The sequence below is a fragment of the Rutidosis leptorrhynchoides genome, chromosome 8, assembly GCF_046630445.1.
Source record: "Rutidosis leptorrhynchoides isolate AG116_Rl617_1_P2 chromosome 8, CSIRO_AGI_Rlap_v1, whole genome shotgun sequence".
Lineage (NCBI taxonomy): Eukaryota > Viridiplantae > Streptophyta > Magnoliopsida > Asterales > Asteraceae > Rutidosis > Rutidosis leptorrhynchoides.
The window spans coordinates 70,685,209-70,829,387 of record NC_092340.1 but is presented as its reverse complement, the minus strand read 5'-3'; the positions used below and the strand labels follow the sequence as shown (position 1 = coordinate 70,829,387).

Sequence of the window (144,179 nt, the reverse complement as noted above, 5' to 3'; positions counted from 1 at the left end):
AATCATCGGAAGGTGGATGTGCTCGGCCAGTAGTCATCAGTCGGTATCTGCTGGGTGGAATCGGAACGACACGTCCATCAGGAAGGCGTCTAGCCCAATGACCATGCTCATTCCGGAAAGGAACTTCCCCATATTCCCCAGGAATCACGGCATCACCGGAATGGTGCTGTGGCTCAGGAGTCCTGGGATGAGTGGAGCTGGAATCTCCGATGGATCCTCGTGTCCGTATGAGATGATCACTGGGTCGGGTGTGTGACTACTGGCTCCAGAGGACGAAGCGCCAGAGTCGCTGGAGGGTAAAGAGGACGGGATCTGTGTGTCGGCAGCAGTAGCAGGCGAGGTAGCGGATGAGTCTGAGTCGCTCTCCAAAATGATAATGGGCGGGACATCCGACATCTGAACAAGGAAAAATAACTTTTTCCATGTCAGTAAGTTATATAGCAAGCACGTATTAGGCAAAGTAACTACGATAGTCTAGATCATCTATAACAGTAAATAGCATGGCAATAATAACGAATCCTACAGAAGTATCATGCAATCAAAAGCAGAAGGTAGCATGCAGTAGTGAAATCATGTAGTAGCATACGGCATATAGCAGTAAAAGTAAGCAGCAGCATGAAGCAAGTTCCGCAGAAACAAGTAAACTAGCAAGTTGTAGATTAGTCCTATTAGTGAATCCTACTCGGTCCGGTCTAGACTCACTAATGCAACCTAATTCCCTATAACCAATGCCCCGTACAAAATTAACGTGTACGGATCACCAACAACAGGATCATTACAAGGTCAAACACTATATGCTGTTTTAAAAGAAGTTTGCATTCATAAAACGGAGTGACGTCTTAACTAACATTAAAAGTTTTACAACCGATAGTGTGCTTCTACGAATAGAAGGCAATAATAATAGTACGTGACCTATAGGTCGTTACAAATTCATCGTTCAAAAGTAATAAAGTTTGAATGCAAAATAAACGTTTCATGCGAAGACATCTCTAATAAGCAGCGGGTGTCTACAGCAAGACTACAACAGCGGAAGCAAACAAACCTCTTAAGCACCTGAGAAAAACATGCTTAAAAACGTCAACACAAAGGTTGGTGAGCTATAGTTTAAGTATAACAATAATGTAAGGTAGGCCACGAGATTTCAGTATTTCAAAACAGTATGAAAAGTATATGTATAACCGTGGGCACTTGGTAACTAACTTAACGTAAATAACACCCCCTTAATGTACACTTAGCGAGTGCGTAAGTTTACGAAGTATTAAACACCCGTTAAATGCTAGCACTACTAGCCCGAGTGGGGATGTCAAACCCTATGGATCTATATCTAAGATTCGCGTTCACCGGTTCAAAGACCAATGACTAAACGTTACCGAGCTAAGGGGAAAGTATATGCCGTTGTATAACCCACACATATATAAAGTTTAAGTACTCGTGCCTAGTATGTAAAACGTAAAATGCACATGTATTCTCAGTTCCCAGAATAGTTAAAGTAAAAAAGGATGCTATAATTCACAGTGGAAAGTAGTAAAAGTCGATACGCGGGAATAGTAAGCAAGTGGTTGGTCCGGAAGGTCCTCAACCTAAGTCAAAAGTTACTAAGTCAGTAACTTGTTCCCAAAGGTTTAAAAGTATGTAAATTAGGTCTTAAGTATCATCATCATTCATCATTAATCAAAAAGTGTAAAGTAAGTTTCAATCAAGAATAGAGTTTGAAATAAAGGCTGATTTCGTTCAGTCGCCACGACCTCTATACAAACTGAAATGAGGTGAGACCAGTGGCCATGACTCCATATATGAGTCCCCTAGAGTCTGACCAATTTCCAGAACCAAAATCGTCTTCGTTTGACCATGGCGACGGTTTAAGTGCGAGTAGGTCAGAAATTTCAGCACAACGTTAAAAGGGTGTAGTGACTTTCGGAAGGCCATAAATCCTAAACCGTAACTCGGATTGAGACGAGGTCTAAACGGAAAATCATCTAATTGAACCGTAATAGCTGGAAATAAACTTTTACAGTAGCCCAGGTTACTGATCAGACCCGGAAAACAGTAGGTAAGGTGCTCCGGTGGGTTCTTGGTGCTTGATGCTCATCACGGTTCTCATTCTTGATGCTTATAGCTTCAAGTGTACAACTCGTTGATGTGTTTGCATCATCTTAACCAAGTTTTGACCATAATAACACTAGTGTAAGTCTAAGATATGTAGCACAACTCAATTAAGGGTTGTAAGTAGTTTGATGAACCAAAGTTACATCAAGATCTTAGATCCGACACATACATGAGTTCTAATAGTAATATTAAGCTACAAACTTGAAAGTAAACTAAATAAACAAGATCTTAAGTTGTAGAACTTAGATATTAGCTAGATCTTAAAGATCATAGACTAGAAAGTCTAGATCTAGTGTTCTTAAGTTAGATCCTAAGTTATAGAACTTGGATCTTCACTTTAATGAAACCATAAGTTATGAAACTTAGATTTTAATCTTGTAGAATGTACGTCAGCTTATAAGCTCTTATTTACAACACAATTAGAAGACCATAAGCTATAAAAACTTAGATCCAACATAAGTGTGTGAAGTTATAACTAGAAAGGTATACTTCCATGTTCTTAAACTTATAAAGTTAACTTTAGTTTCAAGAAATATGAGATCAAGTTTAACTAGTAATACTTGACCAAATTAACAATATCACAACTTTAAAGTACTTACAAAAGAAAGAAATAAACTAAAGTTTCAAGTATTATGTTCATGTTTGTTTCATACTTGAGAAGATTCAAATCAAAGTTTGGATCTTAAGGAAATAAACTTCAAGTCTACAAAACATGAACACAAGTATGATTACAAAGTTTATGAACTTTAAATCTTATAACATTTTAAGTGTAGAACCATAAGTTATAGAACTTAGATCCTTGTTCTTGGTTCTTCATCAAACAAAGATGAAAGTAACCAAGATTACATGAAGATACAAGTTAGAAAACTTGATCTTTAACACAAACAAGTAACAAGTAACAAAACAAGTAAAATGATGATGATATGTTGGCGGTTTTCAAAGAAAGAAAAGAAGAGAAAATAAAGTTTGTTACTTACAATTTTTGAGAGAAAAAGATGAGAGAAAGAAATGGTGTAAGTATGTGTGTGAAATAAGGCTTGAAGTATACATGTAAGTAGCAAAACAAGAAGCAAAAATTTGAATCTCACCTCCCCATGGGAGCTCATGGCCAAGGACCAAAATGGCAAGGTCAAAAGTTAACTTTCATGCATGGGGAGATGGTGTAAGCTTAGAATGGTTTAAAGTTAAATGTATGGGAAAGAGTTACTAGCATGCTTGTAACAACTTTGCCTCATCATTAGTTTAATTAATCTAAGTTTAAGCCTTAATAATTCACTAGCTTAATGTTGGGCTAACTAGTAGTCCATTAAGAAAAGTAGGGTGGGCTTCCAAGTCCATTAACATGAGTCCATGTAAGTATGCAACAATTAAATAAATAAAGCCCAAGTAATTAACTAGTAACATTAGTTAATTAAAAATGATTAATAATAATTAATCATGAACGTGAATAATATCCGAAATATTATTCGTGAAAAGCACGTGTGTCACAAAGACGAGTCGGGACATGTAAAGTCAATTACGGTAACAAGTAAATGTATAAAAACACATTTATTAAAACACAAACATTAATAATAAATATTATTAATAAAAGTTGGAAAATCCAGGGTCGTTACACTATCAATAGTTTTCTAATATCACCTATGTGGAATCATTGAAGATCTTATCTTTTTAAAAAATTATCAGTAATTTTTATTACTTGTATTATTATTATTATTATTATTATTATTATTATTATTATTATTAATGAGTTTTAGTAGGGGCAACACAGAAGTTTATTACAAATACTTTTATAAGTTACCCAACCTGTTTATAGTACTAACTAGTCCGGATCTGGCCCGCGCGATGCGACGGGGGCTTTCGGCTTGTGTATTCATATTTAACGTAGCGTTGTGTATTTACAAAGGGGAAAACGGCTCATGTCTTAAGCGACGTTTTAGATGTCGTTGTCTTAAGCATTTTTTAAAAAGTGTCCGTTTAGAACGTAGTTAGTTTCGTTTTGTTCATAAAAATTTTTCGAGTGTAACGGTGTTGTCGGAAAAATTCAACTTGCGGCGAACAGAAAGATACGGGCTGTCGTTGTGTTAAGCGTTTTTTAAAAAGTGTCTGTTTCGCGTATAGTTAGTCCCGTTGGGTTCGTGAGACTTTTTCGAGTTGAACAGTGGTCTCGGAAAAATTTAACTTGCACCGAGCGAGAAGATAGGACTCGTTAAAAATTCGGATGGAAATAGTTTCTTTTGTTTTAATAAAATTATATAATTACGCTTTCTACCCCCGAAAAAGTGTAAAATCGAGGGGTCGTTGTGTAAAGTAAGTGGAAGTTGAGGGACTGGTTGCAGTGTGAACGCTAACTCAAAACCACATTCTGAAATAACTGAAACTGCACATCCGACCATGAGTTTTAGTATATAAAGGTTAATTAAAAAATAAAGTTTAAATAAATTTAAAAATGAAAAATGACAAATCAGAATAATCAGAATAGTAACACTATGGCTAATAGTATATTTATATAATATAATTACTTTACCACCTAAAATTACTATATGCCATTCAATTTGTATCTGCTTGTTGAAATTACATATTCCCCCTTTATGTGCAGCTTTTTTACTGCATCCAGCAAGATTCGTACAGAAGATTTATACGAGTTTGGAAATGGCAAGAAATCATCTAACCTCACTAATGAAGAATCAGAGGAGGAAGGTTTAGGTGTAGATGATGAGAACAGTTCCGGTAACTCTGCAAGAAGCTACGGTGACATACAATTAAAGATATTCCACCACCGCTATGGTTTGCTAATCCTTCATCTTCTTTCTCCAACAAAACAAGAAACGGGAAGCTGGATAGAAGATATTTTATTTAGTTCATGTTGTGTTTATACGTATCCACTTTTTACAAACACCTATGAATAATGAAACAATTTTTTTCAATCTATTAACAGTAAGACAGGCTAAGCACAATTCTCCAACAATAAATTCTAAAATGACCTAGCAACAAAAGCACAGAATCAAACCCTAACTCCAAATTACAAGCCAATAGCACTAAAAGAAAAAGCCTATTGCGATCAAATAATTAAAAGGAAAAATAGCATTATCATTGTACAAGCATATCATTGTACATGCATACCCGTACAGTGATGGTACAAGTAGAAAATGGTGAGGGATGAAATTGGTACAAGTTAAAGATTACGTGGGTAGTCTTTGTGAATAATTTTAAAAAACTCAGTTAACTTTCATTAGAGTGAGGGATGAAATTGGGACTTTAAAATGCTTTTAAGGATGAAAAATGCAGAAAATAAAACACAAAGATGAAACGGGCAAAAAGTAAAAAACACAAGGATGAAATGGGCAATTTTGTCTTAAAAATAAAAGATAATACATAAAAAAAAAACGTTACACAATAAATAAAAAAAATACGAACTTATTATTAAAAAAACGAAGCTACTTGAGCGGTGTCGGGTTGTCGTCTTCGTCTTCATTTTGTTGATCTTCGGTGTTTCGTTCTCTTCGTCTTCGTTGGTTAACAAGATTGTCTTCATTTTTTGTCGATACTTTTGAAGAATTTGTTGGTCTTTCTTTGGCAAGTTCGGGTTGACGGTTATGTTAAAAATTCGACAGGCGCGATTCATTACTTTCATTAAAGCCGATTGCAGTTTTTGTTTTTGAGTTAAAGCAATTTCTTGTTGGGCGACCAAGATTTGAGAACGAACTTTTTCGGATGAACAAGACGAGGCGGCGTCGGACGAAGTCGAACTCTTTCGGCTTTTTCTACCGGCTAGTCGACCCGGTGGACGCCAGATTGCGTCTTCCCCGAATAAAGTAGTGTGATCGGGGTTTGGATCAACCCTTAAAGGTTGATCGTCCCCCAAAGTGATCGGTGACTCCGGTATTGGACGCCTACGGGATGTCATTACGCCATACGGGACACAAAACTTCAGACATCTTTTAAGTACTTGCCATGCTTTGTAATGCGTAAACGGAACACTTTGACGCCTCCGATATTCTTCACGCACCGCTTCAATGACATCCGAGTCATTAGTTCCACTTTGGCAATTTTTTTTAATTGGTTGTAAATACCAATAAAAACTTTGATATCTCTAGACATTTTCGCTCATTTCCCTGTTATTTGATCGTTGTTTCTTTTTCGATCGGCGACTTGATTATAGTTGGATACAACCGTATTCCAAAACGAATCGGCCGATTGTGAAGTTCCAATTTTCGAATTTTCCGTGGCATCGAGCCAACGTTCGGCCAATATTTCTTCTTCTTCCGGAGTCCAATGCATAATTTGACGTTTCGGATTTTCGCTTCCTTCGACTAATTTACTTTTTCCCTTTCTTTTAGCTTTTTTTTTTTCGGTCTCGGGTTGTGTTTCGGGTACGCTTTCAAGCATCGGTTGTGTTAAATGTTGTTGTATGTATGGAAGTTGTTGTTGTTGTGATTGTGAAAAAATTGTTGTTGGTTAATAGAAAATTGTTGAGGTGAATAACATGTATTCATGTTTTTTGATATTGTAATTGTTGTTGAAATGGTAGTGGTGGTGGTTGAACAAATTGTAATTGTTGTTGAAATGGTGGTAGTTGTTGTTGTTGAGAAAAACTAGTTTGGCTTGGAGACGAATTGCTAGCTTGGTTCGAAGATGAATGATTCGGTGACGGGATTGGATTGTTTAACATATGGTTGAATAAATCGTTATTTGGTTGAGACATTTTTGTTTAAATTGAAAGATTGAGAGTGTATGAGTGTGATTATATTTGTGTTTGAATAAAGATTGAGATTGAGAGTGTAATATGAGTGAGTTTGTATAGTATGTGTATGTATATATAGTGTAATAAGTAAATAAGTAATAAGTAAAAGAAAAAAAAAAAATCAAATTCTAGCTGTTGAAAAAAAAACGTGTGGCCCACTTTCCAGCCGTTACCCCCGTTGCATGGGCAACTGGCGAATCTGTTAACGATTTGCTGGTGGTGGTTACCCGGTGGCGGTGGGTGGCGGTGGTCACTAACAGACCATTGTATATGGCCTTACCCGAAGCATGAAGAATCACTAGCGAAAAAGAAAGCAAAAAAGCCGGTAAAAAAACGAGTAGCGTAGTTTTGTTAAACAAAAATATTATGAGGATTATAGACTAAATACGTATATTTGTAGGGGACACGTGGGTAAATTAGATGTTGATTAAGGGTGTGTTTGGATGAAACTAGCTGGAGCTAGAGCTTGTAACTGGAGCTGGAGCTTATGAACTAGAGCTGGAGCTTATTTTTGATGCTGGTAGCCAGAGTTTATTATTTTTTTATAAGTGTTTGATAAACTAACTGGATCTTATTTTCTAGTTCATAAGTTCTATTTTTTTCATACGCTATTATAAGTAGTTTATTTTTTAAGAGTTTATGATTTTCATAAGCTCTACTTTTTTTGTTTACTAAATGAAGCTTATGACTTAAAACTTATTAAAATCATAAGCTCAAGCTCATATAAGCTTTAACAAGTTGCTGCGCCAAACACACCCTAAATAGAACAACTGTAAAGGCACTAATGTTTACAAAACCTAATCACCATTATACAAGTCCATTATACAAGTGTACTAGTGATTATGTCTAATTTAAGACTCACACTAAACAAATTCGTCATCAAACCCTAGCCCACAATATTAGGGTTTAAATACACAAATTACACATCAAAAACCCTAAATTTCACTAGAATTGGGTTTATAACCCAATTCAAACCCTAAATCAATTAAACACAAAATGTACAATTTAGGGCTTTACCTCAAGTGCAAAACCGAGCTAGGAGGCTGCACTCACTAAGATTGGATCTCAATTTGGTCGGATTTAGCTTCCTTCTTCACAAATGAGATTTCTTACTCTAGGAAGGTTTCTCTCACTAAGATAAATATGTTTTAAGATGAAGAAAATGAGAGGAGTGAGTCTCCAGCTCTGAATTGACCCCCTAAAACTCGTCAATGCAATATTGCAACAAAATTCCAGAAATTAAAATATTTACAAAACAGTCCCTAAATTTTCCAGACATGGTGCGGCGCACCACTAGCCTTCGAGCGTCTTTTTAGGGTTTAGAAATTAGGGGTTTAGAAATTAGGGTTTAGAAATTGGGGTTTAGAAATTAGGGTTTAGGGTTTAGATTTAAGGTTTCAATCATTCCCTGCTACAGTTTGGAACCACCTATTGCAGCCACATTCGACCCCTTTTTCTCCTCTCTGCTGCTCGGTTTAAACCCGCCCAAAACTCCATTTGTTTGCTGCTATTTTGCAGCTGAGAATCACCACCATTCGGCCACCCAAAACAGCCACAACCACTGCCACTTTGCTGCCAAATTTTGCATCCCAACCGCCGCCACCTACAGCAGTTTTCTGCTGCTCCTGCTCGCCAAAAATCACCACGAAAGCAGCCCACAAAAGCCCCCTGCTGCTACTGCTTTCCGCCACCTTCAACCATCACCAAACCGCCACTTTTGGCCACTGTTTTGCAGCTGAAAAACACCCCGAAACCACCACTATTTGCAGCTACTGCTGCTCCTGTTTTTGCTGTTTCTGTTTGTAAAACAGCAGCCAAAAAGCCGAAGCTTTTTGCTGCGATTGCTGCTTGTTCTTGCTGTTGTTCGGCAGCCCAAAACACTCCCACAAACACTCAATTTCTGCTCTTTTTGCTGCTTGAACACCACCCAAAACCGCCGCCGCTTCTTCCTTTCTTTTCGTGCTGATGTTCGGTTGCTTTTCGGAGGTAACGGTTAACTTAAAGCGTATACTAACTTATCATACCGTATTCATATATATATATATATATATATATATATATATATATATATATATATATATATATATATATATATATAATCGAAACGAAACGCATCAATAGTTAATTTTATCAAAATCGAAATGTTGTGAGTCTGTAAATACAGTACTAGGGTCATAGATTGGTTTTGTTTATTAATAAATCAAGGAACTATAAGTAAACAAATTTATAATTTTACAAAACTTTATAATAACGACGGTATACAAAAATTTAATATAATGATCAGGTTAAATTATGAAAGGGTTATTGTAATTAATATTGGCTGTATTCGAACCAATATTTAAACGAGGAATACTTACTATGCTTAATTAAATCTAGCGAACTATAGAACTCTACTAGTTGGGGCCTAAAATTAAACGGATATACAATAATATATATTGAGCCCAAGTTTGCTACCCCTAACTTCCTTGCTGCCCTGGGCCGTGTCCCAAACAGCACATAGGCTGGCCCAACTCTGGATCCCATGCTTTGTTGAATAGCATATGAGAGGGCGGGGCGGCGGGCTTCATGCTTTTAATTTTATCGTACATATAATATAATAATAAAAATTGTACTTTATATTAATTAATAAATTAATAAATTTTTTTTTTTTTTTTTTTTTTTTTTTTTGGCAAAAAACAAGGAAGTATATAGAATTAAACAAAGCTAGTCATCAAACAAATGACATAGCCCATTACAATACATGCCTTACTTGATCCATTAAGAAGGATACAAGGCTTGAAAATTAAATTACATATGTAAACTATTATCAAGCTACTGTGACTATTACAACAGCAAATTTAGTACATGTGAGAAAACCAGGAGCCTTTGTGGCCTTCGAAAATGCTTATAAAAGAAACCAAGAATTTGAATTCCAAATGTAGAATTGGTGAGGGTAACATAAGTTTGCATTTGTCGCCCATTCGAATGATTTGTTTTTGACTTTTTGCACAATTGTGGTCCAACATGAAAACTCATTATTGAAAAAAACATTATTCCTTGCAAGCCATATGAACCAAATAGTGGCCGGGCCGATTAATCTTCAAAATTTTCCGGCTTTGATTCACATACCGGAGCTCCAAGCTTGTGTAAGAGAAGAAAGAGTAGAAGGCATGACCCATCGAATATTCCACCACCGAAAAATGTCGGACCAAATCAAACTAGCCCAAGGACAATGAAACAAAAGATGGCCAACCGTTCAAGTTCGCCCATTCCGGAATTGAGATAATTGATTCGTTAATTAACAAGCGAACGCCTTCCGAAAATCGAAACACATTCAACATTTAACAAAACCCTGTCTATTCGTGATTTCTTGCCTAGAGGGCCATCCCAAGTGAACGATGCATTCGTTATATTCTTGCCCGAGATCCGACTTGGACTCCTCTGTACTTATGATGTTTCCATATCTCATTCATTACCGGAACTTTAACCTCTTTAACAGTGGCGATTCTAGGATGATAATCCAATGGGGTCCTAAAAAAAATTTCAAAGTTAATTATGTTTTAAGGGTAATTTAGTGGTTGTTTACCTCCAAAAAACCTATAAGTTTCAAAAATATATGAGGTCCTATGGTTAAATTTAGTGGTGTCCTACACAATTTGAAGAGTGCATTGTATAAAAAAATTTCAAAATAGTGGGGTCATAGGACCCCACCCACTTCCATGTAAAATTGCCTCTGCTCTTTAACCTTTGTTTCTTGGATTGCAACATACTGAATATGGTATTTTGTTACCAATCTTCCAACCATTTGACCTCGATCCAGAGAGCCTAACTCTCTCGTGTTCCACGATGCTATACTCATTGGCGTTTTTTATGAGGAGGAGTTGGGGGTTCACCGTACATGCTCATACCACTAAAAAACTCGTCGTAACTTTTTAGTTGCACAGCTTGTTTGTTAGGATTGACTAACTTTGCGTTAACAGGAGGTTGATTAAGAAGAGTTTGTGCACTTAATGGATCAGAGAATCCATCTAATTCATCATCGTCTGATTCTGTTACAGGAGAACCAGCAAATGGATTTTTGTCAAGATTACCTGATTTAGCTTTTAATGCTTTCTTCTTTGCACTTTTGGAAATCTTTGAATTGGGAATGTTGACTTCTGGCGCCTGTTCTTTTGCTTGCAAGTCTTTAACTTTATTAAAATTGTCTAAAAAGTTGGAACATGGACGTTGACAAATTGGTGTAGGACAAGGTAGAGAGTTGGAAAGATTGGCAGAAGCAGTACTTGACTCGTTGGGAGTCAACACCTTGTTAGGATTTAAAGAGGTGAGAAGGAATTAATGAATTTAGTGGGTTAATGTTGAGATAAATTGATGTAATAGTGACAATGAATTTTATTGTTGGTCGTGTTATGTTAAATAGGAGAGAGTAATGAAGAGCATACGATGTTAACATGCAAAACCATGTGATCATGTAAAACTTTGACTGTTTTGCTCGGTTGATCCCTTGGTTATACAAAAAAAGCAAAAAGCGTTCCTTGAGTATTTTTTTTTTTTGCCTTTCAGCATCCCTTGATTTTGAAAAAAGTGCAATTAGCATCCCCTGTCAACTTCCGTTAAATAAATCCGTTAAATCTTGACATATGCAATTTTTACGCCTACCACTTGTTCATCGTGTTCTTCTCCAGAATTATAAACCCAAAATTAATTTCTAAAATCACTTTTCAGGTTCATAAATATAAATATAAATAAATATATATGAAATCTGAAATCATCTTAAAAAATTAACTTGTAAAATCACTTCATCTTTTAAAACCAACTATGTAAATCACTCTGTAGGAATTAAAAATGAAAGTCCATGTGGTTGAACCTGAGAAGCAATTTTCCAGCCACTCTATGGGGATTTCTGCTCCTAACCTTTCACCATCATCGGTTTTACTTCAATTATGGTTCATCACCTACGGTTTCCTTCAAATCTAACGTAGTCACCATCTACGATTTTAGTCAAAATCGACCGGAACCACCAGCCCGAAGGAGACGGTGGCGATCTGCGATGAGACAACGTCGGTGAGTTTTGAATCGTCGTAACCCTAAACATCATAACCCTAAATATCATTGCAAGAACAGTTATGATTTTTTTTTTTCTTTTTCTTCTGTGAAAAATGTTATGAAATTTTGACGAGTAGCAGTAGCGGTGTAAATTGATAATTTGAGTTGATGGTTTCTTTTGATAAACTTGGGTTTTGATTTATGGTTCTCAGAAAGTGAAAGTTGGTTTTCATAAGTGATTTGGGTTTTCATAAAGTGGGTTTTGATGAACTTGGGTTTTCATAAAGTAGGTTTTCAGAAAGTGAAGGTTTGTTTACTTTATGTACAATATATGTCAAAATTACAGGTTGAGAATTTTGTAAACAAATCGAAATCAAAGAATTTAATATAGTTGATTAGTTCACAAAAATGACAGTTGTATATATCTTCATTGAGCTTTTTGATAAAACTTCTCGTCTTCAAATTGTCTATGCATACAGATACATTTGTTGATTTAATCTCCTTTCTATAGATAATTACAATCTATGAATTTTTAAGCATTTGAGTAAAATATATAAGTATCTATAATAGCAATTAGATTTTAATTATGTAAATTAGTTAGATTGTAATTATGTGATGAAGTTAAAAAAATTAGGGTTTTTCAGTTGGTAAAGATGGAAGATGAAGTTAAAGAAGAGATGAATTAAATAAAAAAGTGATGGAAAAAGACGATTTTACCCTCACATGCAATGAACATGTCAAAACTTAACGGACTTATTTAACAAAAGCTTGACAGAGGGATGCTGATTGCACTTTTTTCAAAATCAAGGGATGCTGAAAGCCAAAAAAAATTCGAGAGATGCTGTTTGTTTTTTAGTGTATACTCAAGGAACCAACGAAGCAAAAAAGTCTAAAACTTTTTAACTAAAATTTGAGTGATAGCATTCCTCTTATTTTATTTCTTAAAACCATTTATAACTTATACTTTTATATTTATAATTATATAGCAAAAGATAATAATGTATAAGTAAAATTTAATTTTAGATGTGGCGAATTCAGAATTATATTTCAATGGAGTCCCGAAATAGTTTTTAGTAATAATTATATACATGAATGATATTTTAATGGTAGTTTATTAAAAAAAACTTAAGGTTCGAAAAGTATATGGGGTCTGAGTAGTTAAATTTAGCGGTATCGTATACAATTAAAAAAAAAAACTATAAATTTGAAAAAATATATGCAGTCCTGCAGTTAAATTTTGCGGCGTCCTATATAATTTAAACAATATTTTTATTAAAAGAATTTCAAAGTAGCGGTGTCCGTGACCCACATACATGTGCCCCATAATCGTTCATTAATTCCGTATTTTAAAGCTGTAATTCTATTTCTTTAAACCATTATAATTTATTTGTATTTATATTTATATTTATATATAATAGTAAAAGAAAAGATTATAAGAGTTTAAGCTACTCAATGGCTATATACTTACTTTCTATTTCGTTCCAGTGTAGGCTATATACATAGAAAAATATCATTGTAGGCTATGTAATTTGAAAAAGCCTGCTAATGTAAACAAAAGGTGGCCGGTTACCTGCTTGACCGGTTAAACTGATTATGTGTCATTTTTTAAATTGAAAACATTACACTTATAGTCCATGTGGTTCATTCCTTTTGTATGTGCATCCCTTAAAGTTAACGGATGTTAAAATTCCGTTAAATTGAATAAGATACCAAGCATCTCATATATAATTCAAGTTTATTATTCAATGATTTAAACAATAAATTGATTACTAAAAATGATCATCATTAGAAATTGAAGCTTCGTTAATCATTGTAATACCAATCATTTTTTTTAAACACAACGGAAGTCTTAATTGATTAAATCACAACATTACTACAGAAATCCACGCAATTAAGTTTAAGTTTACACAATAGTGTTATTTATTACAAACAATTATTACAAAAGTTCCCATTAGAGTTTGCTCGTCAAACATGTCTTCAATCACCAGCACCAAGACCTAACAACAATATCTAAACTTGCAGGGTTGGAAAATGTGGGGGCGTTAGCACAAAGCTAAGTAAATGGAATCTATCAAACAGAACAAGCTTAATCACCAATAATGCAATAAACATCACTAACATGCTATTACCAACTAGCATACAAGTACAGACAATACAAGGATCGGCAGCTTGTAAGGACACACGACCCTATCTGATCGAGCTAGAGTCTACAGATACACCTTCTTGTTGAATCAGTACACAGAATACATGATATGAACCCAATCACTTGGCTCGGTTGACCTCATACAGACTACAACCTCCCTAGGCACGGTTGAAAGTCCCCAACCTCCCTAAGCACGACTGGTGTCAAACATAGTGAACACATAAGATCACATAACAACAATAAGCATGCAATATCCAACTAGGATGGCAATAATATCACAATAAAGCATGGTAATAGAGTAAACCATAGTAGCATGACATGCTACTTAAACTCTATCCAGAGATAGATCCACTCACCGATTACCAACTACAACTCATTTATCTAACTTCTGAGCTTCTTCTTGTTCTTATCGCCCGAGAACAATATAAACCACGCTAGTATAGTGCTCTAATCAAAATTAGACACACGAGCAGCATAACGGCTAAAAACTGACACTTTTCATTAATTTTCCCAAACTGGCAATTTCGGTAGTCTGTCATATACAGTAGGTCGACTGTCTAGACAAACTATCTGTAACGACCCAACCCGTCGATTACCGACCCATAATTTTTTTTCTTTTTAATATACATTAAATAACACTTTAGGTCCCATTATACAATTTCCAAAACGTATTTGTTATCACATTACATAATTAAATCATAAACCGGTTATTACTCATGACCCGACTAGTTACTTTTACACAAAACCGAGCATGGTGATTGGGACTACGCTGCCCAATCCTAAATCGAGTCCAAAAGCAAGATCTTCTAAAGCAACCTAGCCAAGATCTCTAATCCCCACGCTTACCCGAGCCGCCATCACGCGAACCTATAAAAATATCAACAACGAGAGGGTAAGCTAATGCTTAGTGAATGTCAAGGTACTATACACATTCATATGCATAAAATGGCTACGCATCACCAAGCACAAAAGTAAACACATACCGCCTCCGCATGGTAAACAAACTACAAAAGAGCACATATACAAAGTAGCTACACGCTACGTAATCACCAAGCTAACGCCACAAGATTAGCTACAACACAACAATAAGTATATACGCATATACGATAGATATACTCAACAACATCAATAAGGTTAACCCCTTAACCCAAACCACGTGAAGGTTGGCCGAACTACCCGGACCTTAGTGAATTCGCACTACTCGATATTCACTTCCTTCACCTCTTCAACAACCGAGGTTGGTCGAACTACCCGAGCCTTAGTGAATTCGCACAACCCGAAATTCACCACCTCATCACCAAGATGACCGAACTACCCGAGTCATCATGAATCCGCACTATCCGAGATTCATTTTCTCAACAACAAATGCTAGCAAAGCCCATCGCCAAAGGGTTTATCCAATACGCTAGCCAATCACAACACCAAGGGTAGAAACCCAAAACGCATAAGCGTATCACATGGACCCGAAGCACAAGTGGAGTCCATTCTCTGACACAAACATAGAGTAAACCCAAGCAAGGGTCACCCTACACACACGCACCCATCCTATATATACATACACGTATAGTAAATTTACACTCACCTTAAACGCCTCGATGAAGTGCAATCCAAACCTGCAACTTGCCAATGGAATGTACCTATTCCATTTATCACATAATCATCAATACAAACTCATTTGGACCCTCAACCCGCCCAAATGAACAACAAGTGCAAAATACGCCCTTATGCACTTTTAATGCTACTCGAAGGTCAAAAAAAACAAGACCAAATCCCGCGTACCCGAAATACCTAAATGTACCAACTTTAGCATTCGAACGCATTTTAACTCGTGTTTCGCTTGAAAACCCATTTTGACTCTTTACATAGTCAAATTCTCACATTTACAAGTTTTGACTTCAAAACGCCACCAACACAAGTTTATACCTTAACTTAACTCATTTTAAGTTTATAAACTCAACTAAATCGACAATCAGCCACAATCATCATCAAACCCTAATTTTGACTCTTATTCAAAATTAGTCAACCACATGAACACTAATGGCTTTGTGACAACCCAGAATTTTCGACCAAATTTAAACTTTAATCTTTTTATATTTCCGACACGATAAGCAAAGTTTTTTAAATTGAATATCAAGAATTTTAAACTGTGTTCATACATTCATTTAACCTCGACCAAATTCCAATGATTCACGAACCATTATATGAATGAACATGATTATATATGTATATGTGTATATATTATAACTTGAAAATATTAACAAAGTATTAGACGTATAATACTTTATATAAACGTATTTGTTTCAAAATATATTCTAATAGTTATCAATGGAATTAAAAGATGATATCAAATGATTGAATTATTAGATACATTGAATTATAATTACGAGTCTCCGTTAAGAGGTCCACTATGATTTGAGAAATCTATTTCTTTTTTACGGTATTCGGAATAATTGGTAAAGTGATTTATTAGAAGGAACAAAAGTGTCAATTAACGGGAACTAGACAAGGGTTAGTGGAGATTCCCGTTTGATTTTCAATTTATGCTTTACAATAATTGTCTCGTGACTTTTGATAAGATAAACTATTAAACTTGTATATTAATTAACGTGGAAGTAAAATTGTAGAATATAGATAACTTAGAAGATGGATATCGACAAGTTAAGTAAATTAACGTTTTACATTAAAATGATTTTATATGTTTATCTAACCTTTAGACGTTATATCACATTGCACCAACAAACTTTAAGAACTTGAAACCTATGAAAAGTATAATTAATCATATTCTCTAAAATGTTTTACGATATAACAACTTCTACTAATATAACCTTTTTAGTAAAATGATTCTTAAATATACTTAGTTTTGAAAAAACAAAGTTTTCATATTTATTTAATATTGTTTCAAACGTACAAAAATATTTTTTTTAAAGAACTTTATTAGTGAAACGTTTTATAAGATAAATTGTTCATAAGTTTTAAGGAACTAATTAAAGCTTGTATTATAAATTTTATATATATATATATATATATATATATATATATATATATATATATATATATATATATATATATATATATATATATATATATATATATATATATATATATATATATATATATATATATATTGTTTCAAAAACGTAAAACGTGATACGACATGATATTTTCTATTACTTAAACATTTTGAACTTTGAAATATAATTAGATAGATATTTCAATTATATATAAGATATACAAAATTATATTTTGAAGTAAGAATATATATATATATATATATATATATATATATATATATATATATTTTATAAACGCATTAATATATAATTTAAAACGTTTCAATATTATTAAACGTATTTTAATAAACAAACGAGGCTTTGATTTATAGAAGCAAATGACTACAACACTCAAATGCATAAGTTATACTTCGTGTAATATTGTTTGTTAATGATTTAAGTGAAATGTCCCTTTCATATTGATTATAAACGTTCCATATTAATTGATTTCATCGCGAGGTTTTGACCTCTATATGAGACGTTTTTCAAAGACTGCATTCATTTTTAAAACAACCATAACCTTTATTTTATCTATAAAGGTTTAAAAAGCATTACATAGATTATCAAATAATGATAATCTAAAATATACCGTTTACACACGACCATTACATAATGGTTTACAATAAGAATATATTACATCAAAAATAAGTTTCTTGAATGCAGTTTTTACATAATATCATACAAGCATGGACTCCAAATCTTGTCCTTATTTTAGTATGCAACAGCGGAAGCTCTTAATAATCACCTGAGAATAACATGCTTAAAACGTCAACAAAAATGTTGGTGAGTTATAGGTTTAACCTATATATTATCAAATCATAATAAAAGACCACAAGATTTCATATTTCAATATACATCCCATACATAGAGATAAAAATCATTCATATTGTGAACACCTGGTAGCCGCCATTAACAAGATGCATATAAGAATATCCCCTATCATTCCGGGAAATCCTTCGGACATGATAAAAACAAATTCGAAGTACTAAAGCATCCGGTACTTTGGATGGGGTTCGTTAGGCCCAATAGATCTATCTTTAGGATTCGCATCAATTAGTAGATCGGTTTACTAATTCTTAGGCTACCAAGCAAAAGGGGCATATTCGGCTTCGATCATTCACCCATATAATGTAGTTTCATTTACTTGTGTCTATTTCGTAAAACATTTATAAAACTGCATGTATTCTCATCCCAAAATATTATATTTTAAAAGTGGGACCATAACTCACTTTTACAGATTTTTACTTCGTCGGGAGTAAGACTTGGCCACTGGTCGATTCACGAACCTATAACAAATATATACATATATATATATCAAAGTATGTTCAAAATATATTTACAACATTTTTAATACATTTTGATGTTTTAAGTTTATTAAGTCAGCTGTCCTCTTTAGTAACCTACAACTAGTTGTCCATAGTTAGATGTAAAGAAATAAATTGATATATATTATCTTGAATCAATCCACGACCCAGTGTATACACGTCTCAGGCTAGATCACAACTCAAAGTATATATATTTTTGGAATCAACCTCAACCCTGTATAGCTAACTCAAACATTACTGCATATAGAGTGTCTATGGTTGTTCTAAATAATATATATACATGGGTTGATATGATATGTCAAAACATTTGCATACGTGTCTATGGTATCTCAAGATTACATAATATATTAGAATACATGTATAATACAATATAAGTTAGCTAGGATATGATTTGTATAGAATTGTTACAATATTTCCCGTAGCTACAACAATCAAAAAATATCCAATCTTGTTTTACCCATAACTTCTTCGTTTTAAATCCGTTTTGAGTGAATCAAATTGCTATGGTTTCATATTGAACTCTATTTTATGAATCTAAACAAAAAGTATAGGTTTATAGTCGGAAATATAAGTTACAAGTCGTTTTTGTAAGAGGTAGTCATTTCAGTCGAAAGAACGACGTCTTGATGACCATTTTGAAAAACATACTTCCACTTTGAGTTTAATCATGATTTTTGGATATAGTTTCATGTTCATAAGAAAAATCATTTTTCCAGAAGAACAACTTTTAAATTAAAGTTTATCATAGTTTTTAATTATCAAACCCAAAACAGCCCGCGGTGTTACTACGACGGCGTATGTCCGGTTTTACGGTGTTTTTCGTGTTTTCAGGTTTTAAATCATTAAGTTAGCATATCATATAGATATATAATATGTGTTTAGTTGATTTTAAAAGTCAAGTTAGAAGGATTAACTTTTGTTTGCGAATAAGTTTAGAATTAACTAAACTATGTTTACTAGTGATTTCAAGTTTAAACCTTCGAATAAGGTAGTTTTATATATATGAATCGAATGATGTTATGAACATCATTACTACCTCAAGTTTTGTGGATAAACCTACTGGAAATGAGAAAAGTAGATCTAGCTTCAAAGGATCCTTGGATGGCTTGAAAGTTCTTGAAGCAGAATCATGACACGAAAACAAGTTCAAGTAAGATTTCCACTCGAAATAAGATTGTTATAGTTATAGAAATTGAATCAAAGTTTGAATATGAGTATTACCTTGTATTAGAAAGATATCTTACTGTAAATAAGAAAGATTTCTTGAGGTTGGATGATCACTTTACAAGATTGGAAGTAAGGTAGCAAACTTGGAAGTATTCTTGATTTTATGAATCTAGAACTTATAGAATTTATGAAGAATACTTAGAACTTGAAGATAGAACTTGAGAGAGATCAATTAGATGAAGAAAATTGAAGAATGAAAGTGTTTGTAGGTGTTTTTGGTCATTGGTATATGGATTATATATAAAGGATGTGTAATTTTGTTTACATGTAAATAAGTCATGAATGATTACTAACATTTTTGTAATTTTATGAGATATTTCATGCTAGTTGCCAAATGATGATTCCCACATGTGTTAGGTGACTCACATGGGCTGCTAAGAGCTGATCATTGGAGTGTATATACCAATAGTACATACATCTAAAAGCTGTGTATTGTACGAGTACGAATACGAGTGCATACGAGTAGAATTGTTGATGAAACTGAACGAGGATGTAATTGTAAGCATTTTTGTTAAGTAGAAGTATTTTTATAAGTGTCTTGAAGTCTTTCAAAAGTGTATGAATACATATTAAAACACTACATGTATATAATTTTAACTGAGTTGTTAAGTCATCGTTAGTCGTTACATGTAAATGTTGTTTTGAAACCTTTAGGTTAACGATCTTGTTAAATGTTGTTAACCCATTGTTTATTATATCTAAAGAGATGTTAAATTATTACATTATCATGATATTATGATATATTAATATATCTTAGTATGATATATATACAGTTAAATGTTGTTACAACGATAATCGTTACATATATGTCTCGTTTTGAAATCATAAAGTTAGTAGTCTTGTTTTTACATATGTAGTTCATTGTTAATACACTTAATGACATGTTTACTAATCATTTATCATGATTAAACATAGTGTATCAATATCTTAATATGATTCATATGTATTTAGTAAGACGTTGTTATAACGATAATCGTTATATATACCGTTTCGAGTTTCTTAATTCAATAAACTCAATTTTATGTGTATAACTCATTGTTAAAATACCTAATGAGATACATACTTATCATAATATAATGTTAATTATATATATAATCGTATATATGTCATCATATAGTTTTTACAAGTTTTAACGTTCGTGAATCACCGGTCAACTTGGGTGGTCAATTGTCTATATGAAACCTATTTCAATTAATCAAGTCTTAACAAGTTTGATTGCTCAACATGTTGGAAACACTTAATCATGTAAATAACAATTTCATTTAATATATATAAACATGGAAAAGTTCGGGTCACTACAGTACCTACCCGTTAAATAAATTTCGTCCCGAAATTTTAAGCAGTTGGAGGTGTTGACGTATCTTCTGGAAATAAGTGCGGGTATTTCTTCTTCATCTGATCTTCTCATTCCCAGGTGAACTTGGGTCCTCTACGAGAATTCCATCGAACTTTAACAATTGGTATCTTGTTTTGCTTATGTCTTTTAACCTCACGATCCATTATTTCGACGGGTTCTTCGACGAATTGAAGTTCTTTGTTGATTTGGATTTCGTCTAACGGAATAGTGAGATCTTCTTTAGCAAAAAATTTCTTCAAATTTGAGACGTGGAAAGTGTTATGTACAGCCACGAGTTGTTGTGGTAATTCAAGTCGGTAAGCTACTGGTACGACACGATCAATAATCTTGAATGGTCCTATATACCTTGGATTTAATTTCCCTCGTTTACCAAATCGAACAACGCCTTTCCAAGGTGCAACCTTAAGCATGACCATCTCTCCAATTTCAAATTCTATATCTTTTCTTTTAATGTCGGCGTAGCTCTTTTGTCGACTTTGGGCGGTTTTCAACCGTTGTTGAATTTGGATGATCTTCTCGGTAGTTTCTTGTATTATCTCCGGACCCGTAATCTGTCTATCCCCCACTTCACTCTAACAAATCGGAGACCTGCACTTTCTACCATAAAGTGCTTCAAACGGCGCCATCTCAATGCTTGAATGGTAGCTGTTGTTGTAGGAAAATTCTGCTAACGGTAGATGTCGATCCCAACTGTTTCCGAAATCAATAACACATGCTCGTAGCATGTCTTTAAGCATTTGTATCTTCCTTTATCTCTGCCCATCAGTTTGTGGATGATAGGCAGTACTCATGTCTAGACGAGTTCCTAATGCTTGCTGTAATGTCTGCCAGAATCTTGAAATAAATCTGCCATCCCTATCAGAGATAATAGAGATTGGTATTCCATGTCTGGAGACGACTTTCTTCAAATACAGTCGTGCTAACTTCTCCATCTTGTCTTATTGGCAGGAAGTGTGCTGATTTGGCGAGACGATCAACTATTACCCAAATAGTATCAAAACCACTTGCAGTCCTTGGCAATTTAGTGATGAAATCCATGGTAATGTTTTCCCATTTCCATTCTGGGATTTCAGGTTGTTGAAGTAGACCTGATGGTTTCTGTGACGACCCGAAAATTTTCGACCAAATTTAAACTTAAACTTTATGTGATTTCGACACAATAAGCAAAGTCTGTAAAGTTGAGTCTCAAAAATTTTTGAACTGTTTCATATATTCAATTAATCTTCGACTAGTTCCAACGATTCACGAACAATTGTTTGTAAATAAATAAGTATAGATATATATGTATACATAAAAATATAAGTAAATATAATGATTGGAAAAATAACAAAAACACAATTTAATCATTTGAACTAAAATGAATCTAGATATATACATGTATATAAATATAAATTCTATATATAATTAATATCATATATATAATGTAATATATATAAACTATATAAGTATTAAATATTCAGTATATGTTATTATAAGATTATTAAATAATAAATAATTTATAAATTGTAATATATGTAATTTCAAGTAAAATATAGTTATATTATTATTATACTTTCATGATCAATATTAAAATAAATAATAATATTGATATTAATATCAGTATTATATATATTATCATTTTAATCTAATATATAGATAAGAGATTTGATACATTTAAATTGTCATATTATTATTATTATTACTAATATTATTGTTATCATTATTAATGTTATTAATATCATGACTATTATTAATAACTATTCTTGTACCTGGTATTGAGATTATTATTATTATTATTTCAATTATAAATAATATTAAAAGTATTATTATAATTAATATATCATAATTACTAATTATTAATATTAACTATATATTATATGTATATAGTCAGTTAAAAGAATCAAATTCTGTTTTATTTACCTTAACTATATATTAATATTTACTTGATTTATTACATGTCAGAGATTATTCTACAATACAGACAAAATTAGTTTAACAGTAATTGCAGCTTTTATATTACATCAATTTCAGCTTTTATATTTTTGAATTCTGCTTTTGATAGAAATCTTGTCGAATCCAATATCTCCACTACAAACAACCATCTATCAAATCTTGTTACTGTATCCATGATATACCTATACTCTATAAGATTCATTACTATAATTCGATGAAAAAGAAATCAAACAGACAGATACAAAATTTGATAGATATTAAAAAGAGGAAGAATCGAATTCAGTTAGGAATCGACATCAATTCATTTACTTTATATTTTTTTTCAGTCCTTCTTGTACTTCTTGTCTGCAATTGATTCCAGTCGAACTCACAATACAACAAAATCTGTTGAGCGTCCAATCTACATTTATTTTCCTTCTTCTTCCTGAATGAAAAATCTGTCAACCACTGTCACTACACAATAATCGATCATATCAAGTTACAAATTCAATTATTCGATTTACATTATTATAATCATTACATATATACTATATTCATATAAATATGTACACATACGATTATAGGATAGATATATACAAGAGTTTAGACTTACAGAGGGACAAAGGAAACCCACATACATGGTCCCTCCTCGTCTTTGTATCATCGGCTACTTATTTATCTTGGCCAAAACAAATCACTAAACCAAAGAGCAAACCAAATACAATTCCATTGCTTTCTTTCCTTGTATGCTTGAATTAATAAAAGACAAACACAACCCATATTACCATCCGTCACCACAACAACCAACACTGGTTACACCTTCACCATATTCCTCTTCGTAAACCCACCAATAACCGTGATCATAATAAGGCTCGATAAATGTTACTGAAGTAAGCTTGTTTCTACTTATTTTTTTTCTTTCTTCCTCGTAAATCATCGACACCTTGGCAACCATCGAGTCACCAACGAAGCAAAATTAACATCACTCCTGTATCTTGATCGACCATCACGCTTTAACACTTTGAACTCCATCATCACCGTTGGCCTTTATCACTACCCCAAATCAAACCCAAATCGCCACCCTCTCGTCACCTTTATATAATTTTTTTACTTCTTTATTCTTATCGCATGGTTGTTGTTCTCCCCATTCCTGTCGCAGCTACAACTGCATACAAATAACTTCTGCCGAATTAATATAGAACTAAAGCAAGCATCAAAGGGATGTCGACAACTTTAAGATAATCAATTACCCCGCTAATCTTTATACTCATTAGTGGTCATTAGTGGGTTGCAAGGAGAATAATTAAAGCAAAGAAAAGTAGAGGCCAACAATCAAGACAATTTGTTATTTTTGGTGTATTACTTTTGATGGGACTTGAAGGAATTAAAAATCCACAAAGGGATCGAATTGGTGGCATGTGGGACGGTCTAAAGTGTGTATGGCCAACTTCTTATAACCTTACTTGCTTTATTCACGTAACCATTTCATGTACACATCATGCAACCAATATTATGGATTGATTGGACCACTTGATTCCTTTTTGTTTTGGGGCCGAGATATATTTTTTTCCTTCTACTTAACCATTGCGAAATTTTTCCTTTTTCCGGTCTTGTTTGCTGTTGCACAGCAACTCTTACTTCTATTAAGCTATAAGCGTAATATAGCGATGATGATGATGATGATATGCATTGTTGATGACAATGAAAACCGTGGGAAAGGTGAGGGTAAAATGGAGATGACGATGTGATAGTGATGATCATAATAGTGATTAGATTAATGATGATTATGATAAGGAATATGATAATTCTTCTATTTATGTTTAAGCTGTGAACGAAAAACGATATTAATGGTGATAATTGAAACGGTGCAAGTTGATGAGGGATTGTAGAGGAATACAATGAAGATGATTCAATGATTTGCGAAGGGTATGATGTTTTCATGATCCGAATTTTGAATAATAATAATAGCAGTTCATATGAGGATAGTTGATACTAGATGATGATGTTTACATAAAATGATAGAGTAGATGATTATGATCATGATGTTGTTGTTAATGAAGAAGAAACGAAATTGGGATTTAATAAAACATAGATACGAATTAAAACAGAAAGGTATCCACAGAGCTGCTGGTTAGGGTGTTGGCAAGTTAGCAAAAGGTCTTGGGTTCGAGCCCATGCGACGACAGTTTTTTTTTAAGCTTGATTTCAAAGGTAGTCTTATTTGATTTATTATTAGTATTATTATTATTATTATTATTATTATTATTATTATTATTATTATTATTATTATTATTATTATTATTATTATTATTATTATTATTATTATTATTATTATTATTATTATTATTATTATTATTATTATTATTATTATTATTATTATTATTATTATTAATATTACGATTAATTTTATTAACGTTAGGTTTAAATATGAAATTAAGGATTAAGTTTAGGATTTAAAATAGGTTAATGATATGATTATGATTAATAAGAAAAAGTATGATTTAGTTTATAACAAATACCTATTATTTTTGAAAATTATTAATATTATTATTAAGACTATTATTATTATTATTATTAAGTATCAGTATCATTATTATTATTAATAGAATTATATTATTATTATCATTATTATTTTATTATCCCCATTATTATTATTCCTAACATTCATATTAGTCTTTTTACATTATTATTATTAGTATCGTTTTTATTATTACTAGTATCGTTATTATTTTTATAAAAACCATATTATTATTATTGTCAATATTACTACTAATATTATTATTATCATTACTACAACAACAATTAATCATGAAGAAATATACTTAACTAAACTATAATAACATTTTATTTACTTAACGTATATAAAATAAATATATTTAATTAAGTTATTAATGAAACATATAATTTATTAATATAATAATTATATCATTAATAATAATATATAAAAAGTTGTTCGATTACAATATGTTAATATATATAACTGATATAGGTTCGTGAATTCGAGGCCAACCTTGCATTGTTCAGTATCGTCGTATGCATATTTTTACTACAAAATACAGTAGGTGAGTTTCATTTGCTCCCTTTTTACTCATTACATTTTTGGGCTGAGAATACATGCAAAATGCTTTATTAACTGTTTTACCATATTTATATGCGTGAGTTTCATTTGCTCCCTTTTTACTCATTACATTTTTGGGCTGAGAATACATGCAAAATGCTTTATTAACTGTTTTACCATATTTATATGCGTGAGTTCATTTGCTCCCTTTTACTCTTTACATTTTTGGGACTGAGAATACATGCGCTGTTTTTATAATTGCTTTATTAAATGCTTTTGAAATATATTTTGAACTGCGAATACATGAAATGATTTTATAAATATTTGACGAGATCGACACAAGCAAAACATTCCTCGAATGAATTATTATGCAGACAGAAGTTCTGCGGATTATTATTGAATTATGTGGACATGATAATTGCCACCATTGAATTATGTGGACATGATAATTGCCACCATTGAATTATGTGGACATGATAATTGCCACCATTGAATTATGTGGACATGATAATTGCCACCAGTTGATGTGAATGTTATATATCGAGAGAATGATTTTATACACAGGTTATGTGTATGTTATTTTTGTACACAAGATATGTGTACGGTTACTATGATTTATGAAAATGGTTTCGTACACGAGAAAGATGTATTGTATTTAAAAGATATAGCATGTACATTACAGGTGGGTATAGGATTCGGGCCCATTTGTACCATGCAGCATTTAAATCTTGTGGTCTATTAAAATGATGAATTTTATTGTTTTAAGATAAACCTATGAACTCACCAACCTTTTAGTTGACACTTGAAAGCATGTTTATTCTCAGGTATTAAAGAAATCTTCCGCTGTGCATTTGCTCATATTACATGGAGTCGTTCATGGCATATAGAGGTCAAAACCTCGCAATGGGACCAACTGTTGAAGACTTCGTCCAGATGGATTAGGACGGGGCATTTCAGTTGGTATCAGAGCGGTGGTCTTAGCGAATCAGGTCTTGCATTAGTGTGTCTAACTGATAGTTGTTTAGATACATTAGTAAGTCTGGACTTCGACCGTGTCTGCATGTCAAAAGTTTTGCTTATCATTTCGTGTCGAAAATTATCTACTTATCATTCTTAAGGAATCACTTGCTTATCATTCTTAATCTAGACATATCTTATTGCCTGGATTGCATGAATAGTGTACAAACAAAAATTCATATCTTAGCGTATCTATTACTGTAGACTTTGCCTGACAGCTTCCGTAGATTCCTCCGTAACTTATGGGATTTTAGTATTATATATGCATATGTAAATTATGTATTGCAGGGTACTAATCTACATTATATAATCCATTTCTTATCGAAAATCCTTCATATGATCGTACGAGATGAATCCTTCAACCAGTTTGAATTCCTCGGATTTCGACAACTATTCCGATATGGAGTTTCACCTAAGCTCCGAAAGCAGTGTCTCAGAATGAATCAACCAATTCATTTGATGGGTTCGTAGCGTACTAAATCAATGAAGACGAAAAGAAAGCGATCATTTCCATCAACCAAATTCACGTTTTGACGAAGAACCTGAAACACTTACCGGCGAACTAGTCCGAAACACCATTTTCACCCTCATTTCCCGAATATCTCGTCATGATTACATACAATCTCAGATTCTAAACCTTATTCATTTGCTCGTTCTAACCGACAATCATCCCGAAGTAATCAAATAAGTCAACAAACTTCGCGCTCGAGTAACCAATTTGGAAAACGTGGTGCAAAACCCACCAGCTTCAGCAACAACACTGGCAACACCAGTACCACCAACAACCCAAGTTTCAACATCACACGCCTCAACATATCATTCCGTACCTCGAGTATAATCATCGTTCTACATAACGTTCTACATCATTTATCTTCGTTCGTCATAACGATAATGTAATCTCTAATGTCTTAGAGATTATGTATTCTAGTTCTAACGGTAAATCAAATGAGATTAATATTATATTAACTCATTAAATCTATGATTACATCTGAAGAAAATATATATATGTAAGTATATTTTCATAAAGATTGTAATTAAAAAAAAAAATTATTTCGTACAAACTGTTAATGGTGCAAATATTTTAACGGGTAGGTAATACCCGATGAATATTTAGATTTCACATTAATAAGTTACAATGTACATTCTTCGAATCTGATTCAAAAGTCATTTACTATTCTATTTACAACTACCGATATACGTGTCCATTCACCAAAGAATAACTATTTTCATTCAAATTCAATTTCATATTTGGATTTTGATTTATCATAATCCAACAAGTGGCATAATGAAGAAAACATTTGACAAAATAAAATTTGTTAGAAACAAACAAATTAACTATGAGAAATTTTGTTAAGAATCCACGCTAACTGTTTCCAGCTAACTGTTCCTAGCTAACTGATTACATTTTATTTATCGCAGTTTATTTATCGCAATTTAATTATCGCAATTTTATTTATCGTTATTTAATTTCTGTATTTATTTTACGCACTTTAAATATCGGGACACATATACAAGGTTTTGACATATCATATCGACCCATCTATATATATTATTTGGAATAACCATAGACACTCTATATGCAGTAATGCGGGAGTTAGCTATACAGGGTTGAGGTTGATTCTATAATAATATATATAATTTGAGTTGTGATCGAGTCTGAGACATGTACACGGGTCACGATACGTATTAATTAATTTGAATATTATATATGAATTATTGAATTGTTAACTGTGGACTATCGACTGTGGATTAATAATGTTGGACAATTAAAATGAATTAAAATATTGATTATAACATATGAAACTAAACAATTCTTCAAGTTTGCCACTTGATTTCATCCTAAACTTCATTTGTATCTTGACGATTACAATCTGCGTTCAAACCTTTCATGATTCTTGAAAACACCTCAACCGAGAGGATGAACCAACCGCACTTCATCTACGGAAGAAAAGATTGATGCATATAGCTATACACCTGAAAACACTCGGAACCCAAGTAAACGTTTAACACGTATCTGTGCTAGCTCCTTTGGCATTGTTATTACCGAAAATAACTTTGCAACTCCTGATCGAGATAGCCAGTTTTGTCACAGCTCCAGCAAGTCAACTTCAACTTTTCGTTCGAAACAACCTTATTATAACCTTGATATATACGTTGTCTTTTCGCCTTCGTTACCGGGGAACTGTTTAAATCCCACCACATTAACAGTAAACGTACCAGCAACTTCACTACTCTTTGGCGAAAGTCACTTCAATAAATCACTATATTTATTCATTAATACCCTATCATGTACTCATCCGCATTTTGTAACAAGAATTTCCATACCAATTACCGAGAATCAGCAAAATCTGTATCGAGAGTGTCGCAACATTTCCACATCAACAGTTATATGTATCCATATAACATTTATCTCTTAGAAATATGATCTTCCATTCTGAAATTCTGAAAAGCACTCAGTCTGCGAATTAATGCTCTGAATTTTGAAAAGTTGAATGAAACAACAAAAACTGTAAACGACCTTAACAGCCAAAAGTTGATGATAAAGAATTGTATGTTGGCAAAGCTCAGAAAAAGTTTGAAACTGAAAAACTGATTGAGCAAACTATGAAGGAGTCTCTAAACAAATCACAAGGACTAAACTTGTACATTAAGAATCCTGATGATTCTGTTTCTGATAAAACCTTTAGCGAATACCTTGTTTCTGACTTCAAACTCTTACGGACAAATTTTCTTCACCATCATTCGATATTAGAAATTCCAAGATATCATCGTATCTTTCATTATAAATACCCTCCATACTTCTGAAGATATTTTCATAATTATTCTTATCTGAAATCATTAATCTCTTCGTGCTATCAGTGTTACATCATATAGAAACTGTTAGTTTATATATTCTGTAAAATTTCGAGCTTAAAATACGAATGTTATTGAAGTAATGTTGGGAACTGATGCATGAGTTAGTATAATATAATGACACTTAATCAACGTGATTATATTACAGTAAGTCATGCTGAGTTTTTGAATGAAACGTGATGATTCACAGACCCTACAGTCATCATGTGCCATGTTACATGACTTTTACATTCTAACTAATCTCCAAACATATCAAGAATATATCTTCCTAATAGTTCTATCTTCCCTCTTGAATTCTAGCAATTTAACCAATCGAGATCGTGTTATTACAATCTCTCTTAGAACATTAGTCATGTTCATTCAAAACTTCATACCTACGAATTCTGGATCATTATTCGCTTGATTAAAGTCGGAAAGAGAAAAACAAAAGTATGGAACTCCAAAATTTAAAGGAAATGAAGAGGGTGGATTTATAGTGAAATGTCCGACAGGGCAATCGAAACAGATTATCGCATTTAATCAAAGAGGATTCTAATTTCCTTAAATCTTGAAGAATCAGATCTAATAGATTTTCAAGATTTTCTTTAAATTCCTTAAATTCCGGAAATCAACCGTGACTACGTCACAGGTTAAGACGAATTTACATTTACTCATTTTATTCGTTTGCGATAACTTCACTCGTACTCTCCGAGTAATCGAATTATCTTATCTACATTACCCAACCGTAATAAAACTCTAGTTATCAGCTCATAGGCTTCATGAAAACTTACTTATTGTCATCCATGACCATCCCACTCAAATTTTGGGACGAAATTTCTTTAACGGGTAGGTACTGTGACGACCCGAAAATTTCCGACCAAATTTAAACTTAAACTTTATGTGATTTCGACACAATAAGCAAAGTCTGTAAAGTTGAGTCTCAAAAATTTTTGAACTGTTTCATATATTCAATTAATCTTCGACTAGTTCCAACGATTCACGAACAATTGTTTGTAAATAAATAAGTATAGATATATATGTATACATAAAAATATAAGTAAATATAATGATTGGAAAAATAACAAAAACACAATTTAATCATTTGAACTAAAATGAATCTAGATATATACATGTATATAAATATAAATTCTATATATAATTAATATCATATATATAATGTAATATATATAAACTATATAAGTATTAAATATTCAGTATATGTTATTATAAGATTATTAAATAATAAATAATTTATAAATTGTAATATATGTAATTTCAAGTAAAATATAGTTATATTATTATTATACTTTCATGATCAATATTAAAATAAATAATAATATTGATATTAATATCAGTATTATATATATTATCATTTTAATCTAATATATAGATAAGAGATTTGATACATTTAATTTGTCATATTATTATTATTATTACTAATATTATTGTTATCATTATTAATGTTATTAATATCATGACTATTATTAATAACTATTCTTGTACCTGGTATTGAGATTATTATTATTATTTCTATTATAAATAATATTAAAAGTATTATTATAATTAATATATCATAATTACTAATTATTAATATTAACTATATATTATATGTATATAGTCAGTTAAAAGAATCAAATTCTGTTTAATTTACCTTAACTATATATTAATATTTACTTGATTTATTACATGTCAGAGATTATTCTACAATACAGACAAAATTAGTTTAACAGTAATTGCAGCTTTTATATTACATCAATTTCAGCTTTTATATTTTTGAATTCTGCTTTTGATAGAAATCTTGTCGAATCCAATATCTCCACTACAAACAACCATCTATCAAATCTTGTTACTGTATCCATGATATACCTATACTCTATAAGATTCATTACTATAATTCGATGAAAAAGAAATCAAACAGACAGATACAAAATTTGATAGATATTAAAAAGAGGAAGAATCGAATTCAGTTAGGAATCGACATCAATTCATTTACTTTATATTTTTTTTCAGTCCTTCTTGTACTTCTTGTCTGCAATTGATTCCAGTCGAATTCACAATACAACAAAATCTGTTGAGCGTCCAATCTACATTTATTTTCCTTCTTCTTCCTGAATGAAAAATCTGTCAACCACTGTCACTACACAATAATCGATCATATCAAGTTACAAATTCAATTATTCGATTTACATTATTATAATCATTACATATATACTATATTCATATAAATATGTACACATACGATTATAGGATAGATATATACAAGAGTTTAGACTTACAGAGGGACAAAGGAAACCCACATACATGGTCCCTCCTCATCTTTGTATCATCGGCTACTTATTTATCTTGGCCAAAACAAATCACTAAACCAAAGAGCAAACCAAATACAATTCCATTGCTTTCTTTCCTTGTATGATTGAATCAACAAAAGACAAACACAACCCATATTACCATCCGTTACCACAACAACCAACACTGGTTACACCTTCACCATATTCCTCTTCGTAAACCCACCAACAACCGTGATCATAATAAGGCTCGATAAATGTTACTGAAGTAAGCTTGTTTCTACTTATTTTTTTTCTTTCTTCCTAGTAAATCATCGACACCTTGGAAACCATCGAGTCACCAACGAAGCAAAATTAACATCACTCCTGTTTCTTGATCGACCATCACGCTTTAACACTTTGAACTCCATCATCACCGTTGGCCTTTATCACTACCCCAAATCGCCACCCTCTCGTCACCTTTATATAATTTTTTTTACTTCTTTATTCTTGTCGCATGGTTGTTGTTCTCCCCATTCCTGTCACAGCTACAACTGCATACAAATAACTTCTGCCGAATTAATATAGAACTAAAGCAAGCATCAAAGGGATGTCGACAACTTTAAGATAATCAATTACCCTACTAATCTTTATACTCATTAGTGGTCATTAGTGGGTTGCAAGGAGAATAATTAAAGCAAAGAAAAGTAGCGGCCAACAATCAAGACTATTTGTTATTTTTGGTGTATTACTTTTGATGGGACTTGAAGGAATTAAAAATCCACAAAGGGATCGAATTGGTGGCATGTGGGATGGTCTAAAGTGTGTATGGCCAACTTCTTATAACCTTACTTGCTTTATTCACGTAACCATTTCATGTACACATCATGCAACCAATATTATGGATTGATTGGACCACTTGATTCCTTTTTGTTTTGGGGCCGAGATATATTTTTTTTCCTTCTACTTAACCATCGCAAAATTTTCCCTTTTTCCGGTCTTGTTTGCTGTTGCACAGCAACTCTTACTTCTATTAAGCTATAAGCGTAATATAGCGATGATGATGATGATATGCATTGTTGATGACAATGAAAACCTTGGGAAAGGTGAGGGTAAAATGGAGATGACGATGTGATAGTGATGATCATAATAGTGATTATATTAATGATGATTATGATAAGGAATACGATAATTCTTCTATTTATGTTTAAGCTATGAACGAAAAATGATATTGATGGTGATAATTGAAACGGTGCAAGATGATGAGGGATTGTAGAGGAATACGATGAAGATGATTCAATGATTTGCGAAGGGTATGATGTTTTCATTATCCGAATTTTGAATAATAATAATAGCAGTTCATATGAGGATAGTTGATACTAGATGATGATATTTACATAAAATGATAGAGTAGATGATTATGATCATGATGTTGTTGTTAAAGAAGAAGAAACGAAATTGGGATTTAATAAAACATAGATACGAATTAAAACAGAAAGGTATCCACAGAGCTGCTGGTTAGGGTGTTGGCAAGTTAGCAAAAGGTCTTGGGTTCGAGCCCATGCGACGACAGTTTTTTTTAAGCTTGATTTCAAAGGTAGTCTTATTTGATTTATTACTATTATTATTATTATTATTATTATTATTATTATTATTATTATTATTATTATTATTATTATTATTATTATTATTATTATTATTATTATTAATATTACAATTAATGTTATTAACGTTAGGTTTAAATATGAAATTAAGGATTAAGTTTAGGATTTAAAATAGGTTAATGATATGATTATGATTAATAAGAAAAAGTATGATTTAGTTTATAACAAATACCTATTATTTTTGAAAATTATTAATATTATTATTAAGACTATTATTATTATTATTATTATTAAGTATCAGTATCATTATTATTATTAATAGAATTATATTATTATTATCATTATTATTTTATTATCCCCATTATTATTATTCCTAACATTCATATTAGTCTTTTTACATTATTATTATTAGTATCGTTTTTATTATTACTAGTATCGTTATTATTTTTATAAAAACCATATTATTATTATTGTCAATATTACTACTAATATTATTATTATCATTACTACAACAACAATTAATCATGAAGAAATATACTTAACTAAACTATAATAACATTTTATTTACTTAACGTATATAAAATAAATATATTTAATTAAGTTATTAATGAAACAGATAATTTATTAATATAATAATTATATCATTAATAATAATATATATAAAGTTGTTCGATTACAATATGTTAATATATATAATTGATATAGGTTCGTGAATCCGAGGCTAACCTTGCATTGTTCAGTATCGTCGTATGCATATTTTTACTACAAAATACAGTAGGTGAGTTTCATTTGCTCCCTTTTTACTCATTACATTTTTGGGATGAGAATACATGCAAAATTCTTTATTAACTGTTTTACCATATTTATATGCGTGAGTTTCATTTGCTCCCTTTTTACTCATTACATTTTTGGGCTGAGAATACATGCAAAATGCTTTATTAACTGTTTTACCATATTTATATGCATGAGTTCATTTGCTCCCTTTTACTCTTTACATTTTTGGGACTGAGAATACATGCGCTGTTTTTATAATTGCTTTATTAAATGCTTTTGAAATATATTTTGAACTGCGAATACATGAAATGATTTTATAAATGTTTGACGAGATAGACACAAGCAAAACATTCCTCGAATGAATTATTATGCAGACAGAAGTTCTGCGGATTATTATTGAATTATGTGGACATGATAATTGCCACCATTGAATTATGTGGACATGATAATTGCCACCATTGAATTATGTGGACATGATAATTACCACCATTGAATTATGTGGACATGATAATTACCACCAGTTGATGTGAATGTTATATATCGAGAGAATTATTTTATATACAGGTTATGTGTATGTTATTTTTGTGCACAAGATATGTGTACGGTTACTATGCTTTATGAAAATGGTTTCATACACGAGAAAGATGTATTGTATTTAAAAGATATAGCATGTACATTACAGGTGGGTATAGGATTCGGGCCCATTTGTACCATGCAGCATTTAAATCTTGTGGTCTATTAAAATGATGAATTTTATTGTTTTGAGATAAACCTATGAACTCACCAACCTTTTAGTTGACACTTGAAAGCATGTTTATTCTCAGGTATTAAAGAAATCTTCCGCTATGCATTTGCTCATATTACATGGAGTCGTTCATGGCATATAGAGGTCAGAACCTCGCAATGGGACCAACTGTTGAAGACTTCGTCCAGATGGATTATGACGAGGCATTTCAGTTTCCGATGCTTAACTTTGACCTTAGAACACGTCAAACATTCTCCTACATATTTAGCAATATCGGCTTTCATACCCGGCCACCAAAAATATTTCTTGAGATCCTTGTACATCTTCCCCGTTCCAAGATGTATTGAGTATCTGGTTTTATGAGCTTCTCTAAGTACCATTTCTGTCATATCTCCAAATTTTGGTTCCCAAATCCTTTCAGCCCTATACCGGGTTCCATCTTCCCGAATATTAAGATGCTTCTCCGATCCTTTGGGTATTTCATCCTTTAAATTTTCCTCTTTTAAAACTCCTTGTTGCGCCTCCTTTATTTGAGTAGTAAGGTTAGTGTGAATCATTATATTCATAGCTTTTACTCGAATGGGTTCTCTGTCCTTTCTGGTCAAGGCGTCGGCTACCATATTTGCCTTCCCCGGGTGATAACGAATCTCAAAGTCGTAATCATTCAATAATTCAATCCATCTGCGCTGCCTCATGTTCAGTTGTTTTTGATTAAATATGTGTTGAAGACTTTTGTGGTCGGTATATATAATACTTTTGACCCCATATAAGTAGTGCCTCCAAGTCTTTAATGTAAAAACAACCGCACCTAATTCCAAATCATGCGTCATATAATTCTGCTCGTGAATCTTCAATTGTCTAGACGCATAAGCAATTACTTTCATTCGTTGCATTAATACACAACCGAGACCTTGCTTTGAGGCGTCACAATATATCACAAAATCATCATTCCCTTCAGGTAATGACAATATAGGTGCCGTAGTTAACTTTTTCTTCAACAATTGAAACGCTTTTTCTTGTTCATCCTTCCATTCCAATTTTCTCCCTTTATGCGTTAATGCAGTCAAGGGTTTTGCTATTTTGGAAAAATCTTGGATGAATCCCCTGTAATAACCAGCTAGCCCTAAAAATTGGCGTATGTGTTTCGGAGTTTCGGGGATTCCCACTTTTCAACTGTTTCAATCTTTACTGGATCCACCTAAATACCTTCTTTGTTCACTATATGACCGAGGAATTGAACTTCTTCCAACCAAAATGCACACTTTGAAAACTTAGCGTACAGTTTTTCTTTTCTCAGCAACTCTAGCACTTTTCTCAAATGTTCTTTGTGCTCTTGATCATTCTTCGAGTAAATAAGTATGTCATCGATGAAAACAATTACAAACTTGTCAAGATATGGCCCACACACTCGGTTCATGAGGTCCATGAACACAGCTGGTGCGTTAGTCAATCCAAACGGCATAACAATAAACTCGTAATGACCATAACGCGTCCTAAAAGCAGTCTTCGGAATGTCATCCTCTTTCACCCGCATTTGGTGATATCCAGAACGTAAATCGATCTTCGAATAAACCGAAGAGCCTTATAGTTGATCAAATAAGTCGTCGATTCTCGGTAATGGATAACAGTTCTTGATGGTAAGTTTGTTCAACTCTCGGTAGTCGATACACAACCTGAATGTACCATCTTTCTTCTTGACAAACAGAACAGGAGCTCCCCTTGGTGATGTACTTGGTCGAATGAAACCACGCTCTAAAAGTTCCTGTAACTGACTTTGTAATTCTTTCATTTCGCTGGGTGCGAGTCTGTATGGAGCACGAGTTATTGGTGCAGCTCCTGGTACAAGGTTTATTTGAAATTCAACGGAACGATGTGGGGGTAACCCCGGTAATTCTTTCGGAAATACATCGAAAAATTCTTTTGCGACGGGAACATCACTGATGTTCTTTTCTTCAGGTTTAACTTCCTCAATGTGTGCTAGAATGACGTAACAACCTTTTCTTATTAGTTTTTACGCCTTCAAACTAATAATAAGATTTAACTTCGCGTTGTTCTTTTCTCCGTACACCATTAAAGGTTTTCCTTTTTCACGCATAATGCGAATCGCATTTTTGTAACAAACGACCTCTGCTCTTACCTTCTTCAACCAGTCCATGCCAATTATTACATCAAAACTCCCTAACTCGACTGGTATTAAATCAATCTTAAACATTTCATCACCCAGTTTAATTTCTCTATCCCAACATATATTATCTACTGAAATTAATTTACCATTTGCTAATTCGAGTAAAAATTTATTATCCAAAGGCGTCAATGGGCAACTTAATTTAGCACAAAATTCTCTACTCATATAGCTTCTATCCGCACCCGAATCAAATAAAACATAAGCAGATTTGTCGTCAATAAGAAACGTACCCGTAACAAGCTCCAGGTCTTCCTGTGCTTCTGCCGCATTAATATTAAAAACTCTTCCACGGCCCTGCCCATTAGTATTCCTCTGATTCGGGCAATTTCTAATAATGTAGCCTGGTTTTCCATATTTATAACAAACAGCATTGGTATTACTTGCTCCGACACTATTTGTTCTGGCATTACTTGTTCTGACACTATTTTTTCCTTTAGTTCTGTTAAACTTTGGTCCGTAGACCTCACACTTTGTCGCGCTATGACCATTTCATTTACACCTGTTGCAAAATGTCGTGCAAAACCCCTGATGATTTTCTTCACACCTATGACATGGCTGTTTTTGGTTTTTATTGCCGTTGTTATTGAGGTTGTTGTTGGGATTGTTATTGTTGTTGAAACGGTTGTTGTTGTTGGAATATTTGTTGTAGTTATTGTTAGGATTGCGGTTATTGTTGCGATTGTTGTTGCGGTTGTTGGGATAGTTGTTGTGATTGTGGTTGTAATTGTTATTGTTGTTGTACTGGTGACTCTTGTCACCGTTTTCCTCCACTTCCTCTTGAGTTGTTTCGTGTTGGCTTCTTCGGCCGCCTGCTCTTTAATTCTTCCCTCAATCTGATTTATGAGTTTATGAGCCATTTGACTTGCCTTTTGTATGGAAGCGGGCTCGTGTGAACTCACATCTTCTTGAATCCTTACTGGTAACCCTTTTACAAACGCGTCAATCTTCTCTTCTTCATCTTCGAATGCTCCCGGACACAATAGGCACAACTCTGTAAATCGTCGTTCATACGTGGTAATGTCGAACCCTAATGTTCGTAACTCTCTAAGCTCTACCTTGAGCTTATTGACTTCGTTTCTAGGACGGTACTGCTCGTTCATCAATTGCTTGAATGCTGACCACGGTAGTGCGTAAGCAGCATTTTGTCCTACATGTTCAAGATAGGTGTTCCACCACGTTAACACAGTACCTGTGAAGGTATGCGTAGCGTACTTAACTTTGTCCTCTTCAGTATACTTACTTATGGCAAACATCGATTCGACTTTCTCGGTCCACCGTTTCAATCCAATTGGTCCTTCGGTTCCATCAAATTCCAAAGGTTTGCAGGCAGTGAATTCTTTGTAGGAGCATCCTACACGATTTCTTGCGCCGTTAGCTGCATTGCTAGATTCAGAGTTATTGTTGGTATGTAGTGCAGCCTGTACTGCGGCTATGTTTGCAGCAAGAAAGGTTCGAAATTCCTCTTCGCTCATATTCATGGTGTGTCGAGTAGTCGGTGCCATTTCCTTCAAAATAGCCAACTGAATCGAGTTAATCATACAGAATATTAAGAGTAGTCAATAGTATTTCGTAGCATAATATGAACTCATTTATAAAAGCTTTTTCTTCATATTAGCGTTTTATAAGTTTAAATTCGAGTACTACCTACCCGTTAAGTTCATACTTAGTAGCTAATATACAATTCAACTACTACAATTCCATATGAAAAACTGATTATAATAATATATCACATATAAATATTCTTCAAACTTACAACATCGCTATATTACATATAACATGAAATATAGTACACTTTGATACATGACATTTTTGAAGATAAATCTAGTTAATACGCAAGTTGTTCAGCAAAGGAAATAAAGACACGTAATTCATAAGTCCAGAAACAAGTCATGCATTCTGGTTTTACTAAGACGACTTCCCATCCTTGGTCTTGTGGAAAATAACCGTTATGACCATTGGCTAGGAAGCATGTTGTAATGTCGTCAAAAGGACGAGGGTTTCGTAATGTCCAACAGCCCCGTAATAATCTAAAAACCTTGTTTCTCACCCCAACTACTGAATCCGTCACTTGTGGGAAGGTTTTATTTAAAAGTTGCAATCCGATGTTCTTTTTCTCACTTTGGTAAGAAGCGAACATCACTAATCCGTAAGCATAACATGCTTCTTTATGTTGCATGTTAGAAGCTCTTTCTAATTCACGAAATCCTATGTTGGGATATGTTGAGTCAAAATAGGTTCTTAACCCGTAGCGTAAAATTGCATTTGGATTCCCCGCATTTAACGCTTTAAAGAAAACACAACGTAACTTACGGTCTCCCCAATGTGATATACCCCACCTATCAAAGGAAAGCCTTTTATAAACTAAGGCATTTCTGGAAAGTCTTTCAAATGTTTGAAAAGTTAATTTTGCCATAATTAATTGCGCCGATGAATTCTGACCGACTCTAGACAAGATTCCTCAATCATATCCTCTAGTAGATCTTCTAAAATATTCAGTTGTCTACCCTTAACGTCCATTTTGTTTTTATACTGTAAAATAGACAAGGATTAGATTCGTAAATAACAAACAATACAAGCAATTTTTACATAGAACATAAAAGTACAAGCACACTACAATACATATAATACACAACATGATTACAACCCTCTAATCTGAATCACTGGTTTCTTCTTCTTCGGACTTGGTTTGTTTTCCTAATTTTCTAGGAATATATGGTGTTCCTCTAATACGAACCGTCATTTTCCACAATGGTTTAGAAAAATCTGGTGGTTTAGAGGTTCCCGAGTCATTGTTACATTTTAGGAAATACGGATGTTGCCGATACATATAAAGTTCATAGGGGTTGGAATTGTGTTTCTCTATTTTTATACCTTTTCCCTTATTATTTTCTTTCGCTTTATTAAATTGGGTCGAGGTAATTTCTATAACATCATCGGAATCCTCATCGGGATCCGATTCATCAAAAAATTGGTAATCTTCCCAATATTTTGCTTCCTCGGCGGAAACACCATTGACCATTATTAACTTTGGTCCGTTGGTTGAGGATTTTCTTTTATTTAATCGATTTACTATAGGTATCAATATTTCTTCCTCCGGACCCTCTTCTTCTTTCGGTTCCTCCTCTTCCGGTTCCTCCTCTTCCGGTTCCTCATCTTCCGGTTCCTCCTCTTCCGGTTCCCCCTCTTCAGGTTCCTCTTCTTCCGGTTCCTCTTCGGGAATTTGTGAATCTTCCCAAAATATATTCGACTCTTCATTATTATTAGGTGAATCGATGGGATTTGTACTAGTGGTAGACATCTATCACACAATATCAAACACATTAAGAGGTTAATATATCACATAATATTTACATGTTAATAATATATAGTTTCCAACAAAAGTGTTAAGCAACCATTTTTAAAGAAAACACGGTCGAAGTCCAGACTCACTAATGTATCCTAACAAACTCGATAAGACACACTAATGCAAATTTCTGGTTCTCTAAGACCAATGCTCGGATACCAACTGAAATGTCCCGTTCATATTGATTATAAACGTTCCATATTAATTGATTTCGTCGCGAGGTTTTGACATCTATATGAGACGTTTTTCAAAGACTGCATTCATTTTTAAAACAACCATAACCTTTATTTTATCTATAAAGGTTTAAAAAGCATTACGTAGATTATCAAATAATGATAATCTAAAATATACCGTTTACACACGACTATTACATAATGGTTTACAATAAGAATATATTACAGCAAAAATAAGTTTCTTGAATGCAGTTTTTACATAATATCATACAAGCATGGACTCCAAATCTTGTCCTTATTTTAGTATGCAACAACGGAAGCTCTTAATAATCACCTGAGAATAAATATGCTTAAAACGTCAACAAAAATGTTGGTGAGTTATAGGTTTAACCTATATATTATCAAATCATAATAATAGACCACAAGATTTCATATTTCAATATACATCTCATACATAGAGATAAAAATCATTCATATGGTGAACACCTGGTAACCGACATTAACAAGATGCATATAAGAATATCCCCTATCATTCCGGGAAATCCTTCGGACATGATAAAAACGAATTCGAAGTACTAAAGCATCCGGTACTTTGGATGGGGTTCGTTAGGTCCAATAGATCTATCTTTAGGATTCACGTCAATTAGTAGATCGGTTTACTAATTCTTAGGCTACCAAGAAAAAGGGTCATATTCGGCTTCTATCATTCACCCATATAATGTAGTTTCATTTACTTGTGTCTATTTCGTAAAACATTTATAAAACTGCATGTATTCTCATCCCAAAATATTAGATTTTAAAAGTGGGACTATAACTCACTTTCATAGATTTTTACTTCGTCGGGAGTAAGACTTGGCCACTGGTCGATTCACGAACCTATAACAAATATATACATATATATATATCAAAGTATGTTCAAAATATATTTACAACATTTTTAATACATTTTGATATTTTAAGTTTATTAAGTCAGCTGTCCTCATTAGTAACCTACAACTAGTTGTTCATAGTTAGATGTACAGAAATAAATTGATATATATTATCTTGAATCAATCCACGACCCAGTGTATACACGTCTCAGGCTAGATCACAACTCAAAGTATATATATTTTTGGAATCAACCTCAACTCTGTATAGCTAACTCAAACATTACTGCATATAGAGTGTCTATGGTTGTTCCAAATAATATATATACATGGGTCGATATGATATGTCAAAACATTTGCATACGTGTCTTTGGTATCCCAAGATTACATAATATATTAGAATACATGTATAATACAATATAATTTAGCTAGGATATGATTTGTATAGAATTGTTACAATATTTCCCGTAGCTACAACAATCAAAAAATATCCAATCTTGTTTTACCCATAACTTCTTCGTTTTAAATCTGTTTTGAGTGAATAAAATTGTTATGGTTTCATATTGAACTCTATTTTATGAATCTAAACATAAAAAGTATAGGTTTATAGTCAGAAATATAAGTTACAAGTCGTTTTTATAAGAGGTAGTCATTTCAGTCGAAAGAACGACGTCTTGATGACCATTTTGAAAAACATACTTCCACTTTGAGTTTAACCATGATTTTTGGATATAGTTTCATGTTCATAAGAAAAATAATTTTCTCAGAAGAACAACTTTTAAATCAAAGTTTATCATAGTTTTTAATTATCAAACCCAAAACAGCCGGCGGTGTTACTACGACGGCGTATGTCCGATTTTACGGTATTTTTCGTGTTTCCAGGATTTAAATCATTAAGTTAGCATATAATATAGATATAGAACATGTGTTTAGTTAATTTTAAAAGTAAAGTTAGAAGGATTAACTTTTTTTTGCGAACAAGTTTAGAATTAACTAAACTATGTTCTAGTGATTTCAAGTTTAAACCTTCAAATAAGGTAGTTTTATATATATGAATCGAATGATGTTATGAACATCATTACTACCTCAGGTTTTGTGGATAAACCTACTAGAAATGAGAAAAATAGATCTAGCTTCAAAGGATCCTTGGATGGCTTGAAAGTTCTTGAAGCAGAATCATGACACGAAAACAAGTTCAAGTAAGATTTGCACTCGAAATAAGATTGTTATAGTTATAGAAATTGAATCAAAGTTTGAATATGAGTATTACCTTATATTAGAAAGATATCTTACTATAAATAAGAAAGATTTCTTGAGGTTTAATGATCACTTTACAAGATTGGAAGTAAGCTAGCAAACTTGGAAGTATTCTTGATTTTATGAAACTAGAACTTATAGAATTTATGAAGAATACTTAGAACTTGAAGATAGAACTTGAGAGAGATCAATTAGATGAAGAAAATTGAAGAATGAAAGTGTTTGTAGGTGTTTTTGGTCATTGGTATATGGATTAGATATAAAGGATGTGTAATTTTGATTACATGTAAATTAGTCATGAATGATTACTAATATTTTTGTAATTTTATGAGATATTTCATGCTAGTTGCCAAATGATGGTTCCCACATGTGTTAGGTGACTCATATGGGCTGCTAAGAGCTGATCATTAGAGTGTATATACCAATAGTACATACATCTAAAAGCTATGTATTGTACGAGTACGAATACGGGTGCATACGAGTAGAATTGTTGATGAAACTGGATGAGGATGTAATTGTAAGCATTTTTGTTAAGTAGAAGTATTTTGATAAGTGTTTTGAAGTATTTCAAAAGTGTATGAATACATATTAAAACACTACATGTATATACATTTTAACTGAGTCGTTAAGTCATCGTTAGTCGTTACATGTAAATGTTGTTTTGAAACCTTTAGGTTAACGATCTTGTTAAATGTTGTTAACCCATTGTTTATTATATATAAAGAGATGTTAAATTATTACATTATAATGATATTATGATATATTAATATATCTTAGTATGATATATATACAGTTAAATGTTGTTACAACGATAATCGTTACATATATGTCTCGTTTCGAAATCATTAAGTTAGTAGTCTTGTTTTTACATATGTAGTTCATTGTTAATACACTTAATGACATGTTTACTTATCATTTATCATGATTAAACATAGTGTATCAATATCTTAATATGATTCATATGTATTTAGTAAGACGTTGTTATAATGATAATCGTTATATATATCGTTTCGAGTTTCTTAATTCAATAAACTAAATTTTATGTATATAACTCATTGTTAAAATACCTAATAAGATACATACTTATCATAATATCATATTAACTATATATATAATCATATATATGTCATCATATAGTTTTTACAAGTTTTAACGTTCGTGAATCACCGGTCAACTTGGGTGGTCAATTGTTTATATGAAACCTATTTCAATTAATCAAGTCTTAACAAGTTTGATTGCTTAACATGTTGAAAACACTTAATCATGTAAAGAACAATTTCATTTAATATATATAAACATGGAAAAGTTCGGGTCACTACATTAAGACTATATTTTGATAAGGGTACGTGTCACTAAACGTAAAAGGCTAGTTTTCTAAACGTACGAAAGTGCGCTCGAAAAACCGAAAGTGGTACATGAGTCGAGTGACAACGTCCGTGCCATTTGAGTAAAAATTATATTTTTACCATGTTCGTAAATATAATATATTATATAAATAATTACCTAGATTAAATATATATTAATATATATATATATATATATATATATATATATATATATATATATATATATATATATATATATATTATATAATTTAATATAAGTGTCGGCAGGAAGAGTTCAACATTGTGAGCTGTATTTAAAGGCCATGCGATCGCATGGCCACACAGCCTTCAAACCATGTGATCGCATGGTGATGTTAGGTGGGCAACATGCTTAAAAGCCTCGAACGATTTCATTTATGATCCATTTTATCATCTATCTATCTCTCGTACATACATATATATTTATATTATAATTATTATTATTATAATTATTATTATTAATCATATTATTATTATTATTAGGAGTATTAAGTGTTATTATTATTATGTATTATACATAAAATACTACGACGAGGTTCTGCTCGCGTGATTTCAAAATGAGTTTTTCGAGTGGGTTAGGGCTAAGGAAATTATGGGTTATAGCTATGGAGGTGATTGGTAATGTTCGAGGGTATGCTCGTGAGGTCAATCTAGTATTTATCGTCTCCATTGCGTTTACGTACCTTTCCTGCAATATTGAATCTCAATATTGATACGTGAGTACTCATAATTTAACTTTTACATACTAATAGTGTATCCCTGACTAGTGCTCGAGTATATAGGATTATGCATGTTTGTACTTTTGATATTGCCTTTAGTTAAGTTATGTTGGATCCTGAATTAGTTATATATACGGTTGAGATAAGGTATAAGATATGCATGTCGTTGGAAAGCTAGCGAAAAATTAAGAACTTTTCCTTTAGATATCGAATGGTTTCGATGAACGGATTGGAAGTTATAGTCAATCGAATTTTTATATTATTATTAAAAATGATTATTATTATCGTCGTTATTATCGTCATTCTAGTTTTATCTTATTATTATTATTATTATTATTATTATTATTATTATTATTATTATTATTATTATTATTATCTTTATCAATAAAAGGATTTATCATTAAAAATTGTTATTTTTATTATTATTACTATCGTTATTATCGTTAAAGTTATAATTAGTATTATTATTATTATCTAATTATTATTATTATTATTATTATTATTATTATTATTATTATTATTATTATTATTATTATTATTATCATTATTATTATTATCATCATTATTAATATATATATATATATCATTATTTAAAAATGGTTATTATTATTGTTATTATTAATATTATATTATCATTAAAATAATTATTAGTATTATCGTTAATAATATCATAGTAATTATCATTATTAGTATTATTGTAATTAAAACTAATATTAGTAACACCTAATTATTTTGATTTCTATTATTATCATTATTATGAACACGATATAAAAGTCGATTAAAAGCTATTAAATGAAATGATTAGGAAATAATGAATATGTGTATCATGATGAAATTAAAATATTATAAGATATTGATTTAGATAAAATTATTGTTCTTATTATTTTTATCATTACTATTATTATTAAAAGTATCGTTAGTATTAAAACTATCATTTTAATAAAAATTATCATTTTAATAGAAATGTCATTGTTATTATAAAATATCATTATTAATAGATTTATTATTTTAAAGATAATATTAAAAAGTATCTTAAATATTAATGTTATCATAATTAGAATTATCATTTTATCATAATTTTATTTTTTAGTAATTATAGATAATTGATATTTTTATTAATAGAATAATAATAATTATTATTACAAAATAATACAACTTTTACTTACTATTATTATAGATATTATTTTATCAAATAAATATGTGATACAAACATATTTTACTACGTGTAATAAAATTACTTTAATAATATCTATCATATTATCTTTATGATATTAAATGAACTCTATAAATTTTATTACTTAATATATATAAAAGTATATTTTGTTATATAAATTTTAATATAAAATTTTATTTATTAATGAATGAATTATATTATTTGCTCTAATAAATCTTTTAAAAATACTTAAAAATATAAAATGACGCTATTTAAACTATATAATAATCATGTATAAATTTCGGAAATCAGTTTGAGTCAAATTGACTTTTGTTGACTTTTGCATATTAGTCTCGAGCATTAGGATTGTGGTACACTATGACTTGACCTAATTTTTTTAAGACAAATATTGATCTACATATACTTATATATAATTAATTTAGGTTCGTGAATCCGAGGCCAACCTTGCACTTGTTCAATGACGTTATATGTATTTTTACTACGAAATACAATAGGTGAGTTTCATTTGCCTTTTTTACCCTTTATATTTTTGGGCTGAGAATACATGCGCAATTTTTATAAATGTTTTACGAAATAGACACAAGTAATTGAAACTACATTATATGGGTGAATAATCGAAGTCGAATATGCCCCTTTTGCTTGGTAACCTAAGAATTAGTAAACCGATATACTAATTGACGCGAATCCTAAAGATAGATCTATTGGGCCTAACGAACCCCATCCAAAGTACCGGATGCTTTAGTACTTCGAATTCGTTTTTATCATGTCCAAAGGATTTCCCGGAATGATAGGGGATATTCTTATATGCATCTTGTTAATGTCGGTTACCAGGTGTTCACCATATGAATGATTTTTGTCTCTATGCATGGGACGTATATTTATGAGAACTGGAAATGAAATTCTTGTGGTCTATTAAAATGATGAAAATGAATGATTATGATAAACTAATGAACTCACCAACCTTTTGATTGACACTTTAAAGCATGTTTATTCTCAGGTGTTAAAGAAATCTTCCGCTGTGTATTTGCTCATTTTAGAGATATTACTTGGAGTCATTCATGGCATATTTTGAAAGACGTTGCATTCTAATCATTGAGTTCATCAAAGATTATTATTAAGACAACTTATAGTTGGATAGTGGATATTATGAAATGGTATGCATGCCTGTCAATTTTCGATGTAAAGAAAGTTTGTCTTTTAAAAACGAATGCAATGTTTATAAAATGTATCATATAGAGGTCAAATACCATGTAATCAACTATTGTGAATCGTTTATAATGTATATGAACGGGTCCTTTCAGTTGGTATCAGAGCGGTGGTCTTAGCGAACCAGGTCTGCATTAGTGTGTCTAACTGATAAGTCGTTAGGATGCATTAGTAAGTCTGGACTTCGACCGTGTCTACATGTCAAAAGTTTTGCTTATCATGTCTAGCCGAAAATCATCTGCTTATCACCCTTAGAAAATTTCCTGCTTAGTCTAGACACGTCTTGCTGCATTGATTGCATGAATAGTGTATAGACAAAAAAAAAAATTCATATCTTAGCGTATCTGCTAAATCATATCTTATCGTATCTATTTGATATCGGCTAAAAAGTCACGTTTTCACCCCGATATTAAGGCCCAAAAAACAAGAAAGATTCGAACTTTGTCGGCAAAATACCCACTTCGTCGGTTAGAATTGAAGAACAAGTAATTACGAAGGCGGTGCAAAAAGAATCAAGAGAATCGGAGCTAAAACGAAGATTCTAGAGCGAAAACGGTGAAAGACAAGAAATCAAGTTACGATCCAGGGAATTCAGGCTGACCAGCAAGCCATACGGCCTGCCATACGGCCTGCCATACGGTCTGCCAGTAGGGAACCGGCCACCACACGTGCCACCACACGAGCCACCAAACGGCCTGCCTTGCATACGGCCTGCCAAATACGGCCTGTCAAACGGCCTGCCAGGCGTATTTGGCAATTTTCAAGTCTATTTAAAGGGTCTTTGTCATTCATTCCAACACACACTTCAATTCACTTCTTTCTCTCTCTTGTACAATACTAGTCATACTTTCAAGGCCTTCTCACCTCCGAGCGGGAAATTAAGTACCCGGAGGCGAACGCTGAAGATTGTATTAGGAGCGGTCTGGAGTCTTGAAGTTGTCACTTTTGTATTCGGAACTCGTTTAATCTACTGGTACTTCTATCCTTTATCTTATATAATGTTTTCTGATATTATTGCTATGATTAGCGAGTAGTTATCTTTAGTGTATGCTATGATGTAAGCAGTTATAATGCCGAAATAATATTATGGTCTGTGTATGTTGTCGAAATGCTTTCCGATTATGCTTTAAACTCAATCGCTTTTCCAACTAATAGAACGTAGTTATAGGCTCTGTTATTAGGAAGTCGCGAACCCCGATTCAGAGTACAATATCTGTGTCACCCCTTGGTAAGAGAAGTCTATCGGATACAATGTAAGATCGACCGAGGCACACCGGTTGTAGTAAGTCTATCGAGCTTTTGATTCTGACTGAGGACTCTTTAGTAGTGAAACATCTGACTAGGCCCCTAGTACATTGTCGGTCCTAGACCATGCTAGTATAGTCACCAAGCATATAAACTTCGTACGTGCACGCTGAAGCACAGCAGTTGTTGTAAGCTGTACCTCTGCTAAGTAAGGCCATGGAACACGGTTAGTGTTGACCAGTACACTGCACCATAACGCGGTCTCAAGCATTGCACCCCGCTTGAGGGATTCTTAGTTAATTAAGGAACTGTTTGTTTAGACACATAAAGGATTGGACCGTTAGGATAACCGAACGTGTTCATGGAAGTCAGACTTGACTTGGCCATGGTGTTCTTTATGGTTGAACTCTTTTAAGGGCCTAACTATCTTTTACCAATCATTAACGAAAGCATTGAAGCACATCACGTCTCTCGGATATGGTACACCATGTATTCTATTATGCTTAAGAAAGTTTAGACCATTTTGGAATGTTAATATGTCACCCAACCGAGTCGCTCAATTGGTTGAGCCGTCTGAACGTGTATGCCTGTAGTTAGACTGCACGGGCATCGGAGGTAAGGGACGTTGCTGTCTATTCAGAATCTTCAAGCCTAACGCAGTACCCAGTGACATGTCTTATGACAGGGGAGTTTAGGACCAGTGTAATGAATACAAGGCCTCTGCCTATTCATGAGCCAGCATTCCATAATCTCGGCAGAATAGCTGATGAAGTCATAGTATGCACTTACTCTAACCTTATATAAATTACAAATTTTATCGCATTTACTTTATCTATCTTATAAACTAGAAAATCCCAAAAATAAATATTCACTACTCCCTAACTATCTTAGGTTACAATATAGGTTCGATGTTACTGATATCTCAAAAATATGACTCTAGGTCATACTTCCCTTACTTATAAGGAGTAGTAAGATTTAGGCCCCGCTAAATATAAATTTAAAACAGTACCCTCTCCGACGAGTGGCTGATCCTGGCGAGCCGCGGCCTAACGACACAGCGCAATTAAAACCGTCCGTTTCGGCCATATCAAGAGATACTACTAGTTTTTGGCGCCGCTGCCGGGGACCTGGTATCAGGCAATACTGTTTTCAATCAAACTTATTCACAAGCATTTAGTGGTGTCTAAGAAAGAGAATTATACACGGACTTGGTTATTGGATTTTCCGAACAGTCGCCAATTATATTGGGACCAAAAGGATCCCGCCTCTCCGTAGTCGGCCTGGCCACTTGGTTTGTTGAATAGTTTGTGCGGAACTTTGTTACCGGAATACCAGGGAATCAGTAGCCAGAACCAAAAACCTATTCCACCATAGGATAGTTAGTTAATTAGATTAGATTACTTTAGATTACTCTAGTTTACCTTACATTAGATTACCTTAGATTGCCTTAGGTTAAATTAGATTACCTTAGAATTAGATTAGTTTAGTTTAGCTTATTATAATTTAGCTTATTTGCGAAAATTAAAAACAAAAAGGCATACCTAGTGTATAACCCAAACCCGATCTAGACCTGGGCCGTTGTTATTCATACCTGATCCAGACGCAATAATCTCTAAAGCACGCAAGGAAGCACGGATCAGAATCCAAATGGCGTTACACGTTACTTTAGCAGAAAACACCAAACCCTCGATTGAAGGTCGTGGAGGACCAATCAGATTTCCAGAGATTCAAGGACACTTGTTCGAGTTAAAACATCACATCATCCAGCTCATTCAAAATAGCTGTCAGTTTCATGGATTACCGAATGACGATCCTAATTCTCACCTTGATAAATTCATATCTCTTTCGAACTCCTACAAACAGCCAGGGATAGGACAAGATATAGTCCGGCTATACTTGTTCCCCTATTCTCTCACTCATCATGCTCAAACTTAGTTTGAAGGACTGGAAAAAGATTTCATCACGTCATGGACGGAGATGGCGACTAAATTCCTAACCAAATATTTCCCTCCTTCAAAACAAACCAAACTGAAGAATGACATCATTAACTTCAAACAAAGTTATGATGAATCTCTTTACACTGCATGGGAGCGTTTCAAAACCCTGCTGAAGAAGTGCCCTAATCACCAGTTAGAACGGTCAGCCCAAATCTGTACCTTCTACAATGGTCTTACGGTAAATCATAGGACGACGATCGATGCAGCAGCTCAAGGGAATCTGATGAACCAAACCGCAGATGAAGCATGGGAATTGCTCGAGAACATGACGATGCATCATCATGACTGGAACAATGGTGAAACAACTTCATCATCTGCCCCACTCTCTGCACTTAACAATCAAACAGAGGCCATCAAATCCCTCACGGATAAGATGGAATCTCTTATAAAGCAACTCGGAGAATTGAAGACGCAACCACAGCAGGTTAACCAAGCTTAGGCTTGTGTTAATTGTACCAACCCGCAACCTACTGAAGACTATCAAGTTGAGTACGAAAACCCTGACGGTTCAGTCTGTTACGTTCAATACCCAGCTCGTCCACCAAATCCCGGATTCAATCAACCACCAAGGGTTAATCAATTTCAGCAAAGCAATCAACCTTTCCGCTATTGCTATCCACCTTATCCAGCCCAACAATCTCAATTGACCTACGATCAACCACTTCCACTCACTGGTCCCCCAGTTGAGGAAAATTCCCCTACCACCCAGATTACAAAAGCAGCTAACCCCACTCTCGGAGCTGATGATCAGTTAACTCAGTTCATCCAAGGACAACAACAGTTAAACCAGAGAACTGCAACCAGACAAGATCAGACGGAGATACTAATTAGAAATCAATTGGCTCTGCTCAAAAGTTTGGAAACGCAGCTCGGACAGTTATCACAACGCCTTGAAACCCGACCGCAGGGAAGATTGCCAAGTAATACTATCCAGAATCCCCACATAGAAGAAGCAAAGCAAATAGATTCCAAATCCTAGAGGAAGAACCACAGAGAAGGTCAACTAGGTTCAAGAACAAATCAACATATACTCAGAAGCTGACCCCTGAAACTCCAGTTCGTATACCTTATCCTGAAAGGCTACAAGAAGAACCATCCAAGCTTGATTCCTTCAAACTAGATGGAAGATTCTTGGACACTATGTCCAAAGTTCCCAACCAGAAGATATACATCTGAAGGCTTCTTTCTACAAAGGAGAGGATACCAGACTCTAACAAAATTCCACTGAGTGAAGAATGCTCTGTATTACTCAGAAACTCTCTACCTCCTAAGCTAGGAGATACGGGCCGTTTCATTTTCCCGTGTTCAATCTACCAATCTGGAACCATTCATGCGCTAGCAGATTTAGGAGCAAGTATCAACCTAATCCCCTACTCTCTCTACAAGAGATTAGAGTTAGGAGACTTGTCACCAACCAAAATGACAATCCAACTTGCCGATCATACAATTCGATATCCTAAGGGCATAGTTGAGAACGTCTTGGTGAAAGTCGACAAATTCTTGTATCCTACGGATTTTGTTGTAATGGATATTAAGGAAGACCTACACACCCCAATAGTGTTAGGAAGACCTTTCATGAATACAGCTAGGACTGTCATTGATGTATACAATCAAACCATGATCTTACGATCACATAGGGAGAGCGTTACTTTCAAAATTGACCGACCAACCGATATTTCTGGACAGGCAGAGATGTTTGCTATTTCCACCAGACGGATCACTTCCGATGATGAGTCATTACCACCAGCCGACGATATCGAGATGGGTGTCGAATCACAGTCTATAGACGACCCAGAAATGGATGAAGAGGGTCCCATCGAAGAAATAGAGGAAAAGGAGGTAATCTGAAGAGGAAGAGGAAATGGAAGACGTAAAAGAAACTGTGACAACACCCTTTCCAAGCACTGAGTGTCATGAAGAAATAATGAGGCATGAAACGGCAGATCACAGTTTAATCATTCGCTTCTGTGATGACCCAGAAATTTCTGACCAAATTTAAACTTAATCTTTAACGTTTCCGACACGATAAGCAAAGTCTATGAAATTGAATCATAAAATTCTTGAACTATTCAGTTACCCTTCGATTGTTCTCAACGATTCGCGAACAATTATATGTAAATAGATACATATACTATAACTTGAAAACGTAACAGAGTGTTAAGTAAACGATACTGTGCATTAAACTTATTGGTTTGATTATCTGATTGATATATTCAACTACGGAGTTAAAAGATTATGCCAAACGATTGAATTAAAAGATATTTATTGAATCCATTAAGAATTATAATATTATTACGAGTCTCTGTTGTGAGGTCCACGTTGATTTGGGAAATCATTCATTCTTAACGGTATTCGGAATAAATGGTAAAGTGTTTGTTTAAATAACGTAATTTGAACACATACAATAATAAGGAATATTAACTGTTGGAATTAGATATATGAATAACCTGCGATATGTATTTTAAAATGTGTTTATTAATATTGAAAATATATATTTAACAATACGATAAAATATAATATTAACTTGGTCATAAAAACGAATTGTTATTATATAGATATATATTAACAAATAGCGAGACGATGATTTATAGAAGTAAATGACCAAAATACTCGAAAGTTTAAGATATACTTTGAGTGGTATAGTTTAGGGATAATTTAAGGCTATATTTTGACAAAGGTACGTGACACGAAACGTAAAATGCAAGTTTTCTCAGCGTACGAAAGGACATTTGAAAAACTGGAATCGGGACATAAGTCGAGTGATGACGTACGACTTATCAGAACAAAAATTACAAGTCAACTATGCATGTAAATTTAATATAATATATAATTAATTATATAAATTAAATATATTATATATATAATATAAAATTATATCGACAAACAAGAAGTTAAAAATTTGTGAGCTGTCCAAAGGTGCCATACGATCGCATGGCCTTGAAGCCCAAATCCCATGCGATCGCATGGGGTACTTTTTCAGAAAAGGTTCTATAAATTGATCGAGTTCTGGCTTAATTCATACACACACATATTTATCTATATTACTCCGTATTATATTTATTATTTATTATTATTATTATTATTATTATTATTATTATTATTATTATTATTATTATTATTATTAAGATTAATATTATTATTATTATTATTAATCTTATTATTATTATTATTATTATTATTATTATTATTATTATTATTATTATTATTATTATTATTATTATTATTATTATTATTATTATTATTATTATTAAGATTAATATTATTATTATTAATAATATTAATCTTAATTAGTAGTATTAGTATTATACATAAAATATTACGACGAGGTTATGAGCGTGTCACTTTCAAAATGGGTTTTCAAGCGGGATAGAGCTAAGGAAATTATGGGTAATGTTCGGGGGTATATTTATGAATCAAACCTAGTGTTTATCATCTCCGTTACGTCTACGTACTTTTCTGAAATATTGAATCACAATATTGATACTTAAGCATTTATATTTTATCTTTTATATACTAATAGTGTATCCATGTCTAGTGCTCGAGTATATATATTTATACAAGCTTGTATGCAAAATTTTGTCGTTAAACAGTTTATGATGAATCACGAATTAAATACATATATTATTGGTAAAAGGTATATGATATACATGTTTTTGGAAAGCTGGCGAAAAATCAATAACTTTTCATTTAGATATCGAATAGTTTCGATGAACGGATTAAAAGATATGATCAACTGAATTATGATTGACGTTAATTGAAATTACTTTTGAATCTGCAATTAAGATTTAAACAACTTGTTTACGAGACTGATAAAGTGAACTTTTAAATATTACCAACCGAGTAAATGAATCCTTATATACGGCACGTCTCGTTTTGTTGAACTATTGTCAAAATTGACTTTTTGAAACGACTTTGGATAACTATTATATGTCGATCTCGAGCATTAGGATTGTGATACACTATGACCTGACCTAGCTTAATAGACATTTATTGATCAACATATGATCTCTAGGTTGAGATCTATGATTAATTGGTAATCCGAGTTTCGGTCACATTTTGGTGAACAACTTTATATGCTGCTAAGGTGAGTTTCATTGCTCCCTTTTTAATTGCTTTTGCAATATTTTTTTGGGCTGAGAATACATGCAATTTATTTTAAACGCAATGGATAAAAGTACATACTTAATTCTACACTGAGTTTAAACCGAAAATCCCTTAGCTTTGGTAACTAGTAACTGCCAGTACATAGGATGTGGACTGGTGGGCGCGAATAACAGTATATGGATCCATAGGGCTTGATATCCCCGTCCGTGCTAGAGCACTAGCCTTTTAACGGACGTATGCTATTTGAGAAGCATACACGTTGGTTTCCGTGTATTATTAAGATGATTATACAAAGGGTACAAATTATATATACGTTAAGTTTAGTTACCAGGGTGCTCAATTTCGTAGAATATTTTGATAAACGTTTCTGGATGGAACAACTGAAATCTTGTGATCCACTTTTATATACAGATTATGCGAAACACTAAAACTATGAACTCACCAACCTTTGTGTTGACACTTGTTAGCATGTTTATTCTCAGGTTTCCTAGAAGTCTTCCGCTGTTTGCTTATATGTTAGACAAGCTATGTGCATGGAGTCGTACATGGCATATTTTTCAAGGAAACGTTGCATTCACTAAATCATCACCATGTATCTTATTTTGACTGCATTGTCAACGGAAGTACTATTGTAAACTATTATTTACGGTGATTGTCTATATGTAGAAAACCTTTGATTTAAATATTCATTTATGGTGTGCCTTTTCAAAAGAATGCAATGTTTACAAAACGTATCATATAGAGGTCAAATACCTCGCAATGAAATCGATGAATGACGTGTTCGTCCATATGGATTTGGAGCGATCGTCATAGTTGGTATCAGAGCATTGGTCCTAGCGAACCAGGTCTTGCATGAGTGTGTCTAACTGATAGTTGTTAGGATGCATTAGTAAGTCTGGACTTCGACCGTGTCTGCATGTTAAAAGTTTTGCTTATCATTTCTTGTCGGAAATTACATGTTTATCATCTTAAGTCTAAACGCGTCTTATTGAATTGATTGCATAGATAGTGTATAGACAAAATTCATATCTTAGCGTATCTGTTACTGTAAACTTTTCCTGACATCTTCCGAAAATTCCTCCGTAATTTATGGAATTTTGGTATTATATATACATATGTAAATTATGTATTGAAGAGTACCAATCTAAATTCTATAATCTATTTCATATCAAAAATCATCTCTCTAATTATACAAGATGGATCTCGTATCTAGTTCAAATTCCTTAAACTCCGACAGCTATTCCGATATGGATATTCACCTGAATTCCGAAGACAGTGTAACCAGAATGGATCAACCAATCAGCCATCATCTATTCTGGATGAATTGGGGATGGGTTCGTAGCCTACTTAATTATTGGAGATAAGAAGAAGGCGATCCCTTCCATCCACCACATTGCCCTCTTGGCGAAGAACCTGAAGCACTTACCGGCGAACCTGTTCGAGACACTATTTTCTCTCTCATTTTCAGAGTATCTCATCACGATAATATACTATCTCAAATTCTGGATCTTATTCATCTGCTCGTCCGAACCGCCAATCATCCCGGTGTAGTAGAAGAAGTCAACGAGCTTCGCGCTCGGGTAGTGGCTTTAGAGAATATGGTGCAAAGGTTACAAGCACCAGCAGCATCACCGGCATCAACAGTACCACCAACAACAACACCAACAGTACCATTACCACCACCAACAACATCCGCATCGCAAACCTCAACTCCACAATCTGTTCCACAAGCATCAATGTCATACGCGCTGTAGTTACCAAGAAATACCAGCAACAATAACCGATGAAGTATTAACTCATTTCCCCTGAAGAAATTTTATGTATATTTAATATATATGAATTTTGAAATCAAAATAAATCTTTTCGTACTAAGCTATTACATGTGAATCTTAACTGGTAGGTACTACTCGGTTAGTTCATATTACTAATATGCAATGATATACATCCTTCCTTAACAACTTAACCATTGTTAACTACAATCTCTGTTTCAACCCAATGAATTCCATTTCATAATAAACCAAGTGTATTAATCAATTACATAATTGATTTTACATTTTCAATTTCGATATACTCGAAACTTTCCAGAAAACATCATCTGTTCCTTGTAAGGTTCACAAAAATTCCACGAGCATCAACATCCTTCACCGAGGAATAAGAATAAATAATGAAGTATCGATTACATTAGCGAAATACTCCGCAAAGATTATGTAATCTTTAATGTTTTAGAGATTAATCATTTCTAAGTCAAGCCGAAAATTAAATGAGCTTAATATGATATTAACTCATTAAATCTGTGTTACATCTGAAGAAAATATACATACATATATTTTCATAAAGACGGTAATAAAAATTCTTTTGTACAAAGTATTAATTGTGAAATCTTTAACGGGTAGGTAATACCTGGAAATATATAAGTTCGTAATTAATATGTTACACTGTACATTCTTCAACTTTGATTCAAAAATTATTAACAATGCTCACAACGATATACAATCGTTTTCATACAAATTCAATTACATATTCTGATGTTGACGGATCAGAATCCAAGTCATAACTCTAAACCAGTAACATCATTCTTATATCTCTACATCTTTCAAAGCTATACTTTGACTTTAAATCTGTGCAAGATCCATTAGCATTGTTTTTATCGAAAATAACCTTGTAATTCCTTTTCAAAAGTAGCCAGTATTATCAACCGTTCAACCAGTCAACGACGACCTTTCAGACTTGTAACTTTGGCATATACGCTTTTTGTTACTGGGGAACCTTTCATGTTCCACCACATTAACAGTAAATGTACCAGCAAATTCATTAATCTGTGACTTAAAGTCTCTCCTAAAAACCATTATAATTGTTCATTGAAACCCTATCATGTACTCATCCAGATCTTGTAATGGTAATTGCCATACCAACTATCGGGAATTAGCAATCAGTATTTCGAATTTCGCAAAAATTCTACGCCAACAGTTATATATATACATATAATGTCTATCTCCTAGACTTACATACTTCGAATGTGAAGTTTCTGAAAAACATCCCAAACTATGAACTAGTTCTCTGAAATTGGAAAAATGATGATGAAGCAGCAAAAACTGTAAACGACCTTAACAGTCAAAAGTTTGATGATAAAGAATAGTATGGTGGTAAAGCTGAGAAAAAGAGAAGGTTTGGAACTGAAAAACGGATTGAGTAAAGTATGAAAGAGGCTGTGGATAAATCACAAAGACTGAACCTGCCTTCAAAGAATCCAAATGATTTAGTGACTGCTGAAACCATTAGTAAGAACCTTACTTCTTATTCTATACCTTCACAGACAGATTTTTCGCATCATCCTCTGATATTAGAAATTCTAAGATATCATCGTATCTTTCATTATAAATATCCTCGATATTTCTGGAGATATCTTCATACCTATTCTTATCTGAAATCATTCATCTCTTCGCACTATCTGTGTTACATCATAAAAGAAACTATTTTAGTTTCTAAAATCTGAAAAATTCGAAAAAAATGGATGTTTTGATGTAATGTTGGGAACTGAAGCATGAGTTAGTATAATATAATGACACTTGATCAACGTGATTATATTACAGTAAGTCATGCCGAGTTTCTAATGGAACGTGATAAAGGTTCACAGATCATACCCTCATCATGAACCATGTTACACAACTCTTTCATTCTATTTAACCTCTAAACATATCAAGAAAATATTTTCTTGATGATTCGGTCTTTTTCGAGGTATTCTGGTAATTTGACAAGTCAGATTGTGCCATTACCATTTCTTTCTTAGAACATTAATTATGTTCATTCCGAAATTCATACCTACGAATTATGGACCATTATTCACTTGACTTAAAGTCGGAAAAAGAAAACGAAAGCATGAAGCTCCGAAATATAATGAAAAATATAAAGCCCGAAATTACAAACCGTGTATATCAATGCGTATAGCAATATAAAGACACGAGAGAATGAAAAACAATATAACCCCAAGGTAATAGTAGAATAAAATAACCTCCTCTGGTGGCAGAGGAAAAAGAAGAATGAATGATATGATAGCCAAGAAAATATCAAGAATCAGAACTGGATGAAGTTTTTTCACAAATCTTTTGTAAGTATGAAATAAGAAAGAAGATTATAGGAGTGGTGAAAATAAATGAAATGGAAGAGGTTAATTTATAGCAAAATATCAGACATAGCAATCGAGGCAGATTACGCATTTAATCAAAGAAAATCCCAATTTCCGCAAATTCCGAAGAATCAAATCTTATTTAGATAATGAAGAGTTTCTATTCCTTAAATTCCGGAAATCAATCGTTACTACGTCAACAGTTAAGGCGAATCTCTATTCCCTCAATTCACTATTTTACAATAACTTCTCTCATACGCTTTGAGTAATCGAATTATTTTATCTATATTATTCAACGGTGATAAAAATTCTATTTATCAACTCATATTCGTCTTAAAAACATTTTATTGTTAGTCATGACGACCTCACTCAAATTTCGGGACGAAATTTCTTTAACGGGTAGGTACTGTGATGACCCGGAAATTTCTGACCAAATTTAAACTTAATCTTTAACGTTTCCGACACGATAAGCAAAGTCTATGAAATTGAATCCTAAAATTCTTGAACTATTCAGTTACCCTTTGATTGTTCTCAACGATTCGCGAACAATTATATGTAAATAGATACATATACTATAACTTGAAAATGTAACAAAGTTTTAAGTAAACGATACTGTGCATTAAACTTATTGGTTTGATTATCTGATTGATATATTCAACTACGGAGTTAAAAGATTATGCCAAACGATTGAATTAAAAGATATTTATTGAATCCCTTAAGAATTATAATACTATTACGAGTCTCTGTTGTGAGGTCCACGTTGATTTGGGAAATCATTCGTTCTTAACGGTATTCGGAATAAATGGTAAAGTGTTTGTTTAAATAATGTAATTTGGACACATACAATAATAAGGAATATTAACTGTTGGAATTAGATATATGAATAACTTGCGATATGTATTTTAAAACGTGTTTATTAATATTGAAAATATATATTTAACAATACGATAAAATATAATATTAACTTGGTCATAAAAATGAAATGTTATTATATATATTAACAAATAGCGAGACGATGATTTATAGAAGTAAATGACCAAAATACTCGAAAGTTTAAGATATACTTTGAGTGGTATAGTTTAGGGATAATTTAAGGCTATATTTTGACAAAGGTACGTGACACAAAACGTAAAATGCAAGTTTTCTCAGCGTACGAAAGGACATTTGAAAAACTGGAACCGGGACATAAGTCGAGTGATGACGTACGACTTATCAGAACAAAAATTACAAGTCAACTATGCATGTGAATTTAATATAATATATAATTAATTATATAAATTAAATATATTATATATATAATATAAAATTATGTCGACAAACAAGAAGTTAAAAATTTGTGAGCTGTCCCAGGGTGCCATGCGATCGCATGGCCTTGAAGCACAAATCCCATGCGATCGCATGGGGTACTTTTTCAGAAAAGGTTCTATAAATTGATCGAGTTCTGGCTTAATTCATACACACACATATTTATCTATATTACTCCGTATTATATTTATTATTATTATTATTATTATTATTATTATTATTATTATTATTATTATTATTATTATTATTATTATTATTATTATTATTATTATTATTATTAAGATTAATATTATTATTATTAATCTTATTATTATTATTATTATTATTATTATTATTATTATTATTATTATTATTATTATTATTATTATTATTATTATTATTATTATTATTATTATTAAGATTAATATTATTATTATTAATAATATTAATCTTAATTAGTAGTATTAGTATTATACATAAAATATTACGACGAGGTTATGAGCGTGTCACTTTCAAAATAGGTTTTCAAGCGGGATAGAGCTAAGGAAATTATGGGTAATGTTCGGGGGTATATTTATGAATCAAACCTAGTGTTTATCATCTCCGTTACGTCTACGTACTTTTCTGAAATATTGAATCACAATATTGATACTTAAGCATTTATATTTTATCTTTTATATACTAATAGTGTATCCATGTCTAGTGCTCGAGTATATATATTTATACAAGCTTGTATGCAAAATTTTGTCGTTAAACAGTTTATGATGAATCACGAATTAAATACATATATTATTGGTAAAAGGTATATGATATACATGTTTTTGGAAAGCTGGCGAAAAATCAATAACTTTTCATTTAGATATCGAATAGTTTCGATGAACGGATTAAAAGATATGATCAACTGAATTATGATTGACGTTAATTGAAATTACTTTTGAATCTGCAATTAAGATTTAAACAACTTGTTTACGAGACTGATAAAGTGAACTTTTAAATATTACCAACCGAGTAAATGAATCCTTATATACGGCACATCTCGTTTTGTTGAACTATTGTCAAAATTGACTTTTTGAAACGACTTTGGATAACTATTATATGTCGATCTCGAGCATTAGGATTGTGATACACTATGACCTGACCTAGCTTAATAGACATTTATTGATCAACATATGATCTCTAGGTTGAGATCTATGATTAATTGGTAATCCGAGTTTCGGTCACATTTTGGTGAACAACTTTATATGCTGCTAAGGTGAGTTTCATTGCTCCCTTTTTAATTGCTTTTGCAATATTTTTTTGGGCTGAGAATACATGCAATTTATTTTAAACGCAATGGATAAAAGTACATACTTAATTCTACACTGAGTTTAAACCGAAAATCCCTTAGCTTTGATAACTAGTAACTGCCAGTACATAGGATGTGGACTGGTGGGCGCGAATAACAGTATATGGATCCATAGGGCTTGATATCCCCGTCCGTGCTAGAGCACTAGCCTTTTAACGGACGTATGCTATTTGAGAAGCATACACGTTGGTTTCCGTGTATTATTAAGATGATTATACAAAGGGTACAAATTATATATACGTTAAGTTTAGTTACCAGGGTGCTCAATTTCGTAGAATATTTTGATAAACGTTTCTGGATGGAACAACTGAAATCTTGTGATCCACTTTTATATACAGATTATGCGAAACACTAAAACTATGAACTCACCAACCTTTGTGTTGACACTTGTTAGCATGTTTATTCTCAGGTTTCCTAGAAGTCTTCCGCTGTTTGCTTATTTGTTAGACAAGCTATGTACATGGAGTCGTACATGGCATATTTTTCAAGGAAACGTTGCATTCACTAAATCATCACCATGTATCCTATTTTGACTGCATTGTCAACGGAAGTACTATTGTAAACTATTATTTACGGTGATTGTCTATATGTAGAAATCATCAGATGTCGAAAACTTTTGATTTAAATATTCATTTATGGTGTGCCTTTTCAAAAGAATGCAATGTTTACAAAACGTATCATATAGAGGTCAAATACCTCGCAATGAAATCGATGAATGACGTGTTCGTCCATATGGATTTGGAGCGATCGTCACAGCTTCAAAAAGAAGAACGACAAGGCCGAGGTTAAGGATATAGAAATAGATCCTGTAAGTATCAAAGTGGAGAATCAGAATACTGAAGGAACTCGTTCATCAGACGCATCCTCAGAGGAACCGGATACCGATGATGATGAGGAAGAGCATTATGAAGACATTCTGACTAACTCACACTCTCCAACCGAAGTAGATCAAGGGGAGTCGGACTCTTCTTCAGATCAAATTCCGGTTATATCCACACATGCAGACATGATTACCTTGATTAATGATACCGATGAATTTGAAGGCATTCTCGAAGCCATCCGAAAGTCAACCATTGATTTTTCACTACGCTTAATAGAACGAATCATGGCTATCAGAGAAGAGCACCACCTCTATCTCCGAAGAGAAGACAATGATGTTGAAATCCTAGAAGAACGCATTCAAGACTTTATCAACTCTCTTCACGATCATATCTATCACGAAGAAAGGCAACGAGAGCATAATTCAGTAGTTCGCACTATTCTTGAGACAAGATTCTGTCGAGATTAGCAGATCATTTACTCTAAGGTTTATAATGCCTTAGCCGGATCTACACTTCTGTTCTCGCGAAACGAACGAGCACTACTGACTCTCATCAGGAAGCATATGGATCTTTTCACCGGCCGCCCGACTTATCACTCTGATTTGCAAATGATCGAGGATATTCACAGTTTTTTCGCTCTTCTGGATAGAGATAATTTCGAAAGCACACCAGACAGACTAATGATTTATGTAACAATTGATTACCACGCTGATCTGATTATTAAAGAGTTACAAGACGCTATTATGGAGGAAGCAAGACGAAACAATCCGTTCTCTCATCTTGAACCAGATCTAGTCAACATTGCCACCTATGTTACGAAGAAGCTATCACGTATCTTCCATGAATCCACAGATCCTAGCTTCATATTTAAAGCTGGATGTCGGGAGATATACTCAAAGACGGTGAAATTGATACTCGGATCAGGATTACTATTCACTTCTTTCCAGCTTCATCTCTTAACTAATCTGTGCAAAGCTACAGACTCTTACTGTGGAGATCACCGTTCCGAAGACTTCGAGATTCTAAAAATACAGTTTCTGACATTGTTTGAAGACCTCCGAAATGAGCATCTCGTCAGAGAAATCATCAACACCAGCACTGCTACCATGATTGACATTCATGGGTCAACCAGCAGAGCTATGGATCACATTCTCATAGGACTTCAAGACTTATCAAGAGCCGAAACTGTGCTCTACTAATCGTTCAGAAGATCTTCAAGAGAAGTACCGGACTTGTTACCACTATTGGTCCGACACTTTCTCAGGACTTATCTACCAAGACTCACATTCCCTCAAGAAGACCAAGATCACAACCATCAACGAGGAATATTTGCTTTTTGAAGAATCACTACGGTCGAGCCAACGACCTTAAACAAAAGCGCTTCTCAGGAGGCAACCCGTGCAATAAAGGAGAGTAGAAGAATAAAGGATGACAAATGAGCCGATAAAGAAGCAAGGAAACCAACCGCATCTGCTAGGGGTATTTCTTTCTTTTCGCTACTAGCTCAAGATTCAAACCATACCGCATACTAGCTTATTACTAAGTGTGGGATAACACCTAATTAAAATACTAGACAGACACTCCCAAATCTTCAACTAAAACTCCTAAGTGTGGGATACACTAGGAACATTGAGGACAATGTTCGTCTAAGTGTGGGATGTTGGTATCTTTTTATGCTATATCATAATAACCCATTACAAAGATTCCAAGTCCTTAAGCCAAATTTCAAATTTTTTGCAAAAGAAACCCTTTTCGGAAAAGTATTTTTGAAAACCTAAAACGTTTGTCAATAAAAATAAGGCTTAAGTAAGGTGGAATTCTTGTTAGACTGAAATATCTAATAGAGCATTGCATGACTAAGGCATTATCGACCTAAATTGATTATGGTGAGGCACCCCAAATAAGACCAGCATTCATCTTTAATGCTTCACTATTTTCCGTTGAGAGTGCCGATGTCTGTGTTCAGAATCAGAACTTGCTTTAGATCTACATCTCCAAGCAGCAAAGCGTGATTCGATTGTAATCAAAATAGCTATCCATTTGTCAAACATAAGCCTTCCACACCTCCACTACTTCTACTCCACCATCACATCCATATCACCTTTACTATTTCTCAGAAAACCCAGAAAATGAAATTCCTTCCGAAAACCCAATGTTATAAACCTCTCAAGTATCATGGTGAAGGTCTTGAAAAAGTTTACCGGCAAAAAGTTTCTCGAGATGAAGTCTCCAAAAAAAAAAATGATGAAGTTTTGAAAAAAGGAGCAGAACTAAATAAGAGAAATGCCGAAGAGAACTCGACCGAAAATGATTATCAAATGAAGAAAAGTTCAAAAGTGCTTCTCAAAATACTTCAGCACTCCTATCTATCCGAATAAAAGTCTGTATAAAGACTACATTACCCTTTTATCTCACCCTTCAAAAACAACTTCACTACCACTCCAAAATTCCTTTCCATCATTGACAAATAACCCATAAAGCTGAGATTACTACCGTTCTCACGTTAGCAGCAAGGATTTGAGTCTTTATCAAGCCTATGATGATGGGTGCAGCATGACTAGCTATGAGCGTATTCATTTCTTAGATCTATAGGGAATCCTAAACACTTGAGTGATTTGAGTGACCCATAAAAGCTAGCCTATGTCATGTAACCTCCTCGCATGCTTGCAGAGATAATTTCAGTCCTAACATAGATGACTCACCTTATCTTTTTGCTCTTATAATTAAAGCAAACCGCTTAGGCTATTAGAAAAGAAATTTTGAAAAGATTCTTTAAAATGAGAGTTTGCTTGAGGACAAGCAAAGTCTAAGTGTGGGATATTTGATATCGGCTAAAAAGTCACGTTTTCACCCCGGTATTAAGGCCCAAAAACAAGAAAGGTTCAAACTTTGTCGGCAAAATACCCACTTCGTCAGTTAGAATTGAAGAACAAGTAATTACGAAGGCGGTGCAAAAAGAATCAAGAGAATCGGAGCTAAAACGTAGATTCTAGAGCGAAAACGGTGAAAGACAAGAAATCAAGTTACGATCTAGGGAATTCAGGCTGACCAGCAAGCCATACGGCCTGCCATACGGCTTGCCAGTATGGAAACGGCCTGCCATATACGTGCCACCACACGAGCCACCAAACGGCCTGCCTTGCATACGGTCTGCCAAATACGGCCTGCCATACGGCCTGCCAAACGGCCTGCCAGGCGTATTTGGCAATTTTCAAGTCTATTTAAAGGGTCTTTGTCATTCATTCCAACACACACTTCAATTCACTTCTTTCTCTCTCTTGTACAATACTAGTCATACTTTCAAGGCCTTCTCACCTCCGAGCGGGAAATTAAGTACCCGGAGGCGAACGCTGAAGATTGTATTAGTAGCGGTCTGTAGACTTGAAGTTTTCACTTTTGTATTCAAAACTGGTTTAATCTACTGGTACTTCTATCCTTTATCTTATAAAATGTTTTATGATATTATTGCCATGATTAGTGAGTAGTTATCTTTAGTGTATGCTATGATGTAAGCAGTTATAATGCCAAAATAATATTATGGTCTGTGTATGTTGTCGAAATGCTTTCCGATTATGCTTTAAACTCAATCGATTTTCCAACTAATAGAACGTAGTTATAGGCTCTGTTATTGGGAAGTCGCGAACCCCGATTCAGAGTACACTATCTGTGTCACCCCTTGGTAAGAGAAGTCTATCGGATACAACGTAAGATCGACCGAGGCACACCGGTTGTCGTAAGTCTATCGAGATTTGGATTCCGACTGAGGACTCTTTCGTAGTGAAACATCTGACTAGGCCCCTAGTACATTGTCGGTCCTAGACCATGCTAGTGTAGTCACCAAGTATATAAACTTCGTACGTGCACACTGAAGCACATCGGTTGTTGTAAGCTGTACCTCTGCTAAGTAAGGAAATGGAACATGGTTAGTGTTGACCAGTACACTGCACCATAACGTGGTCTCAAGCATTACACCCCGCTTGAGGGATTCTTAGTTAATTAAGGAACTGTTTGTTTAGATACATAAAGGATTGGACCGTTAGGATAACCGAACGTGTTCATGGAAGTCAGACTTGACTTGGCCATGGTGTTCTTTATGGTTGAACTCTTTTTAAGGGCCTAACTATCTTTTACCAATCATTAACGAAAGCATTGAAGCACATAACGTCTCTCGGATATGGTACACCATGTATTCTATTATGCTTAAGAAAGTTTAAACCATTTTGGAATGTTAATACGTCACCCAACCGAGTCGCTCAATTGGATGAGCCGTCTGAACGTGTATGCCTGTAGTCAGACTGCACGAGCGTCGGGGGTAAGGGACGTTGCTGTCTATTCAGAATCTTCAAGCCTAATGCAGTACCCAGTGACATGTCTTATGACAGGGGTGTTTAGGACCAGTGTAATGAATACAAGGTCTCTGCCTATTCATGAGCCAGCATTCCATAATCTCTGCAGAATAACTGATGAAGTCATAGTATGCACTTACTCTAACCTTATCTGAATTACAAATTTTATTGCATTTACTTTATCTATCTTATAAACTAGAAAATCCCAAAAATAAATATTCACTACTCCCTAACTATCTTAGGTTACAATATAGGTTCGATGTTACTGATATCTTAAAAATACGACTCTAGGTCATACTTCCCTTACCTATAAGGAGTAGTAAGATTTAGGCCCCGCTAAATATAAATTGAAAACGGTACCCTCTCCCACGAGTGGCTGATCCTGGTGAGCCGCGGCCTAACGACACCGCGCAATTAAAACCGTCCGTTTCGGCCATATCACTATTACTATAAACGTTGCCTGATATATTCCGTAAATTCCTCTGTAATTTACGAAATCTTTTATTCTATATATATGGATATTCTATGTAATTAGAATACCATCCGTTAGCCAAAATCATTTCATATCGAAAAATCCTTTATCCAATCGTACGAAATGGAATTCGTCATCAGTTCAAGTCACTCGGATTCCGAAATGGAATCCCATTCAAACTCCGAAAGCAGTGTGACCGGAATGGATCAACCAATCAGCTATCATCTATTCTGGATGAATTGGGGATGAGTTCGTAGCCTCCTCAATCATTGGAGACAAGAAGAAGGCGATCCTTTCCATCCACCACATTGCCGTCTTGGCGAAGAACCTGAAGCACTTACCGGCGAACCTGTTCGAAACACCATTTTCTCTCTCATTTCCAGAGTATCTCGTCACGATTATATACTACATCAAATTTTAGATTTTATTTATCCACTCGTCCGAACCGACAATCACCCCGGTGTAATAGAAGAAGTCAACGAGCTTCGCGCTCGGGTAGTGGCTTTGGAGAATATGGTGCAGAGATTACAAACACCAGCAGCACCAGCAGCATAACCCGTACCACCATCATCCACGCCAACAGTACCGTTACCACCTCCAACCACAACCGCGTCGTAAACCTCAACTTCACAATCTGTCCCACGAGCATCAACGTCATATGTAACATAGATACCAAGGAGTACCAACAACAATAACTGACGAAGTATTAACTCATAACTTCATTGGAGAAACATTCTGCGACGATTATGTAATCTCTTAAGTCTTAGAGATTATCTAATATAGCCCTAACCATAAAGCAGTTAAGCGAACCAAAATGATTGAAGGAAGAGTAGAAACCCTGACAAAAATGGTGTGTGATTAACAAGCTAAACTTGTTTTACCAACAGCATCATCAGTACCGTCAGCGTCACCAGCATCGTCAGTGCAGTCAGCATCAGAATCAACAACTTCTATAACATCACAAACTCCGTTAGTTCAAGAATCACTGTGGACATCATTACAAATCAATAACGCGTATATTGTATCAGCGAGTTATTAAGAATTAACTCATTCTCTCTGAAGAAATTATATGTATATTTTATATATATTTTGAAATAAAAATAAATCTTTCCGTGCTAAGCTATTGTGTGTGAATCTTAACTACTCGGTTAATTCATATTACAAATATGCGATAATGTACGTCCCTTGCCCGCGACTTAACCATCGTTAACTACAATCTCTGTCTCAATTCAACAAATTCCAATTCCTAATAAATCAAGTATATATTTGATTTTACACTTCATCATTGATGTAACCGAAACTTTTCAGATAACATCATTCGTACTTTGCGAAGTTCACAAGAATTTAACGAAAACCAACGTCACATCTCAACAAATAACAAAGTATTGATTCATAATTTCAATATTATTGAAGAAATACTTATGTAATCTCTAAAGCCTTCAAGGGATTATTCAATTCTAGTTTCAACCATAAATCGAATGAGTTTAATTTAGTATTGACTCATTGAAATCTATGTTACATCTGAAGAGAATATATACATATATATTTTCATAAAGACTGTAATAAAATTCTTTTGTACAAAATATTAATTGTGAATTTTTTTTAACGGGTATATATATATTCACAATTAATATGTTACATTCTTCGAATCTGATTAAGCAAATTATCAACTATACTTCCTACTTTCACAATAATATACATTCTTTCATAGAAATCAAAACAACCATACTCATTCAAACCCAATTACATATTCTGATTTTGAAACCTCATAATTCAATTCGAGATTTAATCGGTATCATCACTTTTAGATTCCTACATCTTTTAAAGCTATACTTTGACTTCAAAACTGTGTTAGAACATCAAATGTATATTAACGATTACAATCTGTGTTCAAACCCCTCGAAAATTTCTGAAGACACTTCAAATAATGAGCAATCAAGATGATGATCCAACCACATATTACCCACAGTTATGTACTTAAAAAGCTCTCGAAACCAAAGTCATAATTCAACACATATCTGTGTCAAATCCTTTGGCATTTATTAGCAAAAACGACTTTTCAATTCCTTTCCAAAGTAGTCAGTTTTGTCACAGCTCCAGTAAGTCAACTTCGACTCTTCATTCGAGACAACCTTATTATAACCCTGATATATATGCGTGCTCTTTTATTGTTACTGGAGAACCTTTCATATTCCACCACATTAGCAATAAACTTATTCACAACTTCACTGATCTTTGACCTTCCAAAGAATCATTATATTTACCGAAACCCCATCATTTACTCATTCGCATCTTGTAACGAGAATTGCCATACGAATCACCGGGAATTAGCAATCAGTATTTTGAGATCTCGCAGCATGTCTACACCAACAGTTATATGTGTATATATAACGTCTATCTTCTGAACTTAATTTGAATGTGAAGTTCTGAAAAACACTCCAAACTACGAATTAGACCTCCGAAAATGGAAAAATGCTGATGAAGCAGCAAAAACTAAAAACGACTTTAACAGTAAAAGTTGGATGATAATGAAGAAGAGTGCTGGCAAAGCGCAGAAAAAAAGAAGTCTTGGAATTGGAAACCAGATTGAGCAAAGTATGAAGGAGGCTGTAGATAAATCATAAAGACTGAACCTGACTTCAAAGAATCCAAATGATTCAGTACCTGCTGAAGTCATTAACGAATACCTTGCTCCTGACTATAAACCCCTGCGGACAATATTCTTCATCATCCTCTGATATTAGAAATTCTAAGATATCATTGTATCTTTCATTATAAATATGCTCCATATTTATGAAGATATTTTCTTAATTATTCTTATCTGAAATCATTTACCTCTTCGCGCTATCTGTATTACATCATAAAAGAAACTATTTTAGTTTCTAAATTCTGAAACATTCGAGTTTAAAATAGGAATATTTTTTTGAAGTAGTGTTGGGAGCTGAAGCATGCGTTTGTATAATATAATGATACTTGATCAACGTGATTATATTACAGTAAGTCATGCTGAGTTTCTAAATGGAATGTGATGATTCACAGATCATAACATCATCATGTGCCATGTTATATGACTCTTGTATTCTATTTAACCTCTAAAATATCAAGAAAATATTTCTTGATGATTCGGCTTTTTCCGAGGTATTCTGGTAATTTGAAAAGTCAAGATCGTGCCATTACAATTTTCTTCCTAGAACATTAACAATGTTCATTCCGAAATTCATATCTGCGAATTCTGTACCATTTCAATCGGTGCTTAATCGCAAGGAGAAGAAACGAAAGGACAAAGCTCCGAAACAGAAAATTGAGATATAAATCGCAGCAAATAAAATAGAGCATTAATTGGAGATGACAATGATTATAGAAGACAGAAGTAGGAACATCGAAATATAAGGGAAGATATAAAACCCAACAACCACCCAGAAATTATAAACCGTATATGTCGATGCATATAGCAATATAAAGACACGGGAGAACTAGAAACACTATAAACCCAAGAGTATAGTAGAAGTAAATAGATTCTTTCGACGGTAGATGAAAAAGAAGAATGACCGATATGAAAGTTAGAAGTATATCGAGAATCAGGACTGGATGGAGCATATTGATGAATACTTTAAAATATGAGTTGAGGGGGGAAAGAATAGAAGTTGTGAGTTATAAGGAAACGAAGGAGGTGGATTTATAGGAAAATCTCTGACAGAGCAATCAAAATGGACGATAGCATTTAAAGAGGATCCTAATTCCCTTGGTTACCGGAGAATCAAATCTTATTACGAAGATTTTCTCCAAATCTCTTGAACTTGAAAATCAATTCTATCTACGTCAAAAGATATGACGAATCTATACCTACTCATTTCACTCTTTTGGTAATAGCTTCACTCGTACTCTTCACAAAATCAAATGATTTTATCCATATTACTCAATGATGATAAAACCCTAATCTTCAGCTTATATGCGTCATGAAAACATACTAATTGTCAGTCATGACCATCCCAATCAAATTTCAGGACGAAATTTCTTTAACGGGTAGGTATTGTGATAACCCGAAAATTTCCGACAAATTTAAACTTTAATCTTTATATATTTCTGACACGATAAGCAAAGTTTGTTAAATTGAATATCAAGAATTTTAAACTGTGTTCATACATTCATTTAACCTCGAGCAAATTCCAATGATTCACGAACCATTATATGAACGAACATGATTATATATGTATATGTGTATATATTATAACTTGAAAATATTAACAAAGTATTAGACATATAATACTTTATATAAACGTATTTGTTTCACAATATATTCTAATAGTTATCAATGGAGTTAAACGATGATATCAAATGATTGAATTATTAGATACATTGAATTATAATTACGAGTCTCTGTTAAGAGGTCCACTATGATTTGAGAAATCTATTTCTTTTTACGGTATTCAGAATAATTGGTAACGTGATTTATTAGAAGGAACAAAAGTGTCAATTAATAGGAACTAGACAAGGGTTAGTGGAGATTCCCATTTGATTTTCAATTTATGCTTTACAATATTTGTCTCGTGACTTTTGATAAGATAAACTATTAAACTTGTATATTAATTAACGTGGAAGTAAAATTGTAGAATATAGATAACTTAGAAGATGGATATCGACAAGTTAAGTAAATTAATGTTTTACATTAAAATGATTTTATATGTTTATCTAACCTTTAGACTTTATATCACGTTGCACCAACAAACGTTAAAAACTTGAAACCTATGAAAAGTATATTTAATCTTGCTTCTCTAAAATGTTTTACGATATAACAACTTCTACTAATATAACCTTTTTAGTAAAATGATTCTTAAATATACTTAATTTTGGAAAAACAAAGTTTTCATATTTAATTAATATTGTTTCAAAAGTACAAAAATAATTTTTTTAAAGAACTTTATTAGTGAAACGTTTTATAAGATAAATTGTTCAAAAACGTAAAACGTGATACGACATGATATTTTCTATTACTTAAACATTTTGAACTTTGAAATATAATTAGATAGATATTTCAATTATATATAAGATATACAAAATTATATTCTTAAGTAAGAATATATATATATATATATATATATATATATATATATATATATATATATATATATATATATATATATATATATATATATATATTTACAAATGCGTTAATATATAATTTAAAACGTTTCAATATTATTAAACGTATTTTAATAAACAAACGAGACTTTGATTTATAGAAGCAAATGACCACAACACTCAAATACATAAGTTATACTTCGTGTAATATTGTTTGTTAATGATTTAAGACTATATTTTGATATGGGTACGTGTCACTAAATGTAAAAGGCTAGTTTTCTAAACGTACGAAAGTGCGCTCGAAAAACTGAAAGTGGTACATGAGTCGAGTGACAACGTCCATGCCATTTGAGTAAAAATTATATTTTTACCATCTTCATAAATATAATATATTATATAAATAATTACCTAGATTAAATATATATTAATATATATATATATAAATATATATATATATATATATATATATATATATATATATATATATATATATATATAATTTAATATAAGTGTCGGCAGGAAGAGTTCAACATTGTGAGCTGTATTTAAAGGCCATGCGATCGCATGGCCACACAGCCTTCAAACCATGCGATCGCATGGTGATGTTAGGTGGGCAACATGCTTAAAATCCTCGAACGATTTCATTTCTGATCCATTTTATCATCTATCTATCTCTCGTACATACATATATATTTATATTATAATTATTATTATTATAATTATTATTATTATTAATCATATTATTATTATTAGGAGTATTAAGTGTTATTATTATTATATATTATACATAAAATACTACGACGAGGTTCTGCTCGCGTGATTTCAAAATGAGTTTTTCGAGTGGGTTAGGGCTAAGGAAATTATGGGTTATAGCTATGGAGGTGATGGGTAATGTTCGAGGGTATGCTTGTGAGGTCAATCTAGTGTTTATCGTCTCCGTTGTGTTTACGTACCTTTCCTGCAATATTGAATCTCAATATTGATACGTGAGTACTCATAATTTAACTTTTACATACTAATAGTGTATCCCTGACTAGTGCTCGAGTATATAGGGTTATGCATGTTTGTACTTTTGATATTGCCTTTAGTTAGGTTATGTTGAATCCTGAATTAGTTATATATACGGTTGAGATAAGGTATAAGATATACATGTCGTTGAAAAGCTAGCGAAAAATTAAGAACTTTTTCTTTAAATATCGAATGGTTTCGATGAACGGATTGGAAGTTTTAGTCAATCAAATTTTTGTATTATTATTAAAAATGATTATTATTATCGTCGTTATTATCGTCGTTCTAGTTTTATCTTATTATTATTATTATTATTATTATTATTATTATTATTATTATTATTATTATTATTATTATCTTTATCAATAAAAGGATTCATCATTAAAAATTATTATTTTTATTATTATTACTATCGTTATTATCGTTAAAGTTATAATTAGTATTATTATTATTATTATTATTATCTAAGTATTATTATTAATATTATTATTATTATTATTATTATTATTATTATTATTATTATTATTATTATTATTATTATCATTATCATTATTATTAATATATATATATATATATATATATATATATATATATATATATATATATATATATATATATATATATATATATCATTATTTAAAAATGGTTATTATTATTGTTATTATTATTATTATATTATCATTAAAATAATTATTAGTATTATCGTTAATAATGTCATAGTAATTATCATTATTAGTATTATTGTAATTAAAACTAATATTAGTAACACCTAATTATTTTGATTTCTATTATTATCATTATTATGAACACGATATAAAAGTCGATTAAAAGCTATTAAACGAAATGATTAGGAAATAATGAATATGTGTATCATGATGAAATTAAAATATTATAAGATATTGATTTAGATAAAATTATCGTTCTTATTATTTTTATCAATACTATTATTATTAAAAGTATCGTTAGTATTAAAACTAGCATTTTAACAAAAATTATCATTTTAATAGAAATGTCATTGTTATTATAAAATATAATTATTAATAGAATTATTATTTTAAAGATAATATTAAAAAGTATCGTAAATATTAATGTTATCATAATTAGAATTATCATTTTATCATAATGTCATTTTTTAGAAATTATAAATAATTGATATTTTTATTAATAGAATAATAATAATTATTATTACAAAATAATACAATTTTTACTTACTATTATTATAGATATTATTTTAACAAATAAATATGTGATACAAACATATTTTACTACGTGTAATAAAATTACTTTAATAATATCTATCATATTATCTTTATGATATTAAATGAACTATATAAATTTTATTACTTAATATATATAAAAGTATATTTTATTATATAAATTTTAATATAAAATTTTATTTATTAATAAATGAATTATATTATTTACTCTAATAAATCTTTTAAAAATACTTAAAAATATAAAATGACGCTATTTAAACTATATAATAATCATGTATAAATTTCGGAAATCAGTTTGAGTCAAATTGACTTTTGTTGACTTTTGCATACTGTAACGACCCGGATTTTTCCGATCGTTTTATACTTATGAGATTAATATTTACATAAAATTAACTTTACCAACATGATAAGCAATCCAAACTGTTGAGACTTATGTTTTTGAAAAGAGTTTCACACAACGTTTGACCGTCCAATTTGACCGATGATATCACGAACTATATAACACACGATAATTATACGATTATGTATATGTACATATCTATACATATTTAACATGATTTAAGGATGGTTTAACATTTCATTGTGAACTAACAACAATGAGTTATAAGTATACTTTGAGACCACTAACTTAAGTTTTCAAAACGATAACTATATGTAACGTTCTTTGACATATATACTTACAATCTATAATGTGTTGGTGATCTATGTCACCAATATGATTTAAGTGTAATGTGATTAATTTGTAACCGAATAATCTTGATAAATATCGAACAAGTTTGGGGAAGTGTGGAGTGCACACTTGTTTGAACTTATCTTGATTATGACGGGGGTTCGGGGGCAGCGCCCCCGATAAGCGGGGTCCAAGGGGTGGCAACCCGTCCATATTTGGCCCGGTTTGACCCAAAAATAAAGCCTCGTTTTGAGCCTCTTTTACAGTTATAAACCCGTCCATATTTGAATTCTCGTTCCGATTCCTCAAAATTTCTACAAGTATATCTAGGGTATATGTAACCGTATCATACCCAGCTTCTATACATATTTACTATTGGTATATACCAACAATAAACTTCAATGATCAGCCACTAGACATGATGTTACATGTGGGAACCAGCCATTTAACCTCATGTGTGACTTTTGTGCAAGAAAACAAACTAAATCTCCTATATATCCATCCCATAATCATGTTATTTTGCACACACACACACATACAATTTCATTTCCAATTTTCTTTCAAGTTAATTCACTCCCTAATCTCTCTTCATTTACCTACTCAAGAACGTATCAATATAGTCATCCGATTTCAAGGAGATTACTTCCAATCTTTAAATCCCGCTCCACCACTCTTTTGATTCCAAGATTTTTCTTACCTTTTCCAGTAGTTTTGTCCAAGTAACTTGAGGTAGTAACCTTATTCATAACCTTATTCGATTCATATTTATATAGCTATCTTATTTTGTGTTGTAAAATTTTAACAACAAGAACATAGTGTGAGTGATTTCAAACTTGTTCGCAAATTAAATAGATCCTTCTAACTTGACTTTTAAAACACTTCAAGACCTGTAATATATCATAATGATATGCTAACTTAACAAGATATAACTTGGTTTTACAAACAACACCTTAAAAACTGAATCTACGTCGTCGGAGTGCAATCGGGGGCTGTTTTGGGTTGGATAATTAAAAACCATCTTAAGCTTTGAATTGGAAGTTCATATTCTGGAAAAATGATATTTCTTATGAATATGTTAACACATAAAAATTTCATGGTTTAACTCAAAGTGTAAGTATTTTTAGAAAAATGATCATTAAATGTTGTTTTTATGATGGAAAATGATCACTTTCATAAGTTTCACCAAAGTTTGACCTATAACCTGTGATTTTGAATACAACCTAAGGTATTTTCAGTTCATATTCTTAAAATTTGACTCGATCCAAGGAAGTGGCAAGTTGAACCAACAAAAACGGAGTTGTAATGAAGAAACTACGACTAAAACAAGATCGGGTATGCGAAGCTAGTTTAGCTACGAAAATATTTGGAGAAAAATTAAATTAATCATATATTTCTAATTAATATGATATTTCATATATATTTACTTATGATTTGATTTTATATATTTCAGGACCACCCGTAAACAACACGAGAAGATTAATCATAAGACCTCATGATTGTACGCAACACGTCATTTGACAACACGGTACTTTATGTACGCAACACGTCATTTGACAACATGGTACCATGGGTCAAGATTAATTCTGATCAATACGAATATGATGGGGTCTTTATTTATTTTATTGAGCAACTAATTGTGGACCACTAACATCGGACTGCTAACTACGGACTAAGAAAATATTAAAAGTATTAAAAGTATATATATATATATATATATATATATATATATATATATATATATATATATATATATATATATATATATATATATATATATATATATATATGTAACTATTACTTAAAAAGAAAATATGTTGATATATTATATATATGGTTAGGTTCGTGATATCTATCGGAGACCAAGTCGTGATAAATACCTTCAAGGCAAAAGTGAGTATATAGTCCCACTTTTAAACTCTAAATATTTCAGGATGAGAATACATGCATTTTATGATTTACGTTATGGACACAAGAGATTAAAAATATATATTCTACGTTGAGTTGTACCACTGGCATACTTCCTTGTAACCTGGTAACTATTATTTACATGAGGTATTGTAAACGCGAATCCTGTTGATAGATCTATCGGGCCTGACAACCCCAACCGGACTGGACGACCAGTATTCAACGGTTGCACAGTACTTCGTTTCGGTGACTACACTTGGTACGGTGTAGTAAGATTTCATAATAAAGGGAATATGCGACGTTGATTAAATGTTAAGTATGGTTATCAAGTGCTCAACAACTTAGAATATTTTTATTAAAACGTTTATATATGAAATCTTGTGGTCTATATTTATAACGCTGCCGGCATTAAACCTATATCTCACCAACTTTATGTTGACGTTTTAAGCATGTTTATTCTCAGGTGATAACTAAAAGCTTCCGCTGCAACATGTTGAATTTAAGCAAGATCTTGAGTATGCATATTTGTGTCAAAAATAAAACTGCATATCGGAGGATTTGTAATGTAAAATATGTTGGAGGTCGTATTGTTATTATCACATGTAAAGTTTGTAAGTCTAAGATTATCGCTAAACGATAATCATTATTAAGTTGTTTAAACCTTATATTTGTAATAAAAGCTATGGTTTGTATTGTAAAAACGAATGCAGTTTTTGAAAAATGTCGCATATAGAGGTCAATACCTCGCGATGAAATCATATGTTATTGTATTCGTCCTTATGGTTAAGGTCGGGTTATGACACATATTAGTCTCGAGCATTAGGATTGTGGTACACTATGACTTGACCTAATTTGTTAAGACAAATATTGACCAACATATAATTATATATATTTAATTTAGGTTCGTGAATTCGAGACCAACCTTGCACTTGTTCAATGACGTTATATGTATTTTCACTACGAAATACAATAGGTGAGTTTCATTTGCCTTTTTTACCCTTTATATTTTTGGGCTAAGAATACATGCGCAATTTTTATAAATGTTTTACAAAATAGACACAAGTAATTGAAACTACATTATATGGGTGAATGATCGAAGCCGAGTATGCCCCTTTTGGTTGGTAACCTAAGAATTAGTAAACCGATCTACTAATTGACGTGAATCCTAAAGATAGATCTATTGGGCCTAACGAACCCCATCCAAATTACCAGATGCTTTAGTACTTCGAATTCATTTTTATCATGTCAGAAGGATTTCCCGGAAAGATAGGGGATATTCTTATATGCATCTTGTTAATGTCGATTACCAGGTGTTCACCATATGAATGATTTTTGTCTCTATGCATGGGACGCATATTTATGAGAACTGGAAATGAAATTCTTGTGGTCTATTAAAATGATGAAAATGAATGATTATGATAAACTAATGAACTCACCAACCTTTTGGTTGACACTTTAAAGCATGTTTATTCTCATGTGTTAAAGAAATCTTCCGCTGTGCATTTGCTCATTTTAGAGATATTACTTGGAGTCATTCATGGCATATTTTGAAAGACGTTGCATTCTAATCATTGAGTTCATCAAAGATTATTATTAAGTCAACTTATAGTTGGATAGTGGATATTATGAAATGGTATGCATGCCTGCCAATTTTCGATGTAAAGAAAATTTATCTTTTAAAAACGAATGCAATGTTTGTAAAATGTATCATATAGAGGTCAAATACCTCGCGATGTAATCAACTATTGTGAATCTTTTATAATGTATATGAACGGGTCCTTTCAGGCTTCCAATACCTCAATAATCACTAAATACTAGTGATTACACTCGTTTGTAAGCATTAAACTTGGTTAATTAGTTTACTAAACCAAAACCCGCCTTCAACACCTTTAAACCCGAATCCTAGTTATCATCTTCCTTTAACAACTAGTGGGGTTCCATTTATGAACATACACTCAAAACCCCTAAATTTAAATGATGAACATGAAAAAGAAATTTGGAGTTAGAGCTTACCGCTAGTATCAAATTGTAGCTAAGAACGAGGAGAACAACGTTGCCTCTTACGCTCTCGATCGAATCTCGCTTCTTCCTTTACAAAATCCCTTTTGAATGATTTGAAGTATTTATGTTTTGAGAGAAAATATGGAAGAAAAATGGAAAAGAAAATAAGAAAATGAAATGAATGGACCGGATTTGGGGATATAATCTGTCCCATACGCGAAAAGACCAAAATGCCCTCGTCAAACCCTTAAAATTACAAAAATCCGGAACCAACACCCAGAAGCGCCGCGCCGCGGCCTTCTTTCTCCGCGCTGCGACCACAAGCGTGGTCTGAAGTCGTTTTTGTCGGGCTCTTGTTCCTGGATTGCTTGGAATGTCGCGCCGCGCCTTCTTCCTCCACGCTGCGACCCAACAGCCATTTTGCCACCTTTTCGCGTACTAGAATCCTTCCTCTCGTACACGCTTCGAACTCTTCATTCGTGCAACGTACGTACACTTTAGAACATGTAGAACAACCCTTCGATCACTCTCGTACTCTATATTCATATATACAACATATATATACTTGTTTCACCTCGTATATATTCCATACATATATACCTACACACTTATATTCTCCGTTTTAACACCCAAACACTTCTATTACACGTCACAACTCGAATATTATCTCGTTAAGCCCATCGTACGCCCTTTATATATATACATATTCGTTGTACGTTGTACGTGCTCTTCATATATACATCGTACGAATAAACGGGTCTTACAACTCTCCCCCACTTATTTCGATCACGTCCTCGTGATCCTAGTCACTTAACCAATCCGAACCTACACGCTATGGTTCTCAAACAATCGTTCCGATCCGACTTCCACCACATTTCTCATTAACTCGAAGATTAATCTATTAACTAAATACACACTTGCACGCATTTCAAGACGTGCAATACACACAACATCCGAAGTCTATAACGATCACTTAGAATACGCGGAACCGCCACGTATTCTTCCAACTCCTCTAGGAAATTCTTCTCAAAGAGTTACCTTCAACAACTAAATCGTCGCCCGCGATTTATCAAATTTACAATTCGAGCACTAATACTTGCTCAATCCCTCACATCGGGAAAACTCAACCAATCTCGTACCGAGATATCAACTCCTAGCGTACCCATACTAAGTACATTGCTAGTAATAACCACATACCAAAATAAGGTCAACCATCTAACCGATGAGGACCGAGTAAAAGCGAATCCTTACGGATAACACTTACCACTTAACATCCCTTGTAGTGCGCAAACACGACTAATACGTAAAACCGCAAACACGTGAGCGAAACACGACTATTGCATCACAATTCCACACTAAAATGGCCGAAACAATCCGATCCTAAACATATATGGATGATGGTCGAAACAACCCGAACCTTAGTGAATTCGCAACAACCCGAAATTCACCAACCCAATCCATATTTCCCACAACTAAATGACGGCACAACCCGAGTCATTGTGAATACGCGCAAACCGATATTCACTACCTCCACCACATAGTATAACCAAGGATGGCCGTGCAAACCGAGCCTTAGTGAATCCGAACCATCCGACATTCACTACCTCAAACTATGAGTCCGACCAACAGGGACAATCGTATTACCCGAAATATTGTGAATACGAACAACCCGATATTCACGTCCCAAATCACAACGCAAGGAATGGTACTCCCATTCCCCATCGGTACTCGCATTTCCCAATAACGTTATATCATGCCAATATAACACTACTCCCAACACAAATATCCATTAGTGTACCTATCACCGCGTAACACTAATCCCTAGGTGGTGTCTTAACACTGCGACTAACCCACCCATCACGACAATGCAGTGTCTTAACACCGCAACTAATCCACATGTCACAAACTCCGGAGTGGTGTCATAACACCGCGACTAACCCACTCGTTACGTATTATGTAGTGTCTTAGCACCGCGACTACCCCAAATTTTACACCACACAACTAAATACATTATTCCACTCACTTGGAATCTTTGCACACGCATCATACGTACGTGCACTGTTGCAAAACACCCCGTCTCGAGCCGTCTCGAAGCTTGTTGCGATGGTTTGGTGACTAGCCCGTCCCGTCTCGAAGAAAACCGTCTAATATGACAGTCAACGGTCAAAATTCGGGTCAAAGTTAAAAAAATCAGGTCAAAGTCTCTCAAAATTCGGAAAAGCCAGAAAGTCAGTAAAATCGGTCAAATTTGTCATATTTTAGTTTGAATTTTCCGTATTATATTAACGGTGATAGCAATTATGAGTACACATTAGTCAATTAAAGTTTTTGGCTTTAATATATGTACACATATATACATTTATATACATATATATTTAAAAGCCAACTTTGGTTAACGTCCATGTCGACCCCCGTCTCGACCCCGTCTCGAACGTCTCGACCTTTTTAAGACCCGACCGTCTCGACCCCGTCTCACATCTTTTGCAACCTTGCGTACGTGTACACAACGCCATCACAATCGAGCAAGAACCACCTATATCTGCACAAAACAATAATTCTCTAGAAGAGAATCCAACACGCACATCCCTTAACCGAGGGATCTCACCTTGCTCATCAAACACGTCCATTTATCTCCCAAAGAGATTCACCACATTACCACCTCGGTGATAATTTAAATCCAAAACCATAAGTACAATTTATTCCAAACCGAACTTTTATCACAATCGACCAACGTAGGTCTCAACGCTAGCTTCGAATCTATACGAGCATCGTCTAATATCAACACACTAGAACGTCTTCGTGCGAGAGTTCAAACTCCCCCACTTAGACTCCGACCCATAACCACTCATCGTTGACTCAGTCAACCGTCGAGCCCGTCTCTGTCTCACCGAGACTCATGCAACCAACACGCTAAAGGAAGACAAGATCCATCCGTCTTGTATTCCATAATATACACATCACAATACCTTGCTCTATCCTTGAGCACCCAAAGGATTTCGGATTATCCCTCGCTACTTCAACCGAAGTACCTACCAAACTGTACAAGTATTACTCTAGCAATCACCGAGTTGCTATCACTTGTAACTTTCACACCGTCACTCAAGCATCTAAGGGTTTCTCACCGGTACCCTAAGTTCAATGTGACCGCAACGCCATCGGAGTCGAATACCACGCTAGTAGGTATAAAAGAGGCACCTAACGTCACGTCATGTAGACTCCTTCACCAACATACATCGAGATCAAACACTCGATCTCTCGGGTTCCTTCCACCCGATGAACCTCATGGTTCCACATCCTCAACACAAAAGCGAACACGCGCTTAGAAACCGATCACCAAAGCCCATACCCATGGCTTGGTAGAAACATTTCTCAAACACTAAGGAATGCTTGGTTGCACCAAGTCTTACGCCCTTCGTCCGTCAAACCAAACGCCACCATAGGGTAATCCCATTAGGGATGCCACTCACAACAATAATTTGCACAACACAAGGCATTTAACAAACCCGAACTCTTCGGTACACACTAATAATTAAGGACATTTTATTAAAATGAAAAGTACCTTAATGTCTCCTCGCAGCATTCGCCGCCGCCAACTCAGGACAATCCGGCTTGCGATGTCTCTCTTTATGACAATAGTAGCACATTCCGTCATCACTTCTCGGCATTGTGCACTCCCATAACTTGTGGCCCCTAACACTATAATTGAAACATCTAGGTGCACGAGAATCCATCGTGCCTTCCCCCACATTACCCGTACCTGCACTTGCACCCTTATTTTTCTTACTTGGGGTGCCGTACGAATCAACCCTTCTCTTACTTGAAGGTTCACTAATCGTCGATCGTGAATATGATTCGAAACCCCTAGCCACCGCGAATAATTCAGCAAACGACTTCACTTGACCCCGGCTAATTTTGTTCTGCAAGTCATCATTCAAAGTTCGATAGAAATCCCCCATCAACGCCTGATCATTCCTAATATACTCCGGGCAAAACCGAGCCTTCGCCATAAAGGTCGTCTTGAGGGTATTCAAGTTCATAGATCCTTATCGCAAATTTCGCAACTCATCACGTAAATTCGACAAATCGGCTTGCGTCCGAAACTCCTCGAAGAATTCCTTCTTAAAATCATCTCACGATAGCCCCATAAACGCTTCACCACCAACAATATCAATTTTACCATCCAACCAATCTTTCGCCCTACCCCGCAACAAGCTAGTAGCGAGTCTTGTCCTCTTCTCGGGAGGGCATTCAATAGTGCAAAAACACCCTTCGACATCCGAGATCCATGTTGCGCTTATCAAAGGATCCGGTTTCCAGGCATACATCGGGGGTTTAGTCCTCATGAAGCTCTTAAGACATCGCTCCATTTCACCACTACTTCGAAATTCGAAATACTTCCTATCCATTTCTTCTCATAACGCACCCATTTGCTCCGTCACGGCGTCCGCAACTCTAGTGTTAAACTCATCGTCGCTCGCCTCAATCACGGTTCTCGTCATCATTCTAAAGAATGCAAAACGATTAGTCCATGAACGTATAAAACCACACGCACAACACTGCCCCATCTCGCTAAACACTCGTTGTACATCACTTATTAGACACGATTTGTACTCGTAACAATGGTAGCTAGTCATTATTACGTGCACACGCCATCTCAACTCATTAGTACAACGACTATCTCGCTCAATGATATAATCCAATACAAACAAAAATTTTACGCGATATAAACACACACAAGAATTAATATCACGCTATAAGCCACAATCCTAGTTAGTTCACCTATACGCCAAGGCACTAACTAAATCCCCATCCAACCCGTTCACCTACAAGTCCTGCAACAAATAAGCACACACAAAAGTCTAAGTCTAGGCACCTATCTCAAGTCACCTAAATCCCTTAGACCATGCTCTGATACCACTTGTAACGACCCAACCCGTCGATTACCGACCCATAAATTTTTTTCCTTTTTAATATACATTAAATAACACTTTAGGTCCCATTATACAATTTCCAAAACGTATTTGTTATCACATTACATAATTAAATCATAAACCGATTATTACTCATGACCCGACTAGTTACTTTTACACAAAACCGAGCATGGTGATTGGGACTACGCTACCCAATCCTAAATCGAGTCCAAAAGTAAGATCTTCTAAAGCAACCTAGCCAAGATCTCTAATCCCCATGCTTACCCGAGCCGCCATCACGCGAACCTATAAAAATATCAACAACGAGAGGGTAAGCTAATGCTTAGTGAATGTAAAGGTACTATACACATACATATGCATAAAATGGCTACGCATCACCAAGCACAAAAGTAAACACATACCGCCTCTGCATGGTAAACAAACTACAAAAGAGCACATATACAAAGTAGCTACACGCTACGTAATAACCAAGCGAACGCCACAAGATTAGCTACAACACAACAATAAGTATATACGCATATACCATAAATATACTCAACAACATCAATAAGGTTAACCCCTTAACCCAAACCACATGAAGGTTGGCCGAAATACCCGGACCTTAGTGAATTCGCACTACCCGAGATTCACTTCCTTCACCGCTTCAACAACCGAGGTTGGTCGAACTACCCGAGACTAAGTTAATTCGCACAACCCGAAATTTACCACATCATCACCAAGATGACCGAACTACCCGAGTCATCATGAATCCACACTACCCGAGATTCATTTCCTCAACAACAAATGCTAGCAAAACCCATCGCCAAAGGGTTTATCCAATACGCTAGCCAATCACAACACCAAGGTTAGAAACCCAAAACGCATAAGCGTATCACATGGACCTGAAGCACAAGTGGAGTCCATTCTCCACACAAACATAGAGTAAACCCAAGCAAGGGTCACCCTACACATACGCACCGATCCTATACATACATACACGTATAGTAAATTTACACTCACCTTAAACGCCTCGATGAAGTGCAATCCAAACCCGCAACTCGCTAATGGAATGTACCTATTCCATTTATCACATAATCATTAATACAAACTCATTTGGACCCTCGACCCGCTCAAATGAATAACACGTGCAAAATACTTCCTTATGCACTTTTAACGCTATTCGAAGGTCGAAAACCAACAAGACCAAATCCCACGTACCCGAAATACCTAAATGTACCAACTTTAGCATTCGAACGCATATTAATTCGTATTTCGCTTGAAATCCCATTTTGACCCTTTACATAGTCAAATTCTCACATTTACAAGTTTTGACTTCAAAACGCCACCAACACAAGTTTATACCTTAACTTAACTCATTTTAAGTTTATAAACTCAACTAAATAGACAATCGGCCACAATCATCATCAAACCCCAATTTTGACTCTTATTCAAAATTAGTCAACCACATAAATACTAATGGCTTCCAATACCTCGATAATCACTAAATACTAGTGATTACACTCGTTTGTAAGCATTAAACTTGGTTAATTAGTTTACCAAACCAAAACCCACCTTCAACACCTTTAAACCCGAATCCTAGTTATCATCTTTCATTAACAACTAGTGGAGTTCCATTTATGAACATACACTAAAAACCCCTAAATTTAAATGATGAACACGAAAACAAAATTCGGAGTTAGAGCTTACCGCTAGTATCAAATTGTAGCTAAGAACGAGGAGAACAACGTTGCCTCTTACGCTCTCGATCGAATCCCAATTCTTCCTTTCCAAAATCCCTTTTAAATGATTTGAAGTATTTATGTTTTGAGAGAAAAGGTGGAAGAAAAATGGAAAAGAAAATAAGAAAATGAAATGAATGGACCAGATTTGGGGATATAATCTGCCCCATACGTGAAAAGACCAAAATTCCCTAGTCAAACCCTTAAAATTACAAAAATATGGAACCAACACCCAGAAGCGCCTCGCGGCCTTTTTTCTCCGCGCCGCGACCACAAGCGTGGTCTGAAGTCATTTTTATCGGGCTCCTAATCCTGGATTGCTTAGAATGTCGCACCGCGCCTTCTTCCTCTGCGCCGTGACCTAACAGCCATTTTGCCACCTTTTCGCGAACCAGAATCCTTCCTCTCGTACACGCTTCGAACTCTTCATTCGTGCAATGTACATACACTTAAAACATGTATAACCACCCTTCGATCACTCTCGTACTCTATATTCATATATACAACATATATATACTTGTTTCACCTCGTATATATTCCATACATATATACCTACACACTTATATTCTCCGTTCTAACACCCAAACACTCCTATTACGCGTCACAACTTGAATATTATCTCGTTAAGCCCATCGTACGCCCATTATATATATATATACATATTCGTTGTACGTCGTGCGTGCTCTTCATATATACATCGTACGAATAAACGGGTGTTACACTATCGACTGTCCTGAGACAAACTATCAATTGTCCTCCAAAAGACAAATTACCGTCTGTCTAGACAAACTACTGACTGTCCAGAGACAAACTAACGTCTGTCTAGATAAACTACTGACTATCTAGAGACAAACTACTGATTATGTTTTTGAGCTGCACCAGCAACAAAGTTACGGGTTGTAGACAAAATCACCAAATCTCGATCTTTGACTCAATTTTGACCTCAAAAATGAACACACGTTGTTTACAAAACATTATAGAATATAAACCCACAAGTTTTGCACTCAAACAATATAAAAATCAAGAAATTTGACACCAAAATCATATTTATACAAAACCTAACTTAAAAACCTAATTAAATACTGATTTGGACATGAATATGCACGATTCTTACCTTGTTTAGACTCTAGAAATCACTTGCAACAACTTTCTAACTTGAATCAAACATAAAAACGAGATAGGATGATTTAGGGTTCAACAGGTTAGGTACGAGTGTGTGTTTGTGAAGGCTCTAGAAAAGAAAGGAAGTGACCAGCTCTCATTTACTTAAGTGTGAGTTAAAACAATACCCCAAGTTACACGGGTTTTTACCAGTTATCCGAATTCTTTCGTACTTCGTTAGGCGGCCCTAACGGAGTTCAAATTAACTAAACAAACGTGTTTTGTGATCCTTATCACAAATTGGTCTCAACTAACTAATTAAATAATAAGAAACATTTAATTAAAAAAGATATATATTTAATAAAATATAAACCTAATGGCAAAATAATTATCTTACATCTAGCCCAAGTTTCTGCCTGTTACAATCATCATTCTAAATCAACAACAACATATTTGATGATTTTCATCTCGTGTTCATCATAACCGAAAGTGTTCATCTATTTTCGCTTCTAGATCATTCGATAATGATTTGAGGAAATGTAAAAATGCAGAAATGTTTATAGCTTAGATCTTAACTTGCCAAATCGAGCTCAAATCTTCAAGTCAAACTTTGTGTTCAAGTTAATTTGATGATCCAAGAGTGTTCACTAGATGATTTTGAGAAGATTTCATGTTGGACTCATTAACTGAAACATATTGGATCATAATTTTGATCTTCAAGCTTTTTATGAAGAACATGTCTATGATCTGCAATTAAATTTGAATTTGATGATGTTATGGATGAAGATTGTTACTAAAAAAACTTTAATCGTTTTTATAGGAAACATAAACTTAGGATCGAACTTTGTCCGATGTTAATGACAGGGATGCAATAGAATAAATCAGAATTGAACATTCAAACAACTTCTTCAATCATCAGGTTAACAAGTTAATTTGGTTTACATTAGCATACTTTTTCAAAGTACATAGACTATAATAGTATTTATCTGGGTATATAGCTTATATTATAAAATAAAAAAAATCATATAGCTATTGAATAACATTAATCCAAATTATAATGTACGAGAAAAAATTTAATTTTACATGAAGTTTAAATTCCGTATTTTAAGTTGTAACTAGAAAGACAAAAGAATACAACAAGATGTACGTAAAAGCCCTTTGGCAAATTCTTTTATTTAATTTTATTAATTATTAATTTGGTACTGCAAGAAGTCTTCGATGCTGATTGTTTCCTTGTGGTAGTGTGCTCCATGTTGGATGTTCTGAATTGTGATACAACAATGGATTTCTGTAAGAGGACGAGGTGTTCATGTTCATTTTTCGGTGTTTATCTCAAAATTGAAAATAGATATTGAAATTGATTAAAAGTGAGATGTCGTTCGGTATCATAATTTGTTCAATGTCTTTGTGAGAAAAAAATATGACGTTGACCAATAAGAAAATAGAATATTGAAAAAGGAAAATAAATACAAAAAAGTCATAAATACACCGTCGGTACCCCGACAGTGATAAATGAACGGTGGTCTCAAAACCGAGGTGGGGCGGTGTACCCCCAATTAGTTGGAGCCTACGGTGAGGACATTGTTGTCGTGTTGGACACCTATGCTCTAAGCGAGCTACGATTACAAACATATAAAATTGGGCCGCCTGGGTCCAGCCACGGTTTAGTAGTAGTTAGGGATGACAATGGATCAGATATGGATCAGGATGCAGTATTAGTATCCACATCCATTTAGTTTTTATTCATCCATATCTATATCCATATCCATATCCATTTAATTGTTATTCATCCATCCATTTCCATATCCACTCGATGAAACGGGCCAATAGATATTCACCGAATATTGAAAAGATGTTATAATATTTCTTAATATGCGATGAAAACTAAAATGTATTATAGGCAAAAATATGTATAACATGACATAATTAAAATATATCCATAATAATGTGTAATCTTTGTCCAATATAGAACACATTTGTTGATTTAACTTTTAAACATATATTATAAAAATTAAAATATGTAATTGATATTGCTCATCCACGCTATGTTTCTAGAGCAATATCTACCTCGTTTTACTCGATTTCGTTTCCAAAGTGCTCAAAAAGTTATGATCTTGGGTTTAATCGCGTTCTGAGTACTATTGCAGTTCTAAGTGTAATTTTGGTGTAAAATTAACCAAAGTGTGCAAAGTGTATCAAGAAAACTACAAAGTACTCAACCTGGCAACAAGAACGACATTCCATAATCAATGAACATCGTTCCATCTTCAAGAACGCCGTTCCAAAGCTAAGAACGACGTTCTACCCGGGGAATTTACAAAGGAAATGGAAACAGAAAAAGATGGCATTTAGAGCACGATATATGAACGACGTTTCCATAATTAAGAATGACGTCCACATTTAGAGCCCAAGAACGACATTCCAAAAAAGGAACTACGTTCCTCTGTAATTTCTGGGCAGTTTTGGTGGAGTATAAATAGGATGAGATGAAGGGTTTTATATATCATATTCAATAGAACAATATCTAGTGCGTGGTGGCTGATCAAATTAGGGTTTCATAGTTATTTTATTGAGTTTTTCATCAAGTTTTCATCCATTCTTTCATTCTATATCAAGGATTCAAAGATTGAATCAAGATCTTGGGCTTGTTCTTCATAATCTTCATCTTCTTCATCTAGTCACTTTTGTAATTTCTTAAGTTTGGTACAATCTACTCTTAATTATTGCTTAATGATGTTTAGATTTACCCTTATTACTTGTATTGATCTTGTTCTAGCCATGATTGGCTAGATTTTATTATGTGCACTTGTTTATGAAGGTTGATAGCTAAGGATTGTTCATATCTATGTTATTCATTGTGTAACCTTCAAAGGGATTTTATTAGTGAAACAACTTATACTTCAACACTTAGGTGATCTAGACAATCAAATTGGGGCTTTCAAGGGATTGAGGTCTTAGTTTGGATTGGTTTTCAATTTGTTCTTAGTCAACATAGTGAAGTTGGTTTTCTTAAGGGATATTGATTACCAAAGAGTTTTAGGGGACTTTAACCTAGATTAAGTGCTAATGATAATTGCATGATTCAACTAGATTCAATTAATGCAAGCTTATGGGAATTTGTATGTGTTGATTGATCATAATAACATCTAGTAGGGATACTAGTCCAAAGTTTGAACACAATTAGATCTTAAGTGAACAATAGAACAATCCAAATGTTTCAAGTGGATTAAGCAAGTGTATATGCTTTTAATATTGATATTTACTTAATCACTTTTAGTTTTTAGTTTAAATTTGCAATTGCTTTCTTTAATATCTCAAATCCAAAATCAAACACACCTTAGGATGATTATGAGTTTTCATCGATTCAACTAGCAATCACCACTTTCTTGAGACGAACCTTAAATGGAAAACTTGCTAATTACAACTACCGAGTCATTATTTCTCGATTGCTTGTCACATAGTTGAGTCCATGTTTAAGTATAAAATTTAAAGATAAAATATATGTTTGTGAACCGAGCATTAGTAATTTTTTTATTTATTTTGTTAGATATATGTGTTTTATTGTAATTTATTATAGCTATTTCATTTTAAGGTTGAAATTAAAATGTAAATTTAACGGTAAATACATTTGTAATAGTAAATATGTAAGCATATATTTATATTTATGTATGTACATATGTATTTCAAGTGTTAATGGATATATCCATAGATGAGATTTTTCATTAATGGTCATATCCATATCCATTTAGGTTTATACATATCTGTATCCATACTAATTTAGGTTCATCTATATTCATCACGAAGCGGGTGGATCTGATGAATATTCGCTAGATCGGGTGATCATTGTCATCCCTAATATTAGTCTCCAACGTCCTATTATCACCTTTCTTTATACACTAAAAATTTAAAAATTAAATAAAAATTAAATTAAATTAGTAACTTCAACTTATAAATGATATATCGAATACATAATACTCGACTAATACAAATTTGGCCTAAAACATTGGTTAATGAAAAATAAATATTCCATCCGTCCCATTTTAAATATCCTACAAAATTTAAAATAGGTTGGGTGAATATTAGTTTTTTCCCTTACATTCAAGGTAAGTTTGACTAAATTTAGTTAATAAGTTAAAGTATGAGTGTGATAAATGAGGGTTAAATTGAGAGTTTATTGATATTTAATAGTTATTTTATGCAAGTGAACAATTATTTCGGAACATATATGATGAACATTTATTTTTGGACCGAGAGAGTAATTACTAAACCATTAATATATGCGTTTTGCATTTCAAATATATAAATAGATAAGGTTTTCCTAATTGAAGCTACTCGATGCGAGAAGTATTGGAGTTGTATTAGGATACGTATTTTATTTGATTGTCCCTTAAGTTTAGCTATTAGTTTCCTTATAAGAGTTATTTCCTTTTATTAGCCTTTTTACTCTTGTATTTAAACTCCTATTCAGATAATGAAAATATCAAGTTACGAATAATTTGTTTTCTATATGGTATCAGAGCAAAATCTTGCAAATAAAAATCAAAATCAAAATCCCAAACCTAAAACACAAAATCAGCCGCCATGGCAGGTGATGAGAATCATCAGACAAAAGAACGACTGTAACAACGCTGGATGTCAACTCTCCAATGTATGTTCATGCTTCCGACTACCCCAAATAGGTGCAGGTCAAAGAAAATCTTACCGACAACAATTATGCCGATTGGTCCCAAGAGATGATGAACTTTCTCTTTGCCAAAAATAAGGTAGGTTTCGTTGATGGAACTTTAAAAAAACCTGAAACGAATGCGGCCAATTACATGCTTTGGATGCGAGCAGATGCCATGGTGAAAGGTTGGTTGACAACTGCAATGGAAAAAGAAATTAGGGGTAGTGATGTGTGCAGCGGCGTATACGAAATAGTTATATTTTTACTACTAAATACGATATAATTTACACAAGTTTTTTTTTATTTATATAGATGGGATATACCTAAACCTTGCTACAACACTTATAGGCAGTGTACCTAATCATAGAGTAGTGTAGTTTTTAGTAAGTCCGGTTCGTTCCACAGGGAGCTAGCTGAGTTTAACGCTATATTTTTAACAACTATATTTATATAAAATATATATAATTATATATAGTAATATTATTTTAAAAGGGGGTTTTTATCGTTTAATGACCGGTTTGTCGATTTTATATTTTAAGCGTAAATATAAATGACGATAATATAAATGACAGAATTTAAATTGCGATAAAGTAAATTGCAGTAATTAAAATGACAGTAAATAAAGTTACGATGAAATATGAAATAAAACAATTATGCTTATTTAAACTTCCGTAACCATGATGTTTGACGTTTTGATTTTAATTAATTGTTACCCGGGTTAATTGTCCTTTGTCCTGGTTTATTTGATACCTATTTGGTTTTTGTCCATAATAGTCCATCGGTCATAATTATAAAATGCTCGTCAAATTAACCTTATTTCCGAAGTCAAATATTCCAACTAATTAGGGATTCGAACTGTAACAAGGTTTTAATACTTTGTTTAATGATTACACCAGGTTATCGATTGCGTGTAATCCAAGGTTTTATTACTTTGTTAACAATTACATCAATTATCCTTGTATGTAATCCACCCCTGTTTTAATGAGATATGAATATTAATTTACCCACTTGATCAGAATGAATAATCAATTACCCAACTCGAATAATTAATTAAATGATCGTAAAAGATGTCGTATAAACATCACTAAATAGGACATACATAATCATTTTAATAATTATTAGATTAACTAATTTGGAGATAGGTTCGACAGGTTCCAATGAGTTCTCATTAGATTAGACAATACCCCCTACCTATTAATAGTCAATAGTCCAATGTTCACAAGTGTCGGTCTTTTGTCCAAACCTTAATTATGGTACAAAATCCAATAACCCCGTCTTAATATTTTAGTCCAACATCACGATTACTTCGGCTCAAATAAGCATAATAATAACTTAGTTACGAGACATTAATTTAAAAAAGAAGAACATAGCTTATAGTGGTGATTAATTGCATAGCGTTACCCGGACAGAGTTCTGACTTTAAAACCCGTAAAACATTCTTACAATAACCTTATTATTATTAACTTAAATTAAAATTATAACTAAAATATAAATATAAATATAAATTGAAAGAGAGATAGATAAAAAAAAGATGATCTCAAACTCACAGAAAACTGGCAAATTTATAGGATGTGGCCTGCTACAGTAACTCATGCGGTCGCATGAGATTTTAGTGCAAATCTCATGCACTCGCATGGGCTCATGCATTCACATGGGCTCATGCACTCACATGGGTTTTATGCCTATTTCCCATGCGATCGCATGGCCGTCAGATCCAGCTCACATATTTTTTATTTGCTAGTTTGTCGACGTTATTTAATATAATATATAATATATAAATAATTTATATAATTATTTAAATATTATATTATATTCTTGTGCATAGTTTACTTGTAATTTTAGCTCCGTTGCGTCGCGCGTTGATAGTTGGCTCAGGTCCTGGTTCCGGTTTTTCGAACGTCCTTTCGTATAATTTAATATCTTGTACTTTGCGTTTTGCGGCTCGTACTCTTGTAATTTTGAGACGTTTCTCATCAATATTTCGAACCACTTGGATTGTACTTTGTACTTTTTGGCTTTTTGGACATTTGCGTCTTCAAATCGTCGTTTTCTTCTTTTGTCTTCGCACTTATTTATTTAAACGAATATTACATAAAAATGGAACAATTACAACTAAAAGCTTTACATATTGGAAGGATATTGTGCCTAAATATATGTTCATTTGGAGCACTATCAAATATCCCCACACTTGAGCGTTGTTTGTCCTCAAGCAATACATAACATGAAATAAAATCACACTTCACTCGAATCACTTTTTTTTATTCTCACACTTTATACATCAGTGATTTTGATACGGCGGTATAAACAATGATAGTAACGATGTGGTTTACAGTCCCACATGACTATAAAAATTTAGATCCTTAAGGAAATTGGATCTTTATGAAAACATTTGATCTTTTGAAAATTCATTCTAGCTTTTACCCTAGATAAGTTTTTCGGAATAACCCTTCACCGGTGTTTGCAAATTATTTTTGTGGGTTTTGTGGGTTTCAGATTTTAAAATTTTAGTTCAAAACTTGCGGTTTTTTGTCACCCACTTGCTAACCTTGTATTAGGAAAGCAACACGTCCAGTATACTTGCTCCGTATATTACCTTTCAGTAAACTACCATCCGGTTGTAAAGGAAAGCGTTGAACAAGCAATTGTTAAGGCAATGTCCCGTGACATGCTTTTGTTCATGGTCTAAAACGTGTCGGATGTAATTACTATCCTTTGTAGGAGCAATAGTAAAGATCACCCTATAATTTTTTGGTCTGGCACAAGGTCCTGTCTTCGACCATGCTATGCAATCACCGTTCTTACGGTTGACACCCGAATTGGTTCAGGTGACCTAATGAATTTCGGTGAATTCTTAGGATTTTACGTTCAATGGTAATGAACGCATTGAAAATAGGTTTTCAGAAAACAAATCGGTTTGTAATTTTGATCAAAATATTTTCTCGTTCAAGCTCGAGTTTAGATATCATCGAATTCCATGAGTTTGTAATTCTCAATCTTTAAGGTCAATCTCAAGGATTGAGTAATATCAGTCTTAAAAACTGATTTTTATTCTTTAAGGAGATTATTCTTTCTGGGGGTCTGATTCATTAGTCTTATCAAGCTAATTTGCACAGCGCCCTCCCCATTTTACGAGACAGATCCTCTCATGGTTAGGATAAGTCTGACCACTTGGCGACCCTGTTTGATGCTGAGGTCCGTGGATTCCCTGCTGATTTTAGAGATGATTTTTCTAGATTTTTCGTCAACCTACAGCTGGTCTGGACGACAACTTCCTGACCTAAATCAAGAAGCGCGTGTCTTTTTCGGAAGACTTTACTTTCTTTTAATGATGGAATTGATTCATCGTGTAGATCCATCTATTCTTTCAAAGGTATTACAATAAATCGGGTAAAACTGATTAGTTTAGTCCAAAGCAAAAGTACCTGCAATAATCTGTACTAAATATGTGATATGTGTTTTAAAGAAATTAGTAAATTCTTCCCACACTTAGCTTTTATTTATTCTTTTCTTTGCCTTTTTATTCTCCTCTATTCCATTTTAAATGAATTCTAACGTTTTGGGTTGTTTCTCCATTTATGTTCTCTCCGAGGTAACAATAATTTCGGTATTATAACCTAGTTTTATCGTTCATAAATATGAATAAACATGATTTTAAATTCAATTAGTTGAAATTTTTTCAAATTTTCACAAAATTTGGCAATTAAACTAAGTGTAAACCCGAGAGAATTTATAACCCTTCCCCACACTTGAGATCATGCAATGCCCTCATTTGCAAGAAATCAGTAAAAATTTAAATTCATGAGGGTGATTAGTGTAGAAAAATTATTAAAAATACCGAGTTTGCAAACATATTATTTTATATCACATTTGATATTTTGCGTCTTGTCGTTAAAATTAGTAGCTTTTGCTGAACTTTAATGTCAGTCTTTGAAAATGCGTTGTTTTACCCTGTTTTGTACATAAGATAAACTACAAACATATATATAATATATATATATATATATATATATATATATATATATATATATATATATATATATATATATATATTATTTTTTATAAAATCTTTATTTATTAAAATAATTTAAATGAATAATTTTTTAAAATTTTGTTTCCTTTTACTTTAGGTAATTTCGATATGTTTACCTAGTTCGTCCCTCGACAAAATTTAAAATTTGTCGTTTTAAAGCGATTGTTTTAAAAGCAAAGATTTTTGGGTTTTTTAATTTTTTTGGTATACTTTATGTCACGACCCAGAAAATTTTGACTAATTTTAAACCAAACTCTCGATACGATTTAATATATTTGACACGATAAGCAAAGTCTGTAAGGTTGAGTCTCAGAAATTTTGAACTGTTTCATATATCCAATTGACCTTCGATTGTTTCCGACGATTCACGAACAATTACTGCAAATAAATAAATATAAATGTATGTATTGAAAATAATAAAATATAAATGAATCATTAGAACTAAAATGTAAAATAACAATTAGGATAATTAAGTTCCTGTTAACATATATAAATATATCTGTTTTCATAATATATAAATATAAATAATCACTAAATGTTATCATATAATATAATATTACGTAAATAATACTATTATCATTACTTTCATTATTATTATTGTTAATTTTAACATCAATATTTGTATTAGTAATATTATTATTTCTAATATAAAATATTTGATATGTTTAAGGCGTATTATTATAACTATTATTATTATTATTATTATTATTATTATTATTATTATTATTATTATTATTATTATTATTATTATTATTATTATTATTATTATTATTATTATTATTATTATTATTATTATTATTATTATTATTATTATTATTATTATTATTAGTAATGTTATTATTATCATTAATAATCATATTATAACTAGTATTATTATTAGTATCATTAATAAGATTATTATTATCGATTCTATTATCATTATTATTAACTAAATTATTAAAATTTTCATTATCATATACTAGTCTATTATCAATAAAATTATTATCGTTAGTAATATTAATAATTATTGGTAATATTGTTATTATTATTAATATTATTATTATTATTAATATTATTATTATTATTATTATTAATTATTATTATTAGAATTCTTATTAAAATTAATAATACTAATAAATTCTATTAATAAATTTATGATATAGAATTTAATATAATAGATGGATAAATACATATATACTCCGTATATACATGTAAATACAGGTATACTCTGTATGTAAATACTGATATTTATATATTCTATATCAAGTCAAAATCGTGCTGTATAATTTGTCTGGTTGATTGATATATCAATCGACTTCAAGGCACAGAAGAATCCAAAAATTTGTTATAAATCAATTCCAAGCTCTTTAAACTTCTCTGATTGAGTCCCTTTCTTATTTATTTTTTTTATTTTAATTATTCCTACCTAAGTAATCCTGTCGAACCCATATCTGTATTTAGGAAACGAATTAGTCAGTAAAATGGTTTAAATCATTCAATTCTTCTAGCATCATTATCAAATATCATTTTAAATCGATTCAGTTTAAAGAATTGAACCGAAATTCATATATAAACCGTCTCTCTGTACATATCACTTTTTATCAAAATCCTCGAAATAGATTACCATTTTAAAATCCAAAAATACAGTCGTGTTAGAAAGCCCCTGGTTGAACTTTCTGTAAAATTACAATCTCTAATTGCTCTTAACGAGCTTAAATTTCAAGGTCAAAGTTTAAAGTAAAAAGTCAAACAGTCAGTCTTTTTTTTAAAATTCGAACGTAATTCTGTAATAATGGATCAATTAATGAGTTGGGAAGATTATATGAGTGATTTGAGATATATCTTGTGTTATAAAATTTGTCCAGAACTTGATGAATCTCGACAACAATTTTTTTTAAAAAAAATTTTTAGCAGCGACGGCAACAAGCAGTTTCTTGTTATAAATTTTTTTTTATTTTCTCGTTTTCCTTATTAACAAATTACATCACTATTAATCCCTGGTAGTTGGCAAAGATTAAAACTTGTTTTGGAAATTTGTTGAATGGTGATGGGTTAGTTCTGGTCGACTGGGTATAGGAAGAAGAGGAGGAAGAATAGAAACAGAAGAAGAAAGCGTTATAAACATTTAGAAGGAATTAAATTCAGAAAAACTGATACAGTCGAATGGTTTAGAGTGTTGGTGTGTAACCGGGAGATCAGGGGTTCGAGCCCGATATGGGGCGTTTCTTTTTACAGAAATCTTTAAAAGGGTATAAAGTTTTCATTATATTTCTTTTATGATTATTATCAATGTTAATATTATTGTGATAGGTTATTTTTGTTATTAGTATATACTTACAATTATTATTATTATTACCATAATTATAAGCATTATAAATATTACTATCATTAATATTAGTATTTTGTAAGTATTATTAAGATTATCATAAACTGTACCCTTTTAAATATTATTATTACTATTATTAGAATTATGAATATTATTATTACTATTATGACGATAATAAAACTTATTAGTATTTTTGTTAATATTAGTATTAGTATCATTTTAAAATTTATTAGTATTATTAATATTGACGTAAGTATTATTACTAACATTAGCATATTCGTTAATATGAATATCATTAACAAAGTACTATTATTATTGAACATTAATATAGTTATTACTAAAAGTATCATTACTTTAAATCTACATTTTTATAAGACTATTATTAATACTATCATTAATATTATTAGTACAATGAAAATTTATTATTATTATCAGCATAATTATTCTAAGTGTTATAATAACTAATATTTTGCAAACAAAAGGGTAATTACATAAAAGTAAGTTTAAGATACATAACTTATCTTTATTAATATTTTTATATACGAAATGAATATATTTAATTAAAGAATGAAATATATATATGTTATTAATATAAAAAATTATATCACTAATAATAATATATATATTTATTCGATTACGATTATATATATATATATATATATATATATATATATATATATATATATATATATATATATATATATATATATATTAATGAATACACAAATGATATAGGTTCGTGAATCCGAGGCCAACCCTATACTTGTTAAATGACGTCATATGTATTTTTACTACAAAATACAGTATGGTGAGTTTCATTTGTTCCCTTTTTAATTGCTTTTGCAAAATATATTTTTGGGCTGAGAATACATGCACTGCTTTTATAAATGTTTACAAAATAGACACAAGTACTTAAAAATATATTCTACGTTGAGTTGTACCACTGGCATATTTCCCTGTAGCTTGGTAACTACTATTTACATGGGTATTGTAAACGCGAATCCTGTTGATAGATCTATCGGGCCTGACAACCCCAACCGGACTGGACGACCAGTATTCAACGGTTGCACAGTACTTCGTTTAGTAGGCTACACTTGGTACAGCGTAGTGAGATTTCATAATAAAGGGAATATGCGACGTTGATTAAATGTTAAGTATGGTTACCAAGTGCTCAACCACTTAGAATATTTTTTTTATTAAAACGTTTGTGTATATGAAATCTTGTGGTCTATTAAGATATTGAAATGATTGTTAAGATAAACCTATGAACTCACCAACCTTTTGGTTGACACTTTTAAGCATATTTATTCTCAGGTACGAATTAAGTCTTCCACTGTGCATTTGCTCATTTTAAGGACATTACTTGGAGTCGATCATTGCAATGGGACCAAATGTTGATGACTTCATCCAGGTAGATTAGGACGGGTTGTTACAGGTGGTATCAGAGCGTTGGTCCTAGCGAACCAGGTCTTGCATTAGTGTGTCTAACTGATATTTGTTAAGATGCATTAGCGAGTCTGGACTTCGACCTTAGCCGCATATTATAAGTTTTGCTTATCATATCTTGTCAGAAATTACTTGCTTATCATCCTTAAGTTTAGACACGTCTTACTGCCACTATTGCATCGATAGTGTATAGACAAAATTTGTATCTTAGCGTATCTGTTACTGTAGACTTTGCCTGGCAGTTTTCGTAGATTCCTCCGTAACTTATGGGATTTTAGTATTATATATGCATATATATAAATATTGTAATGCAGGATACTAATCTACATCCTATAATCTATATCTTATCGAAAATACTTCATCTGATCGTACGAAATGGATTCTTCAACCAGTTCGAGTTCCCCAGATTTCGACAGCTATTCCGATATGGATTTTCACCTAAGCTCCGAAAGCAGTGTCACCAGAATGAATCAACCAAATCATCTGATGGGTTTGTAGCCTACTTAATCAATGGAGACGCGAAGAAGGCGATCCCTTCCACCAACCAAATTCACCTCCTGGCGAAGAACCTGAAGCACTTATCGGCAAACCAGTTCGAAACACCATCTTCACTTTCATTTCCAGAGTAGTTTAACACGATTATATTCTATCCACAATTCTAAAACTTATTCATCCGCTCGTTTCGACCGACAATCATCCCGGAATAAAAGAAGAAGTCAACGAATTTCGCACTCGATTAATAAATTTGGAGAATATGGTGCAAAATTTACCAGCTTCAGCAACATTACCAGTACCAACAGTACCATCAGCAACAGCACCAGTATCATCAACAATCCATGCCTCAACACCTCATTCTGTACCTCAAGCGTAATCGTCATTCTACATGATGTTCTACATCATTTATCCCCGTTCGACATGGCGATTAAGTAATCTCTAAAGTTTTGAAGATTATCCATTCTAGTTCTAACGGTAAATCAAATGAGATTAATATTATGTTAACTCATTAAATTCATGATTACATCTGAAGAAAATATATATGTATATATGTTTTCATAAAGATTGTAATTAAAAAAAAATTTCTTTTGTACAAACTGCTAATGGTGAAAATATTTTAACGGGTAGGTAATACCTGAGGAATATTCAGATTTCACATTAATAAGTATATTGTACATTCTTTCAAATCTAATTCAATAGTCATTTACGATCCTATTTACAACCACCGATATACGTATCCGCTCACCACAGAATAACCATTTTCAATCAATTTCATATTTGAATTTTGATCTATCAGAATCCAACAAGTGGCATAATGAAGAAAACACTAGACAAAATAAAATTTGTTAGAAACAAACAAATTAACTACGAGAAAAATGTTGTTAAGAATCCACGCTAACTGTTCCTAGCTAATTGTTCCTAGCTAACTGATTAGATTTTATTTATCGCAATTTATTTATCGCAATTTACATTCTCGCAATTTTATTTATCGTCATTTAATTTTTGTTATTTACTTTACGCACTTTATTTATCGTCATTTAATTTTTGTTATTTATTTTTTATGCACTTTAAATATCGGGACACGTATACAAGGTTTTGACATATCATATCGATGCATCTATATATATTATTTGGAATAACCATAGACACTCTATATGCAGTAATGCGGGAGATAGCTATACAGGGTTGAGGTTGATTCTACAGTAATATATATACTTTGAGTTGTGATCGAGTCTGAGACATGTACACGGGTCACGATGCATATTAATTAATTCGAATATTATATATGAATTATTAAACTGCTAACTGTGGACTATCAACTATGGACTGCCAACATTGGACAATTAAAATGAATTAAAATATTGATTATAACATATGAAACTAAATAATTCTTCAAGTTTGCCACTTGATTTCATCTTAAACCTCATTTGTATCTTGACGATTACAATCTGCGTTTAAACCTTTCATACTTCTTGAAAAACACCTCAATCGAGAGAATGAACCAACTGCATCTCATCTACGGAAGGAAAGATTGATGCATATAGTTATGCACTTGAAAAACCCTCGAAAACTGAGTAAACGTTTAACACGTAGCTGTGCTAATTCCTTTAGTGTTATTATTACCCAAAAATAATTTGGTAATCCCTTTCAAAGTAGCCAATTTTGTCACAGCTCCATCAAGACAACTTCAACTTTTCGTTCAAAACAACCTTATTATAATCTTGATATATCTGCGTGCTCTTTTATTGTTACAGGGGAACCTTTTATATTCCACCATATTACCATCAGCGTTTAATCATCTAAAAACACAATTCTCCTGAAAACACCTCGGTTTGATAACCAATGATCCAGATCCGTTAATTTTGAAAATGCTGACGAAGCAGCACGTAGTAAATGGTCTTAATGGCCAAAAGTGATGATAAAGAAGGAAGTGTTGGGAACGCTCGATAGAAAATTTGATATTGGAAAACGGATTGAGCTAACCATGAAGGAGACCAAGGACAAATATAAGGACCAAACCCTATATTCAAAGAATCCAGGTAATTCTGGATCCGATGAAACCTTTAGAGAATATCTTACTCCGAATTCATGTTAAAATCTTGCGGAATTTTTTTTTCTTCATCAACTTTCGAACTTTGCAATTCCAAAATATCATCATAAAATATCTACGATATTTTTGAGTATATTCTCATAAATATTCTTGTCCGAAATTATCTACCTCTTTGTATTTCTGAATTCCATTATATTGGAAACTTCTGTAAAGTCTAAGTATAAATTATGAATGAATTGTGGAGAAGTGTTGGGAATTGAAGCATGAGTTAGTATAATATAATGACGTCAGGCCAACGTGGTTATATTACAGTAAATCATGCTGAGTTTCTAATGGAACGTGATGATTCACAGATCATACCCTCATCATGTGCCATGTTACACGACTCTTTCATTTTACTTAATTTCTAAGCATATCACGAAAATATTTCCTTGATGTTTCTGTTCCCTCGTAATTCCAACAAATTGCTAATAAATCGTACTATTATATTTTCTTTCTGATTAGAAGATTTCCTTAAATTCCTTGAATTTCGAAAATCAACCGTGACTACGTCAAAAGTCAAGACGAATCTTTATTTCTCATTTCAATCATTTGTGATAGCTTCACTTATACTCCTCGCGTAATCGAATTGTTTTATCCATATCACTCAATGATGATAAAACTTTATTTATCAACTCATATTCGTCAAGAAAACATTTTTATTGTTAGCCATGACGAACTCGATCAAATTTCGGGACGAAATTTCTTTAACGGGTAGGTACTGTCACGACCCAGAAAATTTCGACTAATTTTAAACCAAACTCTCGATACGATTTAATATCTTTGACACGATAAGCAAAGTCTGTAAGGTTGAGTCTCAGAAATTTTGAACTGTTTCATATATCCAATTGACCTTCGATTGTTTCCGACGATTCACGAACAATTACTGCAAATAAATAAAAATAAATGTATGTATTGAAAATAATAAAATATAAATGAATCATTAGAACTAAAATGTAAAATAACAATTAGGATAATTAAGTTCCTGTTAACATATATAAATATATCTGTTTTCATAATATGTAAATATAAATAATCACTAAATGTTATCATATAATATAATATTACGTAAATAATACTATTATCATTACTTTCATTATTATTATTGTTAATTTTAAAATCAATATTTGTATTAGTAATATTATTATTTCTAATATAAAATATTTGATTTGTTTAAGGCGTATTATTATAACTATTATTATTATTATTATTATTATTATTATTATTATTATTATTATTATTATTATTATTATTATTATTATTATTATTATTATTATTATTATTAGTAATGTTATTATTATCATTAATAATCATATTATAACTAGTATCATTATTAGTATCATTAATAAGATTATTATTATCGATTCTATTATCATTATTATTAACTAAATTATTAAAATTTTCATTATCATATACTAGTCTATTATCAATAAAATTATTTTCGTTAGTAATATTAATAATTATTGGTAATATTGTTATTATTATTAATATTATTATTATTATTATTATTATTATTATTATTAATTATTATTATTAGTATTCTTATTAAAATTAATAATACTAATAAATTCTATTAATAAATTTATGATATAGTATTTAATATAATAGATGGATAAATACATATATACTCCGTATATACATGTAAATACAGCTATACTCTGTATGTAAATACTGATATTTATATATTCTATATCAAGTCAAAATCGTGCTGTTTAATTTGTCTGGTTGATTGATATATCAATCGACTTCAAGGCACAGCAGAATCCAAAAATTTGTTATAAATCAATTCCAAGCTCTTTAAACTTATCTGATTGAGTCCCTTTCTGATTTATTTTTTTTTATTTTAATTATTCCTACCTAAGTAATCCTGTCGAACCCATATCTGTATTTAGGAAACGAATTAGTCAGTAAAATGGTTTAAATCATTCAATTCTTCTAGCATCATTATCAAATATCATTTTAAATCGATTCAGTATAAAGAATTGAACCGAAATTCATATATAAACCGTCTCTCTGTACATATCACTTTTTATCTAAATCCTCGAAATAGATTACCATTTTAAAATCCAAAAATACAGTCGTGTTAGAAAGCCCCTGGTTGAACTTTCTGCAAAATTACAATCTCTAATTCCTCTTAACGAGCTTAAATTTCAAGGTCAAAGTTTAAAGTAAAAAGTCAAACAGTCGGTCTTTTTTTTAAAATTCGAACGTAATTCTGTATTAATGGATCAATTAATGAGTTGGGAAGATTATATGAGTGATTTGAGATATATCTTGTGTTATAAAATTTGTCCAGAACTTGATGAATCTCGATAACAATTTTTTTTAAAAAAAAAGTTTAGCAGCGACGGTAACAAGCAGTTTATTGTTATAATTTTTTTTTTATTTTCTCGTTTTCCTTATTAACAAATTACATCACTATTAATCCCTGGTAGTTGGCAAAGATTAAAACTTGTTTTGGAAATTTGTTGAATGGTGATGGGTTAGTTCTGGTCGACTGGGTATAGGAAGAAGAGGAGGAAGAATAGAAACAGAAGAAGAAAGCGTTATAAACATTTAGAAGGAATTAAATTCAGAAAAACTGATACAGTCGAATGGTTTAGAGTGTTGGTGTGTAACCGGGAGATCAGGGGTTCGAGCCCGGTATGGGCTTTTCTTTTTACAGAAATCTTTAAAAGGGTATAAAGTTTTCATTATATTTCTTTTATGATTATTATCAATGTTAATATTATTGTGATAGGTTATTTTTGTTATTAGTACATACTTACAATTATTATTATTATTACCATAATTATAAGCATTATAAATATTACTATCATTAATATTAGTATTTTGTAAGTATTATTAAGATTATCATAAACTGTACCCTTTTAAATATTATTATTACTATTATTAGAATTATGAATATTATTATTACTATTATGACGATAATAAAACTTATTAGTATTTTTGTTAATATTAGTATTAGTATCATTTTAAAATTTATTAGTATTATTAATATTGACGTAAGTATTATTACTAACATTAGCATATTCGTTAATATGAATATCATTAACAAAGTACTATTATTATTGAACATTAATATAGTTATTACTAAAAGTATCATTACTTTAAATCTACATTTTTATAAGACTATTATTAATACTATCATTAATATTATTAGTACTATCTAAGTGTTATAATAACTAATATTTTGCAAACAAAAGGGTAATTACATAAAAGTAAGTTTAAGATACATAACTTATCTTTATTAATATTTTTATATACGAAATGAATATATTTAATTAAAGAATGAAATATATATATGTTATTAATATAAAAAATTATATCACTAATAATAATATATATATTTATTCGATTACGATTATATATATATATATATATATATATATATATATATATATATATATATATATATATATATATATATATATATATATATATATATATATATATATATATATATATATATATATATATTAATGAATACACAAATGATATAGGTTCGTGAATCCGAGGCCAACCCTATACTTGTTAAATGACGTCATATGTATTTTTACTACAAAATACAGTATGATGAGTTTCATTTGTTCCCTTTTTAATTACTTTTGCAAAATATATTTTTAGGCTGAGAATACATGCACTGCTTTTATAAATGTTTACAAAATAGACACAAGTACTTAAAAATATATTCTACGTTGAGTTGTACCACTGGCATATTTCCCTGTAGCTTGGTAACTACTATTTACATGGGTATTGTAAACGCGAATCCTGTTGATAGATCTATCGGGCCTGACAACCCCAACCGGACTGGACGACCAGTATTCAACGGTTGCACAGTACTTCATTTAGTAGGCTACACTTGGTACAACGTAGTGAGATTTCATAATAAAGGGAATATGCGACGTTGATTAAATGTTAAGTATGGTTACCAAGTGCTCAACCACTTAGAATATTTTTTTTATTAAAACGTTTGTGTATATGAAATCTTGTGGTCTATTAAGATATTGAAATGATTATTAAGATAAACCTATGAACTCACCAACCTTTTGGTTGACACTTTTAAGCATATTTATTCTCAGGTACGAATTAAGTCTTCCGCTGTGCATTTGCTCATTTTAAGGACATTACTTGGAGTCGATCATCGCAATGGGACCAAATGTTGATGACTTCGTCCAGGTGGATTAGGACGGGTTGTTACACTTTAGATCAATAAAATTAAAAATACCCCACCCTCGGGTAAAGCAATTTCGGTTCCATGACCTAGTCTTCAACTTACGATGAATTTTAGAAATCATTTTTTAAACTTAATGAAATAAAGTAATTTTTGTTTTTAAATTCACACAAAACTTAAATTTAAAAATGCATATTAATTTCCTACAAAACAAAAATTCAGAATGGGGGGAGAAAACTAGTTCTTTAGTGTCTGCTAGCGGAAAAGACCAATCGGATTCCATTTTCGGAACTACACGAGAACAGAACAACTAACTTTAGACAGCGTTTTCTTTTTAGAACATTTGAATCTCCCCACACTTAGGTAGTTGTGGTGTCGAAATTGTGATTAACTTCATTGTCAATTTCTTTTGGACCATAATCAACTTGCATATATGTGACTTTTGCTTTAAGCCATTGGTCTGATTCCTGTGTAACATCCACAAATTCAACTAGTTTCGCCTTTTCTTTAGGCGATAGATTGGATACTAACCGGTTACATAACTTAAAGTTCCCCTTGGTTCTAGCATCGCGAATCCGTTTAATAAGTTTCTTCATTGAACTGTTAATAATGGAGTCATTTAATTTTGTATCAACAATGGGGTTCTTTGTTATCAGGTCATCATTAGGGTTTACTTCATCTTCCCCACACTTAGGCGTTTTATTATTGTTAAGAACTACCGTTGAAGTTGGTAAAACAACATGGTTCTTACCAATCATTTTTGTTGGTTCAACGGTTTTGGTTGGTGGAGATTTAGTCTTTCGACAAATAAAGGTGACCGATTTTTCACCATCACTAAGTGTCATTCTACCCTCTCTTACATCAAATAACGCCCCAGTGGACGCTAAGAATGGTCGACCTAAAATTAGAGGAATGTTTGAGTCCTCTTCTATGTCAATGACAATAAATTCGACTAAAAAGGTTAAATTACCCACTTGAACGGGTAGGTTGTCAGCAATTCCAACTGGGTGCCTAATAGTTTGATCAAAGAGTCTAACACTCATCTCTGTTGGACTCAACTCACCTACTCTTAATCTCTTATATAATGAAAGAGGCATAACACTCACACTCGCACCTAAATCTGCTAGTGCATCATACATGACACAATCACTAAGTAGACAAGGAACAATAAATTCACCCGGATCACCCACCCTGGGTGGAGGTTTTGGTGGAACTGTCTTCACCGGGTTTATCTTTATGGTTTTTGTTTCTTGTACTTTTTTATTCTTCTTCTTCTTTCCAGAGGTATCACAAACTTTATTACCTATCACTTTCTCATACTCAACTCCTTTTCTTGGAAACGGGATGGGTGGTCTGTATAGTGCCACCACTGGCTTTACATACTCGGGTGGTGGTAATGGTGTAACTTCTTCATTGTTACTCACATCGAAAACCTTCCCATCTTCTAGAGCTGGTTTTTCAGAATTTGTTGACACGATATTAACATTCTCATTCCGAGGATTTACTTCAGTATTACTCGGTAGCTTTCCTTGTTCCCTCTCACATATCATGATGGCAAGAGTACCTACGTGTTTTTCTCAATTCAAAATGGAAGCTTGTTGAGTTCTTAATGACTGATCAAACCTCTCATTTGTTTGGGTTTGAGATGTAATAAATTGTGTTTGAGATTCCATTAGCTTTGCCATCATTTCTTCTAGATTTGCCTTTTTCTCTTCGGTTTGTTGTGGTGGTTTATACAAGCCAGGTCTTTGTTGATTGAAAGTGTTGTTTTGAGTTGGTTGGTTATTCGAACCTTGTTGGTTATACGAGTTATTGTTGGGTCCATTTGGATTGTAAAGAATGTTTTGATTTCGATTGAAGTTTGGGCTTGGCGGTTGATAATTATTTTGATAATTATTTCCCGGCCTTTGGTTCATGTAGGAAACATTCTCACGTTGTTCCATCGTTTGCTCAATGTGACAATCTTTCGTTAAGTGTGGTCCACTGCATTGCTCACAACTGATTCATATTGCGTGAATATCTTTATTCATATTTTCCATTCGTCTCTCGAAAGCATCTATTTTTGCAGAAACGGAATCAAAGTCATGGCTAGAATCGGCTCTAGCCGCTTTAGATGAACGAAAGATATCTTTTTCTTGGTGCCACTCATGAGAGTGGGAGGCTGTATTATAAATTATCTTGTGAGCTTCAGTTGCGGTTTTCTTCATAATGGAACCACCAGCTGCTATGTCAATGTCTTTTCGTGTAGCAACATCGACACCTTGGTAGAATATTTGTACTATTTGATAAGTATCTAAACCGTGTTGAAACAATCCTCTGAACAATTTTCTGAATCTTGTCCACGCCTCATATAGAGTTTCATTTGGCTTTTACGTGAACGTAACAATTTCTCCTTGAAGTCTCACGGCTTTAGATGCCGGAAAGAATTGTTTAAGAAAATTTTCAACTAACACATCCCATGTATCAATCGCCCCTGCAGGTAACGATTCTAACCAATCTTTGGCTTCTCCCTTTAAAGTCCAGGGAAATAACATGAGATAGATCTGTTCATCCTCTACTTCTCTGATTTTAAATAGAGTACAGATCCTATTAAAGGTTCGATGATGTTCGTTTGGATCTTCCTTCGGTGTACCACTATATTGGCAATGATTAGTTACCATGTGTAGGATTTGTCCTTTGATTTCATAATCTGTCGCATTAATATCTGGTTTAATAATAGCGTGACCTTGTGTCATAACCCGTCCTTAACCATAAGAACGAGTTAGATAACGTATGATTTCATTGCGAGGTATTGACCTCTATATGCGACATTTTTAAAAGAACAACTGCATTTATTTTACATTACAAACCATAACTCTTATTTTAATACAAGCTTTAGACAATATAAAGATGATTATCATTTAGCGATAATCTTAGACTTACAAACTTTACATGTGATGATAACAATACGATTTCCAACATATTTTACATTACAAATCCTCCGATATGCAGTTTTATTTTTGACACAAATATGCATACTCAAGATCTTGCTTAAATTCAACATGTTGCAGCGGAAGCTTCTAATTATCACCTGAGAATGAACATGCTTAAAACGTCAACATAAAGTTGATGAGATATAGGTTTAATGCCGGCAGCAATATATATATATAGACCACAAGATTTCATATATAAACATTTTAATAAAAATATTCTAAGTGGTTGAGCACTTGGTAACCATACTTAACATTTAATCACGTCGCATATTCCCTTTATTATGAAATCTTACTACACCGTACCAAGTGTAGTCACAAAACGAAGTACTGTGCAACCGTTGAATACTGGTCGTCCAGTCCGGTTGGGGTTGTCAGGCCCGATAGATCTATCAACAGGATTCGCGTTTACAATACCGCTGTAAATAACAGTTACCAAGCTACAGGGAAGTATGCCAGTGGTACAACTCAACGTAGAATATATTTTTCAGTTACTTGTGTCCATAACGTAAAACATAAAATACATGTATTCTCATCCCGAAATACTTAGAGTTTAAAAGTGGGACTATATACTCACTTTTGTCTTGAAGATATGTAATTTCGACTTGGTCTCCGATTGATATCACGAACCTATCCATATATAATTTATCAATATATTTTCATTTTAAACAAACGTCACATATATATACTTATAATACTTATAATACTTTTAATAATTCCTTAGTCCGTAGTTAGTAGTCCGATGTTAGTAATTCAATTTTAATGGTTCATTTTTAGGTGTTTAATAAACCCCCAATGAAATAAATAAAACCCCCATCGTATATGTATTGGTCGAGATTAATCTTGACCCACGGTACCGGTGTTGTCAAATGACGTGTTGCGTACATAAAGTACCGGTGTTGTCAAATGACGTGTTGCATACAATCATGGGATCTTATGATTAATCTTCTCGTATTGTTTACGGGTGATCCTGAACCATATAAAATTAAATTATGAGTACATATATATAAAATATCATGTTATTTTAAAAAGATGTGATTTATTTAATTTTCTCCAATTATTTTCGTAGCTAAACTAGTCTTAGATATCCGATCTCGTTTTGGTCATAGTTTCTTCGTTACAACTCCGTTTTCGTTGATTCAACTTGCCACTTCCTTGGATCGAGTCCCTCTTTAAGAATATGAACTGTAAATACCTTAGTTTGTATTCGAAATCACAGGTCATAGATCAAACTTTAGTGAAACTTATGAAGTTAATCATTTTCCATCATGTAAACAACCTTAAATGATTATTTTTCTAAAAATACTTATACTTTGAGTTAAATCATGAAATTTTTATGTGTTATGATATTCATAGTAAAAATCATTTTTCCAGAAAATAAACCTCCAATTCAAAGTTTAAGATGGTTTTTAATTATCCAACCCAAAACAGCCCCAGATTTCACTCCGACGTCGTAAAAACAGTTTTTAAGGTGTTCTTTGAAAAACCAAGTTTTACCTTGTTAAGTTAGCATATATTTATGATATATTACTGGTCTTGAAGTATTTTAAAAGTTAAGTTAGAAGGATCTATTTAGTTTGCAAACAAGTTTGAAAACATTCAAACTATGTTCTTGTTGTTAAAATTTTATACCACAAAATAAGATAGCTATATATATATGAATCGAATAAGGTTATGAACAAAGTTACTACCTCAAGTTACTTGGACAAGATTGCTGTAAATGATGAGTGAAAACCTAGAACTAAAAGGGTGATGGAATTGGATGAAAGATTGGAAGTAAGTTTGTGTTCTTGGAAGGATTCTTGAAGTGTTTTTGTAAGAGTTTTCTTATGGTGATTAGGTGATGTTTTTATGGCTAGATCTTCATGGATATTAGCTGAATGGTTATGGAGTTTAAGGGTTATGAAGATGTGTGTGTTTTTATCTAGAGAATGGAAGTAAAAGTGAATAAAAAATGGAGTACCCTTACTCCCTTAAAAACGTGATCAAAGGGGGGAGACAAAACAAAATTCAAGTTTGTAATCTTGTTAATTAGTCTTGCAATCATCCAAAAGTAATTACCTTATACATAAGGCATTGAACAAGGGCTGGTTGGTGGTGATTTGATGTGTATATACCAATAGTAAATACGTATAGAAGCTAGGTATGATACGAGTACATGTACTCTAGATATACGTATAGAAATCTTGTGAAAAATGGAATGAGAATTCAAATATAGCTATCTTTTGTGAATATACTTATATTGTTTTATGTATTTAAGTCTTTAAAAGTGATTAAATACATTACATATACGATATATGTATAAACATTATAGGTTATAAGTATTTATGTCAAATAACGTTACGTATGGTTATTGTTTTGAAAACTTAAGTTAGTAGTTTCAAAATATACTTATAACTTATTGTTATTAATACAAAATGAGATATTAAAACATCCTTAGATCATGTTAAATATGTATATATACATATATATACACAAACGTATAATTATCATATATTGTATAGTTCGTGATATCATTGGTCAAACTAGACGGTCAATCGTTGTGTAAAACTCTCTTTGAAAACATAAGTCTCAACAATTTGGATTGCTTATCATGTTGGTAAGGTTTAATTTATATAAATATTAATCTTATAAGTATAGAACGATCGAAAAAGTGCGGGTCATTATACCTTGGCCCGTGCGTGTAGCTCTCATTCGATCTTCCATACTTATAGGTTCCGTTACTTCCATAATTGAATTTGTTGAATATGAATCACTAGAGAATTCTGATTTAATGGTTTGTGGTTCAGGAGGAATGATTAGTGGTTCAGGATCTTGGAATTGTCCTTGAATATCCTCCGGGTTTTCAATTTTGAAGTCGGGTTAAAAAATTGGATTATCGGAAATTTGAATTGGAGTACTTGGTCGACTAGATGATGATTCTAAAGAAAAATCAACGGCGACAATATTGGCCAGATGTCTTGATCGAGTTACAGGTGGTGAACGTATAAAAGGTGGTGAACGTTTTGCTCGGTGCATTCACTGAATATCCTATTAGTTATAAAAGATAAAAATTATATAAGCTATCAAATTAATAGACTTTTCTGATTTTGCCCACGTTTCAAATAGCCAATAGATGCAGCAGGTTGCCAGGACCCTTTAAATCGGAAGCCCACAACTCGCCACTAACAAATCCAACTATTACTACGAACCAGAAAATTTTAGATGTCTATCAATTTAACCGCTTAAAATAATTTTCCGTTTTGAAATTTTAGAGAAGAAATATAAAACTCTATGTCCTAAAAACTAGAGCATTGAGAAATAAGATAGAAAAAGAGCGCGTCGGAAAACGTCGAAAAATAAAAGGTCGAAAAATAAGCGTCGAAAAATAAAAGTCTAAAAACTAAATATTAAAAGTTACGTCTAAAGGTATTAAAGCTTAGAAGGAATTCTATATCCAAAACGACAATAACTTAAAAGGCACTAAAATATATAAACAGCGTCGGAAAATTCTAAAACGCCTAAATCTTAATCTAAAGAAAAAGCACTTAAGGGATTTTATGGCAAAGCCTAAAAACTAGAAATATAAAAATAACTACGGCAAAAACTAATCTTAAAATTGATTACAAACGATAAAAATACAAATATTACGAATAAATGATTAAAATATACAATTTATAAAAAGAAATAAAAAGTAATAAAATTACAATTTTATAAAAATATTATTTTTATATTATTATTTTATAAGGGTATTAATTTTATAAATAATAAAACTAATTGAAACATAAAAATACAAATTTAATTAAAACTTAAACTAATTATTATTAAATTAAACCCTAACTATAATTAATTAATAATAATAATATTAATTAAACACAAACCCTAATCGTACCAGCTAATGATTAGACCTGTCAGAGGGTACCATGCGATCGCATGGGCTTATAACTGCCTTCTCATGCGATCGCATGAGATGCAGGTTCAGCTGACATGCAGGTCGAAATTTTGCAGGTTCAGTTTCTATTTTATTTTTTTATTTTTTTTCTTTTTACATTTTACTTTTTTTTTAACTTATAAAATATTTATATAAAATAAATAAAAACTTAGACTTTAAAAACAATAAAAAATAGAAATACTTTATAATTTTATGTATTTTAAATAAACTCTTAAAAATATATATATTTTGTTTTTCTTTTTATATTTCTATATTTTTAACAAAATATTTTTAAAAAATGAGAAATATTATATTTTTACAAAAGTATCTTAAAAACTAATATTTTTTTATATAGCGTTTCGCTTCGGCGTTTAAAAGAGTCCCCGGCAGTGGCGCCAACAACTTGATGTGTGCAGCGGCATATACGAAATAGTTATATTTTTACTACAAAATACGATATAATTTACACAAGTTTTTTTTTTATTTATATAGATGGGATATACCTAAACCTTCCTACAACACTTATAGGCAGTGTACCTAATCGTAGAGTAGTATAGTTTTTAGTAAGTCCGGTTCGTTCCACAGGGAGCTAGCTGAGTTTAACGCTATATTTTTAACAACTATATTTATATAAAATATATATAATTATATATAGTAATATTATTTTAAAAGGGGGTTTTTACCGTTTAATGACCGGTTTGTCGATTTTATATTTTAAGCGTAAAGATAAATGACGATAATATAAATGACAGAATTTAAATTGCGATAAAGTAAATTGCAGTAATTAAAATGACAGTAAATAAAGGTACGATGAAATATGAAATAAAACAATTATGCTTATTTAAACTTCCGTAACCATGATGTTTGACGTTTTGATTTTAATTAATTGTTACCCAGGTTAATTGTCCTTTGTCCTGGTTTTTTTGATACCTATTTGGTTTTTGTCCATAATAGTCCATCTGTCATAGTTACAAAATGCTCGTCAAATTAACCTTATTTTCGAAGTCAAATATTCCAACTAATTAGGGATTCGAACTGTAACAAGGTTTTAATACTTTGTTTAATGATTACACCAGGTTATCGACTGCGTGTAATCCAAGGTTTTATTACTTTGTTAACAATTACATCAATTATCCTTGTATGTAATCCACCCCTGTTTTAATGAGATATGAATATTAATTTACCCACTTGATCAGAATGAATAATCAATTACCCAACCCGAATAATTAATTAAATGATCGTAAAAGATGTCGTATAAACGTCACTAAATAGGACATACATAATCATTTTAATAATTATTAGATTAACTAATTTGAAGATAGGTTCGACAGGTTCCAATGAGTTCTCATTAGATTAGACAATACCCCCTACCTATTAATAGTCAATAGTCCAATGTTCACAAGTGTCGGTCTTTTGTCCAAACCTTAATTATGGTACAAAATCCAATAACCCCGTCTTAATATTTTAGTCCAACATCACGATTACTTCGGCTCAAATAAGCATAATAATAACTTAGTTACGAGACATTAATTTAAAAAAGAAGATCATAGGTTATAGTGGTGATTAATTGCGTAGCGTTACCCGGACAGAGTTCCGACTTTAAAACCCGTAAAACATTCTTACAATAACCTTATTATTATTAACTTAAATTAAAATTATAACTAAAATATAAATATAAATATAAATTGAAAGAGAGATAGATAAAAAAAAAAGATGATCTCAAACTCACAGAAAACTGGCGAATTTATAGGATGTGGCCTGCTACAGTAACTCATGCGGTCGTATGAGATTTTAGTGCAAATCTCATGCACTCGCATGGGCTCATGCACTCGCATGGGTTTTATGCCTATTTCCCATGCGATCGCATGGCCGTCAGATCCAGCTCACATATTTTTTGTTTGCTAGTTTGTCGACGTTATTTAATATAATATATAATATATAAATAATTTATATAATTATTTAAATATTATATTATATTCTTGTGCATAGTTGACTTGTAATTTTAGCTCCCTTGCGTCGCGCGTTGATAGTTGGCTCAGGTCCCGGTTCTGGTTTTTCGAACGTCCTTTCATATAATTTAATATCTTGTACTTTGCGTTTTGCGGCTCGTACTCTTGTAATTTTGAGATGTTTCTCATCAATATTTCGAACCACTTAGATTGTACTTTGTACTTTTTGGCTTTTTGGTCATTTGCGTCTTCAAATCGTCGTTTTCTTCTTTTGTCTTTACACTTATTTATTTAAACGAATATTACATAAAAATGGAACAATTACAACTAAAAGCTTTACATATTGGAAGGATATTGTGCCAAAATATATGTTCATTTGGAGCACTATCAGGTAGAGTCAAATATGCCAATACCGCAACAGAAATTTGGAGCGATTTAAAAGAACGCTTCGGTAAGGAGAGCGCTCCAAGGGCATATGAATTAAAACAGACGCTCTCCACCACGCATCAGAATGGATCAACGGTGTCAGTTTACTACACCAAACTTCGCAGCCTATGGGATGAAATCGATTCGGTTTTGCAAACACCAAGGTGCTCATGTAATGGTTGCACTTGTGAAATTGGCAAGAAGATCAGTGGGTTAAAAGACAAAGAAAGAATCTATGAATTCTTAATGGGTCTCGACAATCAATATGCAGTAATCAAAACGCAAATTCTCGCCATGAACCCTCTACCAAGTCTTGGGAATGCTTACCATCTGGTTGCTGAAGATGAAAGACAGAGGATTATCTCGTCGGAAAAGATAACCACCACTGAAGTTGCATCTTTTAAAGCTTCAGTTCCTATGCGTCAAGAAGGAAATATATTTCAAAGACGTGACAAGAAGGATGCCAAAGGAGCTGATAAATGTACCTATTGTGGTAAAGATGGGCATGTAGAAGAGGGATGCTTTGACATAATAGGATACCCAGAATGGTGGCAAGGCAATAAGAAGCGTGAAGCATCAAAATCCAAGGCTGCTTATGCCGATTCAGGAATCATGTCACCTATTCCAGGACTTACCAATGAACAATATGGAATGTTTCTAAAGCACTTTTCAGAAACAGAAGCAGCAGGCTGTGACAACCCGGAAATTTCTGACCAAATTTAAACTTAATCTTTATATTATTTCGACACGATAAGCAAATTTTGTTAAGTTGAATTTCAAATTTTAAACTTTGTTTATACATTCATTTAACCTCGACCAAATTCCGATGATTCACGAACCATTATATAAATGGATATGATTATATATATATATGTATGTATATTATAACTTGAGAATATTAACAATTTATTAAACGTATAATACTTTACATGAACGTATTTTATTCAATATGTTTATCGATGGAATTAGAAGATAATATCAAGTAATTGATTTATTTTGATATGATTACGGGTCTCTATTAAGAGGTCCACTTTGATTCAGGAAACCTTTCCTTTTAACGGTATTCAGAAATTTAGTAAAGTGATTTGCATGTAAGAACAAAAGTGTCAATTATCGAGGATTAGAAAAAAGTTAGTGGAGATTTTTGATTAACTTTTAACGTGTGCTTCACAATATATTTCCTCGTGTCTTTTAATAGGTTAATAATTTAGCTTTCATAATAGTTGATCATGTAGAAGAAATATTTGGGATGAGGTTCGTCGATTAGATAAACCCATTTTACATGTTACATTAGGATGATTTCATATGTTTGATTATGCTTTAGACTTAAACCTACGATGCACAAATAAATTGTAAGTTAAAAACTTGAAACCTGTTAAGATTTATATATGATTTTACTTTCTTAAACGAAATGGTTTTTCGAGATAATAGACTTTTATTATTAAAAACGTTTTATGATATAACTATTTATATTAAAAACTTTTAATGATTTTGAATATAGGTAGTTTTGAAAAACTATAAGTTATATCGTTAAATAGAGATTTCGAATATATATATATATATATATATATATATATATATATATATATATATATATATATATATATATATATATATATATATATATATATATATATATATATATATTTGTATACAAATTTCTAAACGATAATACATATATTTTATAACGTGACAAAATATAATATTATTTAGTTATATAACAAATTGATTATACTTATCTTTCTCATAATAAAGATTTTTAATAATAGTATTTAAATATATTTTAATAAATAACGAGATGATAATTTATTAAAGCAAATGACCATAACACTCAAAAGTAAAAGTTATATTTTGAACAATATAGTTTATCGATGTTTAAGTATAATTATTTATGAAGGTACTTGTCGCGTAACGTAGAGTGCTAGTTTTCTAAGTGTACAAAAAGACATTCGAGAAACCGGAACCGTGACTTAAGTCAAGCATCAACGTACAAGTCATTAGAACTAAAATTACAAGTCAACTATATACGTGAATATTATATAATATATAATTAATTATATAAATTAAATAAATATATTTATTATATATTAAATAAAATTGTCGGCAGCTTAAAACAAAAGCAGATGTGCTGGTGCCAATTAGCCATGCTATCGCATGGCTGAAAGGCATAGAACCCATGCGATCGCATGGGGTTCAGCCTCAGCAAACATCTATATAACTCGATCAATTTCGGACTTCAACACACACACATATATACACCGATATTTTACTCCCTCTGATATTTATTATTTATATTATTATTATTAAGATTAATAATATTATTAGTCTTATTAAAATTAGTATTATTATTATTATTATTATTATGTAGTATACAAAAATACTATGACGAGGTCATGAGTGAATTATTTCAAACGGGTTTTTTGAGCGGGATAGAGCTAAGGAAATTATGGGTTATAGCTATGGAGGTTATAGGTATGGTTCATGGGTTTTGTTCGTGAGGTCAACCTAGTGATTATCATTTTCGTTGCGTCTACGTACTTTCCTGCAATATTGAATCTCAATATTGATACGTGAGCATTCATATATTATCTTTTATATATTAATAGTGTATCCCTGACTAGTGCTCGAATATATAGGATTATGCATGCTTGTATGCTTAATATTGTCGTTAGATAGTTTATGTTGAATCATGAATTTAATACATATGTTACTGAGATAAGGTATATGATATGCATGTCATTGGAAAGCTGGCAAAAAATTAATAACTTTTCATTTAGAAAGCGTATGGTTTTGATGAACGAATTAAAAGATATCGTCAATTGAATTATCTATAATTTTAAGTATTATTGTTAAAATGTTTATTATTATTATTATCGTTATCGTTATCGTTATCGTTATCGTTATCGTTATCGTCGTTATTATCGTCATTATTATTATTATTATTATTATCTAATAATAATAATAATAATAATAATAATAATAATAATAATAATAATAATAATAATAATAATAATTATTATTATTATTATTATTATTATTATTATTATTAAAATAATTAATATTTTTATCAAAACTATCATTTTATTATTTTTATCATTATTATTATTATTAAAAATATCATTAATATTAAAACTATCATTTTTATTAAAATTATGATAGAAATATCATTGTTATTATTAAATGTCATTATTATTATCATTTTAGTATTATTATTATTAAAAATTATTATTTTGAATAGAATTGTTATTTTTATAAAATATTATTATTAAAATTATCATGATTAGAATAATCATTTTATTATAATTAATATCATCATTAGTAAATATAAATATTGTTTGTTATTATTAGTAGAATAATAATAATAATTATTATTATTACAAAATAATATAACTTTTACTTATTATTATTTTTATTATCAATGTTATTTTATCAAATAAATATGTGATACAAAGATATTTTTACCACATGTAATATAATTACGTTAATAATACATACCACAATATTTTTATGATATCAAGTGAACGTTATTATTTAAGAAATATAAAAGTATATTTTATCATATATAAATTTTAATATAAATTTTTATTTATTAATAATTGACGTGTATTATTTACTCTATTAAAAATCTGATAAATATATTTAAATATATATAACGACTATATTTATGTATATGATAAACATGTATAGATTTTGGAAGTCATTTTGGGTCAAGGACTTTTGTTGACTTTTGCATGATAATCTCGAGCATTAGGATCGTGATATACTACGACTTGACCTAAATTGTTAGATAGATATTGATCAACATATAAATATATATACTAAATATAGGTTCGTGAATCCGAGGCCAACCCTACACTTGCTCAATGACGTGATATGTATTTTTACTACGAAATACAGTATCGTGAGTTTCATTTGCTCCCTTTTTAAATGCTTTTGCAATATATATTTTTAGGACTGAGAATACATGCTCTGCTTTTATAACTGTTTTACGAAATAGACACAAGTACTTGAAACTACATTCTATGGTTGAATTATTATACCGAATGTCACCCTTTTTAGCTTGGTAGCCTAAGAATTTGGGAACAGACCCCCAAATTGACGCGAATCCTGAAGATAGATCTATGGACTTTGAAACGTTCCATCCAGGTTATGGATGCTTTAGTACTTTGATTTTTATATACAGATGAGTGTACCTGTATATTTGGGGATATTCTAAATGCATTTGTTAATGTCGGTTACCAGGTGTTCACCATATGAATGAATATTTTTGCAGATGAGTGTTCCTACAGTTAACTATGAAAAATGAAATCTTGTGGTCTATTAAAATTATGGGATGATTGATTACGGTAAACTAATGAACTCCCCAAACTTTTGGTTGACACTTTTAAGCATGTTTATTCTCAGGTATTAAAGAAATCTTCCGCTGTGCATTTGCTCATTTTAAATATATTACTTGGAGTCATTCATGGCATATTTCAAAAGACGTTGCATTCGAGTCGCTGAGTTCATCAAGATTAATAATAAGTCATTCATAGTTTGGATATATTATGAGATGGTATGCATGCCTGTCAACTTTCATTGAAATGAAAGTTTGTTTTTTTATGAAAATGAATGCAATGTTTGTAAAATGTATCATATAGAGGTCAAATACCTCGCAATGTAACTAATTATTATGTAACGTTTATAATCGATATGAACGGGGCATTAAACAGGATGTTCCGGTAAGGAAGTAAAGGCCCCAAAAGCCTTCATGAACACTAAAGGTAACACTAACAAGGATTGGGTCATTGACTCAGGATCCACCGAGCATATCACACACGATGATAATATTCTTGTAAACAAAACTACAAACCCTCATGAAACACATGTCCTTATCCCCAATGGGGATGCAATCCCAGTACACGGAAAGGGAGAATGTTTTCTTCCCGGAGGAACTAAAATAGAAGGAGTTCTTCACATTCCAAAGTTTACTTGCAATCTTTTATCTGTTAGTAGATTGAGCACAGATCTTCAGTCCGCTATAACCTTCTTTCCTAATTTTTGTGTTATGCAGAAACTCTACACGAGGAGCTTGATTGGTGCGGGTAAAAGTAGGAATGGTTTATACCGAATGGGGATGGTTGGAGTTGAGAAGAAAGCGACGAAAACAACCATGGACATTTGGCACAAACGATTGGGACACGCTTTGGGTGATAAGCTTGTTAAATTAGATTTTCTTAGCAATAAGGTTTTTGATCATATTTGTGACTCTTGTTCTAAATCAAAGCATACGAGACTTCCCTTTCAAATTAGTAACATTAAAACCAATGATTGTTTTGAGTTAATACATTGTGATATTTGGGGAAAGTACCGGGTTCCATCTCTCTCAGGTGCTAGCTATTTTTTAACAATTGTCGATGATTTCAGTAGATCCGTTTGGGTTTTTCTCTTGAAATACAAACATGAAGCAAGCACTTGTTTACAATATTTTCACAAACTCATAAAAACCCAATTTAACAAGTCAATAAAAAGAATTAGGAGTGATAATGTTGGTGAGTTTATATCTAATGACATGCTAAATTTTTATAAGGATAATGGAATCCTCCTTGAAACATCATGTCCACACACTCCACAACAGAATGGCGTTGTGGAGAGAAAGCATAGACATTTGCTAGAAATGGCTAGGGCTCTAATGTTTGAGGCAAACCTACCGAAAAGATTTTTGGGGGAATGTATCTTGACGGCTACATTTATCATCAATAGATTACCTTCCAAAGTCATAACAAATAAAACTCCCTATGAGATCATATTTAAACAAAAACCTGATTACGATTTCCTAAAAGTTTTTGGTTGTCTTGCTTACTACAAGAACACTCTCACCAACGGAGATAAATTTGAAGTAAGGGGGAGACCGGGAGTTTTTCTTGGTTATCCGCAAGGGACTAAGGGCTACAAAATTTATGACATAAGAGACAAAAAAGTCTTGGTCTCCAGGGATGTGAAATTTGTTGAAACCAAATTTCCTTTTCACATGAGCAACCCATCACAACCTACTGGTCATCCTTTATCATCAAAAAATTATTATGATGATACATGTGATTTATTCGATTACAATGGAAAACTCGCCCAAGACAACACTCCGGCCCAGTCTGAGGATTTCCATTCACAACAAAACAATGACTCTTTGGGTCAAAGTCACGATACAAGAGAAGGGCAAGAATTAAACACACCAGGTCTAAGCCCAAACTTAGACTAAATCAACCAAGTTCTAGAGAATGAGGATCCGCCGAATGAAACCGTTGTGGTTGACTCTCTTGATCAATTAGTTGCTACTGATCGACCTCAAAGACACAAGTCACAACCAAAACATCTTCAAGACTTTGTTGTTAACTCCCCCCTTCGGTCGACAATGCACAACCCATGTCAACTCAAGTCTCCTCGACGGTACATTCTCTGTCCAACTTTGTTACATATGAACGTTTTTCTAACACTCATAAAGCCTTCTTAGCTGCTATCGATGAGCCAAAATTTTTTCATCAGGTTATCAAGCACGATTTATGGAAAGAAGCCATGATGAAAGAAATCCCTGCTTTAGAAGAGAATGGTACGTGGTCTCTTACTACTCTACCTGAAGGAAAGAGAGCCATTGATTCCAAATGGGTTTATAAAATTAAATACAAACCCAATGGAGATATTGAAAGATATAAAGCGCGACTTGTCGCCAAAGGTTTCACACAAACAGAGGGTGTTGATTATCATGAAACGTTTGCCCCCGTTGCCAAATTAGTCACTGTTCGGGTTTTATTAACCATCGCCATAAAAAACAATTGGCATATTCATCAACTTGATGTCAACAACGCGTTTTTACATGGTGATCTCGAAGAAGAAATTTATATGAAAATTCCACGGGGATTTGCTAAGAAAGGAGAGACAAGAGTGTGTCGACTTCACAAATCAATTTATGGCTTGAAGCAAGCTTCACGTAACCGGTACCACAAATTCACTCAGGCTCTTCTCACCCTTGACTTCAAACAATCGAAAGCCGACCATTCCCTGTTCGTTTATCAACACCAAGATGCTTTTGTAGCTGCCCTGATTTACGTGGATGATGTTGTCTTAGTTGGCAATAACATGATTAAAATCGACCACACCAAATTCGAACTTGATAAATGCTTCAGTATTAAAGATCTTGGAGTTCTCAAGTATTTTTTAGGTATCGAAGTTGCTTATACCCAAAAAGACCTTGTTCTGAGTCAACGAAAATATACATTGGATATTCTTGCAGATTGTGGTTTAGAAGGATGTAGACCGAGTTCCTTTCCCATTGAACAAAACCACAAGTTAGATCATTGTGTTAATGAACCACAGGTTGATGCTGGTCGTTACCGAAGCATCATTGGGCGTCTTCTATATTTACAAGCCACTAGACCTGATATAGCATACTCGGTTAATATTCTGTCACAGTTCATGTTTGATCCAAAGCAGCCTCACCTGGACGCCATGAATAGAGTCCTTCGTTACTTAAAAGCCACGTCTGGACAAGGAGTATTGTTCCCTCGAACAGGCGGTTTTAACCTTACTGCCTACTGTGATTCTGATTGGCTTGGGTGTCCATACACACGACGTTCTCGTACAGGGTATGTATTACTACTTGGTGGTGCTCCCATTTCTTGGAAAACCAAGAAGCAATCAGTCGTCTCCCGCTCTTCTGCTGAAGCCGAATATCGATCAATGGCTTCCACTGTTAGTGAAATACTCTGGGTTCGTTGGCTTCTGCATGATTTCAACATTGTTTCTGACAAACCAACTCCTCTCTTTTGTGACAACCAAGCTGCACGTCACATAGCAAGCAATCCCGTGTTCCATGAACACACTAAACATGTTGAGATGGACTGTTTTTTTGTTCGAGAACGGGTAGATTCCAAAGAGGTTCAACCATGTTCGATCGATACCAAATGCAAATAGCAGACCTTCTTACAAAGGGACTAGGCACTCAACAGCTCCGCTTTCTGCTTGACAAGCTGGGCACTCTTAATCTCCGTGCTCCAGCTTGAGGGGAGTATTGAAGTTGTATTAGGATACGTATTTTATTTGCTTGTCCCTTAAGTTTAGCTATTAGTTTCCTTATAAGAGTTATTTCCTTTTATTAGCCTTTTGACTCTTGTATTTAAACTCCTATTCAGATAGTGAAAATATCAAGTTACGAATAATTTGTTTTCTATAAGAAGTATTTACTCATATCTACGTAGTTTAATAGGATCATCGTTATATTTCAAAAGTTTTTTTAGTCATAAAAAAGATGCTGCTAGTGACTTTGAAGTTCAGAGTTCTTGTGTCTTAACCACTAGATTATGAGGAGATGTGTGTGTTTATTCTATTTTTTTTTATTAAATGTTATATGTGATTTTAGTAAGAGTTGATTTATTTTGATCAGCAAAGAAATAAATATATTAAAAATTAGTGAGGAGCTATAAAAATTATAAATTACAAAATGTTTATGAGATTTTGTAACAACACCATCCAATTAATAGTACGCTTACGAAAATAGAAATACAACCAATTGAACGCGAAAACAACAATGCTATCGAATGTGATGACCCGAGAATTTCCGACTAAATTTAAACTTAATCTTTACATGATCTCGATACGATAAGCAAAGTCTGTTAAATTGAGTCTCAAAGATTTTGAACTGTTTTCATATATGTAATTGACCTTAGACTGTTCTCGACGATTCACGAACAACTATTTGTAAATTGATACATATATATAATAATTTGAAATATTAGTTGAAATAATATATGAGTTAATTGTTAGAAATAAATATGTAAAAATAATATGAGATATAAAGAAAACTACTATTAAAAATATATATATATATATATATATATATATATATATATATATATATATATATATATATATATATATATATATATATATATATATATATATATTTGTGTGTGTGTATATAAATATGTATATAAATACTACTTGGAAATATATAAAATAATATTAAATCTATTTGTTTAAAAATATATAATATATATTCATGTGATAAAACTTGTTATTTAAAACTAATTATATAGAGAGAGAGAGTAAATGGAAAATGAATGATTTCAAGCTCAATTGGCAAACGTCGGTAACACTCGGTTGATGTTTTGTTAGTTTTAATATAGATATTGTACATGTTCATGAAGGATTGAAATAAAAGTTGGACTGTAAAGTGATTACGAAGATTCTAGATTTGTTAAAAATATTTTTACCTTTTTAAGTTTTAATATTAGTACTCCGTACATATAAATCAGAACAGAAAATAAATAATTTTCGAACCTTTTTGATCAGGTTTCAAACAGGTAATGAGTGAAATAATTAAATATATTTAATCTAAAAATTTGGGATTTTTAGGAACACTTTATTATTTTAACTGTTTAGCAATGAACCACGATATAACACAGTCCGTTAAATTTGTCGGTAGGAAAGTTACAAACTTATTGGCTGCTGAACTATTTTCCTTTAATTATATGATTCTATATTACTGTTGTTGATTGGTTGATTGATTTCTTTACAATCATAAATCATACGGAGTAATAAATATACACAATATAATGATACATACTCCAAACACAGTTGTAATTCAACCTATCATCATCTACTCAATGTTACAATGTTTCTATTCTAATCATCAACTTTTCCTCTTTACCACACCATAACCATCACCTAATATCGGTTGTTATTCGATAAAACCCAATACCACTACACTACTACCACGATCGACTTGACGACTACAACATATATATTTTTGCTGTTTATATTTTTATCACAACAAACTCACTAGACAACCCCAAGAACACCGACACCTTATTAAACCCATTGATCACCTTTATAAACCGAAGACGACCACCCTTTCACCACCTTCAACCCGCCGCCACCATTTAACCACTACATGAGTTCTTTTTTTTTTTTTTTGTTCTTGTATGTATTCGAAACAACCACCATCTTGATCATTCCTCTATCACTCTATCACCTCTTTCATCAAACCAAAAACCTACTGTTCGATCATCATCATCATTGAAAATGAACACCATCTTCAACCTTAAACCAACCGTCACTCTCTCACCTCTTTCTCTCTCTCTATTTCTCTTCTTGACCGAAACATAAAATGGACTGCTACTGCTATATGTTATTTCCGTTTCTATCCGTTTTAAAGTGCAAACCAGGTTGCTACTGCTCTAACCTTCTGTTTCTGACCGGAATTCACAATCACAACCACCATTCGACACCACCACCACTCTCACTATTACGGCTACTTTACAGCTACTGCTACAAAACTGCTGTAATACTTCTGTTTCCTGCTTCTAATCGATCACCACAATCACCACATTTATTAGTATTTTACTGCTATTGCTCTATGCTATTTTCGTTTCTATAATAAGAACTATAATATTAATGGAGAAGAAGATGAACAGTCGCCTAAAAATATTAGACGTTTGATGATGAAGATTACTTCTGTTATTATAGCTCACCTCCGTTCCTTTTTGTGTTAAACCGAAACCCTTCTATATTTTTTTTATGATCTGCGACTTCGTGATTGAATCTGGACAATTAAAACCTAATACATCGTGGGCTGAAGGGATGTTGGGTCAGTTATTTCGGGCCATGAAAGTATTTAAACATGTTGGGCTGTTTTCCTGTTGGGCTATTAGAATGATTAATATTATGATGATAAAACAGAAAATGGGTTAAGATATTAAGTTTGGGTATTGAATCAGATAAGTAACAGCCGAGTGGTTTGAGATGTTGTCGGGTTAACGAGAGGTCTAAAGTTCGATCCTTGGCAGAGGCACTAATTTTTTTGGGCTGATTTTATGAGGTAGTTTTCCTTATTATTATTATTATTATTAATTATTATTGTTATTATCATTAATTTGATTATTATTATTATTATTAGTATTATAATTATTGGTATTATTAAATAACACTTAATATTAGTGGTATGATTATTAGTAATACTAAAATAAGCTTTAAGTATCTTTCAATATTATTATTATGACTATAATTAAAATTATAATTAATACTAATATTATTATCATCATTAAAATATGAATTTTTACTATTTTATTTCTATTGGAATAAGTATCATTATCATGATTATGATTATTTTTTTTACTAAATTATTATTTCGTTTTCATTAAAACTATCGTTATTATTATTATCAGCATTATTTGAATCAATATTACTAACAATAATTACGTTTATGAAAATAAAAATTTTAAAGATATTATTAAGGTTGAAGTATGTTTGAATCATATTAACAAAGTTTATATAAATATTCATATATGACATGTTAGATATTTTTATTAAAATACTAATCAAATATATATATTAACATAACTATACAAATATTAAACATTTTGAAAATATACACAAACTAAATAAGTATAGTATATAATTTAAAATATAATATATAAACTTGTTCGATTACGATTATATATTTTAATAAATATACAAATGATATAGGTTCGTGAATCCGAGGCCAACCCTGCATTGTTCAATATCGTCATATGTATTTTTACTACAAAATACAGTATGGTGAGTTTCATTTGATCCCTTTTACTCTTTACATTTTTAGGCTGAGAATACATGCAAATGCTTTATTAACTGTTTTACAATATTTATATGCGTGAGTTTTCATTACTCCCCTTTTTATTTATATTTTTGGGCTGAGAATACATGCGCTGCTTTTATAAATGCTTTACGAAATAGACACAAGTAATCGAAACTACATTCTATGGTTGGATTATCTAATCGAATATGCCCTTTTTATTAAGTCTGGTAATCTAAGAATTAGGGAACAGACACCCTAATTGACGCGGACTCTAAAGATAGATCTATCGGGCCCAACAAGCCCCATCCAAAGTACCGGATGCTTTAGTACTTCGAAATTTATATCATGTCCGAAGGAGGATCCCGGAATGATGGGGATATTCTTATATGCATATTGTGAATGTCGGTTACCAGGTGTTCAATCCATATGAATGATTATTTTTGTCTCTATGCATGGGACGTATGTTTATGAGAAATGGAAATATGAAATCTTGTGGTCTATTAAAATTATGAAATGATTATTTATGTAAACTAATGAACTCACCAACCTTTTGGTTGACACTTTAAAGCATGTTTATTCTCAGGTATGAAAGAAATCTTCCGCTGTGCATTTACTCACTTTAAAGATATTACTTGGAGTCATTCATGACATATTTCAAAAGACTTTGCATTCGAGTCGTTGAGTTCATCAAGATTATTATTAAGTCATTTATAGTTTAGTTATATTATGAAATGGTATGCATGTCGTCAGCTTTTAATGTAAATGAAAGTTTGTCTTTTAAAAACGAATGCAATGTTTGTAAAATGTATCATATAGAGGTCAAGAACCTCGCGATGTAATCAACTGTTGTGAATCGTTTATAATCGATGTGGACTTCGTCCGGATGGATTAGGACGGGTCTTCACATCGAAGCCATGCAACCTTTTGAATTTTTTGTCGTTGAAGATGGTACTATTACGAAGACGCCAAATGTTCTATAACACTTATGTGACGAATAATCTGAGAATGATCCGTTGGTTATGAAGAATAGGCGCTTCATCTACCCATAACCAAGAAGTGTCCACTATCGAGTTGCAAGTGGGAAAAGTGATGTTGGTCCAATACGTTGATGTACATTTAGGGCAAGGTTCAAACACAATCGTGAGTGTTCATTCTATAAAAATTTTTAAATTGTTTAACATGTATGCCAATTTTGTATCATAAATTTAAGTTGTGTGTCATATCATATTTATATATATTTTTTAAACTCAAAGACTATATTTTTCCTAATTTTTGTATGGAATGTCATTTATCAACTTAAATATAAATAAATAAATAGTTTTAAAACATGAGAAAAAGTAAATGATCATGATAAGAGGTAAGAAGTGACCCAATATAATATCAGTACTCCACAAAGAAGGTTGTGAAACAAACTAGCCATCTCTTTCACCCTTTCTCTAATCTAGCTCAGCATGACAAAAACTGCAGAAGATCAAAATGATGATGGTGCATCAAACCCAAACTGCAAACGACAGTTGCAGCAGGTAACACCTAAACAAGAAGAAAATGATGATGATTGTAATTGTCAAACTCCAACCTCCGATGATCACAAGATTCAGCCGCTGCGGTTTCCGCTACCACCACCACCACCACAAAAACGCGTACTTAAGAGAAGGAGGAGGCTGTCGGACGACGAAAATACATCAGAATTCTATGAAAAAACCAGGCCAGAGGTAGATGGGTTTTTTCGAACATTTAACGCTAGGGTTTCTTCTTCATCATCATCAAGAAAAACGCGTCGTCATAGTATATGATTCTATGTAGGTTCATATTAATTTTAGTAATTCTATGTTCCACTATTTTTAATTGAGCAAAGTTACATACAAATAGGATGTTCAAGTATACATTTTCAAACAGTTTAATTTAATTTGAAAATCGAATCTAATGGAAACTTGGAAGAATAAAAAATACCGAATTTGATTCGGTTTCACTTTGGTTTACAAATCTAAGTTCTGTTATCGGTTTTACTTTTTTGAATTCGTTTAAGATTTTGGTTCGGTTTTGATTTTGAACCTTAATTCAGTTACACATCTCCTTTTGATTTTTGTTTTCAAAAATTAAAAATCAAAACCGAATAAACTGAAATAACCAAAAAAATAATCGATCAACACTTCACCTTAAGCGCAACAACATGTTCAATATATAAGCAAATAAATGTTTTTAGTACTATAAAATTAATTGGTAGATAGATTGAGGTTCTCATAAACTTTTAAACATATATTTGTTTCTTTCAATTTTCGATGTGAGAGTTTGATCTGCACCAATTAATCGATTATCTCCGACGTTCTTTATTATTTCCCTTCTTTCATCAAACCAAAAAATACCAAGCAGCAGCGAGCAGAAGAGCGTACTTTGCATCAATTAATGGTTAAAATGTACAGAGAATTAAATAACAACACATCGAGATCCTTAAAAACTGGTGTCGTGACCCCTACTATACGTATACGTACTCAAATTAAAAGGCAACATTAACTAATGAGGCCCCTACAGAAGCTTTGCAACAAAGCCATCATGCAGGCCCCTACAAATACTCAGATTTTTTTAAAAATGAATTAAAGATACATAGATGAGAAGGAATATACATATCCCTTATGTTACGATATATGAATTGCTCAATAGAATAATGTCACCGGACTAAAACTATAACCGTGAAACACTTTCTCAATAAAGTATTTTGCCCCTATTGGTCTTGGGTTGCACGAAATCAATATTGGAATAAGACTAGTTCAACAATCTTTTCTAGACCAAGAAAAATTGCTCTTGCAAAAGTATAATGTAGAGAATGTTTTTTAGTATGATGAGAGTGTAAGAGAATGAAAAATCTGAAACCTTTTCTCAATTGAAGAAGTATTCTATTTATAGTTGATCAAAAGGTGTGAATGAAGAGTCACAACCTTTCATATGTAACTATAATGAAATGGTACAATACTTGGGAACCAACACCACTTTATTTGATGTTAAAACATGTGTTTTTGATGTCCAAAACTGTCCCAAACTGATCTAGAGACAACAAGCAACGTTTGAAAACAACACACCTTTTGGGTGAAAATTGCACCAGTTCAGATTTTATGCCTTAAGCCGCGTCGCGGCCAGATGAGCCGCGCCGCGGTTCAATACTGAACCCAATTTCCAAATGCTATTTCTCTCGACATCAAATTAACCCTTTGGACCGCGTCGCGGCTAGATGAGGCGCGCCGCGACTTAAAGCTTCATCAAATATCAAAATCAAAAAATACCTCGAAACTCAAAATACGTGTTAAGCCACGGCACGGCTCATCTAGCCGCGATGGCCTATAATAGGATTTTGATATGTCTTGTTTTGCTCTAAGTTTTTCATCCAAGTTCAACTATACACCAAGTGGTTGTTCTAACTCTTTACGATCGTGTACTCCACACTTTCTGGATTCGTGTAGACTATCAAACAATCACTTCCACTCTCAACCAAGTAAACCAATAACCTAAAACATTAATTATGTTAGATCACACTAAAATCACCAACAAATCCCCCTCATTTTAGTGTTATCCTTGATTACTAAAAGATAAACAAACAATCAAACCAAAGCATAAATGGAAATGTCGAGACGATTGAATTTCCACATTAGTATATTACACATTTCAAGAATTTAAAAATCAGGGTGCTCGTAACGTTTGAACCCATCAATCCATTTGAAAACTAGAAGATAATATACACATCGGTTTCATATATTATACAATTAACCCGACACTATTATAAGCCATGTATCTCAATCCTCTCATGAACATATCAAATGCTAAGTCTGAGCTTTCTTGAAGCGGCTACACTTCATGTCCACATAGGTAGTTTTCTTCAATCTTGCTCCTATTATGCAATTTATCAAGAAAACTATTAAGAAGTGTCAAAACTTCAGCCTCCTTTATCTTGTAGGTCCAAACACATACCTTGGGATTATGTTTACATGTGTTCCAATCTTCAAATAGTAGACTTTTCACATTGAATTCAAGCTCCTAGCATCGTACTATAAGAGAATTGGGTATCACACTATGGAAGATCTAATTGGACTTCAATCCCACACCACTAGCAGACTTGTGCACTAAGTCCCTTGCTAGTCCTTTGGTCAAGTGATCAGCCAAATTTTGTTGTGATCTCACATAGTCAACTGAAATGAATCCATTGGTGATCAACTCACAAATCATGCTATGCCTCACAACTAAATGTCTTGATTTACCATTGCACATATGGCTATAAGCCTTAGCCAATGTTGAAGCACTATCACAATGAATGCTAATATGTAAGATAGGCTTTGGCCACAAAGGAATTTCATATATCAAATTCCTTAAGCATTCGGCTTCACCAAGGCCACAAACTCAGATTACATAGTCGAAGTAGTAATATCAGTTTGCTTCTTCGATGCCCAAGAAATTGCTCAACCTCCAAGTAAGAAAACCCAACCCGTTATAAATGAATGATCTTCGGCATTGGTAATCCAACTTGCATCCGAATATCCTTCTATAACTGGAGGAAATCTGGAATATACAATACCATAGCTCATTGTTTGCTTCAAATACTTAAACACTCGATTAACAACTTGCCAATGGGGAGCACCCGGGTTGCTTGTAAATCTGCTCAACTTTCCCATGGCATAAGCAATATCCGGTCTTGATGATGTCATAGCATACATCAAATAACCTATTGTTTGTGAGTATTCAAGTTGCTTTATAGTTTTGCCCAAATTTGGCAATAGGTTAACATTAGGATCAATATGAGTATTAACTGGCTAATAAAACTCACAATTAAACTTCTTGATAATCTTCTCAATGTAATGAGATTGTGTAATTATGATGTTCTTCCCTTCTCTTTTAATTCATATTCCAAGGATTACATCCGCTACTCCGATATCTTTCATTGACAATTTAGATGACAATAATTCCTTTGTTTTATCCACTTGATCTTGGTCGGTGCTAAAGATCAACATGTCATCTACGTATAGACAAATGATCACACCTTTACCTTTGTGATCAAACTTGCTATACACACATATGTCCGATTAATTCAATGTAAACCCATGTGACAAGACTACATCATCAAATTTTTGATGCCATTGTTTTGGTGCTTGTTTAAGTCCATACAATGACTTTACCAACTTACATACCTTTGCTTCTTGTCCCGATATTACAAAACCTTTCGGTTGTTTCATATACACATTCTCATCCAATTCACCATTCAAGAAGGCTGTTTTCACATCCATTTGGTGAATTACTAGATTTGTGATTTGAAGAACAATCTATCAACAATCTAATGGTGGTGATCCTTGCAATCGGTGCATAGGTATCGAAATAGTCAATACCTTCCTTTTGTCTAAAGTCTTGGATAACCAATCGAGCTTTAAACTTATCAATCGAACCATCGAACTTCATTTTCCTCTTGAAGATCCATTTATTTCCCAATGGTTTACACCCCGGTGGAAGGTCCACTAAAACGCATGTGTTGTTTTCCAATATCGAATCCATCTCATCACGTACTGCCTCTTTCCAAAAGGCTACGTCACGAGACCTCATCGCCTTCTCATATGTTCTAGGATCCTCCTCAATATTGTAACAATAATATGATTGAGATTGAATACAATCTCTTGATCCTTCAACCAAATAAAGTTGAAAATTGGAACCATATGACTTGAATATTCTTGTCCTACTCCCTCTACGAGGCTCAAAGGACTCACTAGGAAGCTCTTCCAATTGAGCTCCTTGGGAGGTGCTTTCAATGGGGGTCATGTCCTTTGGTCTTGGTATTGAGGTGAACCTTGATTCATCAAATATTGCATCTCTCGATTCTATAATGGTATTAATTGCTATAGCATCATTAGGTTCAATAACATAGAACCTATATGTCTTGGAATGCTCGGCATATCCAATAAAAATGCAATCAACACCTCTTTCACCCAAAGTTTTCCTTTTGGGTTCCGTTAGTCATACGACTGCCCGACAGCCCCAAACTCACAAGTAATGCAAATTGGGTCGCTTGTTATACTAAAGTTCATAGGGGGTTTTCCTTTCCTTCTTGTTAGGAACTTCATTCAATATATAGCAAGCCGTAAGCATAGCTTCACCCCAAAATCCCTCACTCAAACTGGAATAAGACATCATGGAGTTAACCATTTCCTTTAGTGTCATATTCTTCCTTTCAACAACACCATTTTGTTGAGGTGTGTAAGGAGCCGTGGTTTGGTGAATAACACCTATCGATTGGAAATAAGCCGGGTCGTAGTATTCACCACCTCTATCAGTACTCAAAGTTTTAATTGATCCATTTAGATGCAATTCTACTTCAGTTTTATAGATTTTGAATTTGTCTAATGCTTCATCCTTAGCATGCAAAAGGTAAATGTAGCAAAACCTAGACGCATCATCTATCAATACGCAAAGTTTTAATTGATCCATTTAGAGAATGTTTGTTAGTATGATGAGAGTGTAATAGAATGAAAAATCTGGAACCTTTTCTCAAATGAAGAAGTGTTCTATTTATAATTGATCAAAAGGTGTGAATGAAGAGTCACAACCTTTCAAATCTAACCATAATGAAATGATACAATAATTGGGAACCAACACCACTTTATTTGATGTTAAAATATGTTTTTTTGATGTCCAAAACCGTCCAAAACTGATCAGGAGACAACAAGCAACGTTTGGAAACAACACACCTTTTGGGTGAAAATTGCACCAGTTCAGATTTTATGCCTTAAGCCGCGCTGCGGCTCAACACTGAACCCAATTTCCAAATTTTGCTATTTCTCTCGACATCATATTAACCCTTTGGACCGCGTCGTGGCTAGATGAGGCGCGCCGTGACTTAAAGCTTCATCAAATATCAAAATCAACAAAATACCTCGAAACTCAATACACGTGTTAAATGGCGGCGCAGCTCGTCTAGCCGCGACATGGCCTATAACATGATTTTGATATGTCTTCTTTTACTCTAAGTTTTCCATCCAAATTCAACTATACACTAAGTGGTTGTTCTAACTCTTTACGAACATGTACTCCACACTTCCCGGATTTGTGTAGAGTATCAAACAATCACTTCCACTATCAACTAAGTAATCCAATAACCTAAAACATTGATTATTTTGGATCACACTAAAATTACCAACACCTTACGTTCTTAATTTTCATGATTCCAAATACTACTCTAATTCTAATTGTAATAGGATTCTAACAAAAAAATTAATAAACTAATATGGAACCTATAAACACTACACTCCCTTTTAAGTCCCTTTTAAGTTGGAATTTGAATATCTCGAACACCTAACTTGTTTCGTAAGAAATATTAAAATTTTTATTCTCCAAGTGCCTTTGTATATATATCCACCGTTTGTAACTTTGTACTAATTCTACATGGTCCGATCTCAACACTATTAACGCGTTCTCTAACGAAATAGTAGAACATTTCGACATGCTTAGTCTGTTCATGATAAACAGGAATCTCAGCTATATGTTTTGTTGCTTCATTACCACACATTATTGGTGTTGCAATAGTTGTTTTGCATCAAAATATTCCAAGAACCATCGTATCCACAAAGTCTCGCAAACAGTTGTGGCTATGGCGGGTATACTCTGCTTCAGCCGATGAGCATGACATAACGCTTTTCTCTTTCGTTCTCCATGAAATAGGTACTAATGCAATATTCGGTGTTTGATATTTTTTTATTGCGTAGCTTAACCAACTAGCATCACAATAGGCTACAAGATTTAAGTTACCGGAAAAATAATCATGTCCAGGGGTACTCTTTAAACATCAAAGCACCTGAAAAGCGGCATCCATGTGTGTTTGGTCACCCGAAAAGCGGCATATATGTGTGTTTGGTGAGGACGACTCATGAATTGACTTAATTGGTTAAAGGAGTATGCATATCAGGTCGAGTAACAGTAAGATAAAGCAAGCGCCCCACAAGCTTTCTATATCTTTTTTTTATGAGTTGTAAGCTCTATTGCATGGGAAATTTACATGGGCAACATCCTTGACTCCACAATCTTCCAAAATATCCAATGTATATTTTCGTTGGCAATTACGAAACCTTCTAATAAACTAGCAACTTCATTTCCAGGGAGATACTTCAGTGGACCTAGATCTTTAATGCTGAAACTCTTATGCAAATGTGTGTTGACCTTTTCAACGGTCTCAAATTAATAGTACATCGTCAACATATTTTAAATTACCACATGTATTGCTCTTTGTCGAAATAAAAAACATGGAATGATCGTTCGCTTTGTAACACCTCTGTCAAAACTGCTATGAGGTGTGTTGATGACAAAATGTTCAAAACCTGGTCAACGACCTCTATATAAGACGTTTTAACAAATTTTCATTCATTTATAAAAATTTTCAAAATAAAACCAAGTTGATCTAAACGTCAAGAATAATACATTTATTATAATAAAAGTATCAAAAGTAATTGAGTCTAATAATAAAGTTTAATTAAATACATGTTGAAACTTCAGCGATGAGACATCAGAATGTGCGGAAGCAAAGCTTAATGACATAAGAATAAACATGCTAAAAGTCAACAGGGATGTTAGTGAGACTGTACCATAACTTCTAGGAAACCTGTGCAACTTTGGGTGAGCCATTACACCTTTTCAGTCAAAGATTGGCACCTATTTACTGCAACTCAGCCTGGCACGGCGTTCCACTATGTGGCACGACGTGTCACAAACCTTCTGTTTTGCAGCGACCATGTGTCATGACGTGCCACTTTTTGGCACGGCATGCCACCCCCATTTTAGTCAGGTTGTCTAGTTCAAGTCTTTTTCAAGATCACCAAGTTCACTTTCCACTTACGCAATATACTTAACTCTTTATGAACGTTTACTCAACACTTCACCAAATCCATATTAGAGTATTAATATATTACTAACACCTTCTACCTAATAAATCCAAATCCATTAAAACGTTCATTGGATCACACTAAAATTACCAAAATGCGTGAGCCTTCAATCACGCATGCAGTTTTCTTCTCGACACAGATAATAGCGTGATGGGTGGCATCATGATGCTATGTTGCTCGATTATGTTATTTTCAAAATGATCTTAGTTGCCCACAAAAGCCTTTTTAAGTATCTATGAACAAAAATCTGCGATAAAAAAACAATTCTGTTAAAGATAATCCAGAATTAAACATAGCAATAAATTTGGTCGGTGTATACATAATGTTATTGTTATTATAGTTGAATTGAGAAAATTGACTAAGGACAAAATCTATAACTTCTGGGACATTTACAAAAACTAGAAAATGGTCGATGCGCGCTTCGCTGCGCTATTTTTTTTTTTTCATTTTCGAGTTATGATGATAGTGATTATATAGGGCAAGTGAATTGTTTGCATATATAGAAGAATTTTTACAGGAGTGGTTTCTATTATAGTTTACAGCAGCTACATAAGGAAGTTATACAGAAGTTGTTCTTTGTTGTTATGCCTTCCCTGATGTAGGTTGCTCTACTAAGCAAAACGTTGACGCATCTTCTTACTTAGCTGCAATTAGTCTATTGGAGTTTTTAACATCGTATTTTTAGGCCCAACATGTACTTGCGGCTAAGAGGACTGGGTTCCAGTGAGTTATACTCAGCCATGTTGAAAGTATATGCGTGGTCATTTCAAAGTGCCAAAGAGATAGCATTGCCGCTGTGTATGTTAAAATGGGCTTTAATGATTTCAATTATAGTAGGTAATACTATATATATTGTGTGTATGTGTCTTCTTTTATTGTGATGTTCGCATGAATGTTGTGTACGTATGTATCTTCTTGTTTGTGTATTTTCGGCTTTGCATTTAACCAGGACCCCGTCTTGGTTTGGATGCTTGCATGTTTAGGTTAGGATGTTTTTGGGTATGTATGATTATGGTTGTTTTTATGTGTGCATTTATGCTTGCTTGGTGTATGTTTATGGATGTTTGTAAGTATGTTTTTGTATGGAAGTATGTATGCCTTTGTAAGTATGCTTATGTCTGTTTCTATGTTTTGTATGTTTAGGGATGTAGGTATGTTAGTGGGTATGTATGTATGCGTATATGTGTGTATCTTTTTTTTTTTTTGTACGCATGTATGTTTCATGTATCTATGTTTTATGTTTCGTTTAGGTAAGGTTTTATGTATGTATGTATGTATGTATGTATGTATGTATGTATGTATGTATGTATGTATGAGTGGGTGTATGGATGCATGTTTGGAGGCTTATGTTTTGTACATATGTATACTTTTTTTTTTTTTTTGGGTGTAGCATTTTTCAATTTGTCTGGAGCCCTCCACAGCTATATTAGGTACGTTCCCATATACTTATATATAGTTTTTTTTTTCCTGCAGTTATTTACTATTATTACTAGTATTACTATCAATATTATTATTATTATTATTATTAATTTTTACATATATATATATATATATATATATATATATATATATATATATATATATATATATATATATATATATATATATATATCCCCAATTTTGGAGGCAACATCAAGCGTCAATTTATGAGCGACTTGACTGCCGCTTAGAGGCTAAATTGAACTCAAGCTTGATTTAAAACCCATGAAAATTTGCTTCTACCATTCTCATGGGGTTTCTTTTTTATTACTTTTTTATCATGTATGGACCTTTTTTTTTTTACCTTATTTATTTTTATTTGGTTTTGTTTCATTTTTTTTTTTTTTTTTGTTTTTCTATTCTTTGGGCCGGAGGTCCTCTTGGAAGCAATCTCTTTATTCGTCGAATAGAGAGAGAGAGGACTCTCTCTACTCTTGTGAGTGTTTCACTCGGAGTGGAGAAATGATTTCTCTTTATTCTAAGATAGAGGAAGGATTGTCTACGTCCCACCTCCCCATACCTCACACATGTGGGATTGGGTATGTTGTTGTTGTTGTTTAAAATTAACTGAAAGAAATCTGAGAATAGTGTACCTGTGGTGAACCCGTAAATGTGAACTCGATCGTTGATGTATATACGTATTGAACTGGAAGTAGGCAAAAACAGTTTGCAGTCCGAAGCGAAGTGAAATAAAGTTGGAAATAGTTTGTTGCCATCGGTTTATGTGTTCGGTGTAGTAACGTGAGATTTTGTATGTGGCATTTAGAATCAATATACGTTTAAAATGATCGTGCTGTAGGATGTCCATGTTGGCTTGTATCGCGTTTCCATGACAGTTAGTTATGTAATAACTAAATTTATTGATTATGGGTTATTTAGGCATTAAATTACTAATGTTGGTATTCAGTACTTACATAGAGCGATCTACCAGTACGCAACAGTATGTCGTAGGTACGTTGATTCACAATTTGTGTGTGATCCATGTATGATACACCTTCGCTTCAAGTAATTTGTTGCTCTCATTAACTTTCAGGTCAGTTACTGATGGCGGTTGTTCCATCGTGCACAAAATTTATAATCACTTGTTATTAGTTACACCCGCTCATCAAACCAAAACGTATCAGAAGAGTGATTACATACACGGTCACAATCACCAAGATCACAATAAAATTTAGTAACACCTACAATGAACAGGAAATAAAATAAGATAAGACACTAAAGGAAACACCATTTATTATAACCAAAAATGTAACTACAATAGACATATTGTTCAAACTCTAACTGTTGTATACAATATAAATGTAAAAAAATAAAATTCAAACAGAAATAATATCAACATACTATCACCACCAAGAAATCTAACAACATTGAGAACCCAATTATTAACATCACCTTCAATTTGTGGCCGACGAACCAATCGTTTGCCCTGAACTGCAGGTCGGATGAGTGACATCAGATAGCAAAACATCACATGCCTGAATTTCTTCACTACCCGAAATAGCATTGCTACTATACCTAGTACCATTATCTAATAACTGCGGGAAATGAATGCGTGGGTGGTTTAGTCCCCCTGAGTCATCCCGAACTGCTGTTAAAAAAAAATTATATAGTAACTGTGTATTTGACTGCATATCATACGAAACACTCGGAAATACGGTATCATCACCAAATACATCATGTGGACCACTAGGTTTAGTACCACCAGATTTACCAACCTTTCTTTTTTTCTAAAAGATATAATAACAGTGCAAAGTAATACTACATAAAGTAAAGTATCAACCATCAAAACAAATCAAACAGTTATCAAGCAAGTAAACAGCAGCAATAATAACAAAGGGAATAAACATTGTAAAATTTTCAGTTAAGACAACAAACAAAAATACCAAACATCTAAAATCTGAAAGTAGAAAGCCGAACGAACATGCGAGTAGTTAATAACGACGAACTATAAACATAGACTGTAGGCAAAGAGAACAATTAGAGCAACAACCTGCAATATGTACAAAATTAAAACAAATTAGAAACTCATATAATACCTAAATTAGTAACAGTCAAAACGACAACACCAATCAAACACAACTAATCGATAACATAATGTAAAAAATGTAGAAACACAACCTTCATAGGCAGCGGAAATCGAAGCGGAGAAGAAAGCTGCATATAGGTGGCGGTTGTTTATTCAATGTATTTTGCATACATTGCTTTTACGACTATCCCTCACTGAGTTTTTACTAACAGATTTTTTTCTTTTTTCTCATCGTGAAGAACATATATGACCAGCTACAGCAGATGGCATAACATCGTTTGCATACTCATTAAATCTTTTTTTAGGTAGCATTACTTACCCACTTTAACACCCAACCCAAATAGACACGTTGCACACAAAAATAAATAAATAAATAAATAAATAAATAAACACTTCTATTGAAATTAAACATCATATACAAAATAAGAATAAACAAAGACAATCAAAATTTAAAACATAACAACCATAATATGCAGGAAAAAAAACATACTGATTTATAATAGAGATATACCTCAAATTGACTTTGAGATTGCAGGATGGAACAACTTTAGATTTTGAATACCAAATTTCAGGAAAAGAGGAATAAATACCTTATTTCATCATCAATGGTGGTACTAATCGATTGAAAATCACAAACCCATACAAACCGTCGCAGCTGGCGCCAGAAACCCTATTTTTTTTATGGTTGAAGTGACGGAGTGGAGTTGCCGCTCATCGCCAAAATTGCGACGTAATTTTTGTTCCTTGATTTAACGACGATGACGGCGTGTTTGTGATTGTTTTGGGAGAAGGAATGGAGTAGATGGTGGAAGGGGAAGGCGCTGGAAGGTAGAAAGGAGAGGAAGAAGGGCAGACACTTTTATAGGGAGGGAAAAAAATAAAAATAAAAATAAAAAGTTACAGTATAACAGGAAAAATGGGGTAGGTAGGGGAACCCTAGTGGATATGATTTATGCAAATTAGTATATTTAGTAATAATAATATCATATAATTATGTCGTTTATTTGGATTCTAGTTCAATTCTAACAGGACATTATAATAATTTACTGAAACGTATGAATCCTCATTCGTTTCATATACACTTTTGCAATAAATATTTGGGAAGGTTATATGAAATATTTGGATTAATATTGTAATAATAATAATAATAATAATAATAATAATAATAATAATAATAATAATAATAATAATAATAATAATAACTAGATCCGGATCGGCCCGCGCGATGCGGCGGGACCTTTCAAATTGCATATTCATATTTAACGTAGCGTTATGTGTTTACAGAATTAAGAACGCGTTGATATGAGTGTGTTTGGATACATGTGGGTGGTACCTAATATACCTAATAGCCTGCACGTTTTTAACGCTGAGAATATCGCGTTAAAAAGGGGGACGAAACCATCGATATGATGTAGTTATTTTGAGTTGTTTATTATACGTGTATATGTATGTATGAATGATAACCCGAAATATTTATCGTTTTTAAAAAAAAAAATGTCTGTCTAGCGTATAGTTAGTTGCGTTGTGTTCGTAAAATTATTTCGAGTTGAACGGTGACGTCGGAAAAATTTAACTCGCGACGGGCGAGAAGATACGGTCCGTTAAAAATTTGGCTAGAGTTTATTTAAGTTTTTTCATAAAATAATAACTTTACATTTTTTACTCTTGAATAGTTGACATGTTTAATATTGTTTGGGAGGGGCATTTTTGTAAGTTTGATGGATATTGTCGTTTGAGAAACTGGTGGAGCCAAACACGACGTGAATTCCCACTCTTTTTTTTTTAGCAAAAAAACGATAACATCAATAACAGATCTGAAATCAACTCATACAACCGATACAATAGAATCCAAACAAACGAGCTCTAGCTAAGAGGCTCACCCACTCTTCTCTTCTCTATCTCTACTCCTTATAAAGCATGTGAATCAATGCTGATGTGTTACCCTTATAATCACCCTTATTAATATTTTCCACATGTTAATTACAGAATAAATCATAATTAAGTCCACTAATTACAACAAAAATACACGTGTCCAGGTTTAATCAAGGATTAGAAACTGAATTAAGGGGTTGCTTTGAAGCTCAGTTTCTTCCACAGCTCCAAAATTAGGGTTTCACGATACCAAATCAAATCCCAAAAAACTACACAACACAAATGATCTGTTACAAAACTCAAACGTTGCTGGTAGATTTCATCACTCCGGCATACTCATCTCCTTCGATCGATAAGACATTGAAGGTTTTTCAATTGTTGATTAACATGGTTGATTTTGAAGCAGTGTAACATTCGTACGGTCCGACGACCACAACAGTCATCGCCATTTCATACAAGGTATTTTCACGAATTTGATTTGTTGCTTTAATTTGTACCGATGATTTAATCTTTCAGCTTTGCATTAAAGATGCTATTTCGTTATTTATATCAATTTTTGTGTTCTGTACGCTAACTCATGAAAAATTGTTGCAATCTTAACAATTTAAATTTTAGTTCTATGCTTATTGATTTACTCTGATGGGTATTGTAATAAATAAAGAGCTAATTTGATATTAAAGATGAAGACATCATGTTTATTGTTTCTACACTGTTTATATGTATGAGTTAGAATGGGGATGTAGTCATGAAGTCATATTATGGCTACTCTCCTGTACTTCTATCTGTTTCTTTGAGTTTTAATATATGGTTGCCTTCAAAAAAAAATTATGATCTCCATTCGTAAATGTTTACGTTTTATAACTCTCTGCTATCATTACCTTCATATATTAAGTTTATTTATCTATTTATATATGTTTATTCTTATTGTTTAGTTGGTTATGTTTTAAGTTAAACAATGTGTTTTTGAAACATTGTAGGTGTCTGTGAAAAGTCCTCAGTGACGGTTTGGAGATAGAAAGCAACTCAAACTCATGCGAATCTTTAGGTATAAAATTTTATAGTATGTGCATCATGTATCAACAGGAGGTTTGATAATCTAATACTATATAACAATCACATGCTCTCCCGATTAGTTGGTTCCTTGAAAAAGCTCATTCGCTATCCTCTTTGGTGAGCATTTGGGTGAGTTCGGCCCGTTTGACCAATGAGTGTCAAATTAGGCATTTGTTAACTTAGATTTGTCACATATGTTGTATCAAATAAATTTGCAGGTTTTGATATTTTGAAAATGAGTTTTGGTTACATTTTGGTTACATTTTGGTTAAAGTGTAAGTCTTGACCCACATGGGTGAAATAGTGTCCATTTTGACCCGTATACATTGTCATTGGAAATTTGAAGTTGTCAACAAGTTTATAATCTCATTTTAGAGTTTTGGTGTGATTTTGGGTTACTCGGGTACATTGGATAAGAGTTTGGGTCATCAACCTATTTTAATGTCATTTTCGGTAAAAGTGGTAAAATGACTCTCGAGCTTACTTTGCGGGCTAGTAAGTAGTCATTGGTTAAGTTTGGGTAAAACTAATAATTTGGACATACAATGTTCCCTACAAGGGTAAATACGATATATTATATGTTCGAGTTTTTCGAGTCTAGGCACCTTTTAAATAGATGCCGAAACGGGGACGAGGTCTGTAACTTCTATTTAAAAATAACAGGTAATAGGTACATCAGTACAGCAACAACACAGTTCGGGAGTCTGTTTTTGTAGGCTTATAACTTTCAATTTGGAAAGTTGAATAATCATAAATCCATTTTTGACAAATAAACTGTTTATGGAAAGGTGAGATTGTCAAATTTTCAATGGTCATGTTCTAATAGGTTAAATCACATTTGATGTGACCCAAATTCTGCTGTGAAGTCGCACGTGTAGTGTAATCCCAAGAAACCTTTTTTTTTTCAACTCACTACAAAAAGTTTTCGAGTCCGGTTGAAACATTTTTAAACTAAATATTAACTAATGTTTTATATGGGTCAAAATAAGGTGGGTTAACCCATAACTCTTCACTTCTCTTGTCCAGAATTTGTAAGTTTTCTAATAATGAAGTAGGGATGTCTATAAACACGTACACACACTGAAGTAAATGGATATTTCTGTTTGTTTTCATTTGAAGTAGCAAAATGGGTGAGTTAGGGGTAAAGGAAACAAGTCATGTTTGTTATGGGTCAAAACAATTTGGGTTGACCTATAACCCTTCTCTTTTCAAAAAATTCTGAGTTTTTTTTTCTTCTTAATTATCATGAATATATTTACAATTATTTTATTGTTCATATAGTAAGCCAATTTTTTATTATATTAATTTGATTTGATGTTATGAATGAACATGTGCATTGTGAGACAGTTTGCAATAATGGGCTCCCTTTAATGGACTCCCTTATGAACCTTAACGGTGCATTGTGTGACAGTTAGCAATAACGGACTATACTCATTATCCGTGTGCTTTGCAATGACTATCAACAAAAGTCAAAGAAGTGTTGCAACACCTATAAATTATAATACCATGTTGGTATCCACTTTATCTTTCACTAAATGTCTATAGTATAACACGGTACTTTATCGAGTTAAAGTACAACGCGGTTCTTTATCGAGTTAAAGTACAACGCGGTTCTTTATCGAGTTAAAGTACCGTGTTTGTCATGAGGTCCGAAAAATCTAGAAAACGATTTTTCTCAGGTTTTTAATGAACATGTTGCTGGTGGTGCAAACTTTCAAGAAGGCACAATTAATGAAATATAATCATTTTTATGTCTCTGAGTATGAGGAATAGTTCAGGTGTATGGATATTAGCAATCATTCCTAGAAAATTTTTCACCATATTGGTGATATGTTGGAGGTATATACTACATATGTAACTATCTTGACCCATCTACATGATGGATTTTGATTGAGCAGTCTCTCAAAGTTGGTGTCCCGGTAATGTTATTTTGAATATTAGCAATACGTTTATTTTTTTAATCGAATATAAATATC

General features: G+C 32.6%; 1 non-coding gene across 1 annotated transcript; it reads right to left on the bottom strand.

The window, feature by feature from the left end:
- Positions 1-50,736: 50,736 nt before the first annotated feature.
- Positions 50,737-50,843, bottom strand: LOC139865438 (small nucleolar RNA R71). Its single transcript, XR_011764959.1, has one exon. It is a non-coding gene; the product is annotated as a small nucleolar RNA R71 (small nucleolar RNA).
- Positions 50,844-144,179: the final 93,336 nt, after the last annotated feature.